General features: G+C 35.9%; 14 protein-coding genes across 14 annotated transcripts; 3 read left to right on the top strand and 11 right to left on the bottom strand.

Annotated features, from left to right (window-relative positions):
• Window positions 1–6032: 6032 nt before the first annotated feature.
• LOC127791194 (beta-glucuronosyltransferase GlcAT14A-like) lies at window positions 6033–10433 on the bottom strand. Its single transcript, XM_052321034.1, has 4 exons — window positions 9736–10433; window positions 9353–9428; window positions 9141–9256; window positions 6033–6710 (listed from the first exon to the last, which is right to left on the bottom strand). The coding sequence occupies exons 1-4, from the start codon at window positions 10265–10267 to the stop codon at window positions 6193–6195; spliced, it is 1242 nt and encodes a 413-aa protein (XP_052176994.1). The 5' UTR covers window positions 10268–10433; the 3' UTR covers window positions 6033–6192.
• Window positions 10434–23810: 13377 nt separating this feature from the next.
• Window positions 23811–25849, top strand: LOC127791077 (protein PNS1). Its single transcript, XM_052320825.1, has 4 exons — window positions 23811–24072; window positions 24185–24971; window positions 25080–25408; window positions 25676–25849. The coding sequence occupies exons 1-4, from the start codon at window positions 24013–24015 to the stop codon at window positions 25847–25849; spliced, it is 1350 nt and encodes a 449-aa protein (XP_052176785.1). The 5' UTR covers window positions 23811–24012.
• Window positions 25850–26080: 231 nt separating this feature from the next.
• Window positions 26081–30121, bottom strand: LOC127791078 (protein PHOTOSYSTEM I ASSEMBLY 2, chloroplastic). Its single transcript, XM_052320826.1, has 4 exons — window positions 29730–30121; window positions 29025–29286; window positions 27317–27392; window positions 26081–26333 (listed from the first exon to the last, which is right to left on the bottom strand). Exons 1-3 carry the CDS (start codon window positions 29901–29903, stop codon window positions 27325–27327), a joined length of 504 nt encoding a protein of 167 aa, XP_052176786.1. The 5' UTR covers window positions 29904–30121; the 3' UTR covers window positions 26081–26333; window positions 27317–27324.
• Window positions 30122–39178: 9057 nt separating this feature from the next.
• LOC127790178 (polygalacturonase-like) lies at window positions 39179–40670 on the bottom strand. The gene is made up of 4 exons (XM_052319475.1): window positions 40230–40670; window positions 39844–40133; window positions 39494–39752; window positions 39179–39397 (listed from the first exon to the last, which is right to left on the bottom strand). The coding sequence occupies exons 1-4, from the start codon at window positions 40668–40670 to the stop codon at window positions 39179–39181; spliced, it is 1209 nt and encodes a 402-aa protein (XP_052175435.1).
• Window positions 40671–50916: 10246 nt separating this feature from the next.
• Window positions 50917–52714, bottom strand: LOC127790641 (polygalacturonase-like). Its single transcript, XM_052320225.1, has 4 exons — window positions 52272–52714; window positions 51800–52089; window positions 51456–51684; window positions 50917–51379 (listed from the first exon to the last, which is right to left on the bottom strand). Exons 1-4 carry the CDS (start codon window positions 52701–52703, stop codon window positions 51161–51163), a joined length of 1170 nt encoding a protein of 389 aa, XP_052176185.1. The 5' UTR covers window positions 52704–52714; the 3' UTR covers window positions 50917–51160.
• Window positions 52715–59232: 6518 nt separating this feature from the next.
• LOC127790732 (polygalacturonase-like) lies at window positions 59233–60882 on the bottom strand. Its single transcript, XM_052320369.1, has 4 exons — window positions 60463–60882; window positions 59897–60186; window positions 59542–59781; window positions 59233–59449 (listed from the first exon to the last, which is right to left on the bottom strand). The coding sequence occupies exons 1-4, from the start codon at window positions 60880–60882 to the stop codon at window positions 59233–59235; spliced, it is 1167 nt and encodes a 388-aa protein (XP_052176329.1).
• A 7578-nt stretch (window positions 60883–68460) lies between these two features.
• On the top strand, window positions 68461–72129 carry LOC127790068 (uncharacterized). The gene is made up of 4 exons (XM_052319344.1): window positions 68461–68590; window positions 68824–69052; window positions 69148–69197; window positions 71822–72129. The coding sequence occupies exons 1-4, from the start codon at window positions 68519–68521 to the stop codon at window positions 71999–72001; spliced, it is 531 nt and encodes a 176-aa protein (XP_052175304.1). The 5' UTR covers window positions 68461–68518; the 3' UTR covers window positions 72002–72129.
• Window positions 72130–72482: 353 nt separating this feature from the next.
• On the bottom strand, window positions 72483–82759 carry LOC127790067 (cationic amino acid transporter 2, vacuolar-like). The gene is made up of 14 exons (XM_052319343.1): window positions 82258–82759; window positions 80769–80970; window positions 79953–80037; window positions 78872–79012; window positions 78661–78779; window positions 78471–78567; window positions 78084–78256; window positions 77912–77978; window positions 75610–75768; window positions 74792–75053; window positions 74502–74607; window positions 73953–74065; window positions 73662–73737; window positions 72483–72898 (listed from the first exon to the last, which is right to left on the bottom strand). The coding sequence occupies exons 1-14, from the start codon at window positions 82412–82414 to the stop codon at window positions 72742–72744; spliced, it is 1914 nt and encodes a 637-aa protein (XP_052175303.1). The 5' UTR covers window positions 82415–82759; the 3' UTR covers window positions 72483–72741.
• Window positions 82760–92555: 9796 nt separating this feature from the next.
• Window positions 92556–102443, bottom strand: LOC127790767 (cationic amino acid transporter 2, vacuolar-like). Its single transcript, XM_052320430.1, has 14 exons — window positions 102017–102443; window positions 100568–100769; window positions 99476–99560; window positions 98663–98797; window positions 98430–98548; window positions 98239–98335; window positions 97362–97534; window positions 97187–97253; window positions 95598–95756; window positions 95232–95478; window positions 94055–94163; window positions 93864–93976; window positions 93282–93357; window positions 92556–93170 (listed from the first exon to the last, which is right to left on the bottom strand). The coding sequence occupies exons 1-14, from the start codon at window positions 102129–102131 to the stop codon at window positions 93032–93034; spliced, it is 1836 nt and encodes a 611-aa protein (XP_052176390.1). The 5' UTR covers window positions 102132–102443; the 3' UTR covers window positions 92556–93031.
• Window positions 102444–103308: 865 nt separating this feature from the next.
• Window positions 103309–110705, bottom strand: LOC127791103 (uncharacterized). Its single transcript, XM_052320876.1, has 10 exons — window positions 110511–110705; window positions 109287–109512; window positions 109010–109167; window positions 108763–108908; window positions 107946–108008; window positions 107752–107844; window positions 105912–106073; window positions 105655–105746; window positions 105025–105206; window positions 103309–104002 (listed from the first exon to the last, which is right to left on the bottom strand). Exons 1-10 carry the CDS (start codon window positions 110605–110607, stop codon window positions 103647–103649), a joined length of 1575 nt encoding a protein of 524 aa, XP_052176836.1. The 5' UTR covers window positions 110608–110705; the 3' UTR covers window positions 103309–103646.
• A 3454-nt stretch (window positions 110706–114159) lies between these two features.
• On the bottom strand, window positions 114160–114962 carry LOC127790177 (LOB domain-containing protein 20-like). The gene is made up of 2 exons (XM_052319474.1): window positions 114591–114962; window positions 114160–114489 (listed from the first exon to the last, which is right to left on the bottom strand). Exons 1-2 carry the CDS (start codon window positions 114960–114962, stop codon window positions 114160–114162), a joined length of 702 nt encoding a protein of 233 aa, XP_052175434.1.
• A 3892-nt stretch (window positions 114963–118854) lies between these two features.
• On the top strand, window positions 118855–134277 carry LOC127789933 (ubiquitin-conjugating enzyme E2 2). Its single transcript, XM_052319042.1, has 5 exons — window positions 118855–119065; window positions 119167–119192; window positions 126884–126973; window positions 127527–127615; window positions 133756–134277. Exons 1-5 carry the CDS (start codon window positions 118941–118943, stop codon window positions 133882–133884), a joined length of 459 nt encoding a protein of 152 aa, XP_052175002.1. The 5' UTR covers window positions 118855–118940; the 3' UTR covers window positions 133885–134277.
• A 735-nt stretch (window positions 134278–135012) lies between these two features.
• On the bottom strand, window positions 135013–135672 carry LOC127790176 (stress-response A/B barrel domain-containing protein UP3-like). The gene has a single exon (XM_052319473.1). It carries the CDS (start codon window positions 135670–135672, stop codon window positions 135013–135015), a length of 660 nt encoding a protein of 219 aa, XP_052175433.1.
• A 6629-nt stretch (window positions 135673–142301) lies between these two features.
• On the bottom strand, window positions 142302–142943 carry LOC127790174 (stress-response A/B barrel domain-containing protein UP3-like). The gene has a single exon (XM_052319472.1). The coding sequence runs from the start codon at window positions 142941–142943 to the stop codon at window positions 142302–142304; it is 642 nt and encodes a 213-aa protein (XP_052175432.1).
• Between the last annotated feature and the right edge of the window lie 574 nt (window positions 142944–143517).

Raw genomic sequence — 143517 nt, 5'->3', positions numbered from 1 at the left:
ATTGTCATCGTCGCCAACCCAGGGTGTTTGTTGCTCTCGTCATCAACCAATCTCGTTGCCTTACCATTAATTGTCGATTGTTGCTGCATCTTCTACCTCTATCGTTGTTGTCACTTCTTTTGCCGTTAATGAGTCATATCGCCTATTCCGTTGCTCTGGTTATCACCTTATCTCTTGCCCTCGCCGTTGATCGCCACCACATCCTTCATCTTTGTTGTCACCTCACATTTCTCGCCATCACCTCTCCCTTCGGTGGTCAGAAAAGAGTTTTTGGCCATTTTCAATAATTTGCAAAACGACCTTGAAACGTTTCGCAAATTACAGAAACGGTCCAAAAAGAGTTTGGAGCCATCTTTGCCATTTCCGTGCTTTAGAGATTGGAAGTTCCCCACCAATAAGAAATTTCTTAGTCTATTATAAATAATTTATTCTCTATTTTGATTTTGTCTCAAAAACTATATTTGCTCCAATCATACTCTATTTTTCTTTCTATTTAACTCTCTGTTTCATTTATTTATTAATAAATTTTAATTTTATTTATTTTACATTACTTATAATTTTTACTATTATAAAAATTTATTATTTATTTCAAAAATTAATAATAAATATTATAGTATTAAATTTTAATAATATTTAATATATTTTTAAATAAATTTATTAATATTTTTTAAATACAATTATTTAACAAAACTGTTTGAAATAATTTTATAATCAAATATACAAAACAATCAGATACGCATATACATAAATTAATAATCAAATACACAAATATATAATATCACTTATCTAATATACAAATAAATAAAAAAAAAATTAAAAATCACAAACTCAAATCTGTGTAAGACAATGAACAGCAAACTGCAAAAGCACCTGCCACCGCTCGTTCTGCTTGTCGTTGCCGCCACCGAATTTGGTGGTCGTTGTCTCAATTTTGTCTTCTATCTCGCCTACAATTTGTGTTCTTCAGATTTGCTGGTCACTGTGTTTGCAACTTCTATTCTCCAACAAATTTCATCTTCGTCGTGTCTGGTCGGGTCTCTTCCAGCATTGATGGTCGTTGTGGGGGAGAGATGGTGAGAATGTCTTTCCAAATTTCGATCGCCACATCTAGCGAGAGTTTTGAATCTCGCCAAATTTTTTATAAGTGATTTTGGCGATGGCGAGCAGCTTTGGAGGTGAAAATTTGCATTTGTCTTACTATTATTTGGCTTGGCAAACATAATAACAACCCCATTGGAGATAGCCTTACACATATATTTTCAAGAAGTCCAAGAAATCAACAAGAAGAAATGGCTTTTTATTGATTGAAATTCATTGTATCACAATGTTTTTATTTTTACAGAGTAAGCAGTAAGCAAAGCACATGGTAGTATCAGCACTCAAAAGATTCAACTGATAGAAAAATGCAAATTGACCAGCAACAGCAAGATTTTCATCCATACGAATTAGCACAATCAAACTTAATGGCTTGGCATTGATAACATTTTTCACATTAACAAGAATTTATTGACGAGTAAAAAGATTTCAAGCAATGCATATGACTGTAATTATTTAGTAAGGTAAAAACTTAAAACTTGCAAATGTGTGACACGTACAGCTGATGAACTTTCTACAGCAGGCTGAGACTCTCCCACATTTAGGGCAGGCTTAGAACCGACAACATCCTAACTTTAATTTGATGATTAAAATGATTTAACTATGTAAGAAGCAAATCAATAGTGGCTCCTATAAACAAAGTGAATGGGAAGGAACAACTCTTTAACAATGTAAGTAAAGGATCAATATAAATATGGTAGGAGATTTTTATATATGATATGACCATGTATTGAAATAATTACCAAATTAGTATTCATGTAGTCAATCCCACTAAAGAAAAGGATGCCCCGACCCTAGAAGGTCTTAGGGAAGTTGCAATATAGGAACTACACCCAACTTTCTGAGCCCCTATATCACATCTTAACTGTAATTGAAAAATTTAACCTTTTAAAGTTTTCCAAGAGGACAAATCGGACTATGTGAAGAGATAAAGATGCCTATTGTAGGTTCCACAAGACATATGGGCACCGCACAGATAGATGTTGAGACCTAATGAACCAAGTTGAGTATCTGATAAGAAATGGAAGACTTTAAAGGTATGTTTGGATAGGAGACATGTATGGAATAAGAGATAGAAGGAATAAAGAAGAAATGGAAAGACAAGGCAAGTATGCTAATTAAAGGCAAACAAGGGACGAGACACGAAATCCCCCGGTAGATAATACACCAACTAACCAAGCCATCTATGTGATATCAGGAGAAGAAATCATGGCTGACCACACTTCATCTTCCAAAAAGGTGTACGCAAGACAGGTTTACTAAGTCAACTATGTGATGCCAATACAAGAAAACAAGGAAGCTATCATCTTCACCTCCGTAGGTCGGGGAAAAGCGATTATGCCGCACAACAACCCTCTAATTATTTCAGAAATGATCACTAAGCATTTGATTAGGAGAATTTTGATTGACAGTGGCAGTTCAGTTAATTTGAGATATTGGAATTGCTTAAAAAAATGAATATTTCTACAGACCAATTGAAACCTGTCCACTCCCTTCTATTTAGTTTCAAGGGAGAATCGGTCCCTATAGTTGGAGCAGTGCAATTGTCCACCACCTTGACCACTGAGCCACTGTGTACTACAAGACAAGTCAATTTCGTGATAGTCAAAATACCCTCATCAGCATACAATGTTATATTGGGGCTCTTACTTTTAAACAATAGGATAGCTATTATATCCTTGGTATACCTACTTATGAAATTCCCAACCGCCAATTGAGTAAGGCAATTTTGAGAAGATTAGAGAAAAGTGAGAAATTGTTACATCTCCTTCATGAAAAAAAAAAAAAAAAGAACACGGAAGAAACTCTTAGTATTGTAGAGTAGTAGTGTCATACCAGTGATTTTGAAACTCTGAGGTGAAATGTAAAAATAGCCCCAAATCATAGCAACTAACCGCTAAAATTTGAAGGTTTGAACTTGAAGGCTAAAGCATATCTGAAATTTGAAGGCTTGAAGCAGATGCTGATCTAGCCAACGAGGGCGAGCGACAGAGGGCGAGAGAGAGGCAATGCAACGAAGCCACGAAGTGAAAGAGAAGCAGTAAGCAACGGAGAGCGAGCCACCACCACCGGCCACGAGGGCTAGGCAAGCCGATGAAGGCGAGCGAGTGACCGAGTAGCGAGAAGCGAGAGAGCAAAGGGCAACCGGCAACAGAGTAGCGAGATGAGAGAGAGGCAGAGAGTGACAATCCGACAGAGTAGCGAAAGGCGAGAACAAGGGCGAGCCACTGACGACGGGGGCGAACGCGAAGCCAGGAGTGACGGACAAAGCAAGGGAAGCAGTGAAGGCGAGAGAATGAGAAGGGCAAGGAGAAGCTTTGCAGAAGGGGATGGGAGGGGGTGGGAAGCTGGGACTGGGCAATGGGCCCTTACAAGAGGGAGGTTTGGGCCCCTAAATAGTTAATTTTTCATGGGTCCTGAGGCAACCGCCTCATAGGCCTCTTGGAAGGTCCGACCCTATAAAATAACTTGCAAACAAGCCCCTAATTAGTGAGGAAGTTGGAAGTAGTATCACTTCACAAAGGCAATATAGAAAAACTCGTATATGTGAAAGACCATATAGAATCAAGAATGTGATTGAGCACTCAAACCTAGCAATAAGGAAGCATTGATAAAATTGGGAACATCGAACATTTAAACTATATTGTTGTACCTTCCAAAAGTGTTTAGAACTATTATTGTAGCTTTCAAAAGTTTTTTTTTTTTTTTTTGTCATTTAACAAAGTTTTTGGAGGTGTTAACAATGTTTTTTGAATCACGAGCAATAGTCTTGTGGATGTCCTTTTTTTGCATGATGATGATCTGCTTTACAGGAAGAAATAATCAAAGTCTCGTCAAAATACACAAAAAAACAATGAGAATGACACAAAAGAACCCACCACAAATTGGGTGTGAAAAACCTATTTGTCGTGGCTAAACTATAATCGAATAAATCTTAGCAAAAGGATAGTCACAATCAGAAGACCATTAAGATCTTTGGTAGTCATTTACATTAACGAACGGAGGACTCATCTCTGGCACATGTGGATAAAAAAAATATTGTTAATTAAGATGCTCAGAGGTCACTTACGTTGATGAAAGAAGGACTTGCTTACGTCGATTGATGAATGACTAGCCTTAGGTACACGTGGATAAAAGAAAACCATTAAGATGTGCGGGAGTCACTTACATCGATGGACAAATGACTTGCCTTGGACACACATAGAAAAACGAAGATTGTTAAGATGCTTAGGAGTCACTTATGTCGACGGACAAAGGATTCAGCTTGGGCACACACGAAAGACCATTAAGATGCTCGGGGGTCACTTACATCAACGGACAAAGGACTCACCTTGAGCACATAAGAAAAAATGAAGACTGTTAAGATATTCGGCAAGTCACTTACATTGATGGACGAAGAACTCGCCTCAGACACACGCAGAAAAATGAAGACCATTAGGATGTTTGGGAGTCACTTACGTTGACCAGCAAAAAAATGAAGATTGTTTTAAAATACTCGGAGGTTACTTATGTACGACAGGAAAAAAAATGAAGATCGTTAAAATACTTGAAGGTTACTTACATCAACAGATGAAGGACTCGTCTCGAGCACATGCCGATAAAAGAAAACCGTTGAGATGCTCGGGAGTCACTTATGTCGACGGACAAAGGACTTGTTTCAGGCACACACGAGTAAATTACCAAGGAATAACCCATGAAAAACTGGCGTAGAACACACAGTTTGTGGATAAACTGTCAAGGCATTCAGAGATCACTAGCATCGGAAGACAAAGAACTTGCTCTGAACAAACACCAACAAAAAGAAAACCATCACAGCGTATTCTGCGAAAATAAAAAATGACTCGGGAGCGGTCATGAAGCCTTTCCCAAAAGACATCATAAGAGGTCTGCAATTGTATCAGGCTTCCAGCAGACTGGGGAGCGGCAAGACCCCATGCCAAAAATATGACAAATGCCCATTGAGTTCTCTCACAAAATTAGTTCTACCAAAGGGCTGGGGGGCCAACAGTCCTCAGATACGACGCAAACAACGCATTGTTCCATGATCCGATGATCTGAGCCCTGCGCTCGCAGTCGCATTGTACAAAGTTGCATTTGTAAATTTTGTTCACATAATTTCTCTTAAGGCATTCCGTCGGACCCCCTCACTCCAAATTCAAATACAACCCAGAAGGTGATGCTCATTTCCTGGAGGATGAGAGTAAATGGTCGACGTGACAGAGGCAAGATGCATCTATATATCAATGGAAGACATTACGTATATTGACAATGAAATATGATTATACATCATAAGCTATATATCCCCGTGACCCTCCCCGGGACGGCTATACAAGGCATGGCAGCATGTTCTAAGCCACAGATGATGAACAAATGATAGATGCATTATTAATTAAGCATAGTGCTCATTGGGTTCATTGTAGATGTGAGTGGCACTTCTAGTAGATTCTGTAAAAGGCCATGAAACATTGTTGTTTATAAGCTCATGGCACTTGAATGCATTAATATAATTGACGATGGAGCAACTTAGTAGAGAAGCTTCTGCAAGAGCAAGATGAAACTGTACGCTACACAAATTTGATTGGGATGGCAGAAAGCACTGAAAAAGAAAAAAGAAAAAGACGAGAGAGAGAGAAAGAAAAATAAAAGTTTTTTATTCTTGTACAGTTGTACTTATAAAATGCCACGTCGTGAAGCAATTTATTTAGCTAATGGGGCTAATAAATCTATTCTTTTAATTAATTTGTCATACTTGTGATTCAATTAAGTTAAGGACCTAATCAAATGTAAATCATATAATTAGTTGGAAACGAAGACCTAATAATTCGTTTGTAATCATTTAGCTATTAATTCATATGGTGTTATGATTATTATTTTATTTTATTTTATGATTCTACTATACATCGTAATATATAATAAATATATTTTGTTTTTAATAAAAAATTATTATTTTCATGCCACACATTATTATTCATTAACAATAAATACATATTTTGTTTATAGGCATTTCTAATAAATGTAATTTCTCTTAAAAAAATAGAAACCCATTTTCAAATAGGTTTAATTGAAAAACGCATTCCATGTGTCGGCTCGAAAGAATCATTTACACTGCCGCTTGCTGAAATTCTGAGCTGAGAGCAGCTTCTTCAGCTGAGCTCTCAGCCGCCGGGAACCACCTCCCGGCGTCAGGGCTCCATGATTCTCGCTCTGCAAGACCAAGCACGTCTTCCTCGTCTCGCTGTCCTTCGAGCACCACCCGCCATACGCAAACTCGCCGCGCCGCCTTCTGAGGAGCTCGCGATCGATCTTGCCGAGGACCGGATCGTTCTGCTTGAACTTCCGGGCGAAAGGTCTGCCGCTGAGAAGCATTAGCCTGTAGTCCTTGAGGCCGAGCGACCTGGGGTGCTGCTTCGGAGGCGTGTCCCAGGTGATGTAGTGGAGGTCGTGGTTGACTGTCGTGTTTCTGTAGACCTTGGAGTTGCAGATGAGCGTCTGGAAGTAGCCTTCTGGAGAGGAGACGAAGTTTGTGTAGTAGAGGAGGAGAGTCCTCGGGAGGTTGTCCCAGCCGACTATGCAGTACTCTGCGAAAGATCTGGATAGTATTGTCCAGGCTGACCCTGCCAAAAATGACCAAAAAAAAAAAAAGAAAAAGAAAATAAGATTCAACTTGAAAAGTGAAATCTTGGACGTGACATTGTAAGGTTTGTTCGTCTTTTCAGCCGAAGTGTTGGGTGTGATTTGGTATCGAATATGATGGGGAGTGGAGTGGTCCGGAGGTGATGGTAAGGTGTTTGATGAAATGTGCCAACCAAGTATTGCTCAGATTGCGAGGGGGCAACAACATCAGTCACCTACCCAACTTGGCTAAATGTAAGCAAAGGAAATATGTGTTAGCTTTTGTTTCTCTGTTTTTCTGTCGTTTTCACAACATATTTGAAGTAATCCTAAGCTTTTTTTTTTTTTTTTTTTACAACTTGGGTGTCCGGACTTCAGCCACCTAATTTGAGAAAATTATTTTTTTCTCTTGATTCGACCTTCGATAAAATTGAATACGTTCGTAAATTTATACATTTTCAAATAAATACACAATTAGTGTCCATTAAATAAGATATTTTTACATTTATCAAAAATTAATCCTCTATCACTTCTAAAAAACTCGAAACCTTCACCACTAATTCTCAACTTTCCAAGATAGCATAGTGGAAGTAAGCCAGAGAAACGTCAAATAAAATTGATGAGATGAAACACTTGAGCAGACTTACCCAAAAAAAGGACAATCATTTGACCAGCAAAACTCAAGAATTGTGTGGGCTGCTAGAGACTAATGTTTAAGTTTGAGGGTAAACTTTTCAAACCATTCTTTAAATCTGTCTAAATTGTATTTACTATCTTTGTACTTTTAAAAATGATATTGACTATTTTGATATTAATAATCATACAACACAACACTCCTCCAATTAAATAATGATTATAAAAAACAATTAAAATATTACTTATATATTAAAAATTATACCTTAAATTACTTACACGTACGTAAATAACTAAAATACTCCTTATTCAAAACTGAGAGACGAGATGGTGGAGCATATGATCAAAATATCGCTCACTCAAAGTAATGAAAAACGTTATAAGATGCGAAGAGTACTTTAATCATTTTCGCGCTTGTAACTCTCAATGTATAATTCTTTTCAAAGTATTCTTTTATTTATTTTCTCTCTCTTCTAAAATTACAAAAATAAATAAAATCTTATAAAATACTCACTATTGGGTTCCAAACATTTGTGTTGTTCGATATGGAACCACAGGCATGGGCTCCAAATCGAACCATCACCTATTTCGATGGGTTTCAATATGAAATTTGTCTCTATGGCTTTAGATTAGAAGTCACATGCTCGTTGATAATGGGGGGTTTATAAGGCTTGCGTCAAAGCATCAACCATAAGCAAGAAAAAAAGATGGAAAAGAGAGATAGAAAGAGGGCAAAATGGAGAGAGGAGAGATAATAAGAGAAAGAGAGTTTTAAGCATAGAGACAAAATAAGTTATTTTTATCTTTCGTCACGGGTTAGAGAGGTCAATGTTATTTTTAAAAGCACAAAATGATCAATGTAATGTAATTTTATTAAACTTAAAGAAGCCATATATAAAATTTATCTAAACTTTTAGTGAAGAAATAAATTATGGGTTAATCACTTAGCATTCATAATGAGTAATTAAACTGTCCGAATAATTTGCTTAGTGCATGTCTTAAGATACTAGCCAATAGTTATATTGGTTTTATTCGGTAAGGGGACGAGATGGTTTTCTTTATTTTTAAGCTATCATCTTATTATATTTAAAATAATTATTCTTGTATAACTCTCGATACTCATATATTTAATTATATTAAAAAAAATAAATTATAAATTAAGTCTTTGCTGAGCTTATTTAAGTTGATATGTTATTTGAATATAAAAGTTTGATAATTTTTATAATATTTAAGTAATTCGCATATAGATTAGTTATTGCAAAAAGTGAACAGACAATAAAATAATGCTGATGTGACAATACATAAAAAGTAAATTGTACGTGTGAGTTATCCAAATGGTGTACAAATTGTTAATTCTGTGTTTAAACAGCATTTTTATTGTTTAATGGGATGATCATATGGGTCACTGCCACGTGGCCCACATGTCGCAAGACAAGTGAAATTATTTTCTTTCTCATTATTGTCAAGGGACAAACATGTACGATGTCACTATGTAAAATAACATACTTGACCATGCAATCTTTACGAGGAAAGTGTATTTAATAATTCTTTTCACTGGTCACAAGTGATTAGATGATGAATAATATATTAATATTAATTTAATAAATTATGAGTTTGATTATAATTTAAAAAATTAATTTATAATTTATTTTTCTTAACTTAAATCAAAAGTACAAGTATCAAAGACACTACAAAAATGGTCATCCTAGGTATATTTAACAGCTCTCAGAGTTATCTTGTGATTGCCACGAAATAAAGTTTCTATGATAAATAGTAAATAGAATGGAGATTAAAAGTACCTGTGTAGAGCTTGAAAGCAGTTGGGAGGGTCCTCTGTTTGGTAGCCCACCAGATGTTTGATTTATTGAGTCTATGGAGTGCTGGGTCCATTATAATTGGCTTTCCTCTCTTGTTCCTGCAAAACCCCTTATAATGATTAAATCGTTTGTATTTTTGTAACCAAACAATGGCAAACCCAGAATGAGCAGATAATATTGAAAATTTCTCTCACAGTTTCCAACCCAGATGGCCGCTGTGCTGTATGAAATTCAGATCTCTTGGCAAGCTAGTGAATGCATGAATCAGATCTATACATCACCAAAACAAAATCAAAAAGGACCATACACTATTACATGTTCAATATTGATCACAATCTCTGTATCAACACCAAATATTAACCGAATATAGTTATTGAATTATTTAGATTAAGTAGTATATTTAAGACATACTTAGTAAATTATCTATATAAGATTGGATTATATATGATTGACAAGCAGCATTCTTAATTTTCATCTTTAATGTTCTCCTTAGACTAAAAAATCAGACTTAAAAGCAGTTTGACTCTCATACTAATAAGAGATTGGGCAGTAGATAATAAGAGGCCACTCACCATACCATCTTGGGTTACCAACGGATAATCGGAGGCACTGAGATTGATGAACCAATCCCACCGGGCAGATCTCAAGAGCATAGAGATTGCATGGAGAGTGGTGGAGAGCATGGTGGGACCCCTGTAGGTGACCAAATTAGGCTTCCCAACAATCCACACATTTCCCACTCGGCCAAACACGGCCTCGCTGGCGACGAACCTGGCGACCTCCCTGTGCTCTCTCCGGGGAGCGGCTTGGTCCAAGTGGATCAAGTAGTAGTTCCCGGGGTGGTACAGCGCGAGGAGCAGGCGCTTGAGCTTCTGGGCGTCGCCTCTGGACGCCGAGATCAAGTAGGCGAACGTCACGGGATACGGGTTGCCGGAGCTGGGGAGGACGGCGGTTATGGGCGGCGGGAGTAGTGCGGTGGTGGGTTTTGTGAAGTGGGTGGGGACGAAGAGGAGGGAGACGAGGAGGGAAGTTAGGATGAAGGAGATCATGAGAATTCTGACGGCAATTGCCATTGGAGTGGGAGCTGCTGAAAGCTGCAGTATGGACATGGCAATGGAGAATTAATTAGAGAGAGAGAGAGAGAGGTGTAAAGAAAGATGGCAGGCGTTGGGAAGTTGAGTGGTGATTATTGGAGGGCTGGGATTTGAGAATAAAGGTGCGGGGGCTTGGCAGGGAGGGAGGGAGGGAGGAAGGAGTGTGGATGAGAGTAGCTGGCTACCTTTCTTCAAATGGAAGTCCCCCTCATCTGTCCCCCTCACTCCCTGTCAGTTAAGATGCCAACTTTGCCAATGATAAAACTCAAGTTTTAGGTTCAATTTTTTTATTATTTACTTGTAAGTCTTTTTATGATTTTGTTATATTTATTTTCTTAGCATTATTGTACTTTGATAATTTCTATTTTAATGATTTATTTTTTAAATTATTATTATTATTATACTAGTATTCTTCATTAAAAAAATTAAGTGGGTGCTTCAAGCTTTTTCTTTCAAAGAAATTTAATGTAATGTAACACCGTGTGAATTGTAGTCAATTGGAGCGATTTCACAGTTTACTAGCTAAAATAATATAGTTAAAATTTCATAATAAATTATTAATGTAGAATTGTAAATACAAATTAATTATATAAGGGGTTTATTCATTAAACTTTAATTTTTGAGTAATTATTGATCGAAAGAAACTCTTATAATTTTTTTTTATTATATTTCTCATGAAATTCCACTTACCATTAATTGTTGTTCAAATTTGAAGTGACGGTTTATCTTGAAAACACTTATTTTATATATATATAATAAGAGATTTAGATCTATGAGCCAACAGCCAAGCCAAAGTGCCACGTAGATTAGGATCGTTGCACTGTGGTTATCAATCATGTTGAAGGAACCAAGCAATCAGTAAGGCGAAAAGAAATAAATATAAATATATTTTTATAACATAAATTAAGTAATTAAATTATGATAAATTAAAATTCGTATTAATAAGTCGTGGATTCAATTTCTTGCACTTCGCAATGAGACAAACCTTCCACCTGTTATTTATTTTTCATATTGAAATTGAAGATACGAACAGAAAAAAATCATACAAGAGTAATAATTTTAAGAAATAAATAAAAATTATGTTAATTTATAATATTATTAAAATTTTGTAAATAATAATCTTTTTTTTTATTTTGATAGAGTTTATCCAACTATTTTGGTTTCAACATCAAAAGAACATGTGAAAGTATTTGGAGAAAAGAATCTTGCGTCAACTAAAAGAAGAGTGTTTTTATATTTATATACTATATATAATGCAAGGTGAAGTGTCCAATAAGTCATTTCATTTTAAGTTTAAAACTAAATTAGTTATTATATTTTTAAGATAACCAAATAACTCAACTTAATTTTTAAGAGGTAAAGCCAAATTGATCACCATAATCTAATATATTATGAAAAGACTTGAATCATAACTATATGGATTTATTTTAATTAGGATTATGGTTAATAGATTATAAAATTATATTGGATGAATTAAAAAAATATTTATTATAATGATTAATGTGATCTTAAATTTAAAAATATAATGACTTATTTAATATTTTCTAACATATAATTAATGGTTAAATTGATCCCAAACTTAAACAGTATAGTAACTTATTTGTATCATTTTAAAATTAATTGAATTGGCCTTGAAGTGAAGGTGCAATAACTTATAATGTTAATCTACACGAATATTTTTATAAAATTTAAACATTATAATATTTAACATATAAAACAATCGAATTGCTTTGCCTAACATTTAATGTTAATACTTTGTATACTTATTTTCACAATAAATAATAATTCACCATTAATAACATATAACGTTTTAGATAAAAAAGACAAAAATACTATTTAAGCACTTAGATAGCCAAAAGCATAAATACACACCTAAATTTTCATATTTTTTATTGTGATGCCCTTAACTTTACTTAGTTCTACTTACACTATAGTGACCCACTCTCGGATAGTCCTGCTAGCATAGAATATCCGAAAGGAGATAATCACAAGTGTGATATAGAATAATAACATACAACACCATAATACTATCATTAGATAAATTTAGCGGAAGCTAACATAAAGGTTTGCAACATCTTGGACCATAGTCTACACAAAATGAAATACAAAGGCACTAACAAATTTTACAACATAAAATTTTCGCACACCTACCCTTGTCACAAACACTAACATGGACCATCTAGTTTGGAAGGTCTTTGTACACCTCTAACCCAGGGCTTTAGCCCCACTGGGCTCGCCCTCAACCACTGCTTTACATTTACCTATAATGACATGAGAGTAAACAAGGTGAGCCACAAGGCTCAGCAAGTGTATTTATAAAGTATGGAGATATAGAATCAAAGGCATGGATAATCAAGATAGAGTAAACAACAACTCTATGAAAAGATATTAGTATAACACAACTCATAAGTTTTTCATTTACGTTAATTTCCTATGCTATGATTATTATACATATCATGTAGTCATTTCCATGCTTATGCACAGCACTAACATTAAGGAATTTTTCACATAATTCCCAAGGCTCCCACAACCAATATATATCCATACAAGAATATATATGTGTCGACGTTCAATTTCAGCCGACCGTGATTCATTTTGGACCGTAGTGAGTAAATCTGAAGATGCCAAGAAGAAAGAAACAAATATCCTAGATGTAAGTGAACACAAACAATTTTCACATGGTTCGGCCAGAACGATGCTTACTCCACAACCACACTCTGATTATTCTTTCAGAATGGCGGTATCTGATTCTCCCTTTTTCTTATGATGTCTCTGACCCCTATTTATAATGAGGGCCTTTACAATTTAGATAAAATATAGAATAATAAAGACGATATAATAGAGGACAAACAGTCCTTATCACCTGCATAAAATCGGGAGTGAGATCCTCATTTCAAGGAGTATGATCCGTTTCAGGTAAAGTAAGTGGGCCCTGCTTCTGGCTATTCAATAGCTTTGTCATCTATGTGGCTACATTCCCACCCTGCAATTAAAACACAAAACAAAACACAATAAAAATTTTATATTTTTTTCTTTATTTAGGTGAGAGGTTTATACTCGTCAGTGTACGAGTGCAGTTGTAGTCCAAATTTAAATTTATATTTTCTGAATGAGTCCAGGTCGTCCACTGAGAGATTTATTTATGGCAAAATAAAAAGAATGTCACACACAAGCATACACGCATTTGGACAAATTGGCAACAAGGTTTTTTTATGGTTTTTTAAACAACAGATACTAGGAAATAAATTAAGGCAGTAATTGAAATAAATACTTAAAGTGAGAATATAAAATTGGATAGTACTTGAGTTAAGACAATTTCAGTACCAACCCGTTGATTCCCAAATTTTAGCATAAAAGATTAGCAACATTAATTTAATTTCAAATATGAGGGTTTGTTATTAAATGCAATTAGAGATGATGATAGTTCTAGGTTAAGCAATCCCCATACATGATATGCGAGATTCTAATTTAAGTAATCACCATAAATTCAATTGCAATTAATACACAAAACAACTAAATTAATCATCCGGGTTTGGGTATGATAGCGTTTCCAGTTCTAGTAACTCTCATACATGGCATGAAAGCTCTAAGTTAGGCTTACGCTCCAATCCAAACCTAGTGATTTTTCAATAATTAATACACACTCATACTAAAATTTAAATTAATGTTACTCATTTAAAGCACAGCTTTCTTTGGGAATCATTGGCGTTGGACACTGTCCTTGCCTTAACCCAAGATTAGATTTAGCTACTCATCTTTATTTGAAAGTTAATTGACAGGAATTTAAATGACGTAATTTAAATAACAGAATTTAAATGACAGGAATTAAAATAGTAAAAACTAACTGGCCATTTAGGCAGTGGATAATTAAAAGACAAGAATTAAAATTACAGAAATTTAAAGGCATAAACTAACCGACCATTTAGGCGGTGAATAATTAAAAGACAAGAATTAAAATTGCAGAAATTTAAAGGCATAAATTAACCGGCCATTTAGGCGGTGAATAATAAAGTAATAATAAATGACATAAGAATTTAAAAGAAAAAAAGGAAGGAAGTAAGATCACAAGAGAGAATACTAAAGAAAAGGGAAAAGAACAAGAACAATTCTCAAAGAGAGAATTATAAGGAAACAACTAAATTTTGATTCAAGAATAATAATCACATTTACAAATGCAATCAAGTGAGCTATTTATAGGCCACAAGATGCAATACAAACCACACAATTTCAATTATTCAATTAGACATAATTATATCTAATGGGCACTCACACACTTAAAGTTAAATGAATTTTAGCTATAATACACACCTAATATTAAATGGATTTTAGCTAAAATACATACCTAATAAAGCACTCATAAAGTTAAATGGATTTTAACTATAATATCCACCTAATAGTTAAATGGATTTTAGTTAAAAAACACACCTAATAAAGCTCTCACATAAAAAATAAAAATAGATTTCTATAAATTGGTTTTTTAATCTTCATTAGGATTAAAAATAATCCTTGGGCTTTCTCCAAATAATATCTTCCATGGGTTGCTCAAATTGGGCCTTAATTCTTCATGGGCTTGAATTCTTCATGAGCTTGATTTCTTCATGGGCTTGATTTCTTCATAGGTTTGATTTCTTCATGGACTTTAAGTCTTCATGGGCTTGAATTCTTCATGCCTAAAAAAAAAAAAAAAATTTAATGTTATTAATAAATTATATATTATATATATGTATTATACATGGCACATATATATATTAGATTATATTATATATATATATATATTACATGCATGCATATAATGATGTATATGTATTATATATAATTTTATATATTATTATTATTATTATTAAATTTTACTTTAAAATTTCATTTCATTCATTTTTCAATTTAAACTTGCATATAACCATAAAATATATATTAATATCTAATTTAAACTATTTTTAAGATCAAAAGAAGGGTATAATTATAACAAAATTTTTACAAAATTAACCATTAATCATTATGCGAGCTGGGTGTTTTTAGGCCAGCGGGCTGATCGCTCCAACGAACTGGGGTTTTTATTGAGAGCTCGTTAGGTTGATTGCTGAGAGTTCGCTAAGAGCTTTGTCGGAAGCTCGCAAGGAGTTCGCTTTATGAGCTTCGAATTTTGGTGGCGTACAAGCTTGCTTTGGTGAGTTCGCTTAGATCTCCTGAGCTTTTAAGTGTTGGGGCCGACCCATAAGAAACTGTGCGAAAAATACACATAACAATATGCATCATGAAAATACATCAACAAGTAATAATAATTTGAGCCGCGCCTAGCAGGTTGATAGCCATCTCACCCGCATCAAGCGCTCATAGGATATCCTTTCTCACCCATGGACATAGCCGTCATGCAAAATAATAGGTGCGCAAATCAGTATAATCATGCATCACATATGCATATCCCAATTTCATATCAATCCTCAATGATTAAGAAAAATCTCAAATCATGCTTATCATACACAATTACATAAATTAAGGTGTGCATTATCTTATGATCACATGGTAAATTTTAATGCATTTATTTACTCATACTTATACAAATGCTCAACTAATATTTACGGTATATTTTTATCCCAATAATAACCACAAGAAATCAAAATTTATACATGCAAGAAACACTAAATCTTGCATTACACTAGACCCTAATCAAGAAATGTCATTTCTTAAGAAATGTAGGATGATACAAAACATTATTTAGATTTTAGCAATGTTCATCAAGAAAACTAATTAATATTGCAAGATTTATCGAAATAAAGAGAATAAAACCCTTTTATCCAAAAATGAGGGTTATCAAAAATAATTCAAAAAAAGGAAGAACTATACAAAAATTATAATTTTAAACATAGGAAGGATAGACTACATAGGAAGAATTGAATAACAACATTTTTCAAAAATTTTCAGATTTCAAGCATATTTTCAAAAATCCAATCCGGGCTCAATATTTCAATGCCTAATGAGTCTAGTTTCTGGAACAACAATTGAATTTGAAATCGAAAATAACCACAAGGAGATATTCCACAAAAACCGCAACAAGGCAGAATTCGTAACAGTAATTTACAGAATTCTAGATAGAATTCAATAAGGTTGTTATGGGTACAAATCATAACCAGAAATTTCAAATCTTATACCAAATCGAAGCCTATGATGTCTAGTTTATAGAAAAACAAACGGATCACAATTCAGATATAACCACAGAGCGTTATACTCCAAAAACCAGAACAAGAACAAATTATCCAAAAACAAAGCAAAAAATTTCTAGATTCTGGGCAAGAATTAACAAGGATAATGTAGGCTCAAAACGCAGCCAAAAATTCTAAAAAACTTACCAAACAAATATTATCGAGTCTAGTTTACACAGAAATAAACGGATCTTGAATCAGATATAACCACAGAGAGTTATACCCTAAAGAGTACAACAATGTTAGTTTACTCGAAAGTAGTACAATTTCTAGATCTTAGCAGGGATTTACAAGGCTATCACAGGCTCAAATCTTAGTAAAAAATTTGATTCTCGTGTCTAAAATGAAGCTTAAGATGTCTAGTTTACAACGCAAGAAACGGATCTCAATTTGAATATAAACACAAGGAGGTATAGGCCAAAGAACATAGCATGGTCAGTGAATTCGAGAATAAGAATTTAAGAGCAACAACTTAAAAATGAAGGAAACAAGCCTTCTAAGATGGAAACAAGGTTGAAGAATTTACATTAAAAGATAAACAAAAGAAGAAGAACTTACACAATCATAAGGAGAAGAAGAAGAAAATCTTGCATATGAAACAAAAAGGAAGGGAACTTGCCTTAGATGGTTGCAAATTCAAAGAGATGAAGACATCTTTTCAAATTGGAAATTCTCCACTTAAAGCTCCAATGAAGAAGAACAATGGAGGAAGAAGAGACAATCGAGAGAGGGAGAAAGGAACAAGAAAGTAAGAAGGAAGAAAATGAGGGGGAAATGGGGAAGACTTGTCTCCCAACTCCCTCCAATCCATCTTCTTTTTGGTTTTCCCTAATTTGCCCCTTATACTAACACACACAATTCAAATATCTCTTATCCCTTTTGGTCATTTTGCCATTTTCTTAATCTTTTTTTTCTTTTTAATTAAGATATCATTCTCTATGCTCATGGCCCAAGACCAAGTCAAAATATATGGCCCAAGTCCAAGTCAAAATATATGGCCCAATCCAACTAAAGCCCAATGAATTTTTCTTGAGATTTGGATTCAACCCAATTCATTTACACTTAAAATTTAATTATTTATCAATGGCCTAATTCAAATAAGGCTCGAACCCATTTATCCCACAACTTTGAGGCTTTTCCACACACTTTATTTATACTCACAAAGACATTGGTCCACCTACATTTATCTTCCCACAAAAATATTATTTTCATTAATTTGCCCTATTACCAATGCATATAATATTTTCAATAATTAATTAATAAAGACAACAACTCTAATGTGCAAACTAACATACCCATAACACCTAGACCCACTACTGGGTCGTTACATACACATCTAAACTAATCATCTTCACACCATATTATTCCTTAACTAGTTTTGAAAGTGCATTTGCTATGCACGCGAGTTAACGTGGATATTAGGCTAGAGATGTGCATTGTTGAAACTCTCCAAATGACAAAATTGAAAAAAAATAAAAAGGTGTTGGCATAAAATTTGGGAAGCAAGGATGCCATGTAGTAAAAGGGAAAAGTTAAAAAATGGTGTTTCTAGGACAGTGTGTGTGGCCCAAGTCTTGTGAGATCAATGCTTGATCAAGAACAACCTTCATTTTAATGTCATGGCCGTCAAATCTGCAGAAGTTGAGAAGGTTGGTTCACTTTTGAAAGAGAAAACACTACTGAGGCATTTTCAGTCTTGTCCCCACATGGACAATGTCACTGACGAGAATGGCATCCAAATGTACAACCACTAGCTAAAATATGCCTCAGGTAGTAGTTTGGCCGATTGGGTTAAGAGGTTGGGTAGAGGGTTGTCTGATGATGAAGTCAAAAAGCACACTCAATTCGTCTTGAAAGGTCTATTCCATCTTCACATGTAAGGCTACGTTCACTGCAACCTCAAGCCTCCCAACATTTTGCTAGCGCAAAAAGATGCTAAGATCACCAATCTTGGGTCAACAAAAGAGGTTGGATTTGTCATTTGGAGAGTTTCAACAATATACATCTCCAACTTAATGTCCACATGAGTGTGTGCATAACAAACACATCTCTAAAACTAGCCAAGGGTTAATATGGTGTGAAAAAATCTAATTTAGGTGTGTAAATAAAATTAAGTAAAGTTAAGGGTGTCACAATAAAAAAAAGTGAAAGTTTAGGTGTATTTATGCATTTCGACGCACTTAGATTGTTTGATATATAATATTTTTATTATATACGTGTACGTATGAATCATGAATGCATATATATGTACGTATATATATATGTGTGTGTCATATGTGTATATGCATATATGTATTGAAGAGAATCACTAGTATACAATGGTAAAGGCAAAAAAAAATAATAAAAAATTATCGTGTATTAAATACACAGTGAAATATAATATATATGTCATATATAGTTTGGATATTTAAGCAACACGCATATTCAACAACTGAATATAAATAAATTCATACATGTTGTCCGATGAAGGAATGAAATACATAACTAATTTCTTTATTGAGATAGAGTCCACCTTAATATGCAGTGGTCTTAGTCGATTCACACCTAGTATACTGAATTATACCGTTCTGATCACCTTTTCAAGTGCTAGACACAAAAGATCTGCGAATCACTAGTGCCCGCGTCTCAAAATTATATGCGTGACCTTCACACATATAATTTTTGACAACAATAGAATTTTTAGAGGAAGCAAAAGAAAAAGAAGAGAGCACGCGTAGAAAGATAGGAAAGGAGAGAGAGAGCGCAATTAGAAACTCTCTCCCTTTTTAAATAATTTCTCCCCTTCTTAATTTTAAATTGTTCTCACATCGTCTGCCATTTATTATGCAATTAATAATTATTAATTCTACAATGCAATCAATAATTATTCACTTTACTATGCAATTAATAATTATTTATTCTTCCACTATTTGCAGGTGGGCCCGAAGTCAATATTTGATCAATTATTTTTAAAGACATTTCGAGGGCATGATATAGATACCAAATGTAACATTATATGGTGTGTGAATTTCTAGATTCACTACACACTAGTAATTAGATAATAGTGAAACCTTTTTTCGATATCGATCAATCATTTGACTCATCACTAGAACTTCTCCAAATTTTGACGACGTTCCAAGAGTTCCTAAATAGTGCCTAGTAACAATTCAATACAATATAGATGGCAGTGAACCTATTACAATTGACGATTATCGTGTACTATAATCATTTCATCACTTAACGTCCCGACTAAGCAAGAGTTATGGAGTGACAAACTCACAAATTTAATAAATATATGTTAGACCTCATTAATGTAATTAGATAACACCTTAGGAAATATCTTTCCTGACTTTCAATCTGCTTTGCCCAAGAACTATCCCATCACATTAATAGTAAATCACATAAGACGTTCACCTCATCAATTATCGACAAGGGTGATAGATCATATTTCTAACACCTTATTACCATATACTAGCAATACAGAATCACATAGATGAACGTTTCCACATCTCAATTAGATGGTTTAACTCATTAGCAAATCTCGCACACCAATATGCAAAACAAATGTGTCAGTTCAAGTCTAAGGATTAATATATCATCGCAATCTAATGATTCGACCATTATCCACTTTGCTGTATAATTAGTCATTGACGTCACATTCAGCTGATTATTCCCCAACAACCACCCACAGGTCTACTAGCGACATGCCATATTATATGGCTTGTGACACACAATTCTTCCATCAATATCCCTATACTAAACGAGGTAGTAACCATTGTGTTAGTTTATATTCAATTAATTAGAGTCCTTATCCAAAAAATATAAGGATTATGAATAATTTAAGAAGTCCTGTTATTAGAGAATCTAATCACACAATCTCAACAACCTTGAAAATAAAATTTTTACACAAAAAATCTAGAAACTCATTCATATAATTGATTGAAAAAAAATATGAACGAAGAAAACCTTATCTTTTATAGATTTATACAAAAATACAATGAATATAAACTCACTAGATATTATTCAAATTTAGTATCAGGCACACAACACTAATATGTATTATGTATGTATATTTGTGTGTGGATTGATGTATATGTGCGTGTATGTATGTGTGTGTATATATATATATATTTGTGTTTGCATGTTTATACATATATGTAAGTGCGTAAGTCACAAAAGAAAAAAAGTAATTTATTTATTTTAGTGTAAATAGAAAAATAATTTATGAATTTTAAATTAATAAATTATTTATATTTTTTGATATAAAATATTTTTATTAGGAAAATATTTTCCTATTTTCCTGAAAGATAGATATTTTACAACTAAACAAATAAAGTCTGAAGTGCGATATATTTGATGAGTTTGTGTATTAATATATTATTAATATAAATAAATAAACAACATATTAACATAAAAAAATATTAATTTCTCAAAACAAACAAACAAGAGCAGTCAGCAGCTACTTTCCGTTGTGAAAGGGCACAGCCGCCAGCGGATTCTACTTTCTGTTTCTTTTATTTATTAAGATTTGCGCTGCCCCAACTGCTTCTGCTTCGCTCACGAGAAACCGTAGAGTATTAGTATTATTGCCCTCTCCAACACGTCACCAGACCAAACCATGTCCACGTCGGCAACGCCACGCCATCAAACCGCTATACTAAGGGCATCTCCAACCGGAATAGTTTATTTATTTTTATTTTTTGATTATAAACATTTTTTTATAATGTAAATTATTTACTTATTTATTATATATCAACTTAAATTATTACCTAAAAATTACATAACTAACTAAAAAAAATTAATTATCAATAAAATTAAAAAATAAAAGCATTACATTTATTATCTCAATTAACAAATCATTATATTGAATACGACAAAATTAAAAAAAATATTATTACATGTGAATTTTATTTAGTAATTTTTAATTTAGTGCATTTAATAATTATTAATCAATTATTATTTAGTAATTTCTAATTTAGTGTATTTATTAATTATTATTTATTAATTAATTATAATTTATTAATATTATTTAAATATTAATAATACTAATAATAAGTAAATAAAAATATAAAAATATATAAAAGTGGGATACAAAAGGAATTAAATTTTGTTATAGTTAAAATTGGGGAGTTCAAGGAATAGTACAACCCCAAATTTGGGGTAATACTATTGTTTTGAAATAGTAAGTACTAATTATTGTAAAATTAATAATAAATTTTAAATGTATAAAATTTTCAATGCTAATCATGGTTTTTTAATATATTATTATTATTATTATGTGAATATCAAATATTTAATTAATTCATCAATCAATAAAAAATAAATACTATTTATGACAAGTATGAATAGACACTTAAAGTATTAATTAAGTCATATAAAATTATCCATTAAATAAAATCTTATCTTTATGTAATATAATAATATATAATATATTATATTAAAGTAGAATAGTTTGCAATTTTTTTTTTTCTCCAAAAGTTTGCCAAGCTATTTTTGCCTCTAAAATTTATGTTAAATTTGTATGGATTTTTTGAGAAATATTAATAGGCAACTTGAATTATTAATTAAGTCATAAAAAATTGTCCATTTATTTAAAATCTTATCTCTATATCTTTATTCTATATATATATATAATATTAAAATATGATAGTCAGACAAAGTATTTTGCCAAGTGTCAATCAATAGTGAATTTTTTCCTAAAAAACTTGTATTAAATGAAAGGCAGTGATTAATTAATTATTAATTTTACTTTAATAATTATATTATAGTCTTAAAAATGTGATATCTTAACAAATTCATGAAAAAATATTTAAGGTTGTCAAATGTTTGGATTTTTCAATACTTCAAATGTTTGGGTTTTTCAATACTAATTAATATTTAAGATATCACATTTTTAAGACTGTAGAAGAAATCAAAATTCATATTTTTAAAGTTTTGTTATTATTAAAAAACTTATTCTTACTCACATTTAAGAATTTTAATTTATATTTATAATATAATAAATATAAAATAATGAACGTGGATATATTATAAATTTTATAATATTTATTCACAAATAAATATAATATAATAAATAAAAAAATTATAAGTATTTTGCCAAATGGCCTACTTAATGTGTTAATTATTTTTTAACACATTGAATGACTACATTGAATTAAGAGTACTCTCCGTTAGTATATTGAATAGTGAATAATTAATTAAACTTAAATTTTGATAAAAGACTGAGTATTAAAATAGAAAAACTATAATTATTAATTCTGTTAGAATTATTTAAAATAATGAATTTAATTTTTTATTTTTAAATTAAACTCTACGTTGTGTCGTATGGGTTTACCACTAGTTAAAAAATAAAAGTATTACATTTACTATCTCAATTAATAAATCATTACATTGAACACGACAAAATTAAAAAAATATTATTATATGTAAATTTTATTTGGTAATTTTTAATTTAGTGAATTTAATAATTATTAATCAATTATTATTTAGTAATTTCTAATTTAGTTCATTTATTAATTATTATTCATTAATTGATTATAAATTATTAATATTATTTAAATATTATTAATACTAATAATAAGTAAATAAAAATATAAAAATATATAAAAATAAAATATAAAAAGAATTAAATTTTGTTATAATTAAAATTGAGAGGAAGGCGACAACGAATAGAAATAAGCATATTACTCCAAATTTGGGGTCAAGAAATAGTGACCTCAAATTTGGGGTAATACTATTCACAACCCCAAGTTTAGAATTAAGTCGGCGATGGTCCAAGTCAAGTTCCTAGGCAAATCCAAAGCCAAAGCCATGGGGGAGGGTGGGGAATAGGAATAAGTATGTTACTCCAAATTTGGGGTCAAGAAATAGTGACCTTAAATTTGAGGTAACACTACTCACAACCCCGAATTCAGATTTGTGGGCTAGAGTTTTACCTCAAATTTAAAATTAGATAAGAAATGGTCCAAGTCAAGCTCCTAGGCAAAGCCAAAGCCATGGGTCTTCCTAGGTTGGTTTTATTTTCTTTTCCTTTTTATTTTAAAACGATTAAATTATTAAGGACATACATGGGGTGGGGCCAATTTGAGTAAAAATATCTTAAACAATATTACATTAGTATGTATTTTCATAAGTGTATTTATTATTATGCCCTCAACAACAAATGTCGGCGATGATGTATATGTATATATATATATATATATAATGAAAGTATAGATTCATGATGCAAAATTAATCATAACTCATAAGCTCACACACGCAATTGACAATAGGGACATCTTTTATCTACTAATCGTTCTGAAAAATCCGTACATACATACAAATTAAAAGCAGATTGTCTCTGAAATATATAATAAAGCATGACATTTGGAGTGGGTCTGGGTCACTAGCGTGTGTCAAATACGCATAAATGCTTGCACCACAAGAGAGCTTCCCATCCCAATTCAACAACAAGTTTCATCAATCATATATATATATATATACATAAATTCTGTGTTAATTTGAAGTTGACATTCTCATTCCAATCTCCCTGAATCGTGGCTCCCAAGAAAGTGAGGAAAACATCAAAGAAAACGAAGAACTCCAATGAATTCTGGCCAAGCAAACAGTACTACTGTTCCATCATCGGGTTCCAACCCCATCAAGGTACGGTTCTAAGCAAACAGTACTACTGTTTCATCTTTCTTTCTTCTTTCTTCTTCACCATCACTCTTTCTTGCTTTCTTGCTCGCTATCTGAAATTTGCCGTTGGATTCAGGTCCAAGAACCCCAAGGATTCTTCTTCAGGAAGCTCTTTCGCACCCTCTTCTACTTGCACTTCTTGTTCGTTTCAATCTTGGCAATCGTCCTCACCGTCCGCGGCCTCCTCGCCGCCGCCAACGGGCGCCGTTTCCTCCCTCTGAAATGGTATCTGCCGCTCCTCGCTTCCACGTCACTGTCCGCAATCGCCAGCCTCGCCTGGCAATTTTTCGCTCGCTGCAACACTTCAAGAACCCTCAAGGCCGCGTTTTGGATTAGCCCCCTGCTAACATGCGCAGTCGGGGTCCTCCTCATCTTCGTCGGCTCCCCCGCAAGCTTGGCCGCCGCCGCCGCAGCTGTTTTTTCGTCCATCGTTCAGTCCCTCTACGCTTGTTGGGCCACTCCCAGGTTCGACCAAGCCATCTTGCTACTATCAGTAACACTTATTCCCCCGGCTAAAACCACCGCCCTGGTGCTTCTGACCACCGCCGCCTGTACGCTCTACTCTTGTTTTCTACTGGCCGGCATTGGCGGCGCCACCGCCACCGCCACCAGCTTAGATGCCGTCTTCATCTTCGCCCTTCTCCTCAGCCTAACATGGACCATGCACGTAGTCAAGAACACACTTGAAGTCACAATCTCTCGGGTCAAGTTTTTACATTTCGCCGGCGGGATGGATCTCGACACAAATCTAGCCTTCCGGGACGCAATCACACATTCCGTGGGCAGCATCTGCCTCGGCTCGGCCATGGCGCCGGTTCTCGGCCTCGTCCGAAGCTTGGGCCGGGCAATGAGGTTGCTGTCAGGTTGGAATTCAATTCTGCATTAATTGAATCTCACGGGGTGAAATTGCAATTCTATTGGGCAATTCAAACTAATGCTCATTTTAAGTTTTATGTTCCTTTTTTACACAGGTGATGCAGATGAGTTCATGTTCTCGTGCACAGATTGTTGTTTTGTAGTTGGTTCGAGGCTGGTGAGGTATGGGAATCGGTGGGGATTTGTTCAGGTTGGAGTGTATAACAAAGGCTTTGTGGAGGCGTCAATGGATACCTGGGCGTTGTTTGGAAGAGTTGGGTTGGAGCCATTGATAGACTCTGATCTCACTAGTTCGTTTTGCTTCCTCTGTGCGGTGGCCGGTGGATCGGCGGCAGCCCTGGCAGGCGGCACGTGGGCTTTTGTTGTGCACAGAGATTATACAACTGAAGTATCAATCTACGCTTTCTTAATCGGCTATTACATGGTAACAAATAGACCTCACCCGATTGTGTTCTTCCCTTCTTTTCATTTTCATGTTACTGCAACCAAAAGCTCAAATTCTGAAAATATTTTGTTTTCACATAGTTTCAGTTTCTATATCAAAATAATATGCTAGATTATTGAAAATCTTGGTTATTATTTACTTAAGATTCAGATTGCTCTAGAATCCTTCTTCTTAAAAATAATTTAAGTAAACCCGCAGCTACTACTTTTTAGGTGTAAGCTTAATTTGATGGTGGTTGTGATGCAGTGCCGGGTTGGAATGGCATGGCCGCAAGCTTGTGTTGCAGCATACTATGTCGCTTCTGCAGAGATACCTCAGGAATGCCTTCGATTTGGTCCCACAATTCCGCTGGATCGGATTCGAGAGTTGCACAGATACCAAGCACGCCATTCCCGAACAACTCGTTCGAGCCAGTTATAGCAACAAGGAGGAGAAGCCCTTTCCACCAAAAGGCCTCAGATTTCACATTCATTCATAGCTCTAGTTTGAATAAAGGAATTCGTATCAACCATTGTATTAGTACAAACATGCAAAAGAGCACAGTCGCTGTAAATTTTTCTGTAATTTGTTTACATCCCCACTGGGAAACACTGATGATTCTGCTCAAAATTATATGTTAAAAGAAAGCATGAAGAAGCGAAAAATGGCATCTGAGTCGGATAATTCTCAAACATATTACCAAAAACACACCAGTGAAATCACATAATATATCAGAGTAGAAATTAATGCATCACACGATGATCTTTGTTTCCTCTTGATGACAAGCAACTACAATTGGACAGATGTATGCTTATAATCCAAATTTCTTCGAAACATTCCCAACTGGGTTTAGCAGCCTGGCATGGCAGCTCTTCAGTAGCTTGGTGATGGAGGTCGGATTTTGATTACATTAATTCCCCCTACCCTGTCAAGAATTTTTTTTCTTAAGCAAGAAAACTAAGGAGCGGAAAAAGATTTTTTTTTTTTTTTTCTTCTATATGCATACGATGAGCGAATAGAGAGCAAGTCAAATTCAACATCAGCATTTCTACATTGGTGGTTTAGCAACATTGCAGTTGATCTTGTAGGCACCAAGAAAGCGCTAATTGAGAAGATAGCAAGAGCTACATGATTTTGAATAAAGGAAAATAGCTGGAAATTTAAATTTAAAATTGTTATGGAACCAATACAACCAAATACTTCAAACCATTAAAATCATGCAATCAAATACAGGACCAAAAAATCCTATAGAATTTTAAGTACACGCACCCAATACACTTACCAAGTATGTTAAAGATAGTAGTACTCAGATTTATCAAGCATTGTCACATATTTCAACCCCAAATAAAAACATTTTTAAATGATATGTTCTCTACAGCTATCTATATATGAAGCAGAGTCGCGATACAAGTAAAATACAACATGAATATGTTTTTTAAAAAGTAAATCAGAATAAGACAAGCTAAGCACAGAAGAAAAAAACGAATAACTGGGAATAAACTTTTTTTACTAGAAAATGCATTGATATTATTTTTAGAAATTCTAATTAAGAAAAGTTGGAAGTTTAGGTTGTACGGTATGTAGCATAAAAAAGTTCAAAGAAAGAGGGATATATTTTACAGAGATCTACTTTGTAGTTCATTATAGATCACAAGTTATTTTCTTTAACTTGAATATATCTTAGGTTAATAGAAAGACGTGTATCCTAAGTATCCAAAGGAGCTGTTATTCTAAAAAAGTTAACAAAAAAATGGCATACTTTTGAAGTCCACCAGATGCATGTATCTAACATGAAAATCACATCTTGTGCGTATGCACTTTTTAATTAGTCACATAACCTCAAATCATTTAAACTATTAGTTTCAGCCGCTAGAAGGCCCCTATAAAATTGAAAGAAGGAAATCAAACCTCGGGGATTATTTAACACCAAGATGACCACGACCACCACATTCTGGACACATAATATTACCAGCACCACCACAACCTGCAGTGAAATAGATACAAATTAGTAGCATAGAGTCAATCAGTCAATTTAATCATAAAGGATTTGGAAATAAAATAAAATAAGCTCTGGCCCTAGAAGGAAGACTACACGATCAAATGTTAAAACACTATCAACAATGAAGAAGTTTCATAAAACACTATCAACAATGAAGAAGTTTCATTTGACAAACATTGTTGAAAGTCTCTCCAACATGACAGAAGGGATTTGGAAAATTTCAATCGAAAACTCTCTCTAGTGAAATTCACAAACAAGACACCATATAAAGATGATATCAGATGATCCACATGCATATAGTTGCAGACACCACTTGACGCCAATGAATCAAATCAATTGTAAGAGTGCTTTTGACGATCATAACTTCGACAGTTAATAAGGATCAACCTAAAGTTCTTCACATTTCACAAGCATATTTTCTCACTATTTCACAAGTGGTTCGTTATACTTGTTAATGGTATGCTCCTCTCAATCTAGCAAAAAAAAAAAAAGGTGCATGTCCAATAAAAAAACAAAAAAGACTATGATCTGGCCATATAAGGAAGATTACACAATCAAATGTTAAAATCATACCAACAATGAAAAAGTTTCATTTGCAAGACTGTCAAAAGTGCCTGTCCAACACGACAAGGAGTTCTCAACAAGTACTAGTGTTGTATTTTGAGAGGAGAAAAGTTTTCTAATATTTTATTCACAATGAGGTATTTACACACACACACACACCAATTTACAAGGTACAACCATGGGACAACATATCTTCCTAATATATATGTACAACACTATCTATCATATATATATTATATATGTACCACACTAGTTCTAACACCCCCTCAAGTGGGTGCATATATATATCATATGTGCCTAGTATGGTACAAATGTAGGCATGCTGTGGACCCCATAGTGCCGCAGAAATGAAGCTGAGGAAGGAATTACTGAAGAAATTGAAGTGGCGGAAAAAAATTTCCTTAAAGATGCACTCAGATAACAAAATTTCTGCTAGATATCCAAGCTCAATTCCCTTGAGTTGCTCAGTTCCTTTGATTTTCTTGAGGACAAGAAAATTTTTAAGGGAAAGGGGAATGTTGGGAAACAGAGAATTAGGAGTTGTTTTTTTTATAGTTGGTGAATTATTTACAGTTAATTTACAGTTAGGGGTTAATTTACAGTTATGAGGCAGTGGGGAAGTAGTGGATTAGTTGTAACTGCTGTAAAAAGAACCTGGATAGTCCTTATATATTAATTACTGAAATTATCAAGTAAATTGTGGAAGTTTTTCTCTCATTCTCTCCCTAAAACTCTCTGCTTCCATCTCTTATTCTCTCAGCTTTCTCCCTAAAGTTCTCTCCTTTACCTCTCCCTTTCTTCTTCTTCTTCCTGTTTGTCACCCGAAACCCTGGACTAAAAACCTAGGATCTTGACAATGTGCCAGGTAGGTATTAAACAAATTCAATCTAAATATCATGCCGTCCCAAATTATCATAATGAGTTAAGCTTTAAGATCAATTAACATCATTATTGTTAAAATTGGAGACCAGATGGAATGGAGTGAATGATTGCAAATATGTATGTAACTATATATCTCAAGTAAGATTTCACTAGAAGAATGCATCAATATACCTAAGCATCGAACTTTGACAATGATACCCTGGCTCTCCAATATAGAATCAACATATAAGCCTGAGCCGGAGCAAGTGCTGCAAAGCACAGCACCTTTGGATTGACAATCAGGGCAGCAGGGATTATCTCCAATTATTTTCTCAGCCAAAGACAAACCTATTGGCTTCTCAATTTTCTCCTCTGGTATAGGCTTATCGTAACAAAACAGAGACTCAAGCCTGCCTCTTCGCCTGTGAACATCTTCACTTGTACTGGATGAAGCCTGCAACACCAGATTCTCTATCAAGGCATTTGTCCTCTTGTATTTCTTATGTCGAAGTTCAAACCAAACAGGTAATTTTGTTTCCAGAAAAAAGGAAACAAGGTTTTTTTTGTGTGTGTGTGTTTTTTCTTGTCTGCAATTTAATAGATAAAAGGACTTCACTGATCTTTCACAAGCCTTCATAATAAATGCAATTTCATTGACAATCAATCTTCTCTTTTCTGGGGATTTTATACACAAAGGGGATACAGATCAAACTTTCACGAGAACACACTTATTATAGAAAATCAAATGAAAAAATAAATAAAATAGCCAACGATGTGATATATCGATTGTAACGAAAAATTCAAAAATTACTCATGACATACGAATTGCTGGAGGATCAACTCCATGCCAATACAATCACACACAGACAGACAAATACAAACATTCTTATCACTGACCGAATCCGGGAAAGAGCTAGAAACAGCGCCTTTGTTGGAAACGGCATAGACAGTGTTAAAGGCCCGCCTTCGTTTGAGGCCAAACAGCGAAATCCTTCGAATATGGCGCTTCGGTGGAGAAGGAACAGGCAGGATTGCCGTCGATGACGATGAAATGCTCAAAGTCGAATCCATTTCCCGGGAAGAGTTTTAGGGTTTCCTCGGAACGGGATAGAATTGACTTCCCAGTATTGAATTGAGGTGGAAACTGGGAGGATTTGAAATGGATGAACCCAATTAACAGACGACGTTGGAGAGCATCGGAGAAATCGAGGTTTGGCAAAGGGGAATCTCCTCGGTGCAATCGAACACCCGTAAAAATCCGAACTGATCCGTATCCACTGCCCGACCCGGGAAATGGAATACGCACGCATCACTATTTAACTATTCTTTTAAAAGTATAAATATATGACAATTAAAATATAGATATAGATATGAAAATAAAAATAATAAAATTCACCAACCATCACCTAAACCTAATATCGTAAATAGACTACAAAATTTGTTACTACAATTATATATCAAGATATTAGCACAAGTTTAGGTTGAGAAAATAAAAAATCAAGATTAAATATCAAAATTACAAAAAATTATTCATACATTTAACAATTTTCAAATTACATGTTATTATAAATATTTTCATTGTGCTAATATTTTTCTGAATAAAGTTTAAACCACCAAATATATCAATAATAATTAGCCATGTTAATCATTTTAAAACAAATTTGTTTTTAATTAATTTAATTAATAATTTTTCTTAAAAGAGGTGGTGCTTGTAATCGCCTGAACTCAACAGTATATTTAATTCTGAGGAAGTCGTCTCTACTAAAAAGGAAATGATTATAAGAATTAAGGCATTTTTTGTACAAGTACTCTAATGCTAAAGTTAAATTCTTAGATAAAATTGTAAATCTCTTACTTAGGGTTGAAGAGGAAAAAAACTCCAAACTATTCATAACTGGGCTATAGGAGTAGTTATAACAGTTCCTAAGTTTGTAGATTAACATTAATCTTGTTGAATATAATATGTTTAACAATTATCAAAAAAGATCATAAAGGTATATTTGTATGTTGTTATTATTATATATATATATATAAACCTTGTGAGAGGGTCTCCGAGAGATCCTAAAGACTCTCATTGACTTTGATCATTCCCCAGAGAAGTGCCTCTCCATTCTTGAAGGGGACTCAAGGGACCCCTTTATTCGAAAAGGTCTCTTAGAGCCATTCTACCTGCGAAGTTTCCTTTTTTTTTTTTTTTTTTTTTTTGGTTCTCATACCCATTTTCTAGTGGGCCGACTTTTTGGCTTAGTTTTCATGGGCTTTGTTAATTGAGCCTATGTATACATCAATAATTTTTTACTCTTTTCTCGAGGTCCCTTAGAGGAAAGAGTATCGTTAAGTCGCTGAATTGCCCTCTCCGAGAGACTCTTTTAGAGTCATTATACGATTTCTCAGAAGTCTTATATTCCAATCTCTTTATCTTCATGATTGTTATTAGGTGATTTCATTATGAGTGGCTTTTTTTCTAAGAAAAAAATCATCATGTAAAAATATTTTTGCTCTTGAATCCAACAGCTAGAGTCCCCCGAAGGCCCCACATAAGAGGATCGAGATTGCTCGATTACAAATTATAGGTACTCAATTAATTTTACTTTGTCTAAGACTTGCACTATCTATTAGAGTACAAAAAGTATATATAGTCGAGTATAAACTTAAGTTTACTTAAATACAAATAAATTTTACTCAATTAAAAAAATAAATCTTATTTGATTTGGCTTTCAAGCTTATTTTAATGAGTTTATTACTTGAATATACAATATTTTTACTCGAATAAGATTAAACACATAAAATTACTCGATTAGATAGAATTTTATAGTCGATTAAAAGAATAAACTTTTCTATCTTGATATGATTAATTAATATATCACTCGATTAATATGTATTTATACTCGATTAAAAATTTTAATTTATTCGATTGATTTATAGGGATTATTCAATTATTTTCACTGACATTTGCTATCTCTAATACACTGCTTTGATTATAATCAACGATAAATATTATATTATTTTTTATTAATTCAAAACTTAACAAATTGCCCAACACGGTTCATGAATTTCCTCGCTAGGGGAAAATAGAGTGCAATCTCCCTCGTCCACCCCACTGAAAGGATCGTAAAACGCTAACAATTGAAAGTCTTCTACGCACTTCCCTTGTTCTTCTTGATGTCAGGTCCTCGACTTCCGTTCCAACAGCTTACTGAAGGTCGAAGAGTAAAGAAGGACCATTTCCTGGGTTATCATAGAGTTGTGAACATAGACTCTGTCGACAATCTGGGCTTTGGCACCTGCTTGATATATTCCACTATTTTTCCCAAGGACGAGCATAAGATCTTTGGGAACTTTCCTTTCGTGATGGATGAACCCAAGCGGAAGTTCATCAAGTTAAGGATTTTTGCATTTGATGTTTGGCAAGCATTTAATTTTTCTTCTTCCTGCTATGTTTCTTTCTTATTTGAGTCAAAGTGTTCAGAGAATGGTGGCGGGGAAAGCTCAGGGCCAAGCATACTATTACCGCAACCCAAGGGAAGCTTGGCTTGAGGGATGGAGGAGAGAGAAGAAAAAGTACGATCAAGAGACAGAACTCTACAAGTCTCTAATATTCACATCATCAACCAGCTGAAAGAGATCATGAAGGACTGAAGGTGATGAATGCCGCTGTCAAAGATCGATTCTCGAGGGCTACCACTGATCATGCTACTAGCTAACACCCTCGAAAAGGAGATTAATTAAAGACAATTCAAGAGGGCTACCAAGGACCTCCAAAAGACTTGTGTTGCTCTTACTCAAGAAAGGTCTCAGGAGATAGAGGAGTTGGCCTCCTACCACTCGTGAGCTCAAACTCCAGGAAGCCTTAAGAGCATGGAGAAGCAATTGGAGAAGGATCACGTGTCAGTGCGTGTTTACGCGATTTAGAGCATCTTTCAGGAGAGTGTCATTTTGAAATGTTAAATTACTTATTTATAACTTTAAATAGTGTTATAACATTTCTAAAAAATAAATCTGTTCCAATAACAAGTGCCAAAATAGAGGTATCATTAATATTTTAATATTTTTTATTAAATTTTAAATTTAAATAATTAATATTTTATAATAAAATTTGAAATAGACCAACTAGAAATGACGTTTGGAATTTACATCTTTTCTTTTTTCTCTCTCCAAAGATTGTAAAAATAGCACCATAAGAGAATTGTTGCTATTTTACAATCCCATATTCCACTCCATTGGAGTGGTTAATTTTTAATTCAAGATACCATTTTGACAATTATAAAAATAACACCACAAATGCCACTCCCATTGGAGATGTTCTTAGGTACACAGGCAGTCCCAACATTGCTTCGATAAAAAGGAACCCATGCCCTTTTCTCGGTGGGCGGTGGGCCTATTTTTCAACCTCGGCTTTCATAGGCCTCATTACTGGACTCGGCCCATGTGTATATCAGCACCCATGAAAATAAAGGAAAAATTTTGCATTTATCATCATTAAAAATTCAAAATTGTATTGATAAATTCAAAATTTACCCAGTTATACGTTTTAAGAATTTGATGAGTATGTTTAGAAAACCATAGTTATAAAATATATATCATTGTCACAAGTAACATTTTCTGTTTTTCTCAAAAAAAATATATATATATTTTTGTCATTAAACACAAGAATTTTCCACAACATATCCTCGTTAGTAAATTTGAATTCATAAAAAAGAAATTCCATCTGTTGTTGTATTTAGATAACAATTAAATTGGGATGATTAGTAATTATATGAACACTAAATAAGCTGCATGCATGTATAATATCGTGTTTGGTTCGGTAAAATCAATAAGAAACTGAGATTTCGGGAAAAAATATATTAAGAAATATGGAAACAACAGAATATATATATTGTCATTTACACAAGAACCTCAAAATTGTACATAGACAGAGACCTCATATCCAAACAGAGATTTCAGACTCCATAAGTACTGTCTCTTTAGTTTGGACAAATTCTATTACACGTTTCCAATGCCAAAAGGAAAAGAAAATCACGTCATATACCGACACATATAAACAATATAATTCTCAGCAATATGAGAATTGTTGGAAAAATGATGGGTCCTAGATGGCTTGCAACTAATAGTTGAAATGAGATAAATTGAAGATAAAATGAACACAATGATTTACGTGGAAAACTCCCAAATAAATTAGGGTAAAAACCACGGGTAAGGATAGAAGAATTCACTATGGGAAATAATAGGAGATACAACTTACTCTCTAAATTACAAGGAGATAACAACAAAATAATCTCTCTTGTAAAATAGGAGAAAACAATATTTTTCTACCTCTCTATTTTTCTCTCTTTCTCTACAATTGAGAAATACTTGAGGAGAAGATGGGATGGGATTTGGGATGCTAAAACCCTTGGACATGGAGGGGTATTTATACTTGGAGAACACTCCCCAAAGTCCAAGTTTGGCCACCTAAATTAGGCCACCTAAATTAGGCCAAAAGTTAGGCCATTGTTGGAGCCACAAGATTTGACAATATGTTTAAGCCACATGTTTTGACCATTCTACCAACAATCTCCCACTTGAAGATTTGATTGAGAGTCAATCAATCTTCACACCATTCTTTCTTCCCTGCCATTCCTCGTTGCTTACGTCTCTGCTAGGCCACTAGAGGATCGACACCAAATGAACTTGTCAGTATTGACTGCCTTTGTCATAAAGTCTGATAGGTTGTCTTTTGTATGAATCTTCTGCATGTCCACTGTTCCTTCTTCCACTTTCTCACGAACGAAGTGAAACTGAACTCGTATGTGCTTTGTCTTTGAATGAAAAACTGGATTTCTTGCAAGATGCAAGGCACTCTGACTGTCACAGAACAGAGAAATCTTCTTTTGTTTGTGCCCGAGTTCTTCCAATATCATCTTCAACCATACTGCTTCTTTACTAGCTTGTGTAGCTGCAACATATTCTGCTTCTGTTGTTGATGTGGCCACAACTGACTGCAGTTTTGAAACCCAGCTTACAGCTCCGCCAGTAAGTGCAAACACATATCCTGTGGTGGATTTCCTTTTGTCAAGATCACCTGCATAATCTGAGTCAACATATCCTCTGACAGTAAAGTCTGATTCCCCATAACACAATGCAACATCTGTGGTCCCCTTAATGTATCTTAGGACTCTTTTCACGGCATTCCAATGCTCTTTACCAGGATTCGCCATATACCGACTAACCACTCCCACTGCTTGTGCAATGTCTGGTCTTCTACAGATCATAGCAAACATCAAACTTCCCACTGCTGATGCATACGGTACTCGAGACATTTCTTTCCTCTCTGCTTCATTGCTAGGACACATACTTGAGGATAACTTGAAATTAACAGGAAGTGGGGTAGAAATTGGCTTACAATCTTGCATGTTGAAGCGTCGCAAGATCTTCCTTAGGTAGTTCTTTTGAGAAAGCCAAATCTTCCTGTTATTTCTGTCTCGGTAAATTTGCATCCCTAGAATCTTGTTTGCTAGTCCCAAGTCCTTCATTTCAAACTCCCTAGCCAACTGTGCCTTTAATTCTTTAATACGATCTTTGTTGGGGCCTGCCACCAACATGTCGTCCACATACAACAGCAAGATAGTGTAATCACTTTCACCAAACCTCTTGAAATATGCACAAGGGTCTGCATTAAGTCTGTTGTATCCAAGGCTCATGATGAAGGAATCAAATCTCTTATACCAACATCTCGGCGCCTGTTTGAGACCATATAGAGATTTGTTCAACCTGCAAACCAAGTTCTTTTTCTCTTTTTCTTCAAAACCTTCTGGTTGGAGCATATATATTTCTTCTTCAAGATCTCCATGAAGAAAAGCCGTCTTCACATCTAGCTGCTCCAGATGTAGTTCAAATGTAGCACACATTGCCAGGACTACTCGAATTGTAGTAAGTCGTACCACTGGAGAAAATATTTCATTAAAGTCAATACCTTCTTTCTGAGCATATCCTTTTACCACCAGTCGTGCACGATATCTCTCCACTTGATCATTGCCATCACGCTTGATCTTGTAAACCCATTTGTTTCTGATGGCTTTTCTTCCATGTGGTAGTGGAGCAAGATCCCATGTCTTGTTCTTATGTAGGGCTTCCATTTCTTCTTGCATTGTTGTCATCCATAGGGATACATCTGGGCTCTTAGTAACCTCATGGAAAGTTGATGGCTCTCCATCCTCTGTTAAAAGACAGTATGCAACGTTAATCTCAGTAACATACTCTGAGTGCCAAGTGGGGGGCCTTCTGTCACGACTTGACCTCCGAACCTCAGGAGCCTCTGGTTGAATTGGTTCTTGTACATCGTGTTCTGGTACTGCTTCAGAAGAATCTGCATCTTCTCCCTCTTGTCTATTTTCTATTTGAACTGTAGTAGTCTCTGGTTTCTCCTTTGTAGTGCCATCATTTTCTTTTCCTTGCAGTTTATCTTCTACAAATATCACATCTCTGCTGATGACAACTTTGTGGGCAGTGGGATCCCACAAGCGATACCCCTTGACTCCATCAGCATATCCCAAGAAAATACACTTTCTGGATTTTGAATCCAGCTTCGTTGTTTCTTGGGCATTGTACATCACGTACACAGGACTTCCAAACGTATGGATGTGAGAATAGTTAGCTGGCTTACCAGTCCACATTTCCATCGGCGTTTTCAGATCAATCGCAGTTGATGGAGATCGATTGATCACATAACAGGCGGTTTTGACTGCTTCTGCCCAAAACGACTTAGCTAGTTTTGCAGTCTTCAACATTGCTCTTGTTCTCTCCAACAAGGTTCTGTTCATCCGCTCTGCCACTCCATTTTGTTGTGGAGTGTATGTTGTACTGAACTGTCTCTTGATGCCTTCTTCTTGACAGAAATCATTAAACTCATCACTAGTAAATTCTCCTCCATTGTCAGTCCTCAAACACTTGATCTTCTTTCCAGATTCAAGTTCTACTCGCGCCTTGAAGACTTTGAAAACTGGGAACACATCTGCCTTCCTTCTGATTGGATACACCCAACATCTCCTAGAGTAATCATCAATAAATGATACGAAGTATCTTGCACCTCCTAGGGACAAAACTGGTGCTTGCCAAACATCGGAATGAACAAGTTCCAAGATAACATTACTTCTCGTGGTGGAACTGCTGAATTTTGATCTATACTGCTTACTCATAACACAATGCTCACAAAAGGGTAATGATACCTTATTGAGCCCTGGGAGAAGTTTTTGATCTGAGAGAATCTTCAAACCTCGTTCTGACATGTGGCCAAGTTTACGGTGCCACATCATCGTTGACTCTTCTACAGAGCTTGCTGAAGCAATATTCATTTCTCCTTCTTGCAGTGTCTCTCCTTTAAGCATGTATAGATTTGCGGTTATCTTTTCAGCTTTCATCACCACAAGCGCGCCTTTGACTATCTTCATGATCCCACTCTCAATGCGGGTTTTACACCCAACATTATCCAATTGCCCTAAAGACAATAGATTTTTCTTCAGGCCTTTCACATGTCGTACTTCTTGGATAGTGCGAACCGTACCATCGTGCATCCTTATTTTTATAGTACCGATACCAGCGATCTCCAAGGCATGATCGTTTCCCATGAACACAGATCCTCCTGAGATGGGTTCATATTTATGAAACCATTCTTTGCGAGGAGTCATATGCCATGATGCTCCTGAATCCATTATCCAAACATCAGTGAGTTCCTTTCTGCCTTCAACAATCGTTGTTGCCTCGCTGTATACGATTTCGCCATTATCTAAAGTACTTGCAACATTGCCCTGAGCTTTTGATGACTCGGGACCTTTTCCATTCTTCTGAAGATGCCAACACTCTTTCTTAATGTGCCCTTTCTTGCCACAATGGTGACATTTTATATTCTTCTTACTTCTTGACTTTGATCTACCATGATTCTGGCTCCCACTGGGACCACGTTCCGTTGACCTCCATCTCGTCATCGATAATGCCTCCGCTTGTTGCGAACTTGCCAATCTGTCCTCCTTATTTCTGCGCCTTTGTTCCTCTTCCAAAACTGCGGCTGCTACGTCCTCAAAGACTAAATAGTCAGTGAGAATATTGTTGGTCAGGTTGATGATGAGTTGGTCATACGAATCTGGCATGCTTTGAAGTAGAAGTTCCGCACGCTCATTTACATCTATTTTGTAACCCAACTTTGAGAGTTTAGAAAATAGTGTATTGATGGCGTTGATATGATCTGTTACTGAAACAGATTCCGACATCCGAAGAGTGTAGAGTCTTCTTTTTAAGAAGATTTTGTTGTGTAGTGACTTGGCCTCGTATAACTTTGTGAGAGTATCCCATATCTCCTTTGCAGTCTTCTTCTCTTCCACACTTGACAAGACTTCATCGGCTAGACTCAAGTGTAGATTAGCGACAGCAGTGTCGTTCATTTTCTTCCACTTGCTATCGTCAGTGATCTCCACCGGTCTTTCTTCGATCGCCTCTATGCAATCTTCTTTTGTTAAGATCGCCTTTATCTTCATTTTCCATAACGAGAAATTATTCCCGTTAAATTTCTCTATCTCGAACTTTGTTGCCATTTTGCTCACCTAGATTTCAACTGTTTCACTTGAACTGTGAACAGTACCGTATACGTGCACAATACGTATACGCGCCCAGTACTTTGGAAAGAGTGAATAATAGTCTAACTTATTTTCTGATGTGGAGAATCCACTTTTCAGTGGCAACCACAGAGCATACGATAAGTAGATATCAACACTCAAGTCAAGCTCTGATACCACTTGTTGGAAAAATGATGGGTCCTAGATGGCTTGCAACTAATAGTTGAAATGAGATAAATTGAAGATAAAATGAACACAATGATTTACGTGGAAAACCCCCAAACAAATTAGGGTAAAAACCACGGGTAAGGATAGAAAAATTCACTATGGGAAATAATAGGAGATACAACTTACTCTCTAAATTACAAGGAGATAACAACAAAATAATCTCTCTTGTAAAATAGGAGAAAACAATATTTTTCTACCTTTCTATTTTTCTCTCTTTCTCTACAATTGAGAAATACTTGAGGAGAAGATGGGATGGGATTTGGGATGCTAAAACGCTTGGACATGGAGGGGTATTTATACTTGGAGAACACTCCCCAAAGTCCAAGTTTGGCCACCTAAATTAGGCCACCTAAATTAGGCCAAAAGTTAGGCCATTGTTGGAGCCACAAGATTTGACAATATGTTTAAGCCACATGTTTTGACCATTCTACCAACAAGAATATATATATATATATATATTTGTACGCATGCAATCAGCAGCTTCTTCATCCAAGCTGGCTAAAATGCTGCAGCGGGAACAAGATGAAATGGGATTTACAGACAAGTTTTCGGCACCATTACACCACTGCTGGTCCCTTCGATATGACTGCACGATGCCTGTGCCGGTTTGTTCAGATAAGTTAGATTCAAGTCTTGCAGCTTGATGCCGCTGCATGGATTGCTCGAACTGCAGTCGAATGCAACTGCAATCGGGGTTGCTGATGTTCCTTGTATGTTCTTGTATGTCACCCGGCTGATCTTCACCCCCGAGCTCTGTCAAACGAAAGCAGAATAAGAAGAAGAAGAAGAACAAGAAGAAGAAGCAAAGAGGATCAACTTTGCCATTTCTTTTGTTGATTGAAAAGTTACGAGCTTGAACTGTGAAGACAGGTCCCTTGCCTGATTAGGGCAGCTTTGGTTGCCAGGACAGTAATTCTGGTCGATGATGATCGGATTCTTGGCATTTCTCATCACTATGTTCCGAAATGTGACGTCCCTCACAAACGCTTTGCTGGGTCTAGCCCATGATTTTATTCGCACGCCGTTGTCGGAGCCGGTGAACATCGAGTTTGTTAGGGTTATGTTTTGGACGCCATCTTCCTCGTATTGCCTTGCCAAACTACCAATGCTGCAAGAGGCATAATATGCCAAGATATCTCAAAGGAAAATTACGGACATCGAGTAGTGGCCGTAAATTCTTATCGATAAAAAAAAGTTACCTAACACCATGGCCTGGACCGCACTGTATGCTTTGCATCCACAAATTCCGGGTCCCCGGACCAATGGAGATGCAGTCGTCGCCGGTCTTCATGCTGCTGCCGACGATGGTTACTCCGGTGGACGACTGCACGTGAATTCCGTCGGTGTTGGGGCTCTCATCTGGAGCAACCATCTTCATGCTGCGAACCGTCACATTGTTGCACCTATTGATCACAAGGTGACTAAGCTCGCTGTCGATCGACGTCAAGCCTTTAATGACGATGTTGTTGGCCCAATTGAATATTATCGACTGCATTAGTTGTTAAAAGAGAAGATTGGTTTCATGAAATTCTCATGTAATACTGCATTATAAGCAATATTTTCTCGTTTGTGTGTGAGCACATACCCTTGCTCCTACGGGGCAACTCTTCCCGGACCTCCGGCAAGCCCAGAAGCCAGCTCCCTTGCCGTCAAATGTGCCGCCGGCGAGCGTTACCCCATTCACCTGAACGAACAGTATCCAGTTTCCTGAATTGCCCAGTTTCCAGTAATCTGACGGAGCAACAACCGTTCCATCCACCCGAAAGTTGATATTGTTCTTGCATGGCCCTCTGAACTCCACTGGGCCCAGCAAGAACCGCCCCGCCGGCACGTAGATCGTAGCCGCCTTAACAGAGCCACACGCCGCCGACCAGGCCTTGAGGAACGCCGGCGTGGAGTTCGAAACGCCGTCGGCTTTTGCCCCAAAGCTCTGCACATTGTAGGTTGGGCTCGAGCAGGAAACGAAGGGGACGAAGACGAAGACAAAGACAACGAAAGAAACTATCAGTAGTAGTGCTCTAGCCATCTTAGGACAGAGAAAAATAAATTAAATTAAGGGACGAAAGAGAGCTACGAGAGAGGCAGTTGCAGGCGGTTGTTGTATATATAGTGAGATGATGATAGATAAACTGTGCTTTCAGGTGATTGGCCATGGCCATGTAAAGAAATGAATTAATTGAAGAAGAATGAATGGAACATTGCACGTCGGTGGCTGCTGAATCATCTTCAAGCTCTATCATATATCTGTTCAGAGGACATGTGATGAGGCATTACAAAGTCAAGAGTTGGGTTAGGTATGTACATTCTCATGAAGTGCTCTGATCATATTTTAGGAGAACCAGTAAACCCATTGATGATTTGATTCCCAATTTTTGGATGGAATAAAGAATTGTTTATTTTAGGGATCATAGCCCGTAGCATGGCGTTAATTTAGTGAGATGCCCAGAGAGTAGCTATATATGTTAGTTATACGTACATAATAGTGTACTTGCATGAAATTACATAAAAATTCAATTCAAATATTGGACCATTTATATATTACTCTCCACTAAAATCCCTTTCTAGAAGTCCTTGACAGTCCCATAAACTCCCATCCCAAATAAACTATGGACCAAATGGTTGGGGGGGCATCATCAAGTCACAAAAGATATAGTAAAAATGATATTTTAAAATTTAAATACTTAATTTTGTGACTTAATGTTAACTACCATTAATCAATTAAGCTACCACTTTGATAGTGCTGGAATATACCATGCATGTCTATGCAACAATCCCCCTACAATGAGATAAATAATTTATATATGAAGTGTAGTTTTGTATAGATCAGAAAGTACAAACTTACTTTTTTACGACATATATGATGTTTGCACAAACAAAAATGGAACCATCCAAATCTCAACTACTCTAGATAGTCACGAATACTCTTAACTCTCAAGCACTCTATTTATCTTGATGTGCACATATATATACTATATGGACACAAAATCATAAAGATCTATTTGTATCATAGAAAAAAAAAAAACTTCATAATAATTACGCTTTTCTTATCCCTTATTTACAATTGGATGGGATTTTATTATTGTGAAATTTTGAAAAACGTTTCTTTAATTTTTGGTAAGATCATATCAATAAGGGATAAACTAAGACTTGTGATATATACTCGAACTCAAATCTTAACGAGTTGACTACTATTATTACTTATCATTACAATATTGCAACTCTAACATAAATTTTAAAAAATTTCGTCCTGAGGTCTTGGATTGTAAGGTTACAAAACGATGTGTGATTCCTTATTATAAAATCATATTAAACTCATAACATCTAAATAATAATTAATTTCTAAAATAATTTTATCACTACATCAAAACTTATTTTATTTAAAATTTTGTCTGAAAAAATAAAATTTAAACATTTAATGTCATTTAATAAAATTTTATTTAAAATATTTTATTTTATTTAATGTGTGTATAGTAGGACCACCCCTTTAGTAAAAAAATTAATTAAACTCTAATTATAACAATAAAATCCACTTGACATAATCAAATGTTTGACGAAGGCATTATTTAAGAAGAAAACTATCTATCTATCTATCTATATATATATATATATATATGTAGAGTTGATAGTAACATAAATAATGTTGCCAATATAGTTTCCAATAATGGGAAGGTGACTAACGTACGTACATCACATGGAGGGAAGTCAGTTGTATTGCCAAAGGTCGTCTAATCCATCATGTGCATGAATTAGAGAATGTATACAGGATGATGATTAATTAGAACATGGACCTTGGTGTTTGTACGGCTAATTCTTAACAATTATATATATCTCCAACCTCAACGCCTTAAATGTATATATTTTGCATGAGGTCTCTCTTCTCTTCCACGTTTAGAGTGGAGGCCACGTGAAACGTGAGGCGGAGCCGCAGCGGAAACCGGCGGCATTGTCGTCGGTTGCGCCCCACCATCTCTGATTAATTTGTGTTGTGTGGATTAATTAGAATTTCATACTCAGTTCCGTTGATTATTTCAGACCTAATCGGATTATTAATTTTCGAGTTTATGACAAGTCTTTCACTGAGAAGTGCTTCCATTGATGGTTAGACCCAACAAAAAACAAACGTAAACTTAACCAAATTATCAGCAATTCAGATTTTTTTTAGTTAGTTAAAAGGTTACAATAAATGCAGGAAAGCAAGAAAGCAGAGCATCACCTTCCCCTTTCATTGTAACAAGATTTGTTGGGACTTTGTTATAAACAGTTTGCTAGTTTCTTTATTTTTTTATTTTTACCTCCTTTTATTAGGAATGAGTAAATAAATTCAATTGAAATCTCGATGTACATAGACACCTTGCTTTTAAACATAGATTTATGGACTTCTATTCTCTGTTCACTTTTTGCAAAAACAAAAAAAGAAAATCAACATCCTACCAAAGATACATATATACAATAAAATTCGTACATATATATTTGGGGAAGCAACTTCTTCATCCAATCCTCCTAAAGCAAATGGAAAATGGAAATGATATTTACAAACAACTTTCTACCTTTAAACCATTGCTGGATGGAAATTTTCATGCACGCGGCTACAAGATGCCTTCCATGCCTTAACGTTAGATTTAGATGACATTTAGTTAGTTAGTTTGTAATGCATTAATTATATTTTTATATAAATTAATAAAATAAATATTTTCTTCATTCATATTTTTTTTAATTATTTATATAAATGATTTTCTAGATCTTTTAGGTGAAAATCTTATTCTCAAAGTGTTGAGATTTTATGATAAGATTCTCTAGTAATAAAACTTCTTAAACTATTCATAATCTTTAGATTCTTTGCATGGGGCTCCAATTAATTGAGTATGGACTAACATGGAGGTTATTACCTCGTTTGGTATGGGAATATTGATGGAAGGATGGTGTGTCACGCACCATATGACATGAGATATCACTAGTAAACTTGTGGGTGGTCGTTGGGGAACGATCAGCTGAATGTGACGCCAATGACTGACAACATAGCATGGCAGATAATGGTCGTATCATTAGGTTGCGATGGTGTGTTGATTCTTAGACTTGAACCGACATGGTTATTTTGTATATTGGTGTGTAAGATTTGCTAATGAGTCGAACCATCCAATTAGGAGGTGGAAACACTCATCTATGTGGTTCTATATTGCTAGTATATGAAAATATGTGTTAGAAATAGAATTTGTCACCATTGTCAATATTTAATAGGGTGAACGTCTTATATGATCTATTATTAATGTGACAGGATAATCCCTGACTAGGGTAAATTGAAAGTTAAGAATGGTGTTTACTAAGGTGTTATCTAATTACATTAATGAGATTTGTGTAACACCCCGTTTTCCCACAACGTGCATTACCTCGAGATTTTGGGAATATTTTTTTTTTTTTTCAACATCAAACACACAACATAAGTCTCTCAATACATATACCTTCATCATAATCATTTCTCGTCAATCCCGATCGTACCTTCTTAGCATATCAAAAAATAAACTTAAGACAGGTATTAACAATCACATCAGCGGAAGCAAGATCGAAACCTCAATGATATATAACCGACAATTTCTTTACAATAACCAAATCGATGTTTCACATGAAAATATCAAAATATTACATAACCTCTAAACATCGTAATCATAGACAAAACCTACGAAAACTAAACATAACAGCTACATCTCGATGACATTCTTTCCCTTGGCGCCACTGCTTTCACCTGGAACGTTTGAATATTCCAGGGACATAGTCCAAATTAGATACTGAATTATCTAAGTGAGAGTTCAAAAATGTTTTCACGCAGACATAAAAAATCATATACAAAATCGATAAATCCCGACATGCACCAGCCTAAAAGAATCCCACATAGCACTTAACCCTAACCGGGGAAAATGCAATCTCTCTAAAGGCGACACGACCACTTCGACCTATTGGCAAAACAATCCTGCTTAAGAGGGACAACCTCGACATATGAACCTGGGAATCACCCCATTGTCATTGTTAGGCTTTACGCTCCAACTCAAAAGCATTCCAAACCCAATGCAACCCTAGCCCTAAGAGTGTCACATCAGCACTATCCTCGGAATCGACGTCACCTCGGCATTAATGCTATTGCTCAAAGGAACCTGGGGTGGTGTCCACTCGCAGCCCCGCCACTTGAGCCAACAACCGGGGTGGTGTCCACTCTCAACCCCGCCACTTGGGTCCCGTAGGGTGAAGTCCGCCTCAGCCCCGTCCCAAGTGGGTCACCCGAGCATTAATCCTTGGTACGCATCCCGAGTGCTGTCACTCCGGGCTACGTCATAGGTTACCAACCCACGTCCCACATGAACGACACAAAACAAGCCAATGCCGAAAAATCATAACATGCCTAAAGTCAACATCTCAATGTATGCAATTTACCGTACGAAATTCAATGCATGTGTAAATAATTGTTTGGATAACCATAATAAACCAAGCCATAGGGATGAACATTCACAGTAAACCATTCACATGTCACTCAAGATCCTTTTGGGTAGAACCACTCACAAGTCAAAACAAAGTTGAAGGCGAACACTCACCTTGGGCTAAATTCAAGATTCCTCGAAATGCGTGCCCGATCGATCTCGAGTCTCGTGCCAGGCGGTCTCTAGTTCAAATTCGAGACTCAACGATACCCTAGACATCATGTGCATTCAAAGGGAAATTAATATCTATTTTCCCAATTTTCTCCTTATTTTTCTCTAATTTCTTCCTCTTTTTCTCTCGATAATTTCAAGTAAATACCTTTTCAAGAATTTTTTCTAAATTTTTCTCCATAAGAATTCATAAAACAATATTTATAAGCCTCTGGAATGTTATGGAAATTTTTCAGATTTTTCTCCTATTTTCTCAAATTTCCATAATTACTTTTCCTTGAGAAAATTTATTTCTCATCGATTTACTTCGAATATACTTCAATAAAAATCACAAAAACTCATAAAATAAATCCCTTATCCTTCTGGAATTTTCTCAGAATTTTCTAAAAATCCCTCCTATTTATTTTCCATTTACCTTTCCTTTCAAAAATCCAAAATAATTATCTCCTCAAGAAATTTCCAAGATAAAAATTTATCAAAATAAACTATTCATCCTTCTTGAATTTCTAGATATTTTTCCAGAATTTTAATTCTTTTAATTATATTTTTTTATCGAATTGTTTATATTTTCAGTATTTAAAAAATACAGAAAATACCTCCGGTCATCTTCTCAGGCGACGACGACCGGCGACCTTCTCCGATGGCTGATCTGAAGACACCATCTTGAAGCTATCTTCAATTCGATCACAATGGAACCCTCACATGGCCGAAAAAATTACCGGAAGCTGCCCGATTTGATGATTTACAGTCCAGCTCCGGCGAAGCTTTGCGTTTTCCGGCGAGCCAAATTGACCTTTGATTTGAACTCCGATTGACACGAAACTTTCCAAATCAATTACCCATCGCCTTGCGACCAAAAGCCCCTTATTAGATCGCTCAATCGATCACTCTACAACTTGATTTCATCTTCACTTGATATATATACATATATATACATACGGCCGAATGCAAAAACACATCTATACCGCCCCAAAAATTCCCAAAATCTCCAGAAATGATCCTCTTCCCTCGAGGATCAAAATACCCATATTGGTTTCCCTTGATTTGCTCTCAAACTTGAGCGATTTGATGATTCAAATTCGGCCGAAACCCTTGGCTATTTATAGCCAAAATCCGACCCCCACGTGGCCAATTTTTGGCCAAAGCTTCTTCCCCACGCCTCCTAGACCACCCTAGGCCACTCCCTGACGGTCCTGAGCTGTCAAATGGCCGGATTTTCCAGTCAAATCTATGGCCAAATCGGCCATGCTTGTACAACTTTCTGAAAATTGCACTTTGGCCCTTTGAAATTTCTCTTTTGCATTTTGGCCCTTACCCTCAAGCCCCTGATCTCTCTAGCACCATCACTAAGACCCTCAAGATTAGTACTTCTCATTTCTCCTTTGAAATTTCTAAAAATTTACCATTTTGACCTCTTTCGGGTATTTTTAGAAAATTATACTTAGGCCCGATTGATTGATTTGACCTCAAATCCATTCGATTCTACCTGAAACCACTTAAGGGTTGTTCTACGCCTCGAATACTAGTCCTTGACATTCTCTGTTGACTTTTTGGACATTGTTTATAACAATTCGGTAATACGAGCTTATTGGCAGCTGTATTTTTGCTGTACCGAAAATTCTTCCCGATCTCATTTCTTTTTTCAATAAAAATCATAATTTAAATCAATTGTCATTTCTATACAATTTTCCTTGGCTATCTAGGGTTCGGGGTACTCCCTCTGACTAATTCGGTCGTCTAAAGTTGTATTAGTGTACCCTATAGTCTTATTTTTTCCACAATTCCAATTATGCCCTTTATCAAATATCATTTTTATCCTCAAATTATTCTCGGGTGTTACAATTTGACACATAGTTATTGAGTGTGTAAGTTTTTTATTCCATGACGCTCGCTCAATCGGAACGTTAGATGATAGAAGGAATATAACACACGGTAATCGTCAACTGTAATAAGTTCACTTGAAGTGAGATTTTGCTACCACCTATATTGTTCTGAACTGTTGTTAGGCACTATTTAATAACTCTCGGAACATCGTCGGGATTTGGAGAAATTCCAGTGATAGTCAGGGGGTTGATTGATACCGAAAAAGATTTAGGTGTTATCTGATTGCTAACGGATAGTGAACCTAAAAAGTCACACACCATATAGTGTTGCGTTTGGTATCAATATCATGTGCCCAAAATGTCTCTAAAACTTGTTAGTCAAAAGTTAACCATTGGCCCCCTGCCAATAGTTCATAGTGCATAGTAATAATGCATATTGTATAGTGTGAAATCAATTATTGATTACATGAGACGGCAAATTGTAAATAGTGCATAATGCATAGTAAAATTACATAGTAATCTGTTAAATTATTGGGATAGCGGGGTGCGTGGTAGACACGAAAAGTTTTTGAATTAGAAAAAAAAAAAAAGATAAAAGGAAGAGGGAATTGTTTTATAAAAAAAGCTGAGGCAGGATCTCTGCCTCTCTCTTATTCTTTCTCTCTTTTTCTCACTCTCACACACACACGCTACTCTCTTCTTCTGAAAATATCATAGAAATTATTATACGGGTAATTATTACGCTTATAATTTTGAAACATGAGCACCGATGATACGCAGATCCTTTGTGTCTAGCATGAGAATAGATGACTGGAACGGTACCTTACTGCATACTAGGTGTGGATAAACTAGAACCATCACAACATGAGGTGGATACAATCTTAATATATAAATAGTTTCTATACCCAACCTTACATCGAATAGTAGGTATGCATTTATTTATATATTCAATTATTGGATATGCGTATTGCTTAACTACCCAAATTTAGTAGACATATGGGTAAATGTTAATTGAAATTTTATTGAATGTGACGCCTGCAACAGATTACATATCAGAGATGATTAATGATTTGTTACTAGCTTTCAATTGTGTAACTAGTCCCCAAACTATAAGCAACATGGTTGTCTTGTATGCCGGTGTCAAAGATTTACCATTGACCAAAACTATCTAAAGTGAAAGCTGGTAATACTTTTTGTTCGGTTTATGTGTAGTAGTGTATGGAAGCATGTGATTGTTGATATGATCCAATATTGATCTCTAGTGTGAGGCAAACATCCTATGCTATCATAGTTAGTTTGTGATTGTCTAAACCCTTGACCAGGGTGCGCATGATTAGAAAGTAGTTTTCGATGTCGAAATGAGTTATGATGTATCATTTCGATCACACTACACTAGATCTTAACATAGTTACTGAGTCCTATGAATTTAATCAGTTTATGGCTCTCACTCGATTGAGATGTTAATCAATGGAAGGATTATAGTACACAGTAATCAAAAGACCAAATAGGTTTACAAAAAGTATCGACTTCATTACTATTAGGATAGTCCTAAATTTATGATAAATGACACTTTGAATCTTTCAGGATGCTTTAGGGAGATGAAGAGATCCTTACAGTAGATAGAAGTGTTCAATCAACGTAAAAAAAATTTGATGTGTCCTAATTGTTACATGGTTATTAACCTAGAAGGTCACAAGCATACTAGGCAATGCATTAGATTAGTGATCTATCGTTATTAATATGTTCTTTATCATTAAGAAGTTAATGATGATAGATGTTGTTCAAAGTTAACAAAATGATCAATGAACTGTTAAGAGTTAACATTGGAAGGTAATTAAGAGTTAATGGGAGGTCTTAGTTCTATTAAAAGTTAGTGGAAGTGCATGCTATTAAGAGTTAATGGTGGGCCTTGAAGTAATAAACTAGAAGTTATAAGAAAAGACATAAAGAAGTTGACCATTTCTTTTCAGTGATTGATTGTTCTCAAGTGGGCCAAAAACGGTCAACCAATTCCTACAACGGTCAACAGTCTTGTGGGTGAGATTTCACCCATGTACTTCTGTCTTTTATCGCTTTTGGCAACACAACATTTAATGTTATGTTGCTACTTTAATTATGTTCCTTACAGAACATTAAATAAAAAGATATGGGCGAGAGATTAAATAAGAAGATATGGAAAAAAAAAAAGAATGGTTCTTTCATGCAATCAATCAAAGCTTTATTCTTTTTCCTCTTGTTGCTCTTCTTGCTCCAAAAACCATTCACCATATTCTCTTTGCTTCCCATTCTTCTTGTTGATCCTTGATTGTTAATTTGACGATCGGTTTTCATTCGAATAACAAACTCACACCTTTAGTTTACCTTCATTGAGATAGACTGACACACATCCATTGAAGGGTTTCAGTGTGACTTAGGCCCAGACTAACTTGGTCCCTTGCACTTGTGAGGAAGGACTGGTCATTTGAGTAAGCAGGTTTTGCGAACCTTCTGAGGCTATTCATGGGAGCTTCATGAGAGGCCAAGAGTTACGGGTGCATTAGACAACTAACAACTTCTTCATCATTTGAGGTATATGATACCTAACCTCCTATGATTGAATGTTTTGATATGCATATCATTGCTATATACCGAGTGTTGCAAGGGTTTTTCCTCATTTTTCCACTACTGCTTATATGTTGTGTTTTTGAAAATATTTTGAAAACCCGTCTCATCCCTTGCATGATCCACCAAGTGTTAGCGTGTTTTTTCATTGTGAATATCTTCTCCACAGGGTTGGCCTTGTATTTAGGTTGTCTAGGCAGTCACTTAGGGTCCATGCCCATTTCAAGCCACTTAGAGAGCCCATGCTTATTTTAATTTTTAAATTTTAAATTAATTAAAAAATGAAATTAATTAAAAACAATAAATTTGAAAATTGAAGAGACGTTAAGGGGGCCATGCCTATTTCAAACTATTGTAAATTTTTAATTAATCTCAATTTCTCACATTTTATCAATAATTAATCTCATGCGCATCACTACAAATTTTTAATTAATCTCAATCTCTCACATTATTTTATCAATAATCAATCTCATTCTCATGCATTTAGTAGTGACACACATCCCCTCACAACTATTCCATATATTTTTAATTAATCTCAATCTCCCCCTTGTATGATTGTATCACAACTATTTTCATGCATCTGATAATGGTCGCAACTCCATCATTTTCCTTAGTTCCTCACCTTCTCAATTTCTTATCCATCCATTGTCACTAGTATCTGCCATCAATCTGCATAGGTGTAGATTCTCAATCCAACCGATTTCACAACTACATCTTCTCTTCATTGATTTCATTTTCGTCTTCATCATCTCGTTGTGTGACTTATCAAGTATATCTTTAGATTTTTTTTATTAGTCCTTAAATTATCAATTAATTTTGTGTATATATTTCGATATATGTGATCCCTCTGTTATTAGTGAATCTACATTAATGGATTAATGATGGTGTCTATTGAAAAATATATGTTAGAACAAATTAATTATAATAGTTTAATTGTTGATTTTTCATCTAAAAATACTAAAAAAATAAATTTAAAGTGAAATATTATGAATTTTATATAATAATTTTTTATTCATATTAATTTTATTTTTAAATATAATCGTAAAATACCCCAAAAATTTTTTTTATGGCCCTTAAATTCTCAGGGTCGACCCTGATTCTCCACACTCGTTACAAGGCGTTAAATGTTTTTGAAAATATGAACTTGAAAGTGACTGCAAATTTCTTGTTATAAAAATAAAAAATATAAACTATGGTAGTGAAAAATGACCAATTTAAGTTGTAAAAATAACTAAATATATTTTTACAGAATCTCAATGTTCATAGACACATAGCATCCAAACAGAGATTTCGGACTTACTCTCCCTTTAGTTTGCACAAAAATGAAAAAGAAAGTCACATCGTACCAAAGAGCTACATTTATAAACACTATAATTCTGAATAATGAGAAGTATGCTTGCAAGCGGCTTCTTCATCCAAGCTTGCCCAAAGTACTGCAGAAAGAGTGGAAATGGCATTTACAGGCAACTTTCCGGCACCATTAAACCGCTGGAGGTTCCGTCGATGTGCCTGCATGATGCCTGCGCCGATTTGTTCATATAAGTGAGCTTCACGTCTTGCAGTTTGATGCCGCTGCATGGATTGCTTGAACTGCAGTCGAATTCAACAGCAACTGGGGTGGCTGATGTTCCTTGTATGTTCTTGTATGTCACCCCGCTAATCTTCACCCCCGAACTCTGTCAATAAGTAAAGGCAATCAGTACAGTTATTGTTCAAAGTTCACGAGTTCGATTTGTGAAAATAGTTTCTCACCTGACCAGGACAACCTTGGTTATCGGGACAGTAATTCTGGTCGATGATGATGGGGTTCTTTGCATTTCTCATCACGAGGTTCTGAAATGTGATGCCCCTCACAAATGCTTTGCTAGGCCTAGCCCATGTCTTTATCCGCACGCCGTTGTCGGATCCGATGAACGCTGACTTTGTTAGGGTTACGTTTTGGACACCATCTTCGTTATATTCCTTTGCCAGACTTCCAATGCTGTGAGAGGCATAAATGTTAATTAAAAGTTGTTTCGAGCAAATGAAGTCATCGTAAGTTCTTATCACCAAGCTAACTATAGTTCCAATTATCTTGTTTTTTCAAATGAATTTACCTGACACCATGGCCTGGACCGCATTGAATGCTTTCCATCCACAAGTTGCGGGTCCCCGCACCGATGGAGATGCAATCGTCGCCGGTCTTCATGCTGCTGCCGACTATGGTTACTCCGGTGGATAACTGCACGTGGATTCCGTCGGTGTTGGGGCTCTGTGCCGGAGCAACCAGCTTCACCCCGCGAACCATCACGTTATTGCAGCTATTGATTACGAGGTGACTGATCTGACTGTTAAGTGATGTCACGCCTTTAACAATGACGTTGTTGGCCCAATTGAATGTTATGGACTGTGTTTACAGAGAAGATTATTGGTTTGGAGGAATTATGACGTAATAATATTTACTTAACAAAAAAAAATTATTCTCAAACTCAAATTATCATTTAAGATATACAAAATTTTTATTAAAATACCATTTTTTCTTGAAAAAATGACTACTTATGTTAACATTTGCATATGGGTCGCACATACCCTTGCTCCGACGGGGCAACTCTTCCCCGACGTCCGGCATGCCCAGAATCCAGCTCCCTTGCCGTCAAATGTGCCGCCGGCGAGCGTCATCCCATTCACCTGAACGAACAGTATCCAGTTCCCTGAACTGCCCAGTTTCAAATAATCCGACGGAGCAACAACAGTTCCATCCACCTGAAAGTTGATGTTATTCTTGCATGGCCCTCTGAACTCCACCGGGCCCAGCAAGAACATCCCGACCGGGACGTATATCGTCGCCGACTGAACGGAGCCGCAAGCCGCGGCCCAGGCCTTGAGGAACGCCGGAGTGGAGTCCGATACACCACCGGCTTTTGCGCCAAAGCTCTGCACGTTGTAGGTTGGACTCGACAACGAAACCGAAGGCGCGAAGACGAAGAAGACAACGCAAGAAACAAGCAGAGCTTTGGCCATCTTAGCACGGAAGAAATTAAGAGGCGAAAGAACTATGAGATTGGCAGTTGGATTCAGTTAGTTTATATACTGGAGACTTGGGATTGAAGTGAGTGTGGTTTTTGATGATTGGTCCATGCTGTTCTAAGCAAATGGTGAATTAATATTGAAGGATGGAGCTTTGCACGTCGCCGCCATCTTCAAGTTCCATGATATGTGAGATTATACATGTGACAAGCTAGGTGTACAAAAGGTACCTATTCTTATCTCATATTTTTCGATGTCAACAATATTTTGAAAGAATATTAACAAACCCACTGCGAATAAATGTATAGATTGTTCCTTTGTGATGGAAATGTCAGATGTCCGCAAAGTAACAACTGGATTGTGTAGAAAATAACATATATATTGGCTAGAATTTTTTTTTCATGCAGAGTATCAAAATTAACTCTAATTTGTAATTAACAAATTAAATCCAACTTCATATATATATTATATATAAAACTTTTGACAATGGCTATACTTTAGGAGAAAATTACGTTGTTTATTATAATTAAATAAAATAATGTTGCCAATAATTGTCAATAAATGGAAGAAGACCAGAAGGGAAGAAGATTACCAATATATAGCACATGGGAAAGTTCGCTGAGTATATTGCTTAAAGGTCTAATCCATCATGTGCATGAATGAAGATGATGAACATGGACGTTGGAGTTCATTCGTACGGTTATTAAAAAATTAATTAATTCTGGAAGCTCAACGACTTAAGCTATATATTTTGCATATATATATATATATGATAAGGTAAGGTCTCGATCTCTTTTACTTTACGGTTGCGGCCACGTGAAACGTGGAGCGGACCCGCAGCCGAAACCGGCGGGATGGTCGCCGGTTGTGCTGCGATCGATCCCCCATTATTATCTGTGATTTGTGTCTTGAAGATTAACCATATCCACACTAATTAATTGCAATGAAATTAGAATTTTAATCTCGGTTCCTATCCTATACTTGATTTTGTTAATTAGTTTATGCCAAGTCTCCCATACTGAATGTGGACCTCTAATTACACTACGGTTTCTTTTTTTTTTAATTGGAAAGGGGAGATAATTGAAGTGATTATAGATTTATTTACCATCAAAATGGTAGTCTAAGTATGTTGTACTTAAGGGTGTTGATGTGTCTTAAATTCAAGTCTCCTCCTAAGTGGCCCCACTTTGCCCTTGTGACTTGATTTGCTATCCATTAATTTGAATGATTAATTAAATGAAGAAGGAGGACATTTATAATGTTTTATTTTATACATGCGATTTATAATGTTTAATTATAAATAAATTCAGTTGATTTTTTAAATATTTAACTAGAGAGTGGTTTGTTTAAGGTACAATCAGAAATATAAAGGATTTGAAATGAACTCACTCTCAAGAAAGGTTCCATATATTATGACATGAAAATAATAGGTTTAAATCAAGAAATAAAGTCATTTAAAAAAATGAAGAACTTATGTGTCTTTCACAACAGTATTTGGAGAACTAAACGGGTTCCAAGACCAACGATGATGAATGTAGATGCCTCAATTGGTGATGAATGCAGCTTCGGGGTGGGAGAATTATATGTAGACGTAACTATGAGGAGGGAGAGAGAGCATAATATATAGTTGTTGGAATGAAAATATCGATGCGTAACAAATAATATAGTGAAAAAAATAAAGGATATCAAGATATAATGTGGTTCGACAATTTTTCCTACGTCCATTACTAAAAAACAATAATAAAATTTTCACTATGAGACTAAAGAACCTTTATAAGCTATCACTCTATACCCAAAACTTTATTACACCCAAATACACTTTCACTTGAATCTCTCTCTTAGAACCTCTCTATTTTGAAAACTAGGGAGGAAGGGATTTTTTTTTATTGTCTTGAACTCTAAGGAGATGGGGATATTTATAGAAAACCAATATTAATGATCAAACATGTGGTCACTGAGAGGACAAGTGGCATAATTTTAGCCACAAGTGTGGTTGAATTTGAGCCACATGTTACAATTTGAGTTACATGTTACAATAGTACTAGCTAATAGGATAAAATTCGGATAACAAAAATAGAGTAATCAAGTGAAAGAGAGCATATATAATATATAATAGGATAAAATTTGAATAACAAAAATAGATCAGTCGAGTAAGAGTAAAAATAAGAAAACGAGCAACTCATTACTAAGTGGTAATTCAAGGCAATCACACTTAGATAGGAATTGGAAATTTCGCAACATTTGAACAAGAAATGATAAAAAAAATGACTGATATAGTTTAATAGTCTGAATTCTTAAAAGATTCAAAGCTAAATCATATCTTTCCCTTCCATGGCTTACACTAATTGTACTTGGAACTTACAGCAGACTCTAGGAACTTTGGATAGTTTTAAATGTCTAAGGTTCTAGGAATTTATGGGAAACATAGGTTTAACTACAATATATAGTGGCATAGGAAAGAAGAGAACTAGTTAATGGCAAGCTTTTAGAAATCAATTGCTGCTCTTTTTTTTTTTTTTTTAATTCTACTCTTAGTGCTGATAAGTTGTCACTTCTTGGTAGTTGCTGGAGGAATGTTTATGGGCTTTGGGCCGATCTTATTTGGGTTGGGAAAATTTGCGAGTCCATTCTTGATTAGGACTAGATTTGGATGGACTGTTTTGGAGGTGCCTTAGGTTATTAGGCCTTGATATCAATCCCCCCCTTGTTAGAGAGGATTTGGCCTCAAATCCAGGTCCTTAGATTGCTACCAATCACAATTTGCACTTTCTTTTTTTTTTTTTAATGTCTTGCACTCGTGAAACTAAATCTAGAGTAGCAGTCTCTGAGCTTGCGTTCAGTTTCTAAAGTCGTGCGATCTTCCTTGGTCCTGTTGGCTTATGCCACCTTTACTTACTAGAGAAATTGAAGGGGGACTGGGTCCATAACTAATATCACCAAACTATCTCTTTCGTCGAATATTACTACTTGTATGAAATGCGCTAATCTTGTTGGCACTTTGCTCCAGTTTCCAATATTTATTGAGTGTATCGCCAGTCTTGTTAAGCTCACGATCTTTACTCGGACTTGAACAAATTATGCTATCGAAGGCAAGGTCTAATGAGGTATCTTGGTTGTAAACTTCTTGATGTTCATCTGCAATTTCAGTCATAATAGAACCTTTCTTCACATGGCTTTCCCAGTCTATCCCACACATTGATCCTAGATTTTTTGCTATGATGGGTTATTGGTTGAACTGTTTTCTCTGGATAGGTTTTGAGAACTTCCGTATCTTCGGGCCTAATTTGATCTTTGTGAATTTGGGAGGGATTGAGAGGGGCCAAAACGATGTTATTTCCATCCTTTGAGAAGGATTATAGGTGTTTTTGAATCCGTCATGCAGCGTTCTCCTATCAAACTGCCAGGGTCACCCAAGGCGGAGATGGCAAGCATTCATAGGAACCACATCACATAAGACTTCATCTTAATATGACCTGCCAATGGAAAAGGGCACAAGAACTTGTTCTATTACCTTTACCTTGCTGTCTTTATTCATCTATTTGAGGTTGAATGGGTGAGCGTAAGGAGTAGTGGGTAGGTTTAGCTTCTCAACACAGGTGGATGAGGCCACATTGAAGTAGTTGCCACTGTCAATGATAAGATCACACACTTTCTCTTGCATATAGTACACCGGGTTTAGAAGATCATGTGCCTTTGTTCTTTATGGGCTTTCACTTGGACATTTAGCAATCCTCTAATAAATCATAAGCATTTCTCTCTCGTCTGCATATTCCACAAAGGTTTATCTTAAGGTGTCACATGAGTCTTCTTTCTCCTGGATAGATTCTTCTTCTAGTGATTCTTGGACCATCATTACTTTGCGGTTAGGACATTCTGAAGCTATGTTTCCATGGTCGAGGCACTTAAAGCACTTGATATTGTTGGATTTCTTCAGGACCTTAGGAGTGTTCTCGGATTCCTTTCCTTTCTCCAGCCTTGAATTTGGTTCAGCTTTGGAAGAATTGTCCTTGGAGAAACTGTCTTTGTGACGTAGTGAAAGCTTTCTAATAATCCGTTGATTCGCTCACGAATACCGGATTATAGGATTCAAACAATAACTCATTGATTCTTAAAGAATACCGAATAAATTAAAGAGAATTAAGAGAAAATCTCAACAGAAATTTTATTCAAAAATCAATCAATTGATCCAAAACCTCCTCTAACAAAGAATTTATAGGCTATAATTTGGAAAACATTCAAAAACCCTAAATCTCGAATCTTACCAAAAAAAGCAAGATTGAGATTTTATTACAAAATTAAAATTCAGCAAGAAATAAGGAAAATCTCTCAAAATGGCATATAAAAATTCACTCCCTAATGAAACTTATTAGGCAATCCATTATTTCTAAAAGTAGAAAAATTGCTAATTCTGAGGCTTAAACGAAGGAATTTGCCCGAAAAAACATAGGCCTCATCAGCGAAGCTGATGACTTGAAATCATTAGCCCGATTTCCTTAAAGTTAGCCTTTAAAATCGCGCAAATCATATTTGTCATAAAATGTTAAGATAATCTCATCCACGTCACTTTGTTAGGGGTGGTCTCATCACTGCCTTTAAGAGTGAATCTTTTCGGGGTCTTGATTTGCTTTTCCACCTTGACAGCAAGCCTAATCACGTCTTAGAGTGAGTAGTAATGCTGCAGCTCAACTGTATGAGCAATCTCCTTGTTTAAACCTACGAGAAATCTTGCCACAATATTTTCCTGTGGCTTGTGCAAGTTGCAGTTTAGCATCAGGGTCTCGAATTCTCGAACATAATCTTCGATGATTAGGTTTTGTTGTCGTTGTCCCTGTAATTGAATATACAACTCTTGCTTGTAATTGTCGGGTATGAACATTTTTGTCATTAATTTCTTCATCTCACTCCAGTTTCTTACGGTGCTTTGGCCTTCTCGTCGTCTTTGGCTTTCAAGTTTTCCCACCATAGGCTGGCATATACTTTTAGCCTCAGCACATCAATGGCACATCTCTTTTCATCCGTATAGTCCTTGTATTCAAAAATCCTATCAACTTGTTGCAGCCATTCAAGGAATTCATCTAGGGAAGATCTTCCTTTGAATTCTGGAATGTCATCTATCCTTTGGCTGTTGTTGGTGTCTTATGGTTTGTGGGGGACGTTCTTCCTCTGATTCTAGGTATTTGTTGAATCCATTTACTCTTCTGAGCTTGAAGTGACCAGAGGCGGTGCAGGTGATGTTCTTCTTCGCGATTGTGGCATCTGTTGTTGAATAGTAAACAACAGTTGCGCCATCTACTCCCTGAGTTTGTCAAGTCCTTGTTGGAGGCCTTGAATTTAGCCTACTCCACTGTCAAATTTCTTAATGTCCTTTAGCCTTCCATTGTCCGATGGTGATTCACAACTTTGGGCTCTAATACCAAGCTGATAGGATAAAATTCAAACAACAAAAACAAAGCAGTCGAGTAAGGGAAAATAAGAAAACAGGCAACTTGCCACTAAGTGATACTGCAAGGCAACTACACTTAGATAAGAGATGGGAACTTTGTCACACTTGAACAATAAGTGACAAGAAAAGACTGATATAGATTAATAGTCTGGATTCTTTAAGGATTCAAAGCTACAAATGACTGGCCATGTCTTTCCTTATATAGGAGGGAAGCCCATGACTTAAGATTAATTGTACTTGGAACTTTCGACAGACTCTTGAAAATTTGGATAGTTTTAAATGTTTAGAATTCTAGGAATTCATGGGAAATATAAGTTAATTACTATAATGGCACGGGAAAGATAAGAACTACTTAATGGCAGGCTAGCATGGGAGAGATGAGAAATGGTTAATGGTGGATTTCTAGAAATCAGTTTTTTTTTTTTTTTTAATTCTGCTCTTAGTGCTGATGAGCTGTCTCCCACCGAAGAATGCTGATAGTTGCTGGAGAAATGTTTATAGGGTTTGGGCCGGTCTTACTTGGGTTGAGGAAATCTGAAGGCCCATTCTTAATTAGAACCAGATTTAGGTGGAGTGTTTTGCAGATGGCCTAAGTTGTTAGGCCTTTATATGTATCACTGGCCCTTCACTGAACATTAGTGCTGAGAATTGAAGTTTTCATACATTTGGGAGTCCCTTTTCTGCTGCAAAGTTCTGATGGATGCTGCACTTAGTTTTTGGAATACCCACATGTAACCTATTTTTATTAATAAAATCTAATCATTTATTTATCAAAAAAGTAAAAACAAAAGCAAAAAACACCCGAGTTCAGAAATAGTAATATTGTCACATGACTCACATCATACTATAAAAATTAATAATGTCAGCGACAACTTTGGAATTAAACAAACCTAAAATAGAAGTGGGCATATTTGATCAGTGCATGCAATTAATAGGCTGCAGCCTGCAAATTAGATTACACCCACATTCTGTGCAAATAGATACAAATAACCCTATTTGTACAGCATTTTTAAGTAATTTCCTTCCAATTCTCTAGTAGAGAAACTGATTAAATGAACGCCAGAATTTATTTATTTATAATTATAAGCAACTTTCTGGCACCACGACACCTCTGGTGGTTCCAGCAATGTGCTTGCAGGATGCCTGTGCTGGTTTTCTCATGTAAGTCAGCTTCAAGTCATGCAATCTTATCCCCCTGCATGGATTGCTTGGGCTGCAATCAAATATCACCGCCACTTGGGTCGCTGATGTTCCTTGTATGTTCCTGTATGTCACCCCACTTACCTTCACCCCCGAACTCTGTCCAATAAATCATTCATCATCAATGAGTTTTTACCCAGTCCCACACCTGAATAATACTGGTTACGGATTCTCATTGACGATGGAAACGAAAGTCTCACCTGATTAGGGCAACCTTGGTTGTTGGGACAGTAATTCTGGTCGATGATGATCGGGTTCTTGACATTTCGCATCACGATGTTTCGATATTCGATGCCTCTCACGAACGCCTTGCTGGGTCTTGCCCAGGACTTAATCCGCACCCCATTGTCAGATCCGGTGAAGACTGAGTTTGTTAGCGTTACGTTTTGCACACCTTCTTCGTTAAAATCCCTCGCCAAACTACCAATGCTTCCAGACACACAAGCATGAAATTAATATGGAATGTCAATGAGATATGTTTTAGAATGGAAGAATGAATCAATATATTCACAGCAATTGCTTAATGTTTTTATAAGTTTATTACCTGACGCCATGTCCAGGGCCACACTGAATCCGCTCCATCCACAAGTTCCTGGTCCCTGGACCGATTGAAATGCAATCGTCGCCAGTTTTAATGGTGCTGCTGTCAATCGTCACGCCAGTGGAGGACTGCACGTGAATGCCGTCGGTGTTAGGGCTCTGGTCAGGCGCGATAATTCTCACATTGCGAACCATTACATTGTTGCAGCTGTTGATCACAAGATGACTCAGCTGGCTGTTTATCGATATCAACCCGCTCACCACCACGTCGTTAGCCCAATTGAATGTTATCGACTGCAAAGTAATTGCCAACAAATTGATTTATGAGGAATTATATATAGTGATCTCGTCTGTTATCAAGGTCTAAATCATTGTTTGGGTTCTTGTCATCGACAAAATCATACTCATAACTTAGAACAAATTCTTTTTGGCCTAGAGATAAAGAACTATAATAGTCTCTTTGACATTAGAGTCCAAACCGTTCTGAAACCAGCTCACATACAAATTGTGGAGTAAAAAAGACACATATACGCGCACAAATACAATTCTTCTCTATCTGTTGTGACGTACCCTTGCTCCGACAGGGCAATTACTGCCTGATTTCCGGCAGGTCCAGAAGCCTGCTCCCTTGGCGTCAAGCCTGCCGCCAATGACCGTCAACCGGTTGACCTGGACGAACAATATCCAGTTGCCGGAGTTGCCGAGTTTCCAGTAATCCAAAGGAGCAACAAGCGTGCCATCAATCCGGAAGTTGATCTCGTTCTTGCATGGCCCTCTGAACTCCACCGCTCGCAGAACGTACCTTCCTTTCGGCACGTAAACGGTCGCCGCCGTAGCTGATCGGCACCCCGCCTCCCAGGCCCGAAGGAACCCCTGCGTGGAGTCCGACTTGCCGTCCGGCTTGGCGCCGAAACTGAGCACATTGTAGGCTGCATCGGAGCAGGAAACGAAGAGGAAGAAGAGGACGCAAGAAACTTGCAGTTTAGTCATTGTGGCGCAGAAGGAGGGAGAAGATGAGATCTTCAAGAGAAGCAGTTGCATGGAGTTGTTTATATAGTGAGACGTGGGTTATGATGATTCTGAAGTAACTGTCGTTTTAAATGAATAAACAATGAAATGAACCAATTGAAGATTAATTAACAGAACTTCTGCACGTCGCCGCCATCGGCTTCTTCTTCAAGCTATGATATGTACGGTGCTGCTGCATGGGATAAGCCGTCGATGGCACTGCATATATTATGCAAAGCGCGCTGGCTTTTTGGCAGAAATGGATTGATTTTATTAGCTCCGGAATAATCTCTACAAATTGAATTAATTAAAAATAAAAATAAAATTTACGTTTATTACATAATCCCCATTAGTAGTCTACTTGTATTCGATGATTCCCCATATATATTATAATGATTTGAACTAAAGTGATTGAATCCATTTTGTTTGAGTTCTTTTTTGCTTTTTCAATGGATATATATGGAGTTTATGAACCTATATATCTTGACCTAAACTAATATAAAATTATTTTTTTTATTTTTATTTGGTCAAATTAATTATTTGCTTTGTTAGAGAGTCATTTATTTTTTCTTTTTAAAATTTAAGTTAAATTAAGTTCTATAAATCTTATTGTTTTGATGGGTTTTAAGTTTTAAGTTATAAAATTAACCCAAACTGATTCAACTTAAGTTTAATTAGGTGGGGTTAATTAATTTAATTTAATGTAAGAATATTGTAATCGGAAGAAATTAACAAACACTGCCAAATGAACACGATCATATGGTAACATCATGTTGGAATTTTGTTTATTGTGGTTGAATGTACAATCCAGTAATCCAGCATGTGCATGTGGTGATGAGATGGGTGGTTAATTACCGGAAATGGACATGAACGTGGACGTTTCGTTTGTACGGCTTTCTTGTTCTTGCGTGCCAGTGTTGACACTGTACGGCTTCTGCTTGCATGAGCGCTTGCGTGCGCAGCGCAGTCGCCAGGTTGTGATTGTGGGGCTTAATCTTAATTAACGGCCACGCGATGAAACGTGGAGAAATGCCGCAGCGCAATTAGGCGGCCAAGCCGCCGGTTCTGTCGCTGCGCCCCCACTGCATGCCTATCCTCCCTCTTAAAAACAAGTCAAAAAGTCTCATATGAATATGATAGACGTGGCATATCAACCATGTTTGCCTATCTATGATAAGCGGTTACAATATTTTTCAGTATTTGAACTCCTTTTTAATTAAGTGTTTTTTTATCAACATAAACTACATTTCAATCAGTCAAGTATAGAAATCACACAACTGATCAGACTTAAGGGTTTCCTTTCAAGTAAGTTCATACACAAATATTTGGGTGCATATATATTTGGCTAGTGTGGTTGTAAAGGTTATTATTATATATATTGGATAAGTTTTCTCATCAATTAATTATCTTGAAAGTAGTGGCTGCAAATTTTAATAGTTAAAAAATGTATTGGTAATTTAATATCTACATTTGATGATGGAATGGGGGATGGATCATCATGTGTTGTTTTTGAGAATTGAATCTCGAGACTGGCTCCTCGATAAGTACGTACTGCACTTATAAGAGAATGAGGCAAGGCTAGATCTCTCAATATGATCTCTAACACTCAAGCCAGTAATAAAAACTAAAAAGAGAATGATGAGATAATTTTACCATAGCAGTCCCCATTTGTATAGATTAAATGAGATGAAATATTTGGAGTTAATCTCAAGATGATTGGAATTCCCGAGCTTAACTATTAGATTTAACTTAGGTCTTTCTAAATTATGGTTGGGATATATATATATATATATATGATAATGCTCAAATCAACATGCAAAGGTAGCACACATGCAGGCATGTGGTTTTGTAACTAGGTGGGTGGGTCGTTAATTAAAGCTAGATTTATTTATTTAATCCTTCCATTATTTATTCTTCCCTCGAGGCTGATTTTGAATTTGTCTTTGTTTTTTGTTCTTATTTTTAAAATTTTGAAAAAAAAAGACATGATTCATGTTGGAGCTCCTATTTTTTTTTTCAACTATATATATACTTCTCCTATTATTTTCAAAAATAAGAAAAAAACTGGACACACCAATTTGGTGTTTTTTGAAATTTATTTTTTAATATTTTCTAATTCATAGAATTATAAAATTGAATTTTTTTTAACAATTAAATTTTCTTTTTTCTAATTAGATAAGATTCAAACATTTAATAAAAAATTAGAATCCTAAAATTAAAAAATACATATTTTTACATGTTAATAGTCACTAATTAGGTTTTTCCATTTTTTATTTTTTTATATGTATATCCTCTATATTTCTTTTTTTTCTCGTGACTTATGTTTTGCTTATCACTGTTTTAATGGTGTGAGAGAGCCTTTCATTTTGTTTTGTTTAGATTTGTGTATTGATACTCGAATCTCATCGATTAATATTGATGAAGTTAAGAGGCCAACCACCATTCAGTTTGTTTTTTTTTTTTTTTTTGCTATTTTTTTATTTTCTCAACTTGAGACTGTCCAAGGGCTCCCTAGACCTGACACATCCAAAATGTTTTTGTGATAAATAAGGAGGGCAAGGTCTCATCCCCCCAAGTGAGTCCTATGACGCTCAAGTTAGTTATTGCTTGAGAATGATTCAATAGTGATGTAATCAAAGCATAATAATTGAATTCTCTCAGGCATTGTGCCTTTATATAGAGTCTTGTGTTGCGGGAGCAATCCAAATAGGCCCAAGTGGACAATGAGGATAAAAATTGTTGGATAGGTTGCAGGCCATTCATGGGTCTCCCTTGGGCCTGAAGAACTGTTCATGGGTCTTGCTTGGGTTTGGGGACTATAATTGTGGGCTACAAGAGCACCAAATACTCGTTAGCCCTTTTCCCAAGCCTAACTTGTGGGCTTTGGGTCATGGAAGGGCTTTTCTGTCCACTACCACTTGCCCCCCATTCCCTATTCTAAGGTGATTAAGGAGTAGTGTAGAGGATCTCTTTTTCCTGTTGATCGCATCATGCCTGACCTCGATTGAGGTCAAAACTATTCAGCTGCTACTTCTTACCTTTAAAATTATTAAGGGACCTTTCAACTTCTGTCCCCCCATTCCACCATTGCGTCATTAAATGGTTCATCAACCTATATATCTGCTTTAATCAAACAAGGAAGGATTTTTCCTACCCTTTTTCATGAGGAAATGTGAGTGAGGAGATGCCACCTCAGCATTGTTAAGAGGGAGTGCAATTTTTTCTACCTTTAACGAGGGTGAACGTAATCTCTAGTGATTTGGGGGTTACAAATAATAGAAGGGGGGTCTCTCTGTTATTTTAGATCCTCCTTCTGTTATTTGTAACCCCCAAATCATTGGGGGTTACGTTCACCCTCATTAAAGAATGTGAACAAAATCGCACTCCATTCTAGGTATATATAAATCTTGAGGGAAGCTAAATAGATGCCTATCCCCTCGGGACTTATATATACCTAGAATGAAGTGTGATTTTGTTCACCCTCTTTAACAAGGGTAAACATAACCCCCACTGATTTGAGGGTTATTTTTAACAGAGGGGTAGCCCCTCTGTTATTTTTAACTGTCCTTCTGTTAAAAATAACCCCCAAATTAGTGGGGGTTATGTTCACCCTCGTTAGAGAAAGTGAACAAAATCGCACTCCCTAGAATGATCTTCCACACTTATTGCATTGCTCTCCCTTCTCCCAATGTTCAAAATTCTCAGTGCTCCTCCTTCTCGAGTAATTAGGTATGTCTTCTTCTTTTGATTCTATTAATATAGAGAAAGTAAGCTTCAACAATGGCACAACCTTGACCTCAAGCTCAGGTTCTCAATTAAGCTCGATCTCTTTTGCTTTTAGGGATCAGATGAATGTTATTGTCTACAAAGAGGTAATGGTGTTTAGAAGAGAGAGAGAGAAAAAAAATTCCAAGAGTTCTAGGTGAGATTCATACATCCCCTTAATCAAGGTAGTTAAAATTGGGATTCAAAAAGGATTTATAAAATCGGATCGTAAAATCGTAAAGATTTTAGAGGCAATTAAAAATATTTTTTAATTTTTATAAATATATATTTGTAATAATATAATTTTATAAAAATAAATTAATATTATTTAATAATCTGATTATTCCTTATTATAACTCAAAAGATGATGCTTTTAAAATATAACTCAAAACTAACATGTTGGTATAGACAATTTAGAAGCAAAATATAGCTTAAAATTCTTTAAATGATGGTTCTAATATTCTCCATTAGATTTAAGTTATAATTTATACTTGAAGCATAAAATTGTTTGGGGGTCTATGAAGCATAAAATCGTAAAATTGTACACCTAAAATCGGGATTTTATAAGATTTTACCCCAAATAAAATTTTACATGAGATTTGAATTGTTTAGGGGTCTCTAAAGCGTAAAATCATACAATCATACGAATAAAATCGGGATTTTAACAATAATACCCCTAATCGAAGAGGCCACCCACCTCGATGAGAAGGTAGCCAAGACTTTCATGGGCCAATATGGTCTTGATAAGGATGAGTACATCTATTCTTATTTGAAATTTTGCCATGCTAATGAAGCTCTTAAAGGTCGCTTAATCCTGCATACCTGATAGAAAAAGTATGGAACAATTGTTACACCCAGTAAAATAAATAGACAAAGTATGAATAAATCAAATGGAGAAGGTGATGCCACATGGCAGCCTGAGAGGCCACCTCGAGTTCTTCCCTGTGAGGGTTACTCAGCGGTCTCCGAGGTCGCACCCTCAAGTGAGGATCACTCGAGGGTGTTACAAGTGCACATTCACGCCCATATACGCCAACACCCTAACCTAACACCCCTGAGTGACCCTCACTCGGGGATGCCATAGGCACGCCCGTGCCCGTGCCCATGCCCGTTGCCTTACTCGACCATGCCTACATTCCTCATGCCTTCACCTCGCGAGACCCGATCAAAACTATCACCAAGTTACTCGTCGAGAATATCAAACCACTCGACACTTAATAGCCTCTCCCATCACTATAAATAGCGAGGTCATCCCTCCCATTTGGTACGCAATCTCTCACACTTACATTTCCTATTTACATTTCCTTCTTGCATTCAAATATTCTACATTTGTGAAATGATGATTTAAGCATCAAATGGTCAGCGCGAGAATTTTAACCCACGCCCCGAACTAATTTTCTTTTCAAACAGATCATCCATTGCTCAGAGGAGTCATCCATCGTTATCACTCCACCTCAAGAAAGTCATCAATCATTTAAGAAAGTCACCCATCATTCAGTTAAGTCACACATGAGTCATCCTAAGATGATTTTTCATACCTAAATTCATTATTGTAGTTGAGCAATAACAAATATCAACTTGGATATATATATATATATATATAGGTAAGTTAATAGTTTATTTTAACTTCAATCTAGATTATGTTGCATGCTAAACTTTAATTATGTCTTAAATTTGCTTTTATTGAGGTTGTTATGTTAAGAAGTAAAAGGAAAATTTTGGAAAACTTTGAGATTAAAATGTAGTTATTGAAAAAAAAAATCAAATTCTCAAGGTTATGACAAGCCTAGAAAGTGAAATATTATATAAAGAATGAAGTATCAAATTACAAAACACCAAATTATACCAATTATAAATTAAATACAAACCAACATAATGTTAGAAAAGTTCATGCAAATAAAACAACTTTACCATTACATCAAAATTCATTTTGTTTAGAATTTTTTTTTAAAAAAATAATATTTAAATAATTATTGTCAAATGTCACTTAATGAACTTTTACTTTTATTTTTTACTTTTTTACACGGGCATGGCATGGGTTACCTTAGTTTTATATAAAGATTGGCCAATGAATTCTCTTTTTAAGGCATAATGTTCATCTCCAATAAAGTAAAAAAGATATTATGTTTACGGTACATATTAGAGACAATTCCTAAGAATTGTCTAAATTGTACAAACAATCCTTGCATTTTAAAAAATGAAAGAGATCCCTCTTGACTATAATAGATTTTAGGAATTAACCATTTTGTCTGGTATTTTGATAACTTCTCTTTCTCTTTTATCGCGTATTCTTAATTTTTCTTTCATTTTTCATCAATCATAATGGTTTAGTGATAATGTTGAACCAATTATTAAAGTCTCTTTCTATCTCTTTCTCTCTCTTATCTTTCTCTCTTTTTCCCTATTATCTTGTTTCCCATTTTTTGTGATCGAAAATTTAGACGATGCTCAAAAATTATTTTTGACTTAGATCGTTTGAATGACGAAAATGAATTATCTTTATCATTTTGTGTAACATCCCGCTCGAGCGATAGAAAGAACCGGAACAACTTTCCCTGATGGGCCTACACGAACTTCCCAGGGGGGTCACCCATCCCTGGATTATCCCAGGTCAAGCACGCTTAACTTAGGAGTTCTTTGCCAACATTCAGCCCAAAAGGTATCCAGCTGGTGTTGTTTCCTTTCTTACATTATCCTCGATATATACTAACTTCTCTGGGCTCTCGAGATATTATATTTTATTTTTATCATACAAATATAAGTCTAGATTCACGTGATGAAGATGAACCCAAATTAGATAATCTAGGTTTGATTTGGTGCAAACCTAGTTCATCTTCATCTCTTCGATGAATTCAATGAAAATGAAGATCTTAAATAAAGATGAAAGCAAAATGGTTTGATAAAGATGATTTGGGTTCTAATTGGAAACCTAGATGAAAACCCAAGGCAACGGACAACGTTGGTTCACAAGGATATTTTAATAAAATTATGTATTGTGCAAGAGTTAACCTTAAGAGAGATTAATGGTATTTTTGAAAATATAGAAGTGATTGGTCTAATTTAAATAAATTTTAATAGTGATTGTGAAATTTACCCTTACATACATATATATATGTATATATATGTCTAAAATAAATTTAATTGAATCATAATTAAATACATCTAAATAGGAATTGTCAGTATATAGTGTGTATCCATTCAGTAGTATTTATAATTTATATATGACAGAAAGATAAAATAGTATATAATAATTAATAAAATGAGAAAATTATATTATTAATTAGTTTTTAAATTTTATATTTCATAGTAAGTTAGTCCCTTTACTTTAGTTTTTATTGTGACAATTATTAAATTTTAATTTTTGTTTAAATTTAGTCCTTTTATTAACAAAAATTAACTTAACATACATTAATATAGTCTCAAAAATCACTTAATTACGAAATTTAGATTAATTTTAATATATTAAGTGATTTTAGAATTTATATTAACATATATGATGTCAATTTTAGTTTAAAAAATTTAATAAAAAATTAAAAGATAAACTAAATTAATGTGGAAAAACCATTATTCAATGTCATATTTAATTAGAGTTCTTATAATGAATAATTCTTAAGCGACATGTGGAAGATCCATATATTCAATAATAAGCTTTAAGAACAGAAAAAAATAAAAGAAATGAAAATTAAATAGATCTTTTTTTTAATATATTAAAAGTTTAAAAATATTTCCGATAATTAAAAATGTTTCTAAATTTCTATTCCATCCTTAACTGAAAATATGCCAATAAGAGTGGAGAAACAAAGAGAACTGTTTGACCTGATTCCATCACATCCACACCTCTCTACCCTCTCTAATGGCGGAAGAGGAAGAAGATTCGAAAGTCCACGCTCCCATCTCAAATTCTCCTTCAAAACAATCTCAACCTGTAATTCTCTCGCTCAGTTAATCTAAATATGCATCAACTTTGTATTTCTGTATATTTGTACTGTTTGGGCTTCAATCTATTTATTCATTCATCCAGTTTTCTCAATTGGTGGCAAAAGTTCCCTTTTTGAAGTATGATCTCGTGTTTATATGTGTCCTTTTTGTTTAATTTAAGTTGGTACTGAAAGAAAGTTGATCGGAATTTGATTCCATTTGTGGTATCTCATGGAGCAGTTTGTGGAGGTCATTTGCAAAAGTTCCGGGAAGAGGAGACGCTTTGCCGCCGGCACGGAGGCGGGGTTTGCATCTTCTTTGATTAACCGGAAGCTTGGTGATGATGGGCCGCCCGCGTTGTACATTGAAGCGGTGAAAGAAGAGGAGGAGTCTGTAAGCTTTGGCCCCAATTCGGTTCTCGTAAATTACGGCGATGGCTGGGAGTTGCAAACTGTTAATGAAGCACAAGGTGATTGCAAACTGTTATCAGTTTAATTGAGTAAATGTTGGAATGTTTCAAATTTTCTGGCTGTTTGATGCTCTTTCTTTTTTTGGTGGAATAAGGTACGAGAAAAAGGGATTTCGGTTACCAAACACGTGTCCCGTCTCCCATGGTATGAATTCTTGTATTGACTCTTTAAATTTTTGTGTTTCTTGGACTAGTATTTGCTTGGAGACATATTCTGATAACCATTTCAAGTTGTAGTTGGATGGGTTTATTTGTATTGGAAAATGGAGGGTAACAAAGATAAACTGATAGCAATTGGTTGTGGTGAGTCGGATGGCTTTTTCTAGGACTATATATTAAAGAAAGAACTGTCCTAAGAGCAAACCTTTTACAACTATGTACAGGAAGACCTTCAAATATATATATATATATGTAGAACTCTCTACATCTTCAAAAGCTCTTTTGTTGCTCTCCATCCTTAAAGACCACATATACAGATAGGAGTTATGTTCTGAAGTTCTTAAGCCTTTCCTTAGGAGACTCTTTGGCCAAGAAAAAAACAAAAACATTGGTGGGCATTACCCAATTTACTTTGAAGAATGCAAGAAAAGTCTTGTTTAATTGCCAGGTACTTGAGTGAGGCAAGTGGAGCCCCTTCCTCGATAAGAAGCACCAATCAACCATAACATATTTTCTCTTCTCAAGTTATCAATAGGAAGAATAGAGCTAAACCACCCCTGGCAAAGAATAGAGCTTTAACTTTGCAATTAGCCTTACATCATAGAAAGACCAGACCATTAAATTATCAACCCAGATGGGCACCAAATGTATTTGTCCCTCCCATGCTTGATAACAAACTGGTCCTCAAGTAATTCAAAGAATTCATTGCTAGTGTTGAGGATTGTGTAAAAACGCGACCAAACAATCTCACCTGTGACTAAAAGAATTGAGTCCTTTCACTCAGACATCTCTAGCTGGCAAGTGAAACTCTCATGCCCCAATGGAGGGGACTGAGACCTCTTGCCAGGGAGTCTCTGTGGGGTTTTCTTTGGGACCAGGTTAGAGATTGCGCTATTGTTAACCATGCTTGAACCCTCTCCAGAGTCTCAAGACTGCCCCTTTAGCAGTTTTAAACCTACTTATTTTTATAGCTAGATGTTTGCTTGATAGCAGGGTAGATGCCTTCCTTCCTTAGAAGAGGAGGATGGAAATGAGACCACTGTTTGGATCTCAAGAAGAATAAAAAGAATTCTGAGTTGTGGAACTTCTAAAGTAGAAGATCCCTTATAAAAGAAGCCCAACCATCATCAAAATTTGATTCTGGAACCTTAATCACTTTCAAAGAATCAGGGTTGCTGGCATTTACTGACCTCTTCAAAACAACTGCCACCATGACAAAACAAGTACATTTTTTGTATAGAAGGAATAAGTGACATTGAAGTAGGCCTTGTATTTGATTTAGATTTTATTCACTTATTTAAATGTTTAACCTCTGTCCACAATTATACTATGTTAACAAGCGCACCATTTGGTCCTTTTCTAGTACATCCAAAACTAACATAACTAGTTCACTTTTGAGTCTCTCACCCCGTTGGCTGATAATTTAAAGGACAAAAGTAATTAATTGCATCAAAAATTTATAGTGAGATATTTTTGTGTAGGACCTGAAGAAATAAGTTGGTTGCTTCTCATTTTTCTCTCTTCATCATCAGGGGTTCATTGAACAACTCAGTAAACTAAATATATATTTCATTGACAAGTGATCACTGATTGGGCCCCTTGGTAACATGGTGGGGGATAGTCAAAGAGTTGAGTATTGCATGATATAGTGTTCCCTTGAGAGAGTTATTTACACTAACAAGGATATGCATTATATATTTCTTTCTTTTTGCTTCCTGGGAGAATGAAAGGAGAGGAGTGTGTATTGTCATGTTAGGTTTTTCAGGGCAGTGCAGAAGTTTTAGTGGTTGCAAGAATTCTTTGACGTTCTTCATTGGACTTCCTGTGGTGAGGGGGCAGAGAAATGATAATGCCATGTGTAGAGAAACACACCACTTGACTTAAAAATTGTTCTGCAAGTTGCTTTCAGAAAGAGGTAAATTTCTTTCTCCTTGAAGGAATTTGGAGACCCGAAGTGCCTACCAGCAGTTCTCATTTGTTTTCTGCACCACTGCCATGGAGGCCATTTTGATTACTGATAATATGTGGAGAAGAGGAAAAGTAATTCTGTTTAGTTGTTCTTGCGTTTGAGTTCTTGTGGCATTGTGATTGTGTTCGACGTATGTAACCATTAGTTGTTGGTTGGAGCTCCTTGTTTCATGTGGAATTTCTGGTAGAGACTGCAATAGAGAGGCTTGTGAGGATATTGAAATGCCCTTTCAGGGACTGCCTTTAACCAAAAGGATAGGAGCTAAAACAGATGAGTACTGTAAAACCCGATGACTGTGTACAGTGTACTGTACAGATATATGCGCAAAAATGTATATATTATTTGAATCTCAACATCAAAAACCCTTTATTTTAATCCATCCATTGAAATGTAGCCTAGATAAGCTGGTAAGCATAATCTGCAGTTTTGAATCCATTCATTCATTAAAGACCTTTTATTTTAATCCATCCATTAAAATCCCTTTATTTTAATCTGCAGTTTTTTTTACCATTTCCTTAAGTGGAAGCACCAGCCACGTCCCGTGTGAATTTCTGCAATTGAAAAGTTCGGAAGATTTATAATATGGTGTTGAGACCTTTAATGATAGGCAACTTATCCTCTTTCTTGTCATCAATTTGCAGGGCCCGGATGACTCGCGTCGCATGAAGAAGGCAGTGCCAGTGTCACCACCACTCGATAATTATTGGTACATTGGGAAGATATTGCTGGCTTTCATTTTAATTTTTGTCATGGGTGCAGTTCTAACATTGGCTTTGGAGAATCTTCCAAGGCTAATTTTGCTAATCAACTCATCCATTTAATCGTCATTGTTGCGCAACACAACCTTTTTCTATTTTCCTTCTGGTGGAAATTTGGTTCTTGTAACATAGTATACCATAGCTTGATTGGATGAATCATTTCTATAAAGCTATTAGGATTGATAAACCAATCTATTATCATTTTAGGAAGCAACAGAGATGAGGACGGAGTTCGGGAAAAATAAGTTAAATAATACTATCGTCGGGTGAATACATCTTGAATGAATTTTATAAATTGAGACATACCCAGCATCTGTAATGGAGGGAAACTGTGAACAAGTTCACATGCAAAGTTAAAAAGGTGTTCTCGTTCGCAAGGTTTCATGCATTGTGAGGTTCAGGAAATGGTTGTTATATATGCAGGTTCATGCGTATTTTGCAAACCGGTTTATCACGACTTTAATTCATGATATCCTAGCCGTGAGTGAACTCGAGGAACAGAATATCTATCAGCTTAAACTTTTGGGCATAGAACAAAACCAAATTGGGACAAACATAATAACAGGGGCAATCATTTTTACTGGACATCCCCGATTAGGAATGCCATTTCTTGAATGTGCAACTATTTACATGCTTGACAAAGACCCTTTTGTCAAGGACCAATAATACAACATTATGCTGCTAATTGCACAGATTACCACCGCAAGTAGGATTATAAACAATGGGCCTCAAGTTTCAAGCAGACAACAATTTCTTCCAGGCCGGCTGGTGGCTGCATGAATATGTACTGCAATGCTTTGCAACTAGACCTCAGAGCTTGAAGAGCTATGATAGATTTCCTCCACACGCGCAGCGGGCACATAGACTGCATCTCGTAATGAACTGTGGGTTCGCCCATAGAAAGCATAAACCAGCACGCCGACTGCCAGCCATATTGACACACGCGTCCAAGTGGCAGCTCTGAGTATTGACATCGAAAACAAAAAATGAGCAACAGAAATGAAGAAAGCTCCCTTAACACAATATCCAGCAGTTTGTGTAATAACAGTGGGCAAATTTAAAGAATCCCACACATAACGGTCCAGAATACAAGTGACCAATGCATTTTGTTACTAATATTTTGACGCTGTATGATATAACAGCAGCAATCACACTTAACATCACTAGGTAGGGTCAGCTACATAAATTCTCTCTCCAACTATTTCAATGTTGTCTATTAGAAGAGAAAATGATGGTCTCTGTAGATAGAGGGCAGCGTTGGAATCTTATAAAATAGCTGCAAGTTTTTTAGCTCTTCCAGATCTCATATTCCAAGCAAATCAATTAAATTGTGGGATTACACTTGTTTTCTTGAAAATAAAAGGGAAGAAGAGAACAATGAAGCATTCGCACAAGGTCAGCGGGCAAAACCACAGGACATGGATTATTCCAAGGAAGCTGCCCATGAAATCAAACAAACTGCTTTCTTCTATTTTTCTTCACTATTTATATTTTTTCCCTGATGAGGTGTTTCTTCCGTTTCAGAGAAAATTCAACTTGCTATGATTCTAAAAGAAAAAAGAGAAAAATCCTTGCCAACATTCGGTCCTCTCAAGATCTTCTGCTTTCCAGGAGGAGAGCCAACATAAACACCATTTTATTCAAGAAAGATGTACTTATAGAGTGAACAGCAACGGGAACAAGAGTGAGCAGAAAACAGCAGACAGATTGACAAAGTACTCACCCGAGATTAATTAGCAAGTACAGATTGATGAGAATGCTGATTATAGGTAGGAGCGGAACAAATGGGCAAATGAAACCTGAATCAGAAATCAAAGGTTTGATCAGCATTTCTGCATTTTTCTTGCACAACTGTTTATCCTCTACTACAGAGGAAAATCATCCATGAAAACAACAACTCAGGCTATCCCACTTAACCAAGCTGAAGGTGTTAGATGTAGAGTAAAAGCAAAGTTATTCTGTGAAGTTAGATTTTAACTTGGAAAATTAGACTTTGTAAAATAAGAAAACAAACCTCCTGTGTGCCCAAAGCTATGCCTTGCATCATCTTGATCAATACAAGTGAGCACTGCCAACCCAGTTAAAAGAAGAGCACCACCAATTCCACACACGGTATACCGAAAAAAGCTGGTAATATAAACAATTAGTAAACATTTGTAACAAGACTCATAAGATAAAAATTTAGAAGAAAATAAATATACAGGACCAAAAAGAGAGACCTCCCAAAAATCATGTAGGACATGAACATGGTTTTCGATTTAGTTTTGGGAAGCTCAAAACCACATAAGATGAATATTCAACCAACCTATTTATATCCGTTCCCCAGCATCAGATGCAGCATTATAACATGCTTCACATGCAGCATTATAACACCAACCTTAACAAATTGTAGTACACGTCGTTTCAAATTCAAACCATCAATGTGACAGTTGTTGGAACACAACTATTTTCATTGACCAATGACTACCCGTTGTGTCTGAAAAGCCTTGTTTATTTTGCTACCAATGAGAGTAGTTTTATGTTTTGTTGATTGAGAAATAATCATGGAGTGACAAAAACCAACCTTGGGAGGCTCACAGTCGAAGCTGCAGATGTAATGAGAAATGCTCCTATACATGTAAACATTATGGTCCAGCCAGCAATTTTCCGCCTGTTTTCATTTATTATGCCTGCAACAATCAACGTAAAAAAATAGAACTGATTTAACATTTCAACTGAACTCTCATGTAACTAATCCAGAAAATGAATCCTATTAGGGTTAGGATGTCAATATCATGTGGTGAGTTTAACTCTACTTTCAAGCCAGGAAGTGAACAAGAAACAATCAGACATCAAAAGTGAGAAAAAACTAACCAGCTGCACGTCCTGGAATAAGAGGATAAGTAACTGGTTCCTGTCCCTTGCCTAGCCAACGTTCAGGGCTCCCCTTAGAAATTCTACAATCTTTTGAGTTTTCCACTCCAATTTCCTCAGTGGTACAATTGTATCGGGATGATACCGCATCAATTGACTCCTGAAGTGATGATGGAATTGGGACCTCATCTGGTGGGACATATCTAAGTATCAGCACGGAAATTGCCACCATAGTGAATGCTAGAAGTGTCCCCACACTGACCTGCATGAGAAGTGCCATCTTAAATTTACATTATTTTTTGAGGAACTTCAATTGGTTCTTTATTCATTAAAATACTGAAATAATATTTCAGTACTCTTAGCTAGTGTTTCGGGAAGCAAAAGAATTCAGTGACATGGACACTATACATGATAAACTCATTTTTTTAAAGGCAAGATCTAAATAGCTCTAAGGGATCCAGTTGAATCTTTGATCATTATCTGCTTCAAATATGAACCCAGAAACAATTTTGATTCTTCAAGGGCCATCTATTATCAATAAATAAAAGGTTCGAACTCCATCATTTATGTAGTTGCTAGGACAAACATCACGGAGAATGGGATATTTTCCTTAAATTGGCATAACTGAAAACTAGATTATTTTCTAGTGTAGATGGTCTATTGACCTATGCATGTAGCCTTTTATAGAACAGGAAAAAAAAAAGGGAAAAAAATAGCAGTCTCACTCAAAAGTCCAATTCTTACAGATAGTAGAAAGGAGTATTCCATTGAACACATGAATGAGCAGAAGATCATATTTGTTTATAGATGATACATACCATCCCAGCCAACTGGTCTACATCCATCAAGAATGCCAAGGTTGCTGCTATTACACCAGTCACCACTGTGCTCTTGACAGGAACTTGGGTATGTTTATTAACATCTGAGAAGAATGAGGGCAATAATCCATCTCTTGCCATTGCCATCAGTATTCGAGGCTGTGATCACATATAGACCAAGAATTCCCATGTTAGGCGTAAGAAAGATCACACACTGAAGCAAGCAAAACTGATTTCTTGAATTAGCCAAGACATTTACTTCTATAGATTGCAAAGACACAAGCAGATTAATTTTCAGCAAAATCAGAACACCCTGGCACTTCATAAGGTCCATTACTTGGTCACAACCCTATTAGTTAAATACATTGACTTAATGTCAAAGCAAAAGGATCCATGTCTTCCTCCAACACCAACCATACAACAAGTTCTTCTGTATTATGCATGTCAAATTTGGGTATATTTTGCTTCAAAATCATGGCAGCATCAATACTGAAGTTCTGCCAAACGGATGAGGTTATAAAATTGCAGATATTAAATTGCAGTTCTTTCGGAATGGAGACTAGAGATGTGTAAACTAACCTCAATAACTATAGCCATTAGGAAAATAATTCAATTCAGGATATTCTACTTTAACAGCCAACTATCATTTACAGTGTCATTCTGAAAGTTTCATAGGAGTTAAATTTCCAATAAAGTATAAAATGGAGGAAAAGAAAGGAGAAAAATAAAACAATGGAGAAAATAGAGAAGAAGAAAGCACCTAGGTGGCTACTGACACACAGAAATCTGCATTTACATGGATAGCAGAGGGTCGCACACATAAACTGATTAAATAAGAGAGAGACATCAGTCTCATTAAGTTTATATTTAAAACATTAGTGAATCTTTTTGTCTACAAGCTAAGAAGCCTGCCTCCTCAGATAGATCAAAAATGCACTTCATTCGAGAGAATAAAGATGCCCTAATCTGATGAGGTATCCTCAATCTCTAGAAAGTACCTCAATGGACCCAAGTCCTTGATCTAAAATTCTTTAGCCAACTTGGTCTCAAGGTCAAACATTTTCTGTCCAACATTTACAGTCACTGTTATGAGAACGACCTTGTTAGCCACGGGAAGGTTGCTCCCTTGTGACTGGCAGGTCATGGGTTCAAGTTGTGGAAATACTCTCATTGCAAAGCAATGGTAAAGTTGCATATTAAAATGACCCTTCCCCAACCCTCTCAAAGCGGAAAAGACCTCTATTTCCAGTCACTGCTATGTCACCCACATACACAACAAGAACAGTAATTTCATAATTACCTAAACAAAAAATTATGTAAGGTATTAAATAACATAAGGCACAGCTAATAGTGATGCACCTAATTACTCAGCCACATCATTATAAGGCCCTCCTTGAGAGCCATTTCTCATGGATCCCCCCCCCCCCCCCCCCCCCCCCCCCCCCCCGCCGATTGGATTCTTGAAAGCTCATGTGATATAACCAAGCCCCAAGCACTAATAGCCAAGCTGCCCAAACCTGATCAAATCATATAGTTGTTGCCATCCAACTAAACCAAACTAGTCTAAAGATGAGAGAAACTTCTAAGAGCCACAAAATATAGACCCATTCTCTTGACAGAAGGACACCTCAATGAAACTATAGAACTAACAAAAACTTGTTCAAGGGCCAAGAAACTTTAGAATCCTCACAAGAGGAGATATTACCAAACAAATAGACACTAAATGGAACAAAAATGACCAGGAAAAGCCCCCAAAAGATAAAAAATATTGGCTACAACTCATTGTTCTCAGCTACAAAACCCCATTTGCAACTCCTCCAAATGTGAATATCCAATGTCAAGGCTATTGTAGTCATGTTGTCAGCCCCCGTAGATCAAATTATATGCATTCCTCTGCTTCAAATAAGATTGGAAGTTTTCATGAGAAATTTAATATGGGAGTGAAGTCGTAAAAAAGGTTTCATTGATTATTTACTATAGTTTCTTCGCCATTCATATAAATAAAGGACAGGGGATCAGATTTTGATATCAATTCTTATTTCTAGAAACACAAAAGAAATAAAAGAAAGAAGAAACACACGCGAATGAAGGAAAAAGAGAGAGGAGAAACTTAGAAAGCTAATAAGAGAAAACCTATGGCCTAGATTATCACCCTTACAGATTATGTATATGTTAATGTGAAACAGAAGACAAGAATACCTCATTCTCAAAACAGCAGATCACATATTAACAAAATAAACGGACCAGTGAATAAATTTAACAATTCATTATTTGGTAACTACAAGCCATTGCCATTGCTTACTTGAGGAAGGAGTGAACCCAATAATGTTGAGCAGAGAGCAGTTGTAGCTCCAGCAGTTATAACATACCTGCAGCCAGAGTAGAGGCAAATGGAAAAAGGAATCAGCTCAGATGCCCTGGAGGTTATAGAAAAGACTAGACTGCAATACCAAAATTTAATGCATCATACATACGCTGCCCACTGCATCCCATTGCTTGCAAAGGCAGAGGAGATTGGGGTGTCAGGATCCATTGCATAGTAGGGCACTAGACCAACAATGACAATAGATACCAACATATACAATGAGCAACAAATAGATAGGGCAGCCCCTATACCCAAGGGCAAATCTCTTTGAGGATTCTTAACCTGTCAAGTTAAGATAAAATTGCAAAGTCTTAATTAATTTAAATCAAAACAATTCAATGCAACTAAGAAAAAGAATATGACCCCTCTGGATTGCATAGTGACCAGTGATTCTAAAACAGTCAAGTAAAGTAATTCTAAAGTTCTAACTTCATTGAAGTCTGAACATTTCAATATAATAAAACAAAAGGACACATGACTGGATATGGACTTGTACCTCCTCCGCAGTACTGGCAACTGAATCAAAACCAATGTATGCAAAGAAGACTGTTGCAGCCCCAGCGAGCATCCCATCTACACCAAACGGGAAATACCTATAGTAGAAACATGAAAAGAAGATAATATGAACTGTCCTAAGAAAGTTGATCATGTTAAAATATACATACATGAAAACCTAGGTCCCTTACCCAACAGAAAGTTCATAGCCAGTCCATCCAGTCTTGAAACCCAAATATCCTCCAGCAATGATGACAAAGATCATGGCACAAACATTTGCTGTTGTGACAATTGATTGTACCAAAGTGCTCTGAAGAAATTATTATAAAATTTAATTGGAGAGAAAAAAAAAGTAGTACCCACACTCAAAGCAGAGAGTATAAGGAAACATTACTTAGGTACCTCCTTGATTCCAACACACAAGAGGCCAGTTATGACAAAAACTAATAGTGCAGCACACGGGTCAACCACAATTTGAAGCCCAGGCAGAGTTTGACGAGCTAGGAATGCAGGCAAACTATCTGCACCGCCAAAAAGCAAGGCCTAGAGAGAATATGGAAAACAGATCAAATACTAGTGAAGGAGAGGGATGTATGATACTATGATTACTTTAGCCAAGCATCATAATCAAAAACTCATGTTTGCTTATCATAATGGAAATATTTATATAGAGACAATTAACCATCCAGTACTCTTGTTCATCTACATTTATCTAAAGCAAAATGCAGAACACCCACCTATGGTCGGTCAAAAAGATGATACAAATTTCTTTCACATGTACTTTTGTCCATTTAGCAATTAAGCAAAACCAGATAGCACACTATCTCATTACCTGGCAGCAGAAGGAGTCATCTTAAACCTTTTCCCCAAATTCAACAAGAACCAAGTACAAATAAAAACTAAAGTGCTCTTAACATTCTAGAAATTATAAAATATATTTCCATATCTTCATGTTAATGCTCAAGCAAAAAGGAACTCCTAATTGAACACATAAACCATCTAATATTTTTATTGATCACAAAAAAGACCTAAGATTTTCCAACAGACATGTTAAATCAAGATCCAAAAGGACAAAGTTTGATGAGAACATAAATCACTTTCTTTCCCTTCTGCAGCTTCCCAGTAATTCCAAAAGTTAACAAGAGTAGGATGAAACAAGAGAAATTTTGATTAGATGTCCATTCATTCCATAGTGGAATAATAATAATAACAATAAAGAATTTCTTCCTTAAAAGGACTGGGAAAAGGCAAAAAAATGAAAACAAGGCAAAACAAATAGCAACAACAAATGCATTAAGAAAGTAAACAAGAACTAAAAAAAAAAGGTCAAAATCCAACATTAAACAACAAAATATGAAACAAGAATAAGAAACGGTATTAAAGGAACAGCCTTTTCCATGAACCAAAGATAAAAGCAATAAATGCCATCACCATCAGGATAAGGCCAGAAATTTGAACTAATCATTAGAAATAATGCCAATACCAGATTCGGCGATATGCCACGTGCAACTGCAGAACCACCAATGGTATATTCCAATATCAGAGCCCAACCAATTAACCAAGCAACACTGCAATGAGAGAGCCGAAAATTACTGCCTGAAAGAAAAATGTAAACCTCCAAAAAAAAAAAATGCCTACATGTTCCCAGCCAAAAAAAAAAATGCATACATGTTTTGATTATCTATTCTTAAACCTCAAAACACAATGTTGAACCACAATGATTTAGAGCTTAGAACATATTTAAGCTTGCAATTTGCACCATTCAATAAAAGCCCCAATTCAAGGAGCATGATTTACTGAGGGTGTGTTTGATAGTATGGAAATTCCATGGAAAATGTCACGTCCGAGGAATTGAATTCCATCTTTGTTGTTTGATACACTGCATTTTTCATGGAATTGAATTCCATGGCACAACTCTTTAAAGCATGTTTTGGCCTATTTTCTATGAAAAATTAATTCAAGGGTGGGGGGGGGGGGGGGGGGGGGGGGGGTTGTTTTCCATGGAAGTTGGAATTGAATTTCAAGGTACAACTCTTTAAAGCATGTTTTGGCCTATTTTCCATGGAAAATTAATTCTAAGGGGGTGGTGGTTTTTGTTTTCCATGGAAGTTGGAAAATGCTTTCTTTTCCAACTACATGCAATCAAACACACTCTTGTCCACCAAGAAAAGGTGGCAGCATTACATGACCTTAAGAACTATTTTACAGCAGTATTTTTAACTCTTCAGAACTCAAGAACTATCTAAGAAGTATATATAAGAGAGAGATCTGATCAATGCTAGAGGCAAAAATGAATTACCCTTCTCCAACACATATATATGAATAATGATAAGCACTTCCAGCGGATGGGCAACGACTAGCTAGCTCCGCATAGCTGAAGGCTGAGAGAGCAGCTGCTATACCAGCTATTAGGAATGAAATGGCAAGAGCTGGCCCAGAGTGCTCCCTGGCAACCGTGCCAACAAGAATATAAACTCCAGCACCAATGGTTGATCCAATTCCTAATCCAAGGGTGTATATATTCAAAACATCAGCCATGTACATCAAGAAAACCAATTAAAAGAAAAAAACTTATAAAGTTATAATGGAAATAGTAGAAAGTAATGCCATTATTAAACCAACACAGTGGGGAATTGCATCTACAGCTATAATACAAGTACAAAGAACTGGTGGATACTTTCAGTCACAAGCCACACATGTAAATGCGAAAAATCAAAGCTAATATAATATAATAGGTAATTAGCAATTTGCTTCTCCAATACTATTCCATTTCTCAGTGTCAAACAATCTTAAACTTTAATTTTTCATTAAAGCTTGGAATTTATAATACGATTATTTATTAATGAATGTGGAGAAAAATATTGTTTATACATTAGCTTTCTAGTTGAACTAATAGTAAACTCTTAGGCAGAAATAAAGATAATAAATTATTAAACTTTATGGTAAAACACGTTTTAAGCTATAATGAACAATCATCAACCTGTTAAATTCCACTAGGTGAGGTTAGCTACATGAATTCTACCCCACCAATCATCTCTATCTTCAGCCACCTGCTCAACTTCAAACTTCGCGTTCTAATTGAACAATCAATAACAGTTAATATATGACTTACTAGAGTTCGATTTGACCTAGAATGACCGCTGATTTCCCACCGTCTTTAGTTCTGTATTTTATATAAATATATTTTTTATTTAAACACTTGATTCGTTTTAAATTTAAAAATATTTCTATCCCCTCTCAATGAATTTGACTAATTAACGTCAATATAAGAGTTGAAGGAATTAAATTAAAAAAAAAACATATAAATCCATAACTAACAGTGAAAAATAGGCAAAACAGGAGAGACAATTCGATGGTTTACCTTAAAATAAATTAGCATCAGAAAAGCTCAAAGTAGAAGAGGATGGAAGGTGATAAAGGCTATGCCAAATGAATGCATAGAAAAATATATACTACGATCAAGCAAAAACAAAAATCAATGTTTTTAAGTCCTTTTAGCAAGCCATCAGTGAAGAACGAACACCAGAGCCCACTATTTTGGCCTCCAAGGAAGAAATGTAAAGTTCAAATATTACAGAAATAAAACAGAATCTCATCACTACAATTTGTGTAGAGATCGAGACCTGAAACTCAAAAAAAGGCAGGCAAAACACAGAAACACTCTGCTTTCCGCTGGAAATGGACATAAAGATGTCTTCTTTCATAGGGGGGAAGAAACAGAAAAGAAAAGCCACAAAACCCAGATCAAATCAAAGAAGAAACAAAACAAAAACTATAAAAGCAATCACCTATGGCAATCAGATGAGGCACAGACAAGGCCTTGGCCAATTGATGGTGACCAGACCCGGAGGACTTGGAGTGAATCGAATCAACCCGTTTCCTTTTCACCAAACCCTTGAACCCAGAAGCCCATGAACCCTGTTGTGAATCAGCAACAAAACCCATGAAACAAAGAGGGGATTGAATGAATTCTGAGAAAGAAACAATTTTGTGGGTCAATATTATCCCAGACAAAGCTTCGGCCTGGCAGTCTTAGTTTATGCTTTTCTTGAAGCAAAATCTAGAAGCAGCGCAAAGATAGGGGCCGAAAGAAGAAGTAATTAAGTAGCAGCCCGCGTCCCTCAGATTCTTCTAGGAGATCGGAGGGGGCGTCCGCTTTTTGCAGGAGACCAGAGACGGCGGCGCAGAATCCTCAGGGAATCGGCCCCTTCTAGTTGGAGAGAGGAGAAAAAGGAGGCCGGCAGGGCAGTGGGCTTGAATTGAAATCAATTATTATATTGAATTGAATATTGTAATTGCTGCCTGTCGATGATTTATTCTTGTTTCCAATGCAACATAAGGCGCTCGATGACTCGGGTTCATAGATTTACAGTTGGAAGGCCCACATTCTTACTTCTGACACAATTAAAGCTGTGTTTGGATTTGCGTCTGCTAGAGAAATGGTTAAAGAAATGGTATCAATAATTTATATGACATGGTCCAATAATTAGCCTTTAGGGTTTGTTTGGTTTTACATATATAAGGAAAAGAAAAATAAAATAAATAATAATAATAATAATAATAATAATCCCAGAACATAGCACAAGTGATAAAGCTAATAAGTTTCTTTAGGGGTAACAAAAAATTAATTCTTGATAAAGACAAAAATATATCATTTAGTAAAAATTAATTGTATATTCATTTAAGAGTTTATAAGTTTATGACCATATTCAATTTATTTAGAGACTATATTAGGGAGAAGATCGGTCTCTTTCAAAAATAGGCTAGCGAAGCCCAAATACTTGAGCTATCAAAAAAAATAATAAAATGAAATTTTTCATATTTCATTTCAAAAGGGAAGAAAGAAAAATTAAATAAAAAATGAAATAACTCTTTCTTATTTCCTTGCTTCCCTATCTAACCTCATCCACCTTAAAACCAAACAAAACAATATACATGGGAACCTTTTTAACTATCTTTTTTCTTTATTTGGTTTTATAAAGAGATAAGTGAAATCAAGTTCTTTTTTATTCGATTCCAAATGAAAAACTAACGGAAAAGATAAATTAAAATAAAAAAGGAACAAAAATTGACATTTTTCTTATAGAAAAATGGTATCACAATTCGTTAAGAAATATTTTATTTGAAAGAGTTAATAAAATAAACTGTTACCTATTTTTTTCTGTTCCCCCGCCCCCACAAATAGTGAGTCAACAATATACAATATATATATATAAGGTTGTGTTTGTTAATATTGAACTGTTTAAAAACTAAATTCAAACATAATTTTGAAATTTGAAACCGTCAACTTCAAACTTTGATTTTGAATATATAGCTTAATTAGTATTTGGCATGAATAAGTACTCATTTGCACATCTAATTAGTTTTGACACTTCGTATACAGGAAAGAATTAAGAAGAATATTTCAAGATTTGAACTTGTGTTTGTATTATTAGGTTTGAAAATAATAACTGAATAAATCAAAAGAATATGGGTTTTTTCCTCACTACATAAATTTACTTGGTAAAATATTTGTCTTATTTGGTCTGATTCAAATAACAAAGTACAAGTACAATACAACTCTCTAATTATAACTTAATTGTTTGTAAATTCTAGTCAAATTTGCAAACCCCATGGTCAAATCATAAAATTCAAAAGTCTATTCTGAGAATTATTCAGCTGTCAAATTTACATGAGTTGGTTGGTTTGAATTTTGGAGCAGCCTTAATAATTGAAGGGGGGGGGGGGGGGGGGGGGGAATTATTAAGGGGACGACCCCACATTCCCCCCCACGTCTGGGAATATCCATAAGAGTGGATACAGATATATATGTATTAATTTGCATTTAATTACAACACATCAAAAATAATAATTGATGAAGAGCCAAATCAATCTCCCAGGAGGTGACTGCGAATGTGAAAAGCATAATATGCATTGCATGGGAAAGAGTCCAAGTTCAGACGGTACCATGCGTCATTCCTTTTGCCACAAAGTAAAAGGGTGCGTCATATTGACAAGAACGTCTATAGTTTATCTTGAAAAGCAACACTTTTCCCAATTTAAGAGATAAATTTGTTTGGGTTCTGTTAGTGTAAATTAGGATTCACATCAATAAATTTTTAGATTTAATTTCTTATTTTGTATAGTAAAATAAAATATTTATCTATAATTTATTTTATTTATCAAAATCGAGGACATGAATAATGAAGACCACACAAAAATAAGTATCTCAAGAGATAAAGTTAAAATCAGGCTTATGAAAGTAAAAAAATATCAAGACATCTTTCCCCCCACATGGTGTAGTGCTAAAATATTTAGAGATTCACATAAAATATCGAGGTTCAAATCAATACAATAATTTAAAAGACATAATTATTATTGGAAGACTATAAGATTGGAAGACAAATCTCGCATGGATTGCACTGCATATCCAATTATGAGCAATATCGGACCTGAGATTTGGGGGCCTTGAGGCGAAATCTAAAAATGGACCCCCGAATCATAGAGTACATTTAAATTTTCTTTTGTCAGATTCAGCCAACATCAATAAAGCCAAGTTAGCCAGCATCAATAAAATAGACATAGGCAAGCTATCAAATAATCCAAATCTCCGAATATATCACAAACGAAACGAAATGAAAATGATTCGTGAAAGAGAAATTGACCGCTGAAAGTGAAAGTTGAAACTAAGCTAAGTAGATCTGGATTCTTTTGGAGAAGCAGATCTGTAATATCCCAAAAAAAAAAGAAATTGAAAATGATAATAATGATAATAGGGATAATTATATAACTATAATAAATCAAATTAATTTAAATTAATTAAATTAATGTTTTAATTTGAGGCGGTGCGCGTGTGTTGGTGTGCTATACATCAAAAGAAATTGAAGCTTCTTGAAGCTTCTGGCCGTGAAGCAGAGAAAAGAAGAACAGAGAGTGAGCAGAGGAGCAGAAAGAGAGAGCGCTGGGAGATTGGGGAGGGGGTGCGGCCGAGTGAAGAAAAAGCCGCGAGAGAGAGAGATCGAGAATGAGAGAGAGGGAGAGACCGAGAGAGGGAGAGAGAGGCGAGGTGTAGAGCGGCCATGGGAGCTGGCCGAGAGCTCGGCCATGGCAGCCGAGCACCCAGCCGCGGCCATGGGTAAGCGAAGCAGCAGGGCGGCGGGCGGATAGGCGCGGTGGCGCGCGGTGATGGCCGGAGGCAGGCCCGGCGACCAGCGGAGGGCCGGATGGCGAAGGCCGGCCGCGGCCATGCGCTGTTGCAGGCTGCCTGGGTGCGTGGGGAAGACGATGAACAGGAGTGGCCGCTGGGAGAAGAACAGAGGAGAGGAAGAAAGGAAGAAGAAGGAGAAGAAGAAAGGAAGAAGAAGAAAAGGAAGAAGAAAGGAAAGAAGAAGAGAAGAAGGAGAAGGAGAAGGCGCTGGAGCGTGGGCGCGGAAGAAGAAGAAGAAGAAGAAGAAAAAAGGAGAAGAAAATAAAAGAAGAGGAAAAATATGAAAAATAAAGGGATTTTGGAATTTTTCGGCAGAGGAAGTGATCAGGTACGTGGGTAAAAATTAGTAGAAGTACTACGTGTTTAAATTATAAATTTTACGCGATTAAAATTAATTAATTTGGGTCCCGATTGTGTTATTTGTTAGGAAATGATTTAATTTGCATCGGGAGCTTGAGAGAGGTCGGAATCAGCTAGTTTCAGGCAAGTTCCTAATCATTTCCTCGTATTCCTTAATTCCCGTGAGAAACCCTGTGATTTCTCGTATTTTATACCCTCCATTTGTCTGTTTTGATTCGTTTATTACTTATGAAATTTTGAGTCGTTCGATTTAAATTTAATTTATTAAGCTGGCTTCAAGGATTTTATTAGCGTGATTTAATTTAAAATAAATATGAGACTCGTTGAGATTTTAATTGTGGTGTGCTTACGTGGGATTTTAGACGGCTAAATTAATTGTATTACACGGTAGATTTATTTAATTAAAACTGCGATTTTATTTATTGCCAGCGAGCATTTTACTTCGCAGCGGGTGTGCAATAAAAGCAAGGAACGACCGTGTAAAGGCAAGTTCTTAACCCTCTCTTCTTGATCTTTAATTCCCATGAAACACCCCGTGATTTCCTGTACTTTATTCTCTCCCTTACTTTAATTCGGCTCCTAACCTTATTTGTTAAATTATTATTCATTTGTTCTAATTTAAATTAAATTCGAGGCTTCTATAATTTTATCCGTTGTGAGCCTACGGGGGTTTGTACCGCCCCCACTCCTTTCGGGAATGATGCTGAACCAGTTTGGGGACTAGGTTCCTAGACGTGAGGGTTTAATTACGATTTTATTGGATTTACTTACAGTTTTTCTCAAATTTATTTATGGTTCGGTTAGAGCTATCGAGCAGTGGGGCAAGGGTCGGTTGTTGGTGACGTTGGGGTAGACTATGGTACGGCCCTGATGTGGACCGTCGGGTGGACACCCCTAGTCACTGGCCGTTGACCAGTGCCGGGCACTGTTGACTAGCTCTGCCGGTATGTGATTTACTGCATGATTAGATACATTGTATTACTGTTCATGATTTGATATGCACATGGGTACGGGATGCATGTTGGGATATTCATTTATTGAGTATGCTTGGACACGGACATTCTAGTTTGGTTAGGTTGCATCCACCGCGAGCATATGCATGGCGTGTGGTTTACTATGTGGGCGGAGCATGGCCTGATGCCTGGATGTATGGGCGCCTTGTATCACGTTGATGCTCACTACGCCATTGCATTTCTATGTGCATTGCATGGATACTGGTAGTATTTAGTTCTCGGACGGGAGTACCGTTCCGAGGGAGCCTATGGCTCGGTTGTCGGGAGTACCGACGGATACAGATGACGGGAGTACCGGCCTGGGACAGCGCGCGCAGGTTTGTTGCAGATATTTGTTGCCTTTCAGGGCAGCGGCAGGTTGGTATGGGACTTGGGTGCCAAGTGTCTTATGTGGGCCCCAAGGACCGGTATGTGCTTTTATTTTGTTATGCTATTGAGCTGTTGTGTTGTAGTGTCTCATGGCTTGTGTGTACCTGGGGGTTTATTTTGGGGAGAGTTTTCTGGTTATACTCAGCCTACAGCCTTTCTTTTCCTTATGCTTGCTGAGTCTCTCGACTCACCTTGCTTTCCATCATTCCAGGTAGTGGCGACGTGGGCCATAGCAAGGGAGTCAGCTTTAACGGCAGAGTCGGTGTGGTGTACAGGCAGTCTCGTCAATCCCTATCCACTCTGATGTCTAAGTAGAATTTGCTCTATTATTTTGTACTGTGCCAGGTGTTTTCTCGAGTCTTGTGTATGTCGGCACAGGAGTTTGTGTTTATTTATTTATCTTGTGACCGCTGTATTAGCGGGGTACCCATAGTGCATGCATGTCTTGAGCTTTGCTTCCGCTGTTCTCATTTTTGTGTATGCATGCCGGGGTGGTCTTTGTCTGGTGTCTCATTCTTTTCTCCTCCCGTAGGCGCTCCCGTTCGGGTAGTCCGGGTGGCTGGGATATCCGGGCGGGGGTGCTTACAAGATCTGCTTTAAGGACTAGACCGAATCTGAGGCATCAAGCGGTCAAGCTGAAGCGACTGTCGACTGAGAGTGAGGTAGCGAGGAGCGAGCCACCGGTGACCGGCCACAAGGGCGAGCGACCGCCAACGCCGACCGAGCAGCAAGAGGCAAGAAAGCGAGGCCGAAGGGCAACGATCTGACGAAGCAGCGAAAGGAGAGAGAGGCAGCGAGAGCAAGGGCAAGCCACCGATCGACTGACGACAAAGGCGAGGCGTGAGGATGAGGACGATGGAAGGACTTACAGAGCGAGAGAGGGCTGCAAAAGCGAGAATGAGAGGGCGAAAAGGGCAGGGGTGAACGCAAAGCTTTGAGAGGGAGGGGGTAAACCGTGGACGACTGGGCCCTTACCAAAAAGGGGAGTTCTAATTTATGGGCCCCCAAATACATTAATTTTTATGGACCCTGAGGCAGCTGCCTCATGGCCTCATGGAAAGTCCGGCCCTACTTATGAGTACATATATAAATTGTGCCTATATCTTAATTTACTCAAAAAGTACATCAGAAAAAATCGTCTCTAAAGATTAATCAGGCGAAACTCGAATATCCCAAATAAATAAATAAAAACATCTTATTCTTTTTATTTTTTAACAAATTTAAAGATGCTAAATTTTTTATGTTAGATATGTAACTCTTCTCTCTCTCTTATTAATTTAATTTCTGTATTTAATTTTTTTTGTTAAATAAATGACACTGGCATGGGTTTTAGACTTTAGTTGGATAACCTTATTTTGAGTTCTGTCTTTATCTTTTATTGGGTTGACAAACGATGATGATGAGATTAATTAATTTTGAGTAATAGACAAACTTAGAAAAATAAAAAATAAAAAAAAATCAGAGAATTATTAAACAAAAGGCTAGTCAAAGTCAAACTTGGATATTGATTCAAGTTTACAAGGATTGTAAGTTTGACAAGAATAATAAAAAATGGTACGTTGAGTAGAGTGCACGTTTTCATGTTGGTTTTTTCCTTCTTTCTTGTACTGTGCATTAAAATGTTAAAAAGACGTGGGAGATGTGACAAATATATATATATATATAATAATATTAAAAATATGAATTATGTAACATCTTTTTATCATTGTTTTTTTTTCATCTAATACCTTCTCTTATAAAAATATGATACATAATTAATAACATTATAGTATTAACTCATAATATTATCATCAGTCATGACTCTTAATATTATTTTCGATGTTCAAGTTATCTAAATTGCATAAATGTGATGTTTCAAAATTAGTAAATGAATCGAGCGACCCATGGACTTGCCCTATCGACTTGCCTCTCAATCTAGCCCAATTCGACCCGATATTGTAGCAAACAGGTGGGGGCGAGCCTAGTGCTTTGTGGCTCACAGCCTGGCTCAACCCACCAAAAATGAGGGTGGCCTTGCTCGGCCCGCCTTGACTAGTTTATTAAAGGTCATAGGATAGTGCTAAGGCCTCATTTTTTATTGCTTGCCTAACTCGACTCGCTTCCCTCATGAGTCAAATTCAACATGACCCACAAAATGGATGGGCCAAACAAGAGGCCAGTTGGGTGGCTTGCCCGCCCATTTCCCAACTCTATCTCAAATCTTAACCCAAAGGCCATTCTCATAATAATAATAATATTAATTGGGTTTCATCTTTATTCAGTCTCTCCAATGTTCATATATTGGTTTCATAAAATTAAATGAAGTTTAAAATTTAGGATTTGCTACGTTTATTCGGTATGTTTATATATAGAAGGAATACCAAACTCATTCTCACAAACCAGCCATTCACCAAAAATCAATTATTAATCCAACAATAATGACTGAATAACTATAAATTCACTAATTTGATCGATAACTTAGCCATCAAAATGATAGTGATAACAAATAAATGTTGGTAAATTTGATATTTTAAATTTGAACTACGCGGGTTTTAGGACTTTTTCCTTTTTAAGTTTTCTATCATATTTTGTTAAGTTTAAGAAATGTATTAGGTAGTGATATCGACGTCACATAAGTCTAGTAACGAATCAATGGACTCATGATACTTAAATATTATCAAACTCTGTAACTATCATTAGATTATCAATTACATTATATATAACTTTATGGATAAAATAACAAGTTGAGTATGATTTAATAACAATATATGCAGTGTCCCTTTGTTTATCCTAACATTATCCTTACTAAAAAAAAAAGTTGATAGTTTATCTGTTAAATTGCTAATTTAAAAATGGATATATTAAAATAATTTCATCATATAAATATATATATTAATAGTGACTATTAAAATTTAAAAAATATTAAAAATCATGAATAATTTTCATAATTACACACTAATTAAAAACACAAAAGAAAACTAAGATTAAAAATTTCAAGACAAGGAAATGGTAGAATATTTAAATCTTCATTTTGTTCTTTTTCCTTCTTTATATTTCTACAAAACCTAATTTGTATCTCCATAAAGAGAGAGAGAAAGAGAGGGAAATGTTTAAAATTATGAACCATTTAATACTTGTAAATAAAAATTAACATCACTGATTTTTTTTGTGAACTAAGAAAGTGAATAAAATCAAATAAATAAGTAAATTGATTGATTTTGACTGATTTATGCATATTATTGTATTAAATTTTAATTAAACTTAACTGACTAGACAATTAATTCACAATCCAACTGATCTAATTTGATTTAAATGTACAAAATGTAAACATGAAAACATCATTAAAAACATTAAATTAAGTATCAAAATACCATTTCTGATTTAAACAAGGATAGGATCCTGCCTCACACCAGCTGCTTTTACCGACAGTGGGGGGGTGCGCAGGCTGAGACTGGCATTCCAATATCACATGATATATGATAATGATATGCTTAACATGCAGTTGGGCGGGTCCGCCGGTGGCCCACCTTCTGAAATGCCTCTGATTCCTATACTAAAAGTTTCCTTAAAATAATCATTGTAGTAAAATCATTAACTTGTATGATTTTACATTTTGCATGAGATGGCAGTGGGCGGCTAGCTATTGTCTGAAATGTGATCATTGAGGCCAGCAATAGCCATGGCCATGCCGACATTTGTACCTTCATGAAAGGAAAAGCAGTGTTTTCCAAATTATATAACGTGAAAGTTAAGTTTCTTTTTATTAGTTTAAATGGGTATTAAATGTTAAATATTAAAATTTATTAAAAATTTACTGAAATCCTAAATGAATGGAGAAGCCCACTGGCCACTGCATCTTTTACCCTTCATCCATACTGATCTGCTCCTCAAGATGATGTGTCAGTGGGTGGCGGCCGGTGTGATGAATTGAGTTTTTAATTTAATTTATGAATGGATTCATTCATTTCACCATTGAGAGTTACAAGGAGGTGTGGAGATGGACAACATCCTTTGTCTTGGAGCATAGAGGAAGGAGACAGGGACTTGCTTGTGAAGGTGCTACAACTTCCATTCATATTCATCCTTCTCTCGAGAAATATTAACAAAGCTGCTGCCTGCTGGCGTGTGCTTAGGCAGGCAGTGGACTGTGGACAGTTGGGGATGGGCTACTATTTCCAATTCCCATCCTCAAGGAGGAGAAGGCGACAAACCCAGTATGGCCATGGCCATGGGTAACAGATATCTTTAATTATAGCACTGCTAGGCTACCTGCATGTAACAATATATACATACATATATATGTATGTTGTCAGCCCACTACTGGATTAACTACTACTCCCACTTCAGGGACTGTTTTAGATACTAATTGGCCAGAAGAATCATCCAGATTTTTCATTCCAAGTAAATATCACACACACACACACACGGCATTCTATCTATCTATCTACTGGATTAACTACTCCCACTTCAAGGACCACTTTAGATACTAATTGGCCAGAAGAATCATCCAGATTTTTCATTCTAAGTAAACATCACACACACACGGCATGTCATGCTCTCTCTCTCTCTCTCTCTCTCTCTCTGTATGGGTTTGAATTATAAAGAATAATATATGTATATATATATATATATATTAACTCACCATCATATGGTAGTTCAGCTCTACATATATGGATTTGAATTATAAAGAATAATAAATATTACCTCACTATTATATGGTATCAAATCGTCTGAGAGTTACATATTCAAAGAAAAAAATTTATGTTCGAATTCTCTCGTGAGTAGTCTTTATTTGTTCTTGTAAGCTCCTTTAATCATGATACTAAATCAAGTCTAAAAATAAAAGGACTAATACTACTGGGTATCATTACATACTATCAAAAAATATTATCAAGTCCATAGATGACACTTGAATATAACCAGAAAAAAGTTAAGAAGAACTTGATCTTGTAAAGGCTAACCTAATAAGTGTGGCGAGATTAGATTTATTCATTCTGCATACAAGTATCCCTTAAAACATAAATTCTTATCCCTTTTACCATGTAATATTTATATATATATATATAATAGAATGATTACTTATCTGGTATTTGCTAGCTCCATCTTGAATGTTGTATCTTCGATGGAGCCCACAACATTAATAATAGAATGATTAAATATTCAGATCCAGTTTGATAGCTTCTTGGTCACAAACTCCGTTAAAAAAACAATTGTTACTAAAAATGTGACTGGCTCAAGACCTTACATAACATACTTACGTGACACTCCATTTGTAACTAATGTGAGACGTGACAAATTCTACTGTCGTCTAAGGATAACATCTATCATAAATTACACTTCCAATATATAAAGTACACCATATCTTTACAGTAAAAGCAATCCATTATAACTAAGGTGAAACAATTTTCCAGGAACAGAGGAACAGTTACAGTCTATCTATTTACGGTGTTATTGGGCTGTTCAATCTGCCAGCTGCAACAGGTTCTGTTTCTATCAAATGCTTAGAGGGGACCTATAAATTACATGTAAATTAAAGCTGCTACATATTCACAGTTTTCCATACAACAAATTTCCAGGAATATGAATCCAGAGACACACATCAGTCTCAGACCATATCGCACGGAAAAGGATGACTCTGTATAGTTCACAGTGCAGTCAAGGGCAGTGTATCTCATCAGTCTGGGCTATCAGCACGTAGTCTGAAGCTGACAATAAACTATGACTCCGGCCATATAGTATGTAAATTAACACTCCGGCTACCAGCCATATTGAAACGCGGATCCATGTGCCAACTCTGAGTTTTCAGAAATTCAATAATATTATCAAAATCGTCCATTAGCACATTTATATATATATATATATATAGAGAGAGAGAGAGAGAGAGTTTAATTGAGTGGATACTCACCCAAGATTGAGTAGCAAGTATGCATTTATGAAAATGCAGGTGGCAGGCAAAAGCGGCACACAGGGACAAGTGAAACCTGCAGAGAAGTGGACAATTTATCTTGTCAATCTGTGTGGAGCATTTTAATGATGAAACTCTCTTTGATCTCAATACAGTTCATAAACAGAAGATGCAACTCATAACAAAGTATTTGTACTAAACTGCTACCAACAAGATGCGGACTAATAAGGCCCAGAATTATGAGCTAATTACATCCAATTTTTGGCTTCAGATGGCTTTAATCCGAAGCTAAGACATGCTTATATTTTTATGAACATCGTAGAAATCCAGAAACTTCCATTTTATGTAACTGAAGTGACTGAACTAAAATGTTCGATGATCCAAATGCAATGCCATATACCAACTAAATTAATTCACCAAATTTTGGAGTTATCACAACGGTTTTAACATCTAAAAACAAAATCTTGCAACCAGATCACAGATTAAAGAAATTCACATTGTTAGTGCAACAAACTAGCAGATCAAAACTGAGTGACTTTATTTCAATCTTGTCAATGTTATACGATAAGGGATTCAGCATACCTCCTAGATGTCCAGAGGTGGTCCATGTATCATCTTGATCCATAGAGGCAAGCGCAATCAAACTGCATAACAGGAGAACACCACCTGCTCCAAATGAAATGAAGCGAGCGAAGCTGGCACAAATATGTTGGGATATGTAGTCAATCTAAGTAAATAGGTTAAAACCATGCCCATGAAACTATTGCACATACCCAGGAAGGACTTTGGCTGAAGCAGCCGAGGCAAGGATGAGAGCCCCGGCACAAAGAAAGGCTATACTCCAAGCAGCAATGGTCTGCTTTCTCAGCCTATTTTGTTCATCTGCAACCAGACGCAATAACCAATTAGCAAATCCTAACACACAGTGAAGGTTACATCTGTCGACTGCAACTCATAGCAGGCACATTTTTTTATCTTACAAGAATGCTTACATGGAGACCATAGTTGTAAATTATCCAGAAAACTCCAGGAATAATAAGATAATCTATCAAGGAATCACAAACCAACTACAAATCTTGTCAACCATTTTGAAGAGAACATTTTCCTTTCTGCCATCTTTCTACTTTGACTATCTATCTGTTGACATTTTATGATTTTGCTTCACCTTGTTTGCATTTCTGGAAGCTGCCTCATTCTAAAAAAAAGTGAAGTGGTAGAAGAATCTGATTTGGGTTCAGAAGTAGGAAGGATCTTTATAACCAATAGGAGGAATGAGACAGTCCAATAAAGTTGAGCCATAGAAGTGATGAATGAACCATGATAGATTGAAAGTAACGTGATGTACACTTCATCCCTATCTCCTATACTTACATAGACGAAAGACTGTTTCTGATCAGACTTATATTTATTTGTCTGAGTATTATAAGAAGGCAAAAATGGCATGCAAAAGTTCTATTTATTTATTTACTTTTTTCTATTGATTCAAGGGCAGAGGGAGACAGAAGGTTGAGGTTTGGATCCCAGAACTCAGGAGCGGATTTTAAGGCACATGCCATTAAATCACAGAAATTGTAATCTGACAGACCACCAACACATGAATTTGCCATCTTTCAAACATTTTATAATGAAGAAGGTAAAGAGCAGAATATACACAAAGTTCGCAGCACTGTGTTCTATCATTGAAAGGGGAAAAAGAATTCTCATACCTACACAGACTTCTTAACTATTTAGCCATCAGAGGGACTTCGAGCAAACTCTTATAACAGATTAGTAATTCTACCATGAAGATGTTACACATGCAGTAAGCTAATAGCAGCTGGTCATATTTTCAACATAACAGAAGTACAAACTTCTCAGACAAAACACGAGCGCGTGAAAATGAACTTCAAATGCCACGTGAATAGCATAACAAATCCAGTAAAGGAATAAGAGAATGAAACTTAGTTATACCCTGAGGTACTTCTGTGAAGCTCTCCACCTTGGCAAGTAAATGCTGACCGCTACTACCACTGGAGCCAAGAGAATCTCCTGGTATTTCCATGTCAATCTCCTGGATGCTGCTACTTTTTAATACTGACACTGAATGAACCTGATCCTGGAGTGGTGAGAGAGACAGCTTCTCACGGGGTGGAATGTACCTTAGTATCAGAACCGAAATAGCAACAGTTGTAAATGCTAGCAATGTTCCCACGCTTACCTGTACAGAGAAGCAAAAAATTATGTCATGCTATTTTATTTCAAACAATTGTTCAAAAAATGCAGTGATCTTCACACAAAGCATCCCTGCTTCATTACCATCTCAACATGTTAACTCACCATCCCTGCTAATTGTTCAATATCCATAAGGAATGAGAGGGTTGCAGCAGAGATGCCAGTTACCACAGTGCTCTTTACAGGAACTTTTGTGTGTTTATTAATATCCGAAAAGAATGATGGTAACAAACCATCCCTAGCCATTGCCATCAGAACTCGTGGCTGAAAATAAGAGAAAATGAAAAGGAACTTTTTATCAGGTGCACCAAGTCTCTATGATGTGATAGATAAAGACAAAACGGAATTTACAACATAGCAACAATATAATCACTATCTGATGTCAAAGTCTAAGTTTTGTAGCCATTATGCATTGTGGCATTTCAATAAAAAAAAATGTCTCGAATATTTTTGCATTTGTAATACAAAATGTCAAAAGTACAATGGGATTACCCATAAGAATAGCATTTTGGACCAGCAAGATGCAGACTTCGATTTTCAAATGAGGGGTTTACAGGACCAGTTTCACCAAATAACTTACTGAAGAGGCACATTCTCTAATTGAAATTTTATCAACTATTTGTGTTTCTTATTCACATCATTGTAATACTTCCGCAATGGATCTAGTTTGGTTAGGCTTGTCATGCTTGAAATTTAGAACTGGGCCAATTTCCCAGGCCCAGACATCACAGCTCTGTGGAAGGCCATTTTTATTCGTTCTTGGTTGCATATCTTTTGAGTGGCCAATAAATGAATTCACTGTTTCATGGTCCCTTAGTAAAGCCATGAGCACTGTCAAATATACTTCCTCAAATCTTCCCAGACATTGGCTTTAGCCTTTCTAACTTTCCATTTTCAGACTACTTCTACAACAGAAAGTAAAGTAAATTGAGTTCAACATGTTTCTTGGTCAAAATACAATGAAAATTTTTATCATTTTATTGCAAATTTGAGTAACATGATTTTTCCTTGTTTTCCATGTTCTCTTTTAGCACACTCACAATTCTATAAGGTTTTCAGTTTAGCTCTTCTCCAGGCTTAGGTCAAGCTATCATAATTTCCTCCTGAAATATGAGGAGGCATAACAAGAGTAATAGTGCATGATGTATGTACTTAAATATGAGTTACTTTTCATTCCACAACATAACCATTCCATCCTCCAGTCATTTCAGTTCCATGTTTTACAATTGCATGCCATCAACGGATTCTCCATGATATTTCAAGGGAACCAAGCCTGTGCATCCCATCTATATTTGTTTATATATTTATTGTAAACTGGAAAGAATAGATATGGAGAAGGAAATCTATTTCGCTGTGTATTGGAAAAACAATGGTTCCTCTCTTCTTATAGAGGAATGATACAACATATTAGGAGAGATTTACAAAATATACAGAATATTCCTACACCTAAAAATAAAAACGATCAATCAAAGAAAGGGATTTGGGGCATCAATCAAGAGATTGGAGTCGATTCTCGCTAATCAAGGGAATTGACTCCTTTCCATTTCCACATTTATACAGGTATATGTATAAACAAAATAAGAAAGCAATTCATGTGATTTCACACCTCTGGCATGTTTTATTAGAACATCATTGTCAAGTGGCTGCATTATTAGAGGGTTACACTAGAATGCAGAGAAAGTAAGCATATGTACCTGAGGAAGAATCCCACCGATCAAACCTGAGCAAAGAGCAGTGATTGCTCCAATAGTAATTACATATCTGCAGTTGAAAACAGTGAATTTTATGTTGAGAAGACATCATAAACTGAAATTTGCATAAATTATATAGAGCAGCACTGTAAGTAATAAGCATTTTGTATTTGCTTACACTGCCCATTCCATTCCGTAGCCAGCAAAAGCTGAGGAGATTGGGGTGTTGATATCCAGCTCATAGTATGGTACTAGGCCAACAACAATAGCAGATGCAAGCATATACAAGATGCAACATAAAGTCAAAGAAAGAGCTATACCAACTGGCAGATCTCGCTGAGGATTCTTCACCTGCCATCACAATTAAATATTATCCAAGATTAGTAGTGTGAAGATCATTTCAATTTATGCCTTATAAATCAGCTCCACCTACACTTTCTCCAGAGGTTCCATGCTACAACATTCTATTGAAGACCTCCAGGTTCCACCATTCTATTTAGCAAATACCTAAATGTATCAAAGATCCCTTGTCTCCCCCCCGCCCCGCCCCGCAGGCAAGGTCCTCTCTCTCTCTCTCGCAAAATTTGATTATTTATTTTTATTGATTTTATTATGTTCCAATATGTAAGCCACCCTGAACAAAAATGAGGTTGAAATGGCTTCCATTCCCGTATTATTCCATCTTGAGAGACAAAAATAACAAAGTAGGAATTGCTATTTCATTTCTACATTCATTTACTGCATATCTAAGGTAGTCTAATTGCTTTTCCAAGTAATTGGATGATATTTTGAAATGGAAGCTGAGATGAGAAGGAAAGTTGTAGCTTAGTAAGCTTAAAAATCAGGTCCCATAAATTGTAAATGGATTCAGGATATAATATTTGATAATATTTTCCATATTCTCGCACCCTCCTATAAGTGCACAATCTATTTGATAAAATGAGGTTACAGACAATAGCACCTCAACCCTACTCTTTATTCTCTTTGATACACTGTTAGTGTTTGCCTCTAATATGTCCCAATAAATCTTATAAAATCAATCATTCAATGCATACCTCCTCAGCTGTGCTGGCAACTGCATCAAAACCAACATATGAATAGAAGAGGGTTGCAGACCCAGCAAATATACCATTCACTCCAAAAGGAAAATACCTAGCAAATCACAAGGGATGCATAAGGCCTACGACACTATATATACACACACCTGAAAACCAGAGTACAGAATGCAAAAGAAAAAAATATTTACCCGCTGATAAGTTCATATCCAACCCATCCAGTTGTGAAACCAATATATACACCAGCTATAACAATGAAAAGCATTGCTGCTACATTCACAGTTGTGACAATGATTTGTGCCAATGAACTCTGCAAAATGAGTGCATTATCAGAGGCAGCGGACAAATAAAAACTAAGGAAAAGACAAGATTCAAAACAAACAGCATAGAATATATATACTGTGCAAAGTGCACAAACAGGTACCTCCTTGATACCTAGGCACAGAAGCACAGCTACAATGCAAACTAGCATTGCTGCACATGGATCAACCACAATGCCAGAAATGCTCTGACGGGCTAAAAATGCAGGCAGCTTATCCTCACCTCCAAAAAACAAAGCCTGCAAAGAATAAAAAAGATTAAAGGCATTCCGAATCAAGGATCCTCTGAAACTTTTCTCAAATAATAATGATTAAATATTTAGCAGATTAGATCATCTGAAGCCACAAATGGATCTAAATTAATCAAATTATAGAGCTCATAAAGAGAACTTTCCCTTCAGAGTACAGAGCTCCTAGCAACAGTAACATCACCTAATTGCACAACCTTCCTTGCAGAATTATAATGATAATTACCTTAAGTAATGACATGGAGGACCAATTTTATATTAATTCTTTTCAAACATTTGCATTCTATAAGCCAACATCTCTCAACTAATTTATCTTTCAACCTAGATGCTTCATGAACCTTGACTGCCCCTAACATGTACCAGGCAAGATATGAGTTTAGAGGATTTCTTCACAAAAAATGATAACAGAAAAGAATACTACATCAACATATATATGTCTATATATCAAAACAGCAATGGTTTGCATGATTCCCCATGAACAATGGTTGAACTCCTGAAATGATCATTGTCATCTATGATTTCTAGATTGAATATAGAAAATAATAATAGAAATTGTACAATATGAAGAGTATCTGATGTTTTAGCAAGGAGAATTAAATTAAATAATAACAATACAGGAAATAAACAGACAAAAGCAAGTAGAAGGAATTGGAAAGAAATTTACTGCACCAAATTTGGGGATATGCCTCGGGCAACAGCTGCACTACCAAGTGTATATTCAAGGATAAGAGCCCAACCAATCAACCAAGCAACACTGTAAACAGCCATAATTCTGAGTCATAGACTGAAAGACATATCAGAACTGATCCTCTCAATTTTAAAGATGTAAATATATATCACCCGTTCTTTGCACTGAGAATCAATTGCACAAAGAGGTATTTTCACATACACGCTGTTGAACATAGTTGTCAAATGCGCACTGAGGCGCAAATTAGTGCTTGGGGCCCAGGTGCGAGGCGTGAGCCTTAGGCACATGAGGTGCACATTTATTCAAAATGCTTATAAAATACTTACGCCCTATTCGTTTCAATATGTATAAGGAGGTAGATACAAACTCATAAAATCATAAATGACAACTAACCAACCTATAGTAACAACTAACAGTATTGCAAAAAAATAATTAGTTTCTTTTGCAGTTAGTTTCTTCTAACTGCAAAAGATATTAAAGGAAAGACAAAATTATAGCAGAACACATTGTAAGAAAAAAAATTACAGCAGAATACACAGCATAAAAAGTTACAGAAAAACAATTAGTTTCTTTTAAATTGCAAAAGAAATTTGAGAGAGAGAGATCAATAGATCACACAATGAAAATATTTGTTTCTTAGCAATTAGTTTCTTCTAAATTGCAATAGAAATTAGAAGAAAGAAAAAAAAAATTAGAGTAGAACACACAGCGAAAAACAATTACAGAATAGAATTAGTTTCTTCTAAATTGCAAAACAAATTAGAAGAAAGAAACAAAAATGAAGCAGAATGCAGACATGAGTGGTTCTTTAGCTGGTGAACATCACTGCCAAAGGATCCTTGCAAGTGGGAGATCTGGCAAACCTCTAGCTTACACCGTTAGGTTTGCCTCTCACCAATATACAAGGGATGCACCTCATGCACCTTGCATGAGGAGCACGCTTGGGAAGCACCTCACACCTAGGCACACCTTTGACAATTATGGTGTTGAATTATCCGGAGTAAATCAGCACAAGTCACTGTTTAAAAAAAAAACATAAAAAATTAGAAATGGTTAAACAAATTTAAGGTTACCCTTCACCCATGCAAATGTAAGAATAATGATAGGCACTCCCAGCAGAAGGACAACGGCATGCCAACTCTGCATAACAAAATGCAGACAGTGCAGCTGCTATTCCACCTATTAGAAATGAAATAAAGATACCAGGTCCTGTCTGCTCTCTAGCAACTGTCCCAATCAGTATATAGACTCCAGCTCCAATGGTTGATCCAACTCCTGATCCATAGGATAGAAAGTTTAACAAAATCATTATGCTTGGAAATCGACACCCTGTCTTTAAAGGAGGACAAAGTTGAAAGCAAACAATAAAGTCAGGAATAAGCAACCACTACATAAAAAAATACCATAAATTTTGAAGTGGTATTTGGTAATAGATAGAAATCACTGCAGAGCTAGAATTATGTAGCTGAAGCCACATAGTGGGATAAAGGTTTGGTATGTTGTTCCGAAAATGGAAATTACACCCCAGAAAAAGAAAAGCAGGCAATGAAAAAGGTCCCTAATTTCTAAGCATCTTACAGCCACATAGTTGAGTGGAAACAGAAATTTCAAATTGACAACATATAGTCTAACCTATAAGTGCTCCAAGAATTGCTGAAGTTCATATTTTGCAGGCACTACGACCAATTCAAGTTGTGAGCCAATTATTCTTTAGAGATGAGATATGGCATCTTTAGATATTATCACGGGAGCTTGAAAGAGTTTTTAAAGGGGTTAAAGACATCATAAAAGTTCTCAAAAACCAAGTTTGAGCAAAGCCGGAGACATAACAAAGAAGTCCAATTTGAGATGCCTTCCATAGTTTGGCCATAACATTTTCATCGATATGAATTGATTCTCATGCCACTAGAAAGAAAACTTAAAAGGCTACAACCTTGCATTCCACGATAATTTTCAAATCGTAACGTTCCAAGAACAAAAAAATGGAGCTGAAGTTGCTGTTGCTGATCCATTTGAATGGATTTGGCTCCGCCCAAATCAATCCCTTTGAACACCCCACAACCTGTTGGAACAATTCATAGATCCAGAGAGTTGATTTTTCACTCTTCCCAAGCTCAAACTGTCTCCTATTCCACTCAAATGATACAGCAAAAAATCAATTTGAATTCCTATCTTGGCCAGGAAAGTGCTGGTTTTGGAAACTTTGATGGCTTCATACTTCCACGACTAAAGATACAAGGCTATAGGGCTCCGCTCCACTCTAATTATTTTAGAAACAAATACAAGACAGACACAGAACGCGCACTGCTTAATTGTTCTTCAAAAACAAACACACACACACCCCACCCGCTAGCCAATTGCGTCAAGCTAGGAGCATAAATTGATCGAAACACCCACAAAAGAATGGATTAAAAGAAAGGAACAGAATAGATGCAGGATAAATGATGTATTATTCTTGCATCCAATTATCAGAACCAGCATAAACATGCACAAAAGGAAGATGAAGAAGAAGGATCACTTACCAATAGCAACAAGGTCGAAAGCGGAGAGCTTCTTTGCCAATTGCTGACTGGGGGGGCCCGAGTCCACCCTCTTCCTCCTGATCAAACATTCAAACCCCATTGAACCCTTTGGCATGTCAGGAATCACCCCTCCCTCACGGATTTGTCTCTCTCTTTAATTTCTTTTTCTTTTACTCTTCCTCCTTTTTCTATTTATGGTGCGGTTGCTTAAACAGAACCGTCCGTTTAGATTTTCCCGGAAAGTTTGAAAGCGGAGGGCGGGCAGAGAGAGAGAGAGAGAGATGGGAGTCATTGAACTTGGCCGCAATCTCGGGCCTGAAACAATGGGAGGTCGGCTACGGGCACGCTGCTCATCCTGCCCGCTCTGCCTGTGCCAGTGATCCATCCATATTCGATAATACAAATCAAGAGCTGCGTGGCTTGCACATGCAACATCACACCTCCTCTCTCCTCTCCTCAATTTAAATTACATTTTATTTGCACTTCACCTTCTTTGGGACTTTTTTAAGGCCCTCTTTATATTTTAATTTTTTTATATTTTTAATTCTTTATAAGCACCTTTTCTCCTCAACTTTAAGGTTAATGTCAGTTAGTTTATGTCAAAATAATCTAATTTTGAGTTAAAAATAATTTTATAATTTAAAAATGAACACAAAATGAAAGTATAAGGGTTTTTTAAGATTAATTTTAAAGTAAAAAAAAATATCTTTAAAAACATGTTAACCACGTAAGTTGTTTATAAAATTTACTCTTAAATCAATCATATCTGTCACCATTTTATCATAAAGTAAATTCATAAATAATGTTAAATATAAAATTTAATAAATAAATATATTTACATATTAAATTCTACTTGGATTGAGTAGCAACATGTGATTAATTTATTTAATATATCATTAAGGTGATGCCTTGGAGCACAAAATTCTTTTTCTTGCTCACCAGGCAACAACCAATGCCTAACTTATTTGCATTTGGGTTTATTATTTTTTTTTTACACACTTTTTATGATTTATTTTTAATATAATGAATCTCTAATGTTTTTTGTTTTTTTTTTAAATAATCTGCTTCGTAGTTAGCTTAGAAAATGTGTTTATCTTATAAAGGTGTGCTTGAAAAAGTAAATCACAAACATCTAAAAATAGAAAAATAAACCACTGGTTACAGAAATAACCCAAACTGTAAAAGAGTTAATATTGTAATTTACTTTTTAATGATTGAACACGGAACACTTAAAAACATATAAATATATATATATATATATACATGTAGAGAGAGAGAGAGAGAGAGAGAGAGAGAGAGAAGCAGCTAGCTTTTTAAGAAATCATTAAAAAAAATTGACGTTTTAGGAAAGATAACAAAGTGGTGTGGTCGTGTGTAAAAAACTAGCTAGCCCGTTAACGCAACGGTTTACAGATTTTGCAGAAGCTGTAAGCTGTACTCTGAACAAATTAAAATATAAAATGGGAAAGAAAAAAAAGATAAATAGAAAGACTGAGAACTACTCCTAGTTTGTATCTAATAGTTTGCAGGAGTTGGTAACACCACCAATTCCCTAACCGAGCTGCTGGAAGTCTCATGTTTACTCATCAACCAACAAAACAAATATGATGATGGTCCTGTCCTGGTTGGTTCACCGCTGCCATCCGAACATACCAAATCGACTGCCATTTTCTTCTGCAGCAGCAGCAGCTGCCGCCGCCGCCTCATTTGTCGAATCAGACCCGCTTCCGGTTGCATCGTCAGTAGTATCATCATATGGAAGGAGTTGGATCCTGTCAGCATGCTTGATTATCCAGTCTGCAAACTGCGGAGAAGAAGCCAACTCGGCCATAGATTGCCTGGTTGATTCCTTTGTGAACTTCGTCCACTCTTTCTTTGAGAACTTTCTTCTGTTGGGTGTGTCGTGGAAAGTCGAATAGTAATCCTCATCCTCCTCCTCATTGGTTGCCACCCTGCCAGTAACAACTGGGGTTGGAGATATCCATCCTGCAAGAGCCACAAGAGCATGACCAAAAACAAGCACTACTATGGATAACATACAGATATACAAACAGGCCCAGTGCTCCGCTGAATACCATCAAATAGAAACCTCTGAAGAGAAGGGTAACTTTTTGATTATTCATGCAACATACCATGAAAAAAATATGCCAAAAAGACATGTATTTACATCAGTTGGTTAGCCTTCAGACAGGTGATCAAGTTTCTTCTTTAGGAAGATAATTCAGAACCATGAACAGAAGTCTAGGCAGAGTTAGCTTTTTAGGTAAATCTCATAATCCTATATACTATCAGTAAGGTAGCAATTGTTTCAAACTAGGAAAATGTCTTCTACGATTAGAGCTAGCACTAGTTAGAACATGTTCAGTAATATGGGTTCATTTCAAACAAATCTTCAAGTCAGCTCCAGATTGCTCAATTCGTACTCTGACTGCAATCAGGATAGTTCTGGGCTCAACATCAGACCTCTCAGGCTGACAACATCATCTCATTCCTTATCATCCTAGGCCAAGGCAGCAAATGATCCCTAAACAGTTGGTTGAATTAATATTTCTGAGAAAATAACCAAAAATACTCATCATAAACAATTTGTAACCACCAAATACCAATCACCATGTCATTCTCATGTAACCATCTGTCCCAAAATTTCCTTTCATGAATTCTACGTAATCCAGATCCCTCACTCCACATCTTTCTGTACTTTGTCACCATATGGTCTCTTACTTTTCTAATAGTCAGCATAACCCCCCCCCCCCCCAAATCCAAAAAAAATATCACAGATTTTCCCCCAATATGTACCAACTTTCATTCTCTAACCAGCCTCGCCACTTCCACCTTCACAATCTCCCTTCCTCCCTCACACACATCACTTTCACTGTACAAGTGATGTTGGGAAGAAAATCTATCAGAACTCAGAAGAGAAGATCTACCAGAAGCTTGGAGTCTACTTTGGGAGGATAAAACACAGGAAACCAGAAAAGGAGAATGAAATCTATGATGAAATCGGGTACCTTTAACTGGAGAGTCAGACATGGTAGACGAACTCCTTGGGCTGTTCCACAGTGTTCCATGCGACCCCACTTTCCTTGACCTGCTATAAAATTCAGCATGATTTTGCTTTGCAGTTGCCCGTCCACCCCGCCAAGGTCTTGGATTTCCCAGAAACATTGAATTCCCAAACATAGTCATAGTCCTGCAATAAATTATGATTCAAGATATTGTGAATAGAACTGAAAATTTTGAAATCCAATTCAACTGAGAAGACCCTTTCCCATAAACTTCAGAGATAGATTCATTCATGGCTCATAGACCCACTATTTGCTATCATCCACAAATCATGATTCCAGACAAAACACTATGTCAAGCCCGTGTAAAGAAATGAAACAGGCATTCCACAACAATCAAAGCAACCCATTTAACCAATATTTATGACTCCATCCATTTTGACTAATACAAAATAGGTGCTTAGTCAATTGAACTAATAATAAACTCACATCTCCAATAAGATAAATGCTTTAAATAATGTCTTAACTTAAACAAATCAGACTATGCATCAAAATGAGACAATCATTGCCATCATAGCAGAAGGAATAATAATAGAAGAGGAAAGAGATAGGAGACTAAACATACAAGAAACTTACTGTGGTCCACCCCACTCAAAGGAAGTGATAAGGAAGCTGATTGCTGAACAAGATGCCAATGCCCCCACAGCCAGAGGAGTATCAGGAGTGCTCTGGCAGAAAATAGAAACCAGACATTTAGAAACAATCAAATGTGGAAGTATTGTGTATCCAGGAATTAAAATAAAAAATGTCAAAGGTAGAAAAAAACTGAATGCAAACAAATATAGCACTTAAAGTGATGGAAACACAATTACAACATGCACATTATAGACAACCTGTAAAATAAATGTGGAAGCAATGACACGCATTGCCCATTTCACGAACAGAGCTACACCAACATCAACACTTCCATCTTCTGAAATAACAAATTTCCTCACAATCCAGTAGCCTAGTGCAGCTCCAGCAAGGACAATCCCAACAAGTAAAAATACAGACACCTGTAACAAAAAAATAAAAGATGTATAGTTTAGAAAGCGACTAGTTGAAAACAAGATATGTATTTTATGCTACTGCATATGTAAAGTAGAGATACATAACAACTGTTCCTCTTATTGCTTCCCTCCTTACCATTTCTGCACATCAGATAGATCCAAGAGACCTTACCCTTGAAAGAACCACCATATCAAGATACAAAGAACTATAATCCTCTTACCCAATTAGCAAATGCAACACAAAACAATGCAAAAACATTGGCCCAGAAAATCTTAGAACGTATCATTTAAAGGGACATAAGCAAGTTAATACATGTACCTGTTCTTTGCACACATTTTTAGTAAAAAATTTAGTATGTTAGTATTTCTTATTTACTAAAGCGTATTACGTCAAATTATTTCTGATCCTCATAAACTCCATCTTATCCTAACCAAGTTAGGGTGAGCAACGTCAAATTATTCCTATTGAATAGAAAAATATGGAGGGTAAATGACAAAAAAAATACCAAACTTTAGCGTGTTTTTCACATTTATCCTGAACATTAAATTTTATCAATCCAATGAACTTTAACATGCTGAGTTAATATTTTGCTGAGTGTACAGGAAAATAGTTCAGGTGGCAATCACTTCAGCAGAGCTGGACGCTGATTGTATTGATTGGAGGAAAATTTGAAAGGGGAGAAAAGAAACCCCTATTGCTGAAAAATGGAGTTCTCTCTATACATACATGTGTATATATATATATATATATGAATTAGAGGGAAAATAAAATGGTTTTGATGCTGTCGCAGCACCAACCTCTTGCCCTTGACCATGCAACCACTGCTTCTACCTTAAGGCTTCAGCCAATTAGCTTCACTGGCTGGGTCACTCTTTCTTCTCTCCTTCCCATAATCTTATGGTATTTGATCTCAAAATCCACTACTCTCTATATACACACGCACGCATGCATGATTTATTTTTCTTCATCAAATTGGTAGATTATGTTGCAGGGAGAGATCCCAAACGTAGCTCGAACTTCTCGATCAAAGAGATAAACCAATCCAAGTTCTTTAAATTATCTTGAACAAAGATATAAACCAGGCAGATACGTGCAAGCCTTTCAGTTCTTCTTTAAATTATCTTGCTTGAGGCATATTTTCTTTTCCATTTGGCAGATTTTCCTGTTCTTGTCTTCGTACAACACATGCACCTGGATAATTCCATTTTTCTGCTTTTCTTCTTAAAGCTATTAACTTGCTAAAATTAATTACACAGAAAGTAAATTAACAGGAATAAAAGTAACACTCAACAAAAAAAAAAAAGGGACAGAAAAACAACTGAAAAGGACCACCAAAAGTGGCTGCACTTTGTGTAAACGAAAGGAATAATTTTGAGGAAAAGGAGACACATGAAAAAGAAGAGAAATGGTAAGTGTATAAAAATGACAGGAAGGACAAATAATTGAACTTCAGAGACCCCACTGCTTGCGGACCATAAGAGGTTTGTCTATCCATTTCTTCTATGAGCAGGTGTAATAGGAGGAAGTAAAGCAGCATAAAACTCTGCCAATGCATTTTATCTAGGAGGGAACATTCTTCAATGGAAGATACAGCTTTGGTGCCAAAGCAAGATTTAAAGATTCAAATTGAAGTGTCGCCGATTAACTTGTACAGAGACTAAACAAGTATCAATCCAGACTTACAGGGTTGTACATCTCTTCACTTAGCCCGAAATTGACAAGAATTGAATTAGCCAACATTGAAAACTGATGCAATAGAAATGATCCCACTCCAACCTTGCAGAAAAACAAGAGAAAAGTTTACAATCAGCACAAGGTTAACCAAAATAAGGACTGCTCCATAAAAAGTTAATGCTAAAAATCAAAGAAGCACTTACCATAGATCCATATAATGTGAGGTACAAAACATTTTTCCTGCCAGTTGGTAATAATTTCATCCCCTAAAACATATTTGAGCAGCAGTTTATGAGATTGCAGGACAGAAACAGGTTCCAAACTCAGAAAAAAACTTTTCTTCATTATGAAATCAAAGCATTTACACAGAAAACAACAGTAACCAAGCATATGCTTCAATAAAAACATCAAGTTTCCTCATCTTTTTGAGCTCCAATAAGAAGGCTTACATAGTGAAAAAAGGAACACACAGTGCAGAAGCACCCTTACCTAAAATAATCTCTGTGAAACAGAAGCCCTCTGTTGTGAGAGCAATTTCCATTTTCAAAATGGAGTATAAGCAAAAGTTGTGAACATAAACAAGGAATTTGAGGCGTTATGAAACTTAACAAATATGAAACTCCCCCATGTTCTAACAAGAATATTTAATTCAGTTTATCATACAAAGAGATTATGCCAAAAAGAAAATTTCTCAATTCTTCTCATCTACTCTCTAGTGAAAAAAAAATCATAAAATAAAATAAAAGTAATAATATAACAACCAGCAATCAAATTACCCTTTTGATAATTATTAGTGGATTGCTAATGAACAGTCTATTGTTATTCTAACAACGCTTGTAGAAGCTTGCAAAGCACAATTTGATAATATTTAAAACATTCTGCCGCTAAAGAAGGTCAAAAGCTCTTATTTCAACATTTGTTTGTTAGGTCAGCATATGAGAATAAAAAGGTTGGAGAAAATTAATGACAAATTCCTTTTTCAGGGAGGCAGTGTTATAGAATACAAACCAAACTAAATACCTGAAAAAGAAGGATTATAACTACTAGCAGAACTCCAATAGCCATTGAACTGCTATAATAGAAGGGAACCCAGCTGCTAACCACCGGTGCCAGCAGCAACAAAACAAAACCAATGGCAAGGCAAATCAAACGCCATCTTTGAAACTCTGCAAAAACCAAAATTAACAAGGATTAGCGTTAAGAATAGCAATTAGCAAGAGAGAGAGAGAGAAATTAAAACCAAGAGCAATAAAGATAAACGCGTGACCTTCTTCAACTGTTACCGTGACAGAACCAGAAATTTCACCAACAAACTCCACATCAATATATCTGTCCTCATAAGGTGACATGACAGAAGTCCAAACACCCTTCTGGATGAATTTCCATTCATCCTTTTCACATTGGCATAAACCACGGGAAGCATTCCTGCAAAACAGCTACTTAGCAAGTCTAAACCCCATATCCACCAAACGAAGGTATTGGAGAAAGAGAGAGATTGAGGGAGTGAGATCAAAAGAGCCAAGAGTCCCAAGAATTTCACCTACATGTGAAAACAGATCTGAATTTTGCTATGCAGCCTCTCAGGTATTACTACAGATGGGACCAAAGTAACAAGATAGGTGCTGGCATAACTTCTGAATTTCAATCTTGATTTACCAGCAACTCGAATGCGTTCGCACAATAAGACCCCCTTGGAACCACCAGAAGCTGATGCATGACCAAAAAGGGGAGATGGAGTGACGTCAACTGCTGGATTTTCCACGTCAATACCTGTATTTCAGCATCTTGAATCTTGAGATGGTTAATTTTATAACAAAAGCACAAAAAACTGAGACAAAAGGAAATGAGATATTACGAGATCTGGAAACATATACAATGCATACTGGGTTTAGAATTTTATACACCACATCATAGAAATAAACCTCATGTCCAGCCGTTCTAACATTCTATATTCTAAACTATTATCCAAGTTGATAAAAACTCAACCAATCATTGACATCATTTAGCCAATTGAACAAGAATCAATAACATGCCAGAAATGACCGTCTCATTATTCGTGACCAGATGAATTTCCTCAAATTTTCCCAACCAGATACTCCAGGAAAGAGAAAGATAATCCAGAAAGACACGCTCTCTTTATTGGTACCGAGGGAAATCATCTCGCCAGGCCTGGTGCATTGTTATTTCAACAAATAGCTTCATTAAGATACTCTCTCTCCAAACGAGCAGAGCCTTATATGAACAAAAACGAGGAAAAGAACAAGCAAATAATCAAAAAAACGTTTTAAGAAACACCATTTCCAGGATAATGCGTATACTCCAGTTACCCATCAATGTTACTCCCGTTTCTCCAAAAGGGTCGTCACTCGTCAGAACAAACATTATACCATACATGCAAGACGATATACGAATTATATCATGAACAGATTGAGTAAACGCACTCACAAATAAATTTAGTTAAAAAAGGATAGAAAATCAAAAGGCCTTCTAGGGTTTCAAGAATTGACTCCTAAAAGAGCTTGAAATTTACGCTCAGTTCAACCACCGCACAAAATCGATCAAAAGAAAACTCAAAACCAAACCCTAAACCGCGGATCGCCGTGAGAATTCAGGAAAATAAAAGGAAAACAACTCCAAGTCCGAGGGCCTGACCGCCAATTCAAACCAGGCAAAACAAACGCACCAGCTCAACTGTTTGCGTCGTTCTCTTCTTTTTTTTCTGAGAAAAAAAGCAGAAGGGTTCTAAGTAGGGAGGAGGATGTAAGTACCTTTGAACGTGGCGACGTCGCTGGAGCAGGAAAAGAGAGAGAGCAGGACGGACAGTGAGAAGACAAGAAGAAGAGCGGCGACGGCGGGCGTGCCCATTGTTCTAAAGGCTTCCTTTCTGCCTTCGAAACGAAGGAGACGGAGAGCGCGCGCTTCGCTTCGGCTGTGGGGCTTTAGATTGGGAAATTCTTTGGGCCACTTCTTCTTGCGTCGTCAGCAAGCTTCCTTGGCCCCGAAGCAGTCATTATTACCCTTCTTTTTTATTTTATAAAATAAATTTTAACTCACCAAAAAAATGATTATGAGTTGACGAAATGGTGTCACACTCGCAATAAAGAAATATAAAGGTTAAGAAAATAACCTCAATTTTTTAATCTCCCCTAACTTTATGGCATGTGTGGTATTGTTGTGTTTTTTTAATCTTTTTTATATATAAATGGAAATATAATCTAAGTCGTTGGCTACCATTTGTTACCTTCATTGTTACTTAATTAAGCAAAAGATGGGGTGTTATTGTAATAAAGGTTTTTTTTCTCTTTTGTATTTTCTCTAATGAAGTATGAAAATATTTTACGAATATTGTTTCGATATTTTTGAAATATATTTTATATATAAACGTCGATAAATATTATAAAAACGTTTCTAATATGTTTCTATAATTCTAAAAATTTTCAGACCATTTTCATAATATTAAAAAAATATCATAAATGTATTTGTAATTTAGAAATATGTTTCCGTTTTATGAAGGGATTAACTATATTTATTTTTAAAATAAATAATTATTTTTATATTAAAAATAATATTTACAAAAAAAAATCTTATATTTTTTTTACTTAGTTATTGCCTGTATTTCTTTTTTTTAAATATTATTTTTTTATATATTCTATTTATTTCCTATTTTCATTTATGTATAACCTATCTAGCTAATAATTGAACCCTATATCTTATGTTACATCTTCTAATATCTTGCTTGCTCTCTCACACATTTATAAATCATAATCAAACCTAGTTATGAGTTTGTTTATGGTATTTTTGTTAAAAAAAAATAAAGAGCTTAGATAAAGATATAGATAAATAAAGATAAAATAATCATTTTAATTATCTTATATGGGACATCCAGATTATTTTTAAAAAGTTTATGTTATTTTTATTTTTTTTCTAAACATATGGGATATCACGTGGACTTGATCATAAAATAGGATAAATTACATTTTATATACCTAAAGTTTATTAAATTAAAGTGTATAATATCTCATAATAAATTAATTTTTTGTTCGCGTCAAACAACATGTCAATTGCCTGACGTGAGAGATCGAGGGAACTCAATGGCCCATCCCTTGCTAGCCCGGGTCTGGTGTGAGTAACAAATTAAACCTAATATCCTATATTATGAAATTACACTAGTATCATTTTAATTATTATTTTTTACAAATTCATATAAATTTATTAAAACTTTAACGGTATACCAAATCTCGTTATTTAGTTGTAGAGAATAATTTTTTATTTTTATCTCTAATTTTGTATAAAGTTTGTAATCTTTTATTTTTGTGAATTTTTTTTAAAACACATTTAATTGTTACAAATATAGAAACTAATTTTTAATCTAAAAAAATAAAATATATGTTTAGCAAAAGGAGTGATTTTCAATTTTCAAAAAACTACATTTTCTAAATCTCCAAATTAATAACGAAAGCTTAGAAAACACATTTAAGTGTTTTTCAAATTTAGTTGAATTCTAAAAATCAGATTTTCCATAAATCTTCATTTTTCTATTCAGAAACTTTTTGTATTTAAACAAGTTTTCTACTTCCTTTTTGTAGAGTAATTTTCTGGAAAACTCAAAGCTATTTCTATTACCAAACAGCCCCCAAATGTAATTTACCTAAACATGTATATTAATGATATAATAGTTCTAAATTGACCTTTTTCACTAAATTTTCTACCCATTCGTTGGCACCAAATATTTCACTAAATTTAAGTATAACCAAATTATCACAAACAATGGATTATCCAAGAACAATTAAGGGATAATTTTCTCAAATTAGTGAGTTCAGGAACTTAAGAGTTTGAATTCTCAGAGTTTTAGGTTGCGTTCTCTTTGCTGTTTTCAAGTCATTTTTAGTTTTTAATTTTCTAAAATAATGAAAACGCGTTCTCTTTACTGTTTTTAAAAATGTATTTCTGAAAATAAAAAACATATTTATAAAGAAAACTCAAAACAACAAAAAATTGTTTTGAGTGTTTTCATTCAAAACAAACTCAAAATTCAAAACACATTTATTTATTTATTTATTCATATTTTATTATTATAATGAAAAAAATATTACAAAATTCATTAACTTTAAAATGTAGAATTTTTTTAATAACTTATAAACATTAAATATTTTTAATTTACTAAATAATCAAATTTATTGAATAAAATATCATTAAAAAATTATTTTTAAAATTTCAAAGAAAACGTATTTTCTAATTTTCTGTTTTGAGAAATAGTTTTTCAAAATGACAAAGAGAACGCGTTTTTAATTTTCTAAAAATAGATTACCAAAACAGAAAACTGAAAATGAATTCAAAACTCAAAACTAAAAATTGAAAAGCAAAGAGAACGCACCCTTAGTTATTTTTCACTATATTTTGAGTGATTAATCTTAGTTATAAAAAAAAAAAAGATCATACCTATTAATTAATTTTTAGGGGTGTGTAATAATTGGTTAGAATGGTTTGAAATGTGTTTTTAGACAATAATCAAATTAATCACCGTATACTTAAAATTACTCAAATTATAACTTTGAGATTTCAGCTATTACAAATTAACAAGAACTGTTGAGTTGAACTTTTATAGCTTCTCATTTTACTAGCTATTTAAATTCTACATATATTAAATAGATAATGCTAATAATTTATTTGAGGATAATGGGTAATACCAATAAATATATTTTATTTTTAGATAAGATATATTTATTGTATTTTATTTTTAATATTAAAATAATTTGAATGGTTCATAAAATGATTCAAAATACAATATTATTGTCTAAAGATAAGAAATAACAAATGTATACTGTCTGAAAATAAGGTGCATTGAGGACACTAATTAGTATAATTACCAATGTCAAATTTAGAATTACTAATATGTAATTAATTGATTAAATAATAGACATCAATGCTATATTTTGAGCTTTATGTAGATAGATATAGACAATCGATTGATGGCGTTAGATTCGTACTAATTTTTTATAATAATTATTATACCCGACTAGTTTCAATTGGATTTAGAATAACTATGAATATATAATTTACGTTAAATATTTTTCTCGATTTGGAACTTTTTGATCAGAAATCCAGCCATCTTGAATTCGTTTACATACAAACTAAACGACCCACTAAGCTTTTTGTACCTTTAAAACTCCAATTATATGTTACATTACATGATTTTTGTGATAATTTATGTACAAAAGTTTAGATCAATGCTGTGAAGACTTGAGAATTCAACCATAAACATAATATATAAAGATTTTCACAATATTTTCAACACACTGGTATTAATTGTTACGACATGTCTTATGGATTAATAGCGCTTCGGTATTTCTCCATGGCACAAGATCCTATATATTAATATCATTGGAGAGACCAAAAGCCAAACAAGCAGAAAAATTATCATTTGGGATTAAGGATATGATTGGCAAATCCCACCAAATTCTGGGTATCTTCCTCGTCCTCCTCCTCGTCGTCTTGACACGGAGTCCAGTACTGGTGGGGCTCGAACCTATGGGCGGAAGGAGCCATCTCCGCCGTGAGGTCGCAACTGGAGTTGAAGTTGCTCATGTTAACCAAGTTGTTTGTTGTGGACGAGACGTTGTTGGAGAAGGCTGATTGCAACATTGCCATTTGCTGTTGTTGCTGTGAACTCTGCATGGCATTTGCCATTGCCAGCCTATTGTTCAATTGGTTATGCACCATTGCAATCTCCCCTTGTAGGAAAGCCACCTGCAACGATCACCGTAACCAACATAGATCATTCTACAGTGCATCGTCAACAAAAAAGATAAATACGCCAACAATATTGATATTTCAGCCAATTTAACGACCTGTTGTTGCAAAGCAATAATGCTTGACACACAGCCATATACCGGGTCAGAAAGTCGGGCCTGAGCTTCATACGAGATTGTCGCAATGGCTTCTTGCCGGCAACTAATCGGAATGTGCAGCAACAGCTTGGACACATTGCTAGCCCCAAACACCTTGTGCACTGCGGCGAACTGCGCCGCCCCCTGGTCGAAGCTGAAGTAGGGAGCGAATATGCACTCGCTGACACACTTCCTCCTGAGAAACTTGCAAGCCCCGCATGGGGAGGTGGGCGGCAGTACGGCCTGGTTGGCGTCATCGGCTGCCGGGGTTGCCTGTTTGTCTGCTCCCTTTCGACGGCTATAGGATACAACGTCGCCTGGTGGATCGGCCATTGAGAGAGAATGAGAGGTTGGTGATGGAGGACAGTGTTTATAGCGAGGAGTGACTGAAACACGAAAATTTTATGACGGGTTGTCATAGATGATTGTGTCAATATTGCTGTTTTAAAGAGAAAAAAAGGAGACGTTATAATTGGTAAAAGGGATTTAATGGGAATGAAATTAGCGTGAGAAGCACGTATAAAGCGGGCATCCTATATGTATTGAGCGAGACAAAACACCTTCTAAATGACTTTTTTCCCCTTGAATGGGCATGATGATGTGGTGGCCAAGATTCATGTACAACTTAATCTATTAAATATTTGTTTATAATGATTATTTTGAAAAAGTATTTGTTTATAAATTTGTAATAAATATTTTATTACAGTATTGTAATATGTTCTCTTATGTGAATAATTTTTTATAAACATTTTATAATCTATTTCAAAAGGTGTCAGTTTCTGATCTTTCATAAAAATCGACAAAACGAAAAAAAGTGATCTCAACATAAAAAATAAGTTGAGATTTTGTTCATATCAAACAAGTTATCATTAAAAGTTTTTAAACTGACGTAACATTTTTTCTTTCATTCACAAACATCGCTTCAATTGCCACCAAACAATCATTGTGATTGCGATTGATAATGACCTCATCAATTGGCGAGCTTTCGGTGAATTGCTAACATAATAGCAATCACTTCCACTCAAATTTGGCGAGTTGCCTCCTTTATTGACAATTTTTTTACTTTCTTCGCAATTATGAGAAACTCGTCATATATATCTATCTCTAAGAGTCTACTTAACATTGTTGTAGTTAAAAAATATATCAAACTTTTTATAACTATTATAAAATAGTATTTGGTAAAATACAACTTCAATTTTAAAACACAACTATTTATTCTCAAAAAAACAATAAGTTAAGTTATTTTTAAGCAAGAGCAATAGACCCTAATTTTGTTATATAAAAAACACAATAATTTTTAATGAGCCCCCACAATAATTAATATGTGATTTATTTTTATAATCATTATATCTCTTAATAATTATTATGCCACTTTTCAAAATAGGTATTCAATATTTTGAAATATTTTTATCATTTTACAAATCTACAACATAACAAAAAGAAAAAAACATACTAACTGATGGTGGATAACAAAGCCTAGCATGGCTTAAAATCCAAGACTTAGGGCCTCGACTAGAAAAAGACTCAACAAGTACCAGGTGCACTTCCTATCCTTTATTATCGTCTCCAAGCCCAAGGCCCATGAATGATCCTCCAATCCCAAGTGGGCCCCATGAATGGCCCACCAGCCCATCTAACAGACTTCATCCTCACTCACCATGTAACTATCTAAATCATCCTCACAACACATTATACTTCTATAAAAGTTAGAGATGTCAAAAGGGTCGGTCCGACTCGACCCGTGTCGACCCACAAGCCTTTTAAATGAGTAGTGCTGGGCCAAGCCCTTTTTGCTGTAGGTATGGCCCAGCCCATGACCCCCTTGTAGGGGGTCGAGCCGGGCCAGCCCATGGGCCTTAGCCCACGGGGCCTAGCGGGCCAGGCTCGGTGGGCCTGGCCCACAGGCCTTGGTAAGTCGGGCCCATCGAGCCCGACCATTTTTTTTAAATATATATATTTTTAAAAATAATACATATATAAATATCAAAATAATGCATATTTAAAAATTAATTTTTTTAAACAAATTTCTATCTCATGTTTTAAATATTATTTTATCATTTTATATTTCAAAATTCTATATGTCTTGTAAATTTTCTTGTGAATTGATACGAAAAATAATGCACATATAAAAAAGAGAATATTTATTTATAATTTAAATATCTAAAAAATTTAGTTTAAAAATTTTAAATATGATGATTATTATTTATATATATTGCAAAATGTAAATTTTTTAGCATCTAATATCAATAATTAATAAAAAATAACATAATTAAACAAATAAATAAGCAAGGAACATTAAGAATAACATAAGATCCCAATAGGTTGGGCCCAAAAGAGTCCAAAGGGTCGGGCCGAGCTGGGGCCTTAGATGGGTCGAGCTGGGCAGGGTCGGCCCGACCCCTTTATAAGGCTCAGGCCTGGCTTGGCCTGTTTGAACAATGACGGGCTAGGCCATAGCCCGACCCATCCCGGGCTAGGCCGAGCAAGCTCACGGGCGACCCGATCATTTTGACATCTCTAATAAAAGTATAGTGTTCAGTGAGTAAGATACGTTAATTATTACACTTTAGTTATATATCAGTACCGTGTCATGATCAAATAATGACTAATTTTAATATTAAATGATGTATTGGAGGGTGAGACCCATCTCTGTTTTTTTTTTTTTCCTCTCTTGTAAGGACATTTGGGACATACTTGGTCCTTGAAAGCACTAGGACATCCTTAAGCTAAAGGATCCCTTAAGTAGCAAGCGAATAAGGTGTGAATTGAATGGTGATCGACTGGATGATTAACCAAACACATATTATTTATTTTTAATATTAATAAACACATCAACACATTTAATTATCAAATATTATTTTAATAATATTACTTTTATAATATAATAAATTACAAACACACGATAATCATACCATAACACAACAATACCAATCACGCACAGTGGAAGGTAAATCAACCAAGCTCCCATGGCATATTGGTTAAGCATGGGCTGGCCAATTTGCTTGCCTTGGACATGTTGCTTGCAAAAGAGATAAATTATTACTTTCAATTTCTTTTTATTTGGTAACCCAACAAATTTGTGAAGAGCTGTTCATCCATGCACCTCTTAATATGTTAAATTAATAGTATATTTTAAAGAAAAATATTAAAAATTGTTCGAACAATGTTAAATACATTATTATAAAGACGATGAATCATTATATTAAGGGTATTAAGAATACGAAACAACAACATTTAATATGGTTAAAAAATTATAATTTTGCCTTTAAGGACATAGTCCAGTGATTAGAATGAATATGAAAAAATAATTTATGTCCTCACATTTATAGTGTGTTAGTATTCGAATTTTGATAGCTACGACTCCCTAATTTATATCCTTTACTAGAATCATGAGATTAAGTAATGAGACGTTAGTAATGTAACGTAAAAAAATATATATATGATTTTTTATGTTGTTCAAAAAAATAAATAACACAATTATGTAGTTATAAGTTTTGCAATTTAAAAGAGCAATCAATTTTCTCAAAACTTAATCCATCTTGCAAAAATAGTTTATCAAAATTAGAAAATTAAGAGTGCGTTTGATAGAGGTAAAAAATAGGATGAAATTTATTTTTTATCTAAATTTAAAAAAATTTAATCAAACAATTTTTTAATTCCATGAAATTTAAATTATATATTACTTAAAAAAATAATTTTTTTTTCTTGAAATCAAGAAATTTAAATTTTCATGGATAAGGTGAGAATTAAAATTTTATGAAATTAGAATTTCGCTCCACTTTTCACCTTTAATCAAATACACACTAATATTTTATGAAGGCGAGCATGATTTCTCAACATTATAGTGAGATTTTAATTTAGTCTAAAAAATAAAAAATAATTCATCAAAATTTAGTATGCAAATACATACTAAAGAACAACAATGATTTATAATTTTTGAATTACTTTTTTAATCCATTGCCTTGAATTTATCCGAACACACGCATTCTCGCTTCCGATCTGGCAGTTGCATCCAACCTCACAGCGCTGGCGGAACTAACATCACCGCCAGTTACGTGCCAATTTATCAGTCAGCCAATTGGAGACCGAAACGTGGACATTGCACAGAGGTTTCAGGCTACGTGTAGCGGCAGTGTCACCTCATCGTGACCCCACTCGTCCTTAATAAAAAAAAAAATCAATTATTTCATAGAGACGCCCAAGCCGTGGACGCGCTTGACCCTCTCGCCCAGGGTGGCCCTTTCTTAGATTCTCTCAGATCTCTCTCTCTCTCTCTCTGAAGAAGAAGAAGAAGAAGACGAAGAAGGAAGCATGTCGACGCCGGCGAGGAAGCGGCTGATGAGGGATTTCAAGCGGCTGCAGCAGGACCCACCGGCCGGAATCAGCGGCGCTCCTCACGACAACAACATCATGCTCTGGAACGCTGTCATTTTCGGGTACGGTATATGCAGATTCATGCGCCTAATTCATCTAATTTGATTGTGTGTTTGCATCTGGTGAATGGTGATTTTGATCTGGGCCTGTTTTTGATTTGTAGACCCGATGATACTCCCTGGGACGGAGGTTAGTCCTTTTTCGCTTTTCCAATTCGTGTAGTTCGAGTTCAATTTACGGCTTTGGCCACTTTCAATTAGCTTGGGGGATATGGGATTTTTTTCATTGGGTCATGTTTGTGAAATCTGTTGCAGGTTAATCTGGGTTTTGTTATCAGTCTGGTTCTGGTTGATTTCCTATATGAGTTTGGCATGGCTCTGCGAATTTTTATCCTTGATGATGCCTGTTTCCTGCATCAATTGTGTCATTTCATCATCTCACGAAGAAGATATGGTCTCATTTTTAAAGTAGAAGAGATCTCATCTTTTAGTTTTAACTAGGTTTTTTCCTTCACTTTCTCCACTCTTTGGTGATTTCTTTTAAGCAATTCACCCCGTGGTTACTTAATTATTAGTTTTTGCCCTAGTTCATCTTTCGGAGGTTTGTGTGTGATCCATGACTATTTACTTTGGGTTTGTCCAAACTGAACTGAAGTGATATGATTGCAGTTTAACAAGGAGTAAAGATCTTAGTATGATTGACTGCTGATATTAATGATATAGTTGCAGTTTAATAGGGAGTAGAGAAATTGTTCTGTATAATTGACTGCTGATATTAGTGAGACCTTAATATGGAGATATTAACAGAGAAGAAATAGAAAAGCATGTTGATGAGATCTTAATGCAGAAAAAAAAGAAGAAAATAGGATTTTGACAAGGTTTGGTAAATTCTAACTAATCTTGTTCGTTGAATGAAGTTCTGTTCACAATTATATGGTAGGATAAATTGGGAACTGCTTGGGTTGCATGATTCAAAGAAATATGAAATGGAAGTAGTAAGTTTTGTATGGAAAGGATGAGATAGTAAGTTACGAATGGAAAAAGGATGAGATAAATTGAATTCCAATGTGTCAGCATACTTGATAGGTAGCACTGGCACTTTCTAGAGAATGGAGGCTGTGTCAAGTTCAAGTATGGGCAAACATTGGAGTCACATGTCAGAGGAATAATATCTCTATCTTATTATATTTAGGTAAGTTTTGTTCACACTCTATCCTCCCTAGAAGGAATTCTTGATTGGGTTGACTGCAATACAATTCCAGATCAACACCCAGTTCAGTCATCTAATTGGTGGCACCCCCCAAAAAAACTGTCATAACTTGGATCCAATGAAAATTTCTTAGAACATATGGAATGGTGCCTAACAAAAACTTGAGTTACATGTATATATATATATATTTGTTAACTAGAGGGGTTGCTCCTGCTATTTATGTGCAAGTAAAAAAAAAAAAAAAGAAGAATATTTCAAATGAATGCTCACTTTTAAGGGTTGGCTCTTGGCAGTTGCAATTTAGTTTTTATTTTTTTAGGCATATTTTAAATGAAGATGAATTTTGGCATAATGTTCCCTTTGCTCTAACCTAACTTAGAGGTCATACTGTCATAGGGTATACTCAAGAAAGAGCTTATTTGGATGTTCCTCCCCCCACCCAGTGAGATTAAGGCTTGTGATTTTGATTGTTGTTGTTGTTGGGAACTTGCATTCACTACTTGTTGGGTGTGAATTGGGTAAATAAATTCACCAAGTCTGTGCAATAGTTTGCAAACAATGCTTCTTAGGTAAGCGCACAAAAATTCTACTTCTAAGGAGGTTCGAATATGATAGCAAAGAGACTGGTACAACCTGTCACCACTATGCTGTTTTAAGTTTTGTTTTTTCTTTACTGCTTGCTGTTAGGACTCTTGTTGCATTACTATTAGTATTGTATTTCAATTTCCAGCTGTCAGTTTGTTAGAATCAAAAGGCCACACGAGAGGCCCTAGGAAAAGGACAAAAGATATGGTTGTAACCGCTTGATGGGGAGCAATCTGCTGCATCCGCACCCACTCAAGTGAGTATATCAGCTCTCCCAGCTTTGTAGGAGAGCCATTGAAGAATCAATAGAACAGTTTTCAAATTATTCTCCCCCAGTGTTCTCTCTTCTCTCTCTATATTCTCCCTCCTCTCTCTTCCTCCCTCTCAACATTCTTCCTTAGCTTCGTTCTATTATGGAATCTCACTGGTTCAAGGCAAATATCATTGTCACATTGTGACAATTTGGTATCACAGCTCGACCTCGGCCCGGATTGTTGCTAGCTCATGGCGGAAGGTACTCGCATGAAAAACATGGAGACTCAGCTGCAACAAGTCAGCTCATCCATGTCCGAAGTCCAGAGGCAAGTCGACCAGCTTGAGCTGGGAAATGGTCGTAACCATGAAGCGATCATGGCTATCGATCAGAAGTTAGATGGTACGCTGGTTCAAATGCGAGAAGAGATGGCGCAGATGAGGGAAGAGCTGGGTAACCAACTTCAACAGTTTATGTTGATGTTCACACGTCAAAACCCAGTTAGTATGGCCCCCGAATTCCCTCATCGAGATAGAACCGAACCTCTATTATGACACAATAGGGGTCATATCAGGCCTGTAACTCCTGATGTGGGGAGTGGCCAGGATGATGAGGTGGGGATAATGCAGGATAGGGGTCGTGGAGAGCAGGGACAAAGCCAACAAACGGGGTTCCCCATGCTTCGGATGGAGATACCCGTTTTTGAGGGGGACAACCCTCGTTGGTGGGTGAGGAAGTGCAAGAGGATGTTTGAATGGTATGGCATACTAGAGGGTAGATGGGTGTCCCTAGCAGTTGCTTATTTTGATGATGTAGTCAATACTTGGTACCAGGGTTGGACCAATGTGAGGGGTCAACCTACGTGGGGTGAGTTCACTGAAAAACTATGTGAAAGGTTTGGGGAGAGAAGTATGTCAGACATTGTTGAAGAATTTAACAAACTAAGACAGGTGGGAGAGCTGAAAACCTACTTGAAGAGGTTTGAAGAGCTCTGGTCTCTTATGAGCAGCCAAGATCCACACCTATTGGAGGCCTATTTTGTGTCCAGTTTCCTGAGTGGCCTAAGTGATGATCTAAGATTAATGGTCAAAATGATCAGGCCTAGAACGATAGAATAGGCAGTGGAAAGTGCTAGGCTACAAGAAATGGTTGTGGAAGCCCTGATGAAAAAACAGAGGCAGCAAGATAAAACTATGACAGGGGGGGTGTCCCACTCTGGCTGCAGAGGAGTGAACCGTGAGTGGACAGGGGGTAATTCCGTGGTCAGGCCATAGGGGATGCCTCAATCAACAGGTCGGAACATGGACCAGAGGAGACAATCTGGATTGTGCTTCGGATGTGGGGATAAGTATTTTTTAGGACACCAATGTAGGCGACAAATATTGCTTCTAGAGGGCAGTTCAAGAGAGGTAAGGGCAGAAAAAGGAGATGAAATCGAAGAATATGAGGATTTTGGAGGTGAAGACAATGGTGAGATATCACTCCACGCACTAAAATGGGTGACCAACAATAAGATAATTAAAGTAGAAGGTAGAGTGAAGGATATGAGCTTGTTAATTCTGATAGATAGTGGAAGCACCCACAGCTTCCTTGATGAGGATACGACCAGAAACTTGAAGTGCCCACTCTCTTAACACTCAACCATTGAGTGTGACAGTGGCTAATGGGGGCAAGGTGCTAAGCAACTCAGCTTGCTACGGGTTTAAATGGGATATGCAAGGAGAAGGGTTAGAGGCGGATCTTAGGCTGTTGCAATTGGGTGGTTGTGATGTGGTCCTTGGGGTTGATTGGATGAAAAGGGTGAGCCCCATAAGTTTTGACTTCAATCGAATGGAGGTTTCATTTGATAAAGTAGGGAAAAGGATGACACTAAAAGGGGGAAGAGAAACCGGCACTTGTAAGATGATAACCGGGAAGAGGTTGCACAAAGCCCTCGGGAACAACTGGAATAAGCTTACTCAGCTGTTCTTGATTGTAGCTGCAGAAGAAGGACGGAAGAAGGTGGTGATGGGGGAGCTCAACCTGTTAGCTAGCAATCCTCATGAAAGGAAAGGCCAGGTATACTCTCAACACCTTATTGATAAACTGTTGTTGGAATTTGGGGACCTCTTTGTTGAGCCTAAAACCCTACCACCCACCCGTAACCTTGACCACCCGTAACCTTGACCATTCCATCAATCTTAAGCCAAATTCGGAACCTGTGAACATCAGAGCTTACAGGTATTCTCCCACCCAGAAGTCAGAAATTGAAAAAATGGTGAGGGAAATGTTGAACCAGTCCTTCATAAGGCCTAGCCATTCCCCATTCGCCTCACCAGTGCTCCTAGTTAAGAAGAAGGATGGTTCTTGGCGATTTTGTGTGGACTATCGCCAGCTAAACGCCATAACCATAAAAGATAAATTTCCCATACCCTTGGTAGAAGATCTAATGGATGAATTGAACAACGCCACAATTTTTTCCAAGCTGGACTTTCGGTCAGGTTACCACTAGATTAAAATGAAGTCGGAAGATGTCCATAAAACCGCCTTTAGGACCTACCATGGACACTTCGAGTTCCTTGTGATGCCCTTCGGGCTCACTAATGCCCCGACCACTTTCCAATCACTCATGAACCTAATATTTGAACCTTACTTGCGAAAATTCATACTAGTGTTCTTTGATGACATTCTTGTTTATAGCCCAACCTTGGACCAGCATTTGAAACACTTGAGAACTACCCTAGAGGTCCTTCGATCCAACTAGCTATTCATCAAAAGGTCTAAATGCTCATTTGGCCAGGAACAGGTAGAATATTTGGGTCACTTGATATCTGGAGAGGGGGTTAAAACAGATCCCAAGAAGATAGACGCCATGGTCAACTGGCCTAAGCCCACAACCTTGAAAGCATTGAGAGGGTTCCTTGGGTTAACCGGCTATTATAGGAGGTTTGTAAAAGGATATGGGGTGATGAGTAGACCATTAACGGAACCCTTGAAGAAAGGGAACTTCAAGTGGGGAGAGGAAGCTGAAGAAGCCTTTCAAAAACTTAAGGAAGCAATGAGTGCAGTCCCAACCTTAGGATTGTTGGATTTCAGTGAACCATTCATATTGGAAACGGACGCTTGTGGGGTTGGCATCAGGGCAGTGTTAGTTCAGAAAGGCAGATGAGAGAGACTAGACTAAGATGGTTTGGTCATGTGAGAAGAAGACTAAGAGACGCTCTTGTGAGAAAAGTTGATGAAATGGAACAATTAGTCAAAACAAGAGGTAGAGGCAGACCCAAGAAAATTTTAGGAGAGATATTAAAGTTTGATATGAAGTGTATGGACCTAAATGAAGATATGACAAAAAACAGAAATACCTGAAAATCTAGAATTCATGTAGCCAACCCCACATAGTGGGATAAATGCTGGATATGTTTAGTATCAGACAAAGAATAATTGCAGTATGTCATCATTGTAATATTGAGCTTAGTCCTGATGTCATGCAATTTTCCACTTTGATAATGACTTTGTTCATTTATTTTTACACTTTTCCAGGAAATGCTTCCCATAGTCAGTCATAAAGAAGCAAAAAATTTTCTTTAAAGCTCACCACAATAGATTTAGTGATAACTGCAGATCTGGTAATACAGAATATATGATCTCAAGGAAGGTCTGCTTGATTGAATGTCATGAAATCTAGATTGACAGTAGTTTACCTGAATCTTTTCTCATCCCTAACGGTTTACAAGACCCAATAACCAGAACTATAAAATAATCCTGAAAATGTTAAATTTTGAACACGTGCATGAATCTTCTAAGTTTTTCTGTTTTACACAACTACACCTTGATGGTTGGTAGTTTAGTGAATATGAATGTATGGAAACCAGACAGTAACTGTAGACAATGCAAACAATAATTGATGTGCCTTGTGCGTGCGTGTGTGGTGCTGTAGTTGTGTTCATTTTTTGTTGTTTTAGTGACCTTAGTTTCATGTTCTTTGGTGTTAGTCCTTTTGTATAAGATTTGCCCCTCTTGTTGGCAGTGCTTTTATTTGTTATCTTCCAAAAAAGGGAAGAAAAGCATAAATGACCAAATTCTGATATGTGCATGAAGGGCACTGTTCACCACAGCTAAGCTCAGGCTCCTTGCATCATCTTGAGTGAGAAGTACTGCATGACACGCTTTCCATAAATAAGGACAGCCTAGAATTTAAGACCTCTGTTTCTTGCATTTAACTGTCTTGATCACCGTTGCAGTTCTCTGTCCTAATCCCAGCAGCAATTGCATGTCGATCTGGTATTAAGAAGTTCATGGTATGAATAACTTCAACATTAAACTCACATGATTGTTGTTGTGCAGCTCCCTTAAGAAATCAATTTTAAAGATGTGAATAAAACTTAGCATTCACGCATGATCTTTTATTCATAATTGTTGTCTCACATTTATTTGGTCAAGCCAGATATAGCTAATGCGGAAAGGTTATGTCTCATGCTTATCACCAGTTTTGTTTATGACTAGCTTCATTATGGGCATGGCTACAACATGCATACCTCGTATCATCTTGCTATATCTACTTCACATGTCCTAGGGACTGTATCATACACTTAAGTCTATGAAAATCATATGCGACCTTTGTTCTCTATATCCTCCAGTAGCTTCGTTAAATACATAGATTGCTTCCTTTTTTCATCTCTCAAGTATAAAATCCAAATTGTTGATCTAATATAGTTGTTTCAAGTTTTAGCCTGTGATGTAGATCCCCTCTAACTCGAGCAATTTGAATATTTTCCTTATGTCTATGCATAGATGATATGATACATTTTGTCTATTGAATAGGTTTTTAGTCACAAATCTTTGATCCTCTAGATACTTTGAAATCTCAGTTGGAGTGTCATTTTGTCTTAATCAACTTCCTGTATTCATCTTCTTCAATGTAAATTTAACTTCATAACCTCTAGTTTCTGTGAAAAGTCTATTTCTTCTAATCTCCCTACAATGGTAACTTTGAAATGAGTCTCATTACCTGATCTTGATTCATAAGTTATTGAAAATAGCATCCCCATCTATCTTGGCTTTTGTTATCTTCCACTATTACTTGCGGGTCAATATTCTTGGGGATTGGCAAAGTAGAAATCACATAGCTGACTCCACCTGGTGGGATTAAGGCTTAGTATTTTTGTTGTATATCTTCAAAATTTATAGTTTTTCTCTTTCTCAATAAGTTTGTATATCCTCTTTTCTTCTTCATCTGTCCCAAAGTTACCCCAGAGAATATTTGAGCCATGGCCTGGTTGCAAATTTAGCCCCATTTGGACAGGGAATTTATGCTGAATTTGGGCTGGAGCTGAGGTTCAGTGCTCTTTATCTTAGCGAACAAAGCTTAAACACTGTCCATGAGGCTGTGCTCAGGACCATTTGTTTGCAGGTGTAATGGTAGGATGAACAACTTTATTTCTATGTATAGGTGAACATTCATGAAAGATGTGTAATTCTGCCTTTTACCTGCTTTATTGAACCAAGCAGTATTGTTTCAATTTACTGATAAGTTATTGATATATTCTTTTAGCATTACATATGCTGAGAACTATAGGGTCCATTTAGTTGTAGAAAACATTTTCTAGTTTTCAACTCCAATTTTATAACTAAATATGCTAACATTTATGTTTCAAAAAGCAATAGCATCCATTTCTAGAAAATTTAGAAAACATCTTTTTTTAGTGTTTTCCAATTCATAGTATAAAGTGGAAAAATTAGAAATTAAGTTTCATATTTTCTAATGGAACATTCAACCATTCAATAGAAATTGGAGTAGAAAAACAGACCCGTAATTTCCTTCTCATTGAGCATCTTAGCACCATTGTGAATGCAGGTACGTTTAAGCTAACTCTGCAATTCACAGAAGATTACCCAAATAAACCACCAACAGTTCGATTTGTCTCAAGGATGTTTCATCCGAACAGTAAGTCATCATCCTAGTCAGAGATCTTATTTCCCGCTTTGAGTAGATGATAAATTTTGCTACTAATGTTTTGTGGGTAAATTAAACTACCAGTCTTTCAACTTTGCATTTTGTAATAAATTGGTCATTGTACTTTAATTTTTATAACCACAACCACTAAACTTTGATCTTTATTATAGTTCAATACGTCAAATTCTGATAACAAAAACTAACAAGGTATACATTAATATGAACCTCAAAGTCACTTGATTGTGGGGTTTATGTTAATTTTAACATTAAGTGATATTTGGGTTTATATTAATGTATATTACGATAATTTTCATTAATAGAATTCGATGAAAAATCAAAAGAGGAATTGAATTATAGTAAGAACTAAAGTTTAGTGGCTGTGGCGACAAAAATTAAAGTACAATGACCAATTTGTTACAAAGTGCAATATTCAGGGACTAATACTGTAATTTACCCAATGTTTTCTTTTATATCTTTGGTACTCTCTTTTCCTGGACTTATGTGGGTGTGTTATCTGTCTAACTGTATTTCTGAGATTGATCAGTCTATGCGGATGGGAGTATATGCTTGGATATTTTACAGAATCAGTGGAGCCCTATATATGATGTTGCGGCTATACTAACTTCTATCCAGGTTGGTCTGATGATTTTTAAGAGAGAAATTTTATGGCCTCTTAATGTTTTGAGTTTTTGCTTCTCCTTGTGGCCATGCCCCTAAAAAAAAAAAAAATCTTTGGTTTGTTTCATAAAACTCGCTTTATGTTTGAGAATTGCCTAGGATGTCTGTGTTGGGAATTAGAGAGAATTAGGAGCAGTTAGGTGCAGTGGATTATTATTTACAGTTATGAAGTAGTGGAGTAATGAGATATTTTTTAGTAGTTGTAGCTACTGTAAAACTGCTGGATAGCTTTGTATATAAAGCTATACCACAGTGCTGAGATTATTAAGAATCAAGAAATTATTGGAAGTTTCTCTCATTTTCTCTCTCTATTATCTGTTTCCCTATATTATTCTCTCTGTTTTCTCCTTAAATCTTCTCATTTCTCCCTATCTTTCTTTCTTCTTTCAAGACTGTCAAGTAGAAATCCTATATCCAAAACATAGGGTCCTGATAGGTATTTGAACAGTCGGTTCTTGGATTGCTATTAACGACAACCAGCATTTACAAGTTCTGGAACTTGCTGGAACCATGAGGCAATCAGTGCATTGGATGGAAAGTTGGAGGCCTTTGTGGATGGAGCGAATAGGATGTTAGATGAAATTATGCTGATGTTCTTGAAATTGTATCAAGTATGTCTTCCTTCTGATTTTCATCCAAAACATAGGGTACTGATAGGTATTAGAACAGTTGGTTCTTGGATTGCTATTAACGACAACCTGCATTTACAAGTTCTGGAACTATGGCGGATGGAACTATCTGGAACCATGAGGCAATCAGAGCATTGGATAGAAAGTTGGAGGGCTCTGTGGATGGAGCAAATAGGATGTTAGATGAAATTATGCTGATGTTCTCGAAATTTGGAAATTGTATCAAGTAAGTCTTCCTTCTGATTTTCATCCTAAGGAAAGATTAGATCCACTCCTGCCAGGAAGTAGAGTGATTCATAGAATTCCACAATTCAACTTGCCAGAAGACTTTCTGTTGAAGGAGAAGGCTAAACAAATTTTGGAAGGTGTTGATGGTGATGTTGCTAACATGGCAGGTCCTAAGCAATATGCAAATGGATGTAGCAAGGTGCTGTCACAACCCCAAGGGCATAGGAGTAATTCTTCTGTTAAACGTATTTTTCTTTGTTGTACCTTACGCTATTATGGTGTTGTACCTGCAATTAGTTACTAATTAAAGGGATTTAACAGTCTATAAATAGGCTGAAGAAGTAGAGAATGTGAGCTGAGGAATGAATTTGAATTCTGTTTCCCTCTCTTAATTCTTCTAATTTTCCCTCCATTCTTCTGAATTTCCCCCTCTTTCTTCTGTTCTTCCCTCCCTTTCTATTCTCTCACTCCAAAATTCTTCCATAATTCCATTCTACATCCTTGGAATACCCTAGAACATTACATTTGATATCATAGTCGATCAATCCTTGGCTGTGACTCCAACAAACCCGTAGCTGTTAGGTTCGGAATTTGAAGGCGAATTTTGGCGTGTTAGTCAAGCAGTCCTTGACTATTAAAGCAAATCATGAAGGCGATTGCAGGAAACAAATTCTTGCGTGATTGCTCAACATCAGCGAATTGCTGATCAGAAGGTTATCCTCGTGAAGCAGATCCACTTGATTTTCTAGAAGCTGAGTGAGAGGTGAGTTCCAGGCGATTTCTGACTCAATTCTAGTGGATTTTATTGGTTGCAACAGAATCAACCAACATAGGAGGCAGATCCAGAGCACGTGATCGCAAATTGGAAAGCAGAGTCATTAGTGATTCGATCTAGGTAGCCTAAGTGATTTGTCTAGAGCAACCGATCCTAGGTTGCTAGCTAGTGCGATGATCGATTCTCATTTCGGAAGATAACAATAGTGTTCAATTCTCAGGCAATCATTGGAAATAGATCGACAAAGAATTTTGAGGTTCGATTAGAATTTAGAAGCATATTATAAACGATTCTTGGAGGAAGTAAAATGGTGAAAGGCACAAGGTTGAAACAACTTGAGTTCAGAATGGAGGCGCTGGAAATGGGGATGTTACGGACTCAAGAGGCTGTGACTCGCAGCAGGGAGGACATCTCGGCCATAAGGGAGAACATTTAAAAGGATCTTGCTGCATCTCGAGAGAGTATGCATAGAGAATTGGAGAGGCACCGGGAGATGATGGATCAATATGGTTAGAGAATGGACAGTGTGTTCAACATGCTGTTGACATTATTGCCTCAATTTCGTTCCTCAACAATTTTTTTGTCGAGGTCCGTTCCTGATCCAATCTTGCCTGGTGACGGACTTCTTCTTCGAGTTTCTGGGTTGGAGTTTCTACCAAGATCTGCTTCTGATCCAATCTTGCATGGTGATGAGATTCCTCTTTGAGCTACAATTTAGGGATTACCAATTATAGAGCCAGTAGTCCAAGTAAGAGGTTCTTCTCAAACCACCCATTATACTACCATGCCAAGGTTGGGGATATCGATTTTTGAAGGATCCAAACCAAGATAGTGTATCCGCAGATGCGAGAGATTTTTCCAATTTTACAATGTGGTTAAAGATCAGAGGATTTAGCTTGGCAACAACCCATCTGAATGATACGACTGGTTCTTGGTACTAAGGGTGGACCAAGTCTAGAGGGACTGAAACCAGGTGGATTGACTTTGCTGAGGAACTGTATAAACGTTTTGAAGAGAGGAATATGGCGGATGTAATTGAGGAATTTAACAAGCTAAAGTAGGAGGGATTGGTGATTGACTATCAAGAGAGGTTTGAGGAGCTTGGGGCTCTAATGTGGAGCTCCCAACCATCCCTCACGACGCAATATTTTGTGTCAAGCTTTATCAGCGGCCTCAAGGATGAACTAAGGTCCATGGTCAAGATGATGATGCCTGCTATGGTGAGACAAGCTGCTTTTCTACAGGAGCTTACATTGGAAGCGATTTCCAATAAACATGATCGCAACGAAAATTTAGCCTTCGTTCTATCAACCATTGGAAGAGAAGCAAGTAAATGTGAATTCTAAGGTTTATCCAAATTCTGATGCAGTGAAATCATCTACTATGGAGCAAAGAAGGAAGTTAGGATTATGTTATAAGCGTGGAGATAAATTCAGTCCTCAACACTAATGCCAAAGACAATTATTGAACATGGAAGGAGAAACCAGGGGGAATTGGATGACGAAGGAGGCACAGTTGTAATAAGTTTTTCGAGGACAAGAAACCTCTCAAGAAGGGGGGGGGGGGGGGGGGGGAATGTCACGACCCCAAGGGCATAGGAGTAATTCTTCTGTTACATGTATTTTTCTTTGTTGTACCTTAGGCTATTATGGTGTTGTACCTACAGTTAGTTACTAACTAAAGGGATGTAACAACCTATAAATAGGCTGAAGAAGTAGAGAATATGAGCTGAGAAATGAATTTGAATTCTGTTCCCCTCTCTTAATTCTTCCAATTCTCCCTCCATTCTTCTGAATTTCCCCCTTTTACTTATGTTCTTCCCTCTCTTTCTGCTCTCTCACTCCCATATTCTTCCATAATTCTGTTCTACATCCTTGGAAAACCCTAGAATGTTACAGGTGCCTAGTTCAAGCAGCAGCAAAGATATTCATGACTGGGATTTGAATATGTTCAAATCATATGACTCTGTCTCCGTTACAAGCTCAATGTACACGATCAAAGATCCTCTCCATTTAATGCATCTCCCTCTACTTGGTCATGGAGAAGTTCAGCCATTTGTAGGCAGTTTTGATCCAAAGGAAATTACAGCTCAAGGTGGTTTTAGGTTTGCCAAGGAAGGTCAAATTGTTCCAACTAAGTCAACTCAAGAACTTTCACTTGACGTGGAAGATTTGGATATCCCATAGAGTGACATGGTACTGAAAGAGAGAATCAGAGCAGGTTCATTTGGTGTTGTCCATCGTATTGATTGGCCCACACTCTATTGTGTATGTGGTGTGCCATTATGGGAAATTGCCTGGAATTCCACACTCTGTCTGATAGAAAACCATTGGCCCTGTTACTACTTCCAATTCTACTTTACCTCCACTAATACTTGGGAATATTTGTCAGATTTGCTCAATCAAATTTCCCTGTGTTGCTCAGTCCTTTGATTTTCTCGAGGACAAGAAAATATTTAAGGGAAGGAGAATGTTGAGAATCAAAAAGAATTAGGAGCAGTGGTTGAATTAGGAGCAATTAGGTGTAGTGGATTATTATTTACAGTTATGAAGTAGTGGAGTAGTGGGATGTTTTTTAGCAGTCGTAACCGCTGTAAAACTGCTGGATAGATTTATATATCTTTACCACATTACCGTGATTTTCAAGAATCAAGAAATTATTGGAAGTTTCTCTCATTTTCTCTCTCTATTCTTTGTTTCCCTCTATTATTCTCTCTGTTTTCTCCCTAAATCTTCTCATTTCCCCCTACCTTTCTTTCTTCTTTCAAAACTGTTAACTAGAAATCCTAGATTCAAAACCTACCCGTTAGTCTAGTGCTATTTTTGGAACCCCAGGCATTTTTGTTCGTGTTTTATAGCAATTTCAATTTTTGGTTCCCATCTTTAGCATTACTTCTGAAGAAGTTAATGGATTCAAGTCAAAGAGTGTGATTTAGTGGGAAATCCTAAAGAACAAGGCAACTTGTAAAAAATAAACTATTAAATGAAGAGATCGTATGAAAATCCAATTCCGACAAAATATAAGCAATTTATTAAGAAAAATGGGCTAGATTAATTTCCCAATAAGGTTTTACAGCAAAGTGGTCTAAACTCAGCCTGCCTGAGGGCTTAAAGAGACGGCAAGTATTGATAGTGGATTTATTGGCATAATTAAAAATGAGATAGTGATTAAAGAAGCCCTTAGGTTTTTCATCTTTTTTTCTTTAATTTTGAAATTTTAGCTTCTTATTTGTGAACAACTTGAAGCAACATCCACAGTTATAACCACATGTCCGGATATCATTACGTTGTTATGAATTAAAAGATCCCCCTTTTCTCTGCAATTCTCCCTTACTTTCTCTCGGCTTCTCTCTGTTTCTCTTTACTTTTTGTCTATTTTTCCTTTTTCTCTCTTGGTTTCCCTCTTATTCTGTCTGATCCTCCCCCATTTCTCTCTATTTCTCCTACTCTTTCAATTCTATCTTCAAGAAAATCAGAAGTTAGGGCCAGGGTCCTGACACCTTGCCACCATGGCTGAGTAGCATATTGATTGTTTTATGTGAGAAAGGGAAGAGAGAAAGTTTGGAAACTCTTGGAATAGGACAAATGTGAAGACAAGAGAAATAGGAGTCACTGGGCGATAAAAATCTCATCATTTATTCACAGCTGCCTGGTACCTCTTACCAACAGGTGGAAATGCATCACAAATCCAATGCTTGATTCACTTCATCTAGAAGAAGGCCAAATAACTAACTACAAACAGGATTTTATTATTTATTCAATGCCAATCTTTTAAAAACTAGATTGACCACTTAGCCCAAAAGGACAAAAAGAAAAAAAAAAACTACTGACCCAGCCATTTTTTTGGAGGAAACTGCTTAAATCTGTGGTTTTATTGGCTGAGTGAAACCATTTCTTCTTCACTGTAACTGGATGATTTATTCACCTGTCTATACAAGAAAATTCTGGGAAAACGTCTCCAAAATTAGTTGCTGACCCTAAATCCATCTAAATGTTGCATCTCTTACTCCATGTAAACAATGATGCATACAATTGCCTGGCAAAATTATTGCTTTCACTGTCAGCGTCTATCTGTGTCAGTCCTTCCTCCACATGTATGTGAGCACTTATTCCCTCATTTCTCAAACCATTCAATTTGTTCATTTCAGCAGCCCTCTTCATGAAGTAACTTTTAGTTTGGTAAGAGTTTAGGGTCTAGAAGATTCAATCCCTTCACCCAGGGAAGCAGGGGAGAGACCTCCCTATCAACTGGGTTACCACTTTCCACATGATGAATTATTTTTTCTGAGGACTTCCTTTCAAGACACTTTTTTTTCTACGTTGGCTTGGCTCAATCATACGTGGGATTTGCTTAACTTTTGATGCAATAGTTACCAACTGTATTCACCTATCAAGAAATTTTCTTTGGAGGCTCTAAATGTATGGAGGCAAGCTAATGAGACATGTTTATTTTGTTTTCTCCAGTCATTGCTTTGTGACCCAAACCCAAATTCTCCTGCAAATTCTGAAGCAGCTCGAATGTTCAGCGAGAACAAGCGGGAGTACAACAGAAAAGTGCGCGAAATTGTGGAGCAGAGCTGGACAGCTGACTGATTCCAACAAAAGCACCTACTTGTACTGTGCCAGAAAATAAGTCAGGATGTGGTGCTGGTAGCTTCCCCATACCCTTTGTATTCAGAACAATATGAACAATATGCTTTGTGTGCCTTGCTTTTAGAGAAATGCTTTGAATGCCTTGCCTTTTGCTTTTAGACTGATCTCCTTGAAGTCTTGATTGTCCCCATTCATTCTTGTTACATCAAGTTTGACCTATCCAAGTTTTAAGTTAATTATAGGAATTGTGTTTGTTAATGTCTCGAAGCATTGGCAGTGGGGTTTTGTACTTCACTTAGGGGGGAAATCAAGGTACACTTCTGGTGTAATATCTGGAACTGCTCTGACAATTATGATTTGATATTTTTAGGAATTTGCTTGATTTTCATGTTACCCTACTTGTTTTGGAGCCATATAAAATTTGATATTTTTAAGAATTTTGCTTATATTAATGTTGGTCTGCATAGTTTAGGGTGGACAACCTGTCTACTTGGAAGCACTTCATGGTCACCACCAATGTGGTAGCACAAGGAACACGAGAGTTAAAGAGTAGTTTGGAAAAATATCTCGTCTTTGAGTCGTCCGTGAGTAGTGTCTTTTTGCCCTTGAGGTTTGATCGACTTAACAGTTAACACGTTATAAGATTGTTCTAAGTTTAAATGTTAAGAGATCAACGATGCATCGACATTGAAGCTTAGTAAGGGGTAAGTTCCTTGGTCGACCCTCTTGAGAGCGAGCGCTGAGAGAACGAGTGGTTGAATCTGACAGGGGCTAACCTCATGGGTGGCCTGAGAGGCTGGATATAATTCTGTACACCAATTGGGTGTTAAAATCTAGACCCATTATATTTAGGAAAAATATAAAACAAAAAAAACCCTTCTGGGTCAGTCACCGAATATCACATTATTATTAAAATTAAAATCATTGCCCAAGTCCAGTCACCAGTCCCGCCACCAAGACTTGTACTCCCTAAAAGGGTAGGAAATACAGAAGCAACTTGCAATGAGATGATACAACAATAAGAACGATGCACAAGAGTTGAGAAGAGAACCAAGACGGATATCTAAATCACTCACGGTCACAGTGACAACAAGGTAAGAGAAGCCTTCCAGAGAGAAGTTGTAGCATCTAGATATAGGGAGGGTAAGGCGGCGGAACTATGTAATCAAACACGATAACATGCTCCAGTTTCTCTCCCACTCTTTCTTCCACCAATTTCACCACATTTTCCTCCTCCAGACTCTTCAAATCTGGATAAACCGCCACCAATCCCACCGAAAACCCTTTACATCTGGGCGAGAAATTCTCCCCATAGTTGATCTGACTGGCTAAACCACAACCAGAACCAGAACAGTCCTTCGCAATCCCGCCAATGGCTGCTAACACCTCCTCCTTCTCTTCCTCGCCCAACCCGCCCCTCAACTTCATGAACGCGATTTCCACCTGAGAGCCGGGCGGTGGCGCCACCGGCCCGTCGAAATCTGCGGCGACCCAGTCGAGGGCCATAAAGTCGTCGATGATGTGCTCCGAGTACTGCTTTCCGAGTTTGACGTGATCGGGGTGGAGCGAGTAGGCGGTAAGGTCGTCTTTGGATTTGTACCGAGCGTGGACGACATTGGTGAAGTTGTCGGACGGCGACCGCACGCGGAGGAGCTTGCCGGCGGTGAGGTAGAGAACCTGGTCGAGCGACTTGAGGGCGTTGAGGCCGTCGAACATGCCGTTGACCAGAGACGGGTCGGCGTTGTCTTTCACTTTGGAGAGTACGATGTGTTCGACGATTTGCGACATTGGCGGCGGCGGTAGATTGAGACGGCGGTGAAAGAATAGGTGATGGCGACGGCCGGATGCGCGTGAAGCCGATTATAAGGCAGATGTTCCTTTTTAAATGGACACTTGACCCATCAGCCCTTTTATTAAACGCAAGTGTTAAAGGCCACTGTTCAGTCTTCAGTGATCCATATTTATTTTCAGGTAAAAAAAAAAAACGTTATTATTAAGTGTGACACAAAAATATTAATATTTTGTGTTTAAATAGTATTTTTGTTTATTAAATTATCACAAATCCTATCTGTGCAAGAGGTTGTAGACTCTCTTGTATGTTGAAAAATTCTAAAATACTTTTTCTATAAAATTATCAATTAATTTTTAAAAATTGTAGATACTTTCAAAGTTATTAACTTATTGTTTTTCACTTTTATTCTGTTTATAATTTTTGGAAATTAGTTTTCAATTTTATAAGAAATGTCACTTATTTCTTGTATTGTATTATTAATTTCTTTAATATATAAAAAAGTGTATAAATAGTATTTAAACGTATGATCTTTAAGTTATAGTGCTTATTCTTCATATTTTAAAATTTTACATTAAAAGAAAGGGCCTTTTGTTTTTGTTTTTAAATAGCTTAGTTTGCTTTTTTTTTTTTATCTTCATTAATCATAAGAGAGTGACATGAGACAATAGTTTGATAAAATCTTAAAAGAATTTTTTAAACTATAAATAGATCTTATGAATTTACATACTTTATATTTTTGACCCTTTTTTTATGAAACTAATAGGTTATTTCATATAATTTTTTTTAATTTATCATGTAAAAATATTTTTACATCCATTTGATATATTTACAAATCTAAACTTGCCACAATTGTTAGGATAAGTTTTCTAAATGTAAATCTTATAATAAGTGAGGATGTTTCTTTATAATCAATTCAATCGTGTTAAGTAGACCCCTTGATTACAAGGCGAACCTTGTACCTCTCCAGTGGCAGAGTCACGTTTTGGCCAACTGGGGCCTTGGCCCCAACTGACTTCTTTATTATTTTTATTTTTTATATATATTATTATAAATAATTATTATTTTTAGAATTTGGCTAGAGCTAAAATTATACTTTGACTTGAACTAAAATTCTTTCTTGACTCCGCGGGTGTATCTCTCAATGATTTCTTCAACTTTATGCTTGATTTTGAGAACTCATTACTTTTCAATAACTTTGCATCCTTTAAGAAAAACAACCAATTTTCAAACTTGATTTGATCTCACAAAATTTATTTCTTCCTCTATTGTCCTTTTTCATTTCTCTTTCGTAGGACTAGAGAGAGTCTCTTATATTGTATTTAGGCTCTTCCTCATCTTGTGACATTATTAAAAAAGTTTCACTTTCAACATAGAAACAACATGTTTGACCCTTACACTAATTGGATCATATATATATATAGAAGTAAATTAATTGCAATGAATATTCAACTCTAACCATTTTGTCTTTAGACAACTCTTACAAGTTGATAGATTAACTTTTCAATTTGGCCCAATAAGTCTTATTCGGCTACTATATCTCATCTTTATTGTCCAATATAGCCTAATTTTACATGCCAAATATTAACATTTTCATGTAAGCTTCCAAAAAAATATGGCAAAGGAAAAGTTAGCATTACGTAGATTATGGTAGAAGTATAATCTATATCTAAAACAATAAAATCATTTGGCAAATAACTACAACCATAATAAATTAAATTTAAAAATAATTTAACAATTGTATCATGGAAATTTAGATTGAATCCAAAATTTAGAAGAATAGGAATAGACACTAAATTCTATCAAATTTGCTGAGCAAATAACACATCATGGAAGAATAGGATTCGCCTACAACACATACACAACTTATAGCTATAGGTGCTAATACCTTTGATTTTAACTTCTGTATCATTTTCCACATAGATCCATTTTATTTCACCTGGAATTTGACGATATTTCACAAAAGCTCTCTTGTCTCTAATTATGTTTGTGACTCATGAGTTAACAGTTCATGAAAGATTGAGATATAGTTAAGAAAACATAACTTAGAACATAAATAACATTTGAAAATGCATTTAGGGCTTATAACTTTTTAGATTTATTGTATTTCACGTGTAAAATGCCTTTTCTTGTCGCAATTGTAGCACTTGACCTTTGCCATGTTCTTTTTTCTAAAGGAGTGGGTATGAATAGGTCCCTTACCTTTGTTATGGTGATCTTCAGCCTTTTCAAATTGATCTCCTTTGGCTTTCTTAGGTGCCTTGTACCTTTTTTTTACTCTTATGGTCAAGATGAGTACCTAGAAATTTATGCTTCAAATGAGGAGTACCCTTAGAATTGGATCCCGCCATATAAACATCAATATTAGGCCTTGACGCCTCCATATGAACTTTTTCTAACTCCAAATATCGTGAAACATCAATCATTGTTTCGATGTTCACATTGTGGATAAGATAAACTTTCAAGAGATTCTAGTTGTGAGGTAAGGACCTTATAACAGCTTGAACTTACTATCATCAATAACATTGATCCAGCTCATCAACTATGTTGGTCATTTCTCTAAGATGTTGCCTTATGTTGTGATTCGGATGCTTCTTATATGTATCAAATTTTATTGTAAGTTGCCTTATCTTAAGAGCAGTCCACATCTCACTTGCATTCTCATAGGTTTTGAATTGTCTCATTATATTGTTTTTCATATTGCTTAACAATGTAATGCAAGCAATCGAGTTTTCTTTTTTCAAGTAGTGTAAGCCTCCATGTTCCTCTTATGTTGGATAGTGACCCCATCTTTAGGCTCTTCCATGGTTTGGTTAAAAGGCTCAAGAGCCTTTTACTCTTCTAGTACATATTGAATTTTCGTATTTCATATTTTATAATTATCTCCATTCAGTTTCTCACCCTTGATAAAGTAAACAACAATATTATTTGAAGAAGGCATTGTTCAAAGGATAATTTACATGAGACATTCATATATCAAATTAATGTCATGCTTTGTACATTTATTTCATTAAATAAAACTAATAATAAATATATAATTAGATATAGAGTTGAAAGTTTATTATATTCCCAATCATCGAATATAATTCAATTGTCCAAATATTATTAATTTTACTTTTTTTACCATCTTAAAAATAGATTTTAAGGTCATTGGCTCCTATTTGATTAATTATCAATAGAATATGTAAATATTTAATCACAAAATATTAAATAACCAATAGTAATCATGTTTAAAACAAATAAACAAAAATATTCCTTCCATTGAAAAGAAATATCTAACATACTGTTCAAATATTTACACATAACACATAGCTAAACAATTACTAAGCATGGAGGCTAATTGAGGTGTTACTTAGAGATAATCCTAGGGCTACGAGAAATAGAATGAATGACCTCATATATATCATTAGGGATATATCCTAAGGCTCTATCAATAATATCCCTAGTGATCTCTAATGGTAGGATATTTGGGTACAACACCTTCACTAACTCTCTCCATCTATGTTCCTTCAAAAAAGAACACACCAACTAACTATATGTCTTATTTGGGACACCAGTTTCCCAAATTATGCTCTTAAGTTCTCAGTCATGTGGTATCATTGTGATAAGTAAAGATAGATACTTTACTTCTTGAGTCCCAAAACCCTAAAAACCAGCAAATATGAATTTTTGAATCATGTTTCACATGGCAATGATATGCTTACACATACTTTGTGCATACATACATAACATCATTTAAACTACAAAACAAACCTGATTACTCTAATACCAATATAACAAAATATATGTACAAGAAAAAAATAAATAACTTACAATTTTCTCCTAATGAAAGTAAGTCAGATCTTGAATGATTTGTTTAATTGATTACGAACGAGATCACAAGATAGAAGTCGTTCTGAAACAACAACCTAAAAACCTTTCTTTTCAATATGCAAAGAATCGAGAGAGTTTGTAGAGAAATATATGAATACATTTTTCTTCTTTTAAGAATTCTTTCCATATATATATATATATATATATTACTTAAAAGAAACTATCACCTCCCCACTTTTCTCCTTATAAAGAAATAGGGAATAACCATCAAGTAGGGTTGTAAATGAGTCAAAACGTTCACGAGCAATTCGGTGTTCAACTCAATAAAAACTTATTTGAGTCTGTTTATTAAGATAAACAAGTGAAACTTGAGTTTAATTTTGAAACTCGATTTGTAAATGAGTCAAACTTAAACTTAATAAAACTCGGCTCGTTAGCTCTCGAGTTGACTCGATTAAAGGCTCGCGAGCAATCTCATTTTAAAGACTCGCGAGCATACTCGATTATAGGCTAGCTACCAGTTCATGAATATGTTTGTTTATAAATACATTAATAAATTTATTCATAATTTTATAAAAATATTATTTAACATAATTTATCAAACTTTAAATTATTATAATAATATTATTAAATTTTGTTGAGTTTGATTTTGAGAATGTTTTGATAATGAGAAATTAAATGTAAAACTTTTATACTTTCTCTATGAAAATGTGTTGATAATAATATATGATATGACTCGAAGATTAATCAACTAATATGTATGAGCTTAATAGAGTAATTATTGTTTTAGTCAAATAAGGAAATGTTTAGTTAAATAAAAAGTATTGTACTCTACTAACTTTTTTCTTTTAATCAAGTAAAATATAAACATTTAAGGAATTAATCAACTATATATTTTTACTTGAATATATGATGTAATAACATTACTTGAATAACCAAAGAGTTAATCAAGTAAGTGGTACATTAGTCAAGTAACTATCATATTTAACCGGATAATAAATTTAGGTCAAAATGAGAAGTCTCTATACTTGTATCATTAATCGACTAAAAAAAAATATTAATCGAGTAATTCATTCCTTAGTCAAGTAACCAAAAATTTTACTCGAGTAATAATTTATGAGCAAAATGTCAAATCTCTGCGCTTGAGTATTTTGTAGACTAAGAATGTATTATTAATCGAGTAACTTCATACTTAGTCGAGTAAAAATTATTAGACAAAGTGTTAGTCTTTGTACTTGAATTATTAATCAATTAAATGAAAGTTGTAGTTGAGTAAAGTCATATTTTACTCGAGTATCAAAAAAGCTTACTCGAGTAACTGTTATCTCACTTGAGTAATATCTAGTTTACTCAACTAATGTGCATTAAATTTTAAAAAATTAATAGTTACAAACAATATTAAATGCGCATTTCAAGTATTTTATCTATAAACAAAATTTATAAACTAACATGACACTATAAAATTTATATTAATTTTATCTAAAATCAATAATAATTCATGATGATTATACAAAAAATTAACAATAATTCATAGTTGTGATTATAATTATTGTTAATTTTAAATAAGATTATTATAAATTATGAAATATTACATCAATATATATAAATAATGGTGTCAAGAAAATATAGTGATTATTTAAAAATACATAAAAGTTTGTACACATTTTGAGTAATATGTAGAATAAAAACTTTTACAGTTTACATATTATAAATTGCAAAACACACCATATAAATAGTGTTCTTGAAACCCTAATATGAATTGGGAAGGATTTGTGATTTCAATTGAAGTGTAGATTGGAGTGGGAACGGAAGACATGAAGAAGAGACCTTGACGCCTCTCGTTGTAGCCTTTTTAGAAGCTTGCCATCACGTGTTGCCTATCATTTATTGTCGCAATCTTTTTTGAAGCAGGTCATCGCTTGTTGCCTCTCGTTGCAACCTTTGGTAAGTAATTTGTTGTAAGATAAATTATGATAGTTAGGTATTTTGACTCGTGTATTGCAAGCCCGAGACAAGCTCGAGCCCAAGCTAGGCTCGTCAACCTTGACGAGCCGAGCTCAAGTTTTGTTCATGCTAATCGAGCTTGAAATCAACTTTGTTGAGGTGAGCCGTAGGTCAGCGAAGCTTAGCTTGGTTCAATTGCTACCCTACCACCAAGTGATTATTGTGACCATAAGCAAGCCCTTTATGGGTAGGTTTGATTCAGACTTAGGTCCAAATTTTTTACATTTTTCTTATCACAATTATGAAAAGGAAAGTACCCAAATCACAGGTCTATATGCTTATTCAAAGTTATTTTCTGTGGTGAAAGTTACTTTTCATAATAAACATAAGATTATAGAATCGAATCTTCTCATGTCCTTAAATGTACAGAAATTATATAGTTTTCATGTTATAAGAAGAAAAAGTTTGATGCATAATATACCTGGAAGTTGTTGTATTTGATAACCAAATTCCAACAACGGACTTAATTTTTAATTTTATAATTGAAAATAAAAATAAAAAATTGGACCCAAAAGGCCAAAACGAACTCAAAAATTCCCCTTAGGGCTCACTTGGTTGGTTGCGCGCAGTATCCAACAGGAAATCATCCCTCCAAACAAACACCACCTTATTCGATAGAATGACACATATTAGCGTAATAATTAGCTAATTTCTTCAGCTACGAGTACAAAGTCCACTGCAACATAATAAATAAATACACACTCCTTCAAATAGATAGAAGAAAACTACAGATCTGTAAACAGATTCGGCAAGCAAACTCATTTCCACAAATTCAACACCAAAACCATGGAGGATTCAAAGTGTTCCAGTTTCAGGCAGAGTATGGCTCTGGAGCTATGTAATCAAAAGCAACCACTTGCTCCAGCTTCTCCCCTACCTTCTCCTCAATCAGCTTCACCGTATCAACCGAATCCAAGCTCTTCAAATCCGGGTAAACCGCCAGAATCCCGATCGAAAACCCGTTACACCGGATCGAGAAGTTCTCGCCGAAGGAGATCTGCTCCGGCGACCCGAGCTCGCTCTTCTCGATCCCGCCGATGATCGCCAACACCTCCTTCTTCGCCTCCTCGCCGAGCCCCTCCTTCAGCTTCAGGAAGGTGGCCCTCACTGGGGCCCCGGGCGGCGGCGCTGCCGCACCCGGCAAATCGTCGACGACCCAGTCTAGGGCCATGACGTACTCGATGGTGGCGGCGCCGTACTGCTTGCCGAGGGCGACGTGGTCGGGGTGGACGAGGTAGTTGGAGAGGTCGTCTCTGGCGCGGTAGCGAGAGTGGAGGAAGTGGGTGTACTTGCGGGGCGCCGATTGGACGCGGAAGACCTCGCCGGCGGTGAGGTAGAGGACCAGGTCCAACGAGTTGAGGGCGTTGAGGCCGTCGAAGCTGTCCTTCACCATCTTCGGGTCGGCATCGTCTAGGACTTTGGAGAGCACCACGTGTTCGGCGATTCGCGGCATCTTGCGGCGGCGATGGAGAGCTTAGAGAGGGAGCGAGCGAGGTGAAGACGGAGTCTCCTTCGCTTTTGGGTTGTCACTGTAATTTGTAGACCGAAGGAAGTTTTTTGCCTTTTTCTAATTTCCATTTAATCCTTTCCATATACCAAAGTCTATATAGTCAACTAAATTTTCTAACAAAATATCCCAATATAGTATATTATTTTCATTTATAGAAAAATATCCCAATATAGTATATTAATTTCATTTATAGAAAAATATATTATTTTGGTTGCATTAGTTGACACAATGATTTTGGAAAGAATTAAATATGTTGAATGCCGGCCGGAGCCAAACTAAATTCACACTAAATTCTGTCTTTAAAAGTATGAGTTTGGATAATGAATGAAATGAAATGATTTTAAAAAATCAAATCGTGACGAGTAAAATAAAAAAGTTGATAATTCTGTCTGGGTGGAGTGGTTGATTACGTCTGCCTGCCTGCCAACTCTGGCAGGCAATTGACAAATTCAAATTCAAATTCAAATTCAATTGTTTCAATTTTGACTAAAACAGAGAGCTGAGCTGAGCTGAGAAT

This window comes from Diospyros lotus, chromosome 14 (assembly GCF_014633365.1).
Source record: "Diospyros lotus cultivar Yz01 chromosome 14, ASM1463336v1, whole genome shotgun sequence".
Lineage (NCBI taxonomy): Eukaryota > Viridiplantae > Streptophyta > Magnoliopsida > Ericales > Ebenaceae > Diospyros > Diospyros lotus.
The sequence above is the reverse complement of the archived record's forward strand: the minus strand, read 5'-3'. Positions and strand labels throughout refer to the sequence as shown.

Excerpts from the sequence above, each read along its gene's own strand:
- LOC127790068 (XM_052319344.1), top strand. The coding sequence starts at position 68,519 with ATGGCGGAAGAGGAAGAAGATTCGAAAGTCCACGCTCCCATCTCAAAT. Across the intron at positions 68,591-68,823 it reads CTTCAAAACAATCTCAACCT|TTTGTGGAGGTCATTTGCAA; the intron begins GTAATTCTCTCG and ends CTCATGGAGCAG. Across the intron at positions 69,198-71,821 it reads CACGTGTCCCGTCTCCCATG|GGCCCGGATGACTCGCGTCG; the intron begins GTATGAATTCTT and ends ATCAATTTGCAG.
- LOC127791103 (XM_052320876.1), bottom strand. The coding sequence starts at position 110,607 with ATGGGCACGCCCGCCGTCGCCGCTCTTCTTCTTGTCTTCTCACTGTCC. Across the intron at positions 109,513-110,510 it reads CGACGTCGCCACGTTCAAAG|GTATTGACGTGGAAAATCCA; the intron begins GTACTTACATCC and ends GCTGAAATACAG. Across the intron at positions 106,074-107,751 it reads GTGAAGAGATGTACAACCCT|GTGTCTGTATTTTTACTTGT; the intron begins GTAAGTCTGGAT and ends TTTTTGTTACAG.
- LOC127790174 (XM_052319472.1), bottom strand. The coding sequence starts at position 142,943 with ATGCCGCGAATCGCCGAACACGTGGTGCTCTCCAAAGTCCTAGACGAT.
- LOC127791078 (XM_052320826.1), bottom strand. The coding sequence starts at position 29,903 with ATGGATTCGACTTTGAGCATTTCATCGTCATCGACGGCAATCCTGCCT. Across the intron at positions 29,287-29,729 it reads CTAGCTCTTTCCCGGATTCG|GCTTCATCCAGTACAAGTGA; the intron begins GTCAGTGATAAG and ends CTGGTGTTGCAG. Across the intron at positions 27,393-29,024 it reads TGTCAAAGTTCGATGCTTAG|GTTGTGGTGGTGCTGGTAAT; the intron begins GTATATTGATGC and ends ATTTCACTGCAG.
- LOC127790732 (XM_052320369.1), bottom strand. The coding sequence starts at position 60,882 with ATGACTAAACTGCAAGTTTCTTGCGTCCTCTTCTTCCTCTTCGTTTCC. Across the intron at positions 60,187-60,462 it reads ATTGCCCTGTCGGAGCAAGG|TCGATAACATTCAATTGGGC; the intron begins GTACGTCACAAC and ends ATTACTTTGCAG. Across the intron at positions 59,450-59,541 it reads CCTAATCAGGTGAGACTTTC|TTCGGGGGTGAAGGTAAGTG; the intron begins GTTTCCATCGTC and ends TATTGGACAGAG.
- LOC127790067 (XM_052319343.1), bottom strand. The coding sequence starts at position 82,414 with ATGGGTTTTGTTGCTGATTCACAACAGGGTTCATGGGCTTCTGGGTTC. Across the intron at positions 79,013-79,952 it reads GTGGCATATCGCCGAATCTG|GCCTTGCTTTTTGGCGGTGC; the intron begins GTATTGGCATTA and ends TATTCTCTCTAG. Across the intron at positions 72,899-73,661 it reads TACTTGCTAATTAATCTCGG|AGCTGCCACTTGGACGCGTG; the intron begins GTGAGTACTTTG and ends GTCAATACTCAG.
- LOC127789933 (XM_052319042.1), top strand. The coding sequence starts at position 118,941 with ATGTCGACGCCGGCGAGGAAGCGGCTGATGAGGGATTTCAAGCGGCTG. Across the intron at positions 119,193-126,883 it reads TGATACTCCCTGGGACGGAG|GTACGTTTAAGCTAACTCTG; the intron begins GTTAGTCCTTTT and ends TTGTGAATGCAG. Across the intron at positions 126,974-127,526 it reads AAGGATGTTTCATCCGAACA|TCTATGCGGATGGGAGTATA; the intron begins GTAAGTCATCAT and ends GAGATTGATCAG.
- LOC127790641 (XM_052320225.1), bottom strand. The coding sequence starts at position 52,703 with ATGGCCAAAGCTCTGCTTGTTTCTTGCGTTGTCTTCTTCGTCTTCGCG. Across the intron at positions 51,685-51,799 it reads GGTCCAGGCCATGGTGTCAG|CATTGGAAGTCTGGCAAAGG; the intron begins GTAAATTCATTT and ends TGCCTCTCACAG. Across the intron at positions 51,380-51,455 it reads ACCAAGGTTGTCCTGGTCAG|AGTTCGGGGGTGAAGATTAG; the intron begins GTGAGAAACTAT and ends ACTTATTGACAG.
- LOC127790177 (XM_052319474.1), bottom strand. The coding sequence starts at position 114,962 with ATGGCCGATCCACCAGGCGACGTTGTATCCTATAGCCGTCGAAAGGGA. Across the intron at positions 114,490-114,590 it reads TTATTGCTTTGCAACAACAG|GTGGCTTTCCTACAAGGGGA; the intron begins GTCGTTAAATTG and ends TGATCGTTGCAG.
- LOC127790767 (XM_052320430.1), bottom strand. The coding sequence starts at position 102,131 with ATGCCAAAGGGTTCAATGGGGTTTGAATGTTTGATCAGGAGGAAGAGG. Across the intron at positions 98,549-98,662 it reads TGTGCCTAGGTATCAAGGAG|AGTTCATTGGCACAAATCAT; the intron begins GTACCTGTTTGT and ends CTCATTTTGCAG. Across the intron at positions 97,535-98,238 it reads TTGCCAGCACAGCTGAGGAG|GTGAAGAATCCTCAGCGAGA; the intron begins GTATGCATTGAA and ends TTGTGATGGCAG.
- LOC127791077 (XM_052320825.1), top strand. The coding sequence starts at position 24,013 with ATGAATTCTGGCCAAGCAAACAGTACTACTGTTCCATCATCGGGTTCC. Across the intron at positions 24,972-25,079 it reads GGCAATGAGGTTGCTGTCAG|GTGATGCAGATGAGTTCATG; the intron begins GTTGGAATTCAA and ends TTTTTTACACAG. Across the intron at positions 25,409-25,675 it reads TCTTAATCGGCTATTACATG|TGCCGGGTTGGAATGGCATG; the intron begins GTAACAAATAGA and ends GTTGTGATGCAG.
- LOC127791194 (XM_052321034.1), bottom strand. The coding sequence starts at position 10,267 with ATGTCCATACTGCAGCTTTCAGCAGCTCCCACTCCAATGGCAATTGCC. Across the intron at positions 9,429-9,735 it reads TCCGTTGGTAACCCAAGATG|ATCTGATTCATGCATTCACT; the intron begins GTATGGTGAGTG and ends GGTGATGTATAG. Across the intron at positions 6,711-9,140 it reads TGCTTTCAAGCTCTACACAG|GGTCAGCCTGGACAATACTA; the intron begins GTACTTTTAATC and ends CATTTTTGGCAG.
- LOC127790178 (XM_052319475.1), bottom strand. The coding sequence starts at position 40,670 with ATGGCTAGAGCACTACTACTGATAGTTTCTTTCGTTGTCTTTGTCTTC. Across the intron at positions 40,134-40,229 it reads GTTGCCCCGTAGGAGCAAGG|TCGATAATATTCAATTGGGC; the intron begins GTATGTGCTCAC and ends CAACTAATGCAG. Across the intron at positions 39,753-39,843 it reads GGTCCAGGCCATGGTGTTAG|CATTGGTAGTTTGGCAAGGC; the intron begins GTAACTTTTTTT and ends TGCCTCTTGCAG.
- LOC127790176 (XM_052319473.1), bottom strand. The coding sequence starts at position 135,672 with ATGTCGCAAATCGTCGAACACATCGTACTCTCCAAAGTGAAAGACAAC.